At 43.7% G+C, this 143,287-nt stretch overlaps 5 protein-coding genes and 4 long non-coding RNA genes across 11 annotated transcripts in view; 7 read left to right on the forward strand and 2 right to left on the reverse strand.

The window, feature by feature from the left end:
* The first annotated feature begins 280 nt into the window (after window positions 1-280).
* Window positions 281-8,123, forward strand: LOC140000954 (uncharacterized). 3 transcript variants are annotated; one of them, XR_011806143.1, is made up of 9 exons: window positions 281-733; window positions 1,286-1,410; window positions 1,627-1,693; window positions 3,276-3,446; window positions 3,989-4,113; window positions 4,330-4,396; window positions 5,979-6,149; window positions 6,701-6,825; window positions 7,042-8,123. It is a non-coding gene; the product is annotated as an uncharacterized lncRNA (long non-coding RNA). The 3 variants fall into 3 exon arrangements; XR_011806144.1 differs by lacking the exon at window positions 5,979-6,149; XR_011806145.1 differs by lacking the exon at window positions 3,276-3,446.
* Window positions 8,124-20,733: 12,610 nt separating this feature from the next.
* LOC140000930 (uncharacterized) lies at window positions 20,734-21,794 on the reverse strand. Its single transcript, XR_011806122.1, has 3 exons — window positions 21,506-21,794; window positions 21,113-21,233; window positions 20,734-20,857 (listed from the first exon to the last, which is right to left on the reverse strand). It is a non-coding gene; the product is annotated as an uncharacterized lncRNA (long non-coding RNA).
* A 4,440-nt stretch (window positions 21,795-26,234) lies between these two features.
* LOC140000913 (cysteine protease ATG4A-like) lies at window positions 26,235-34,897 on the forward strand (the record flags this gene model as incomplete). The annotated part of the gene is made up of 11 exons (XM_072032019.1): window positions 26,235-26,295; window positions 26,759-26,857; window positions 27,651-27,752; window positions 28,308-28,380; window positions 29,714-29,789; window positions 30,337-30,519; window positions 30,629-30,707; window positions 31,592-31,737; window positions 32,788-32,844; window positions 33,994-34,105; window positions 34,378-34,897. Coding segments are annotated over 11 exons (1,053 nt in total), but the record flags the coding sequence as incomplete, so codon positions are not given.
* Window positions 34,898-41,171: 6,274 nt separating this feature from the next.
* Window positions 41,172-42,233, reverse strand: LOC140000933 (uncharacterized). The gene is made up of 3 exons (XR_011806125.1): window positions 41,944-42,233; window positions 41,551-41,671; window positions 41,172-41,295 (listed from the first exon to the last, which is right to left on the reverse strand). It is a non-coding gene; the product is annotated as an uncharacterized lncRNA (long non-coding RNA).
* Window positions 42,234-46,702: 4,469 nt separating this feature from the next.
* Window positions 46,703-55,410, forward strand: LOC140000914 (cysteine protease ATG4A-like; the record flags this gene model as incomplete). The annotated part of the gene is made up of 9 exons (XM_072032020.1): window positions 46,703-46,763; window positions 47,227-47,325; window positions 48,119-48,220; window positions 48,776-48,848; window positions 50,182-50,257; window positions 52,065-52,205; window positions 53,256-53,312; window positions 54,462-54,573; window positions 54,846-55,410. Coding segments are annotated over 9 exons (786 nt in total), but the record flags the coding sequence as incomplete, so codon positions are not given.
* Window positions 55,411-68,115: 12,705 nt separating this feature from the next.
* On the forward strand, window positions 68,116-76,812 carry LOC140000915 (cysteine protease ATG4A-like; the record flags this gene model as incomplete). The annotated part of the gene is made up of 9 exons (XM_072032021.1): window positions 68,116-68,167; window positions 68,631-68,729; window positions 69,523-69,624; window positions 70,180-70,252; window positions 71,587-71,662; window positions 73,466-73,606; window positions 74,656-74,712; window positions 75,864-75,975; window positions 76,248-76,812. Coding segments are annotated over 9 exons (777 nt in total), but the record flags the coding sequence as incomplete, so codon positions are not given.
* A 13,394-nt stretch (window positions 76,813-90,206) lies between these two features.
* Window positions 90,207-93,875, forward strand: LOC140000916 (cysteine protease ATG4A-like; the record flags this gene model as incomplete). The annotated part of the gene is made up of 5 exons (XM_072032022.1): window positions 90,207-90,369; window positions 90,833-90,931; window positions 91,725-91,826; window positions 92,382-92,454; window positions 93,788-93,875. Coding segments are annotated over 5 exons (525 nt in total), but the record flags the coding sequence as incomplete, so codon positions are not given.
* Window positions 93,876-95,666: 1,791 nt separating this feature from the next.
* On the forward strand, window positions 95,667-98,172 carry LOC140000966 (uncharacterized). The gene is made up of 3 exons (XR_011806160.1): window positions 95,667-95,808; window positions 96,859-96,915; window positions 98,067-98,172. It is a non-coding gene; the product is annotated as an uncharacterized lncRNA (long non-coding RNA).
* A 42,759-nt stretch (window positions 98,173-140,931) lies between these two features.
* LOC140000917 (cysteine protease ATG4A-like) overlaps window positions 140,932-143,287 on the forward strand; it is a 14,202-nt gene continuing 11,846 nt past the window's right edge. Inside the window, exon 1 of the mRNA XM_072032023.1 lies at window positions 140,932-141,046. Coding sequence (XP_071888124.1) covers window positions 140,932-141,046 — 115 coding nt within the window. The remainder of the gene's footprint in view (window positions 141,047-143,287) is intronic.

Here is a 143,287-nt window from a genome sequence, read left to right on the forward strand (position 1 = left end):
TCCCTATGCTGCGTCTGCTTTGCCCATCACGATCCTTGTTGAGCGATCTCCCTGTCCTTGTCTCAACCCCTGAGCCCTTTGCATCGTATTTTCTCTCCCTTTCTCTTTGAGGAGGGGGAGGGAGAGAGTGGCCGTGATGGAGCTCGGCTGCCCACCCACCGAAAAGCACTGCAGCTGCAAGGTACTGGAAAAGTTTTCAGAAGCAACAAGGTGTTTAACAAGGAAATGTATAGTTTCCTTTTTCAGGCTTCCTAAATAATTGGGCTTATTTCATATTCCCAACTCGGAGGAGGAGAATTGTTGATTTCACCTTCTTTTTTCTTCCTTGGAAATCAAAGGTGAACACTCTAAAAGGAAGGGGAACGTATCAGAAGCAAGCTTTTTTTGGCTTGTAATCCTTTCTTAAGGAAAAGATTTCTCACACACCTTCCCCAGATGTAGGGGGGCAGAGAATAATTTTGGAACTACTCCAATTAAAGTCAGCTTGGGGAGAGTGGGACTTCTCTACTTGTTTCTGAGACATTCGCATTAGCAAGAGAGAGTGTTGTGTTGCCGCTGCCAGGGGCCTACGGTGATGACTTCAGAAACAGAATTGAATGATGTCACTGTGACACCTTGGTAACAGCTGCCTCTGAGCAAGTTTAGCGAGGAGGGACAGAGAAGTGTGCTGGATGAAACCACGTGAGGACTTGTGGATCCCACGTTGAGGTGCATCGAGAGGGCCCACCCTTCTGTAAGTGTTTGGATGCTTCATTTTCGATTTCTGTAGTTTGTGTAAAGTCCTTTCACAAGCATGAAGTTTGGTACTTTGGCTCAGGGATGTAGCTGCACAGAGTGACAGGTGCAACATGTGGCTGAGGGCCTCTGCACGTTCTCTCTTTCCCACACACGATCAAGAAAGAAGGGTAGACAAATAAGAGTGTGCTGTGGTCCTGCCATAGACCTCAAGTACTACAGCATAAACAAGAGACTTAAAAGTAGCCCATCACATGAAACTTCAGGACAGCAATGCACTTCATCAGCTGGTCTGGCCTGTTGAGTGGAGTGTCTCAGGATGGAGTGTATGAAGATGCACTCCATCTACTTATCTGCTTTCAGATTAGCACTTGCAGTGAGCAAGCTGCCTGGCCTTAACATTTTTCATTCCATTTTTCACCCGACTTTTGCTGGTTCTTCTTGGTCTAGAAAAAAAAAAAAAAAAAAAAAAAAAAAAAAAAAAAAAAGTGAACTCAGATCAAAATAGAAGGATTTCCTTTTCATTAATTCCATGTTCTTAACTTGACAGGTTTGGTTATTGACGTAGAAGGGACATATCTGGCCTGACTGCAACACCCATGCTCGCAGTGTGGGACAGTTCTCATAAAGGTGATTCCGTGTAGTTTCTGGAAACGAAGACATCAGATGGCAAAGGTAATCTCCCAGATTTTTTTATTTTTCTTATTTTTTTTTGTGCTAATGCAGGAAAGGCAAGTAAGAGTAAAAGTAAGAGTCCAGATAGTGCAAGAAGCAGCAGCTGTGAAGGAAACTTCCTTCTGGCTGATATGGCTCCATATCTAGTTGTGGAGGTCATAGTGCAGGTGGAAGCATGTTCTCGTCCAAATACTTAGCTCTCTGTTTTCACAACAGGTCGAGCAGCAGAATGTCTTTGAAACAACTGTGCCTATGACCACGTTCATGCATCGTGCTAGACAAGGTAAAAGCTCTGGACAAGCAAAGGGGAGGGCTGGATGGGCATGCAATACGATCACTTCAATCTTCTCTCTCTAAGAAACCTTACTGAGAAAACAAAACAGAACAGAACAAATGGAACAAAACTCTCCAGACAGCTCTGGTGTTGCTGTAGGATGGAATACAATTGTTTTCCTTACAACCCCCCAGTTATTTCCATGTCTGTTCTGGACCTTGGGATCTCTTTTGGGAGCTACATTACGCAGAGAACTACAATAAGGCTGAGATCACCGCTGCCTCAATGTAATGCAAAGGTGAAGGCCTTTCTGACAGCCAGTTTGGAAATGAATGCAGCCCCATCTTGTCAGCATCAGAGCAGAGCCAGCTCCAGATGGCTCCAAAAAGGAGCTGCTGCTGGCCAGAGCCGAGGCAGGGAGTGCTGCTGGGTGGGCTTCGGGGGAGCAGATTTAAGGAAGGGGGGAAAATACTGCTGTGCAACAGCAGCTGGGAGAGAGGATTGTGAAAGCGTGAGAGAAGCAGCCCTGCAGCCCCCCAGGTGAGCGCCGCAGGAGGGCAGGAGGTGCTGCAGGCAGGCAGCAGCAGTTCCCCTGCGGGCTGTGCAGGGAGAGGCCCCTGGTGGAGCAGGCTGTCCCCCTGCAGCCCATGGGTCCCCCATGGAGCAGATCTCCATGCTGCAGCCCCCCCATGGGTGGAGGAGCCCCCGGTGGAGCAGGTGGCTGTGGCCTGGAGGAGGCTGCGGCCCATGGAGAGCCCCCGCAGGAGCAGGCCCCGGGCCGGAGCTGCAGCCCGTGGAGAGGAGCCCACGTGGAGCAGGGGCAGAGAGGGACCGAGAAGGAGTGGTGGAGATGAAGTGCTACAGACTGAGCACAACCCCCAGTCCAGTCCCCCTGTTCCCCTGCGCTGCACGGGGGGAGGAGCTGGAAGAGCTCAGATGGGGGGAAGGAAGGTGTTTTTGGTTTCTTTCCTTTGGTTCTCACTTGTCTAGCCTGGTAGTAGTAGTAGTTAGGCAGGAAATCTTACTGTCTCCCTATGCTGCGTCTGCTTTGCCCATCACGATCCTTGTTGAGCGATCTCCCTGTCCTTGTCTCAACCCCTGAACCCTTTGCATCGTATTTTCTCTCCCTTTCTCTTTGAGGAGGGGGAGGGAGAGAGTGGCCGTGATGGAGCTCGGCTGCCCACCCACCGAAAAGCACTGCAGCTGCAAGGTACTGGAAAAGTTTTCAGAAGCAACAAGGTGTTTAACAAGGAAATGTATAGTTTCCTTTTTCAGGCTTCCTAAATAATTGGGCTTATTTCATATTCCCAACTCGGAGGAGGAGAATTGTTGATTTCACCTTCTTTTTTCTTCCTTGGAAATCAAAGGTGAACACTCTAAAAGGAAGGGGAACGTATCAGAAGCAAGCTTTTTTTGGCTTGTAATCCTTTCTTAAGGAAAAGATTTCTCACACACCTTCCCCAGATGTAGGGGGGCAGAGAATAATTTTGGAACTACTCCAATTAAAGTCAGCTTGGGGAGAGTGGGACTTCTCTACTTGTTTCTGAGACATTCGCATTAGCAAGAGAGAGTGTTGTGTTGCCGCTGCCAGGGGCCTACGGTGATGACTTCAGAAACAGAATTGAATGATGTCACTGTGACACCTTGGTAACAGCTGCCTCTGAGCAAGTTTAGCGAGGAGGGACAGAGAAGTGTGCTGGATGAAACCACGTGAGGACTTGTGGATCCCACGTTGAGGTGCATCGAGAGGGCCCACCCTTCTGTAAGTGTTTGGATGCTTCATTTTCGATTTCTGTAGTTTGTGTAAAGTCCTTTCACAAGCATGAAGTTTGGTACTTTGGCTCAGGGATGTAGCTGCACAGAGTGACAGGTGCAACATGTGGCTGAGGGCCTCTGCACGTTCTCTCTTTCCCACACACGATCAAGAAAGAAGGGTAGACAAATAAGAGTGTGCTGTGGTCCTGCCATAGACCTCAAGTACTACAGCATAAACAAGAGACTTAAAAGTAGCCCATCACATGAAACTTCAGGACAGCAATGCACTTCATCAGCTGGTCTGGCCTGTTGAGTGGAGTGTCTCAGGATGGAGTGTATGAAGATGCACTCCATCTACTTATCTGCTTTCAGATTAGCACTTGCAGTGAGCAAGCTGCCTGGCCTTAACATTTTTCATTCCATTTTTCACCCGACTTTTGCTGGTTCTTCTTGGTCTAGAAAAAAAAAAAAAAAAAAAAAAAAAAAAGTGAACTCAGATCAAAATAGAAGGATTTCCTTTTCATTAATTCCATGTTCTTAACTTGACAGGTTTGGTTATTGACGTAGAAGGGACATATCTGGCCTGACTGCAACACCCATGCTCGCAGTGTGGGACAGTTCTCATAAAGGTGATTCCGTGTAGTTTCTGGAAACGAAGACATCAGATGGCAAAGGTAATCTCCCAGATTTTTTTATTTTTCTTATTTTTTTTTGTGCTAATGCAGGAAAGGCAAGTAAGAGTAAAAGTAAGAGTCCAGATAGTGCAAGAAGCAGCAGCTGTGAAGGAAACTTCCTTCTGGCTGATATGGCTCCATATCTAGTTGTGGAGGTCATAGTGCAGGTGGAAGCATGTTCTCGTCCAAATACTTAGCTCTCTGTTTTCACAACAGGTCGAGCAGCAGAATGTCTTTGAAACAACTGTGCCTATGACCACGTTCATGCATCGTGCTAGACAAGGTAAAAGCTCTGGACAAGCAAAGGGGAGGGCTGGATGGGCATGCAATACGATCACTTCAATCTTCTCTCTCTAAGAAACCTTACTGAGAAAACAAAACAGAACAGAACAAATGGAACAAAACTCTCCAGACAGCTCTGGTGTTGCTGTAGGATGGAATACAATTGTTTTCCTTACAACCCCCCAGTTATTTCCATGTCTGTTCTGGACCTTGGGATCTCTTTTGGGAGCTACATTACGCAGAGAACTACAATAAGGCTGAGATCACCGCTGCCTCAATGTAATGCAAAGGTGAAGGCCTTTCTGACAGCCAGTTTGGAAATGAATGCAGCCCCATCTTGTCAGCATCAGAGCAGAGCCAGCTCCAGATGGCTCCAAAAAGGAGCTGCTGCTGGCCAGAGCCGAGGCAGGGAGTGCTGCTGGGTGGGCTTCGGGGGAGCAGATTTAAGGAAGGGGGGAAAATACTGCTGTGCAACAGCAGCTGGGAGAGAGGATTGTGAAAGCGTGAGAGAAGCAGCCCTGCAGCCCCCCAGGTGAGCGCCGCAGGAGGGCAGGAGGTGCTGCAGGCAGGCAGCAGCAGTTCCCCTGCGGGCTGTGCAGGGAGAGGCCCCTGGTGGAGCAGGCTGTCCCCCTGCAGCCCATGGGTCCCCCATGGAGCAGATCTCCATGCTGCAGCCCCCCCATGGGTGGAGGAGCCCCCGGTGGAGCAGGTGGCTGTGGCCTGGAGGAGGCTGCGGCCCATGGAGAGCCCCCGCAGGAGCAGGCCCCGGGCCGGAGCTGCAGCCCGTGGAGAGGAGCCCACGTGGAGCAGGGGCAGAGAGGGACCGAGAAGGAGTGGTGGAGATGAAGTGCTACAGACTGAGCACAACCCCCAGTCCAGTCCCCCTGTTCCCCTGCGCTGCACGGGGGGAGGAGCTGGAAGAGCTCAGATGGGGGGAAGGAAGGTGTTTTTGGTTTCTTTCCTTTGGTTCTCACTTGTCTAGCCTGGTAGTAGTAGTAGTTAGGCAGGAAATCTTACTGTCTCCCTATGCTGCGTCTGCTTTGCCCATCACGATCCTTGTTGAGCGATCTCCCTGTCCTTGTCTCAACCCCTGAACCCTTTGCATCGTATTTTCTCTCCCTTTCTCTTTGAGGAGGGGGAGGGAGAGAGTGGCCGTGATGGAGCTCGGCTGCCCACCCACCGAAAAGCACTGCAGCTGCAAGGTACTGGAAAAGTTTTCAGAAGCAACAAGGTGTTTAACAAGGAAATGTATAGTTTCCTTTTTCAGGCTTCCTAAATAATTGGGCTTATTTCATATTCCCAACTCGGAGGAGGAGAATTGTTGATTTCACCTTCTTTTTTCTTCCTTGGAAATCAAAGGTGAACACTCTAAAAGGAAGGGGAACGTATCAGAAGCAAGCTTTTTTTGGCTTGTAATCCTTTCTTAAGGAAAAGATTTCTCACACACCTTCCCCAGATGTAGGGGGGCAGAGAATAATTTTGGAACTACTCCAATTAAAGTCAGCTTGGGGAGAGTGGGACTTCTCTACTTGTTTCTGAGACATTCGCATTAGCAAGAGAGAGTGTTGTGTTGCCGCTGCCAGGGGCCTACGGTGATGACTTCAGAAACAGAATTGAATGATGTCACTGTGACACCTTGGTAACAGCTGCCTCTGAGCAAGTTTAGCGAGGAGGGACAGAGAAGTGTGCTGGATGAAACCACGTGAGGACTTGTGGATCCCACGTTGAGGTGCATCGAGAGGGCCCACCCTTCTGTAAGTGTTTGGATGCTTCATTTTCGATTTCTGTAGTTTGTGTAAAGTCCTTTCACAAGCATGAAGTTTGGTACTTTGGCTCAGGGATGTAGCTGCACAGAGTGACAGGTGCAACATGTGGCTGAGGGCCTCTGCACGTTCTCTCTTTCCCACACACGATCAAGAAAGAAGGGTAGACAAATAAGAGTGTGCTGTGGTCCTGCCATAGACCTCAAGTACTACAGCATAAACAAGAGACTTAAAAGTAGCCCATCACATGAAACTTCAGGACAGCAATGCACTTCATCAGCTGGTCTGGCCTGTTGAGTGGAGTGTCTCAGGATGGAGTGTATGAAGATGCACTCCATCTACTTATCTGCTTTCAGATTAGCACTTGCAGTGAGCAAGCTGCCTGGCCTTAACATTTTTCATTCCATTTTTCACCCGACTTTTGCTGGTTCTTCTTGGTCTAGAAAAAAAAAAAAAAAAAAAAAAAAAAAAAAAAAAAAAGTGAACTCAGATCAAAATAGAAGGATTTCCTTTTCATTAATTCCATGTTCTTAACTTGACAGGTTTGGTTATTGACGTAGAAGGGACATATCTGGCCTGACTGCAACACCCATGCTCGCAGTGTGGGACAGTTCTCATAAAGGTGATTCCGTGTAGTTTCTGGAAACGAAGACATCAGATGGCAAAGGTAATCTCCCAGATTTTTTTATTTTTCTTATTTTTTTTTGTGCTAATGCAGGAAAGGCAAGTAAGAGTAAAAGTAAGAGTCCAGATAGTGCAAGAAGCAGCAGCTGTGAAGGAAACTTCCTTCTGGCTGATATGGCTCCATATCTAGTTGTGGAGGTCATAGTGCAGGTGGAAGCATGTTCTCGTCCAAATACTTAGCTCTCTGTTTTCACAACAGGTCGAGCAGCAGAATGTCTTTGAAACAACTGTGCCTATGACCACGTTCATGCATCGTGCTAGACAAGGTAAAAGCTCTGGACAAGCAAAGGGGAGGGCTGGATGGGCATGCAATACGATCACTTCAATCTTCTCTCTCTAAGAAACCTTACTGAGAAAACAAAACAGAACAGAACAAATGGAACAAAACTCTCCAGACAGCTCTGGTGTTGCTGTAGGATGGAATACAATTGTTTTCCTTACAACCCCCCAGTTATTTCCATGTCTGTTCTGGACCTTGGGATCTCTTTTGGGAGCTACATTACGCAGAGAACTACAATAAGGCTGAGATCACCGCTGCCTCAATGTAATGCAAAGGTGAAGGCCTTTCTGACAGCCAGTTTGGAAATGAATGCAGCCCCATCTTGTCAGCATCAGAGCAGAGCCAGCTCCAGATGGCTCCAAAAAGGAGCTGCTGCTGGCCAGAGCCGAGGCAGGGAGTGCTGCTGGGTGGGCTTCGGGGGAGCAGATTTAAGGAAGGGGGGAAAATACTGCTGTGCAACAGCAGCTGGGAGAGAGGATTGTGAAAGCGTGAGAGAAGCAGCCCTGCAGCCCCCCAGGTGAGCGCCGCAGGAGGGCAGGAGGTGCTGCAGGCAGGCAGCAGCAGTTCCCCTGCGGGCTGTGCAGGGAGAGGCCCCTGGTGGAGCAGGCTGTCCCCCTGCAGCCCATGGGTCCCCCATGGAGCAGATCTCCACGCTGCAGCCCCCCCATGGGTGGAGGAGCCCCCGGTGGAGCAGGTGGCTGTGGCCTGGAGGAGGCTGCGGCCTGTGGAGAGCCCCCGCAGGAGCAGGCCCCGGGCCGCAGCTGCAGCCATGGAGAGGAGCCCACGTGGAGCAGGGGCAGAGAGGGACCGAGAAGGAGTGGTGGAGATGAAGTGCTACAGACTGAGCACAACCCCCAGTCCAGTCCCCCTGTTCCCCTGCGCTGCACGGGGGGAGGAGCTGGAAGAGCTCAGATGGGGGGAAGGAAGGTGTTTTTGGTTTCTTTCCTTTGGTTCTCACTTGTCTAGCCTGGTAGTAGTAGTAGTTAGGCAGGAAATCTTACTGTCTCCCTATGCTGCGTCTGCTTTGCCCATCACGATCCTTGTTGAGCGATCTCCCTGTCCTTGTCTCAACCCCTGAACCCTTTGCATCGTATTTTCTCTCCCTTTCTCTTTGAGGAGGGGGAGGGAGAGAGTGGCCGTGATGGAGCTCGGCTGCCCACCCACCGAAAAGCACTGCAGCTGCAAAGTACTGGACAAGTTTTCAGAGCAACAAGGTGTTTAACAAGGAAATGTATAGTTTCCTTTTTCAGGCTTCCTAAATAATTGGGCTTATTTCATATTCCCAACTCGGAGGAGGAGAATTGTTGATTTCACCTTCTTTTTTCTTCCTTGGAAATCAAAGGTGAACAGCTCTAAAAGGAAGGGGAACGTATCAGAAGCAAGCTTTTTTTGGCTTGTAATCCTTTCTTCAGGAAAAGATTTCTCACACACCTTCCCCAGATGTAGGGGGGCAGAGAATAATTTTGGAACTACTCCAATTAAAGTCAGCTTGGGGAGAGTGGGACTTCTCTACTTGTTTCTGAGACATTCGCATTAGCAAGAGAGAGTGTTGTGTTGCCGCTGCCAGGGGCCTACGGTGATGACTTCAGAAACAGAATTGAATGACGTCACTGTGACACCTTGGTAACAGCTGCCTCTGAGCAAGTTTAGCGAGGAGGGACAGAGAAGTGTGCTGGATGAAACCACGTGAGGACTTGTGGATCCCACGTTGAGGTGCATCGAGAGGGCCCACCCTTCTGTAAGTGTTTGGATGCTTCATTTTCGATTTCTGTAGTTTGTGTAAAGTCCTTTCACAAGCATGAAGTTTGGTACTTTGGCTCAGGGATGTAGCTGCACAGAGTGACAGGTGCAGCATGTGGCTGAGGGCCTCTGCACGTTCTCTCTTTCCCACACACGATCAAGAAAGAAGGGTAGACAAATAAGAGTGTGCTGTGGTCCTGCCATAGACCTCAAGTACTACAGCATAAACAAGAGACTTAAAAGTAGCCCATCACATGAAACTTCAGGACAGCAATGCACTTCATCAGCTGGTCTGGCCTGTTGAGTGGAGTGTCTCAGGATGGAGTGTATGAAGATGCACTCCATCTGCTTTCAGATTAGCACTTGCAGTGAGCAAGCTGCCTGGCCTTAACATTTTTCATTTCATTTTTCACCCAACTTTTGCTGGTTCTTCTTGGTCTATGTTTCACCCATCTCCCTGCCCCAGAGCGACACAAGTAAAGCTCTTAAGCAATTGCTAACCTGTTCTCAGTGCTCACGAGTCCCAAATCACTCATTTTACAATCTATAAACCATGGCAGCTGGCACCTAGTTGGTACACGGTGACACTGCACACGTTGGCAGTGTCGTCAGGAGCTGCAAAGTCAGGGCTGTGGGGGTTAAGGGAAAACCACACATCAGTTTAGCAACTTGGCTCCCGTAGGATACTTCCTACGGCAGGAGTTTCAGCAAAGCCACTCAGAGGGACCTGCTGGCTAATTCAAACGGGACTTCTGCTGGAGCAGTCAGAAGGCAGCAGGAGATATCCAGTGGGCATCGCTGTCAGTCTGTGGCAGTTTGGGGTCCAGGTATCAGTGGTTAGGTGGGGTTTTCTCTGCTTCACTTTCTCCAAAGCTGTGAAAAAATATTTATTTTACAGCACTGTACAGTCCCACGTTAAGGATGGAACCAGCTGCATCAACTTCCAGTACGATGGTGTTGTAAAAAAGGTGCCTTTGGTGGTCAGGAGCACAACAGCTCTGCTGATGTGTTATTTAAGTGTGTTCTTACATCTGAGTTTCCTCATAGCAGTATGTAGCTGAGGGGGTCCAACTTTCCCAGGGAAGATTTATGGTTTTTCTCCTACCAAGCACCAGCTCAGTATACAAAGCTCTGTTAATAACACCCAAGCATGTAGATGTTAAACTGAAACTGCTTTTAAACCTAGTTGTTGTTACAAAAATAGCTTAATACACCATCTTCAGAGGGTAAAAATTCACATGGAAGTACAGAAAAACCCAGAAGCGCTTCCTGAGCTTCAGTTTACCAACAGCACCATCGGATTTAGATCGTGGCCTGGCAGCCAGGATGCAGGGTCTGTAAGCATTGCTGCGATGTGGAAGTGCCAAGGCAGGTTTCTGGCCTGCCCTGACTAAAAGACCTTTTTTTTTCATACAAACAGCGTGCCAGGTACGCTGTAATGCCAATGTGCCAGGTCAATAGAGGATGTCAAACAACAGAGGCGTTTATCCTAATTTCTGGCATGAAAACACTTTTAACAGCATTCTTTTCACCAAGAACCCCCTCTCTATCTTCTCCAATACTCCAGGATCTGCTGCAGCTGCAGCAGCCGCGCTGCTACAACCCACATCTTTGCCAAATCTTTTCAATAATTGTGCTTTACCTCGGCAATGTTGAGGTCACTCCTCTTCCTCCTCCAGCTGAGGAAGCAGCTCGCTGGCTCTGCCACACCGCAGGTGCAGAAGCGAAAGCTGGGAACACAGGAGTCAAACTCTCAGTGCTCACAAAGCCACCAGGGCACAGGCCTGACACAGAGGCACCCCGGATCCGCTCTCCCTCCCCGCTGCAAGGCTCGCAGCAGCCCCGACCCGAAGCGCACACAATGCTTCGCATGGTGATATCACCGCTGATTCTGAGTCCCCAGGTGAGGATCTGCCTCACCACTCTCAATGCTGGGGTTGGGTTTTGGTTTTGTTTTTTTTTTTTCTTTTAAACATTCACAGCTTATGGGAAACCATCAGGTAAACCACAGATGGCTAGGGAAGAAGTCCCACACGAGGGAAGTCCGTGCTTTTCTTCCAGGCAGCAGCACGTGCTTTAACACGCCGCGTTCGACAAAGCAGCTCTCCCCGTTTTGCTCAGTGGCAACAGGCACGACTGCAACGCACACAGGTGTAGGCAGCACCTGCAGGTCCCAAACCCTTAACCAGTTTGTAGAGAGCACCAATTTTTGAAGTAGTGGTTTTCCCTTAATCCATGACCCCTTCTTTCCTTTATTTAAAGCGGGTGGCTCTCCTCCATTTTCCTCCTCAGTGTCTGAGCAGACACTGGGAGTCGTTTCTGGAGGAAGGGCACTGCTGAAGCTCCTACATCTACTCTCCGAGAAAAGAGAGTATGTCAAAGAATACAGATTTCCTTTCTTTTTCCCTTTTGAAATACAATTTCTGAAATGAACGCTGCGGCCTGGCAGCAAATACCTACGGGACTAAAGAGGATTCCTCATCCTCACTGTAACGTTGTAGTTAACCTCCCAACGAACCCATCTCCCCAGGAAGCGGCCATTTGAGATGGGAAGGGGCAGAGCAAGAGGAAGCTCTCCTTAGCCTAGCTCTTCCCCCAACACCACCTCGCCACCCAGCACCAAATTCAATTCACCTGCTCCACCCGATCAGTCGAACGGGCGTCCGACGCTGGCACACGCCACAGCGGTGGTTCTGACGTGGCTTAAATCACCTATCCGCAGAATATCTCGGGTCTGTACGCTCCAATAACGCAGTAGTTGAGAAATAACGCCCAGAGCTCACACTCTGAGTGCAGCCCAACAGCACCGAAGCACCGGGAGGCTAAACATTCCCAACCTGGCAACAAGGCTGACCCAAGCAACAGCACGGAACCCTTCTGCACCTTCAGCGTGGACATCAGCGGAAGGAAACACAGATTTTTCTTTTCTCCTGGGACTGCACCGCTCAGGGCCAGCAGAGCAGTGCTTCCCCTTCCCTTCTCTGTCTGTGCCAAGATCGTGCCTCGTCTCTCGAGTCCTGCCCGTGATGGTGCCTGGCCTCAGCCCCTTGAGGCGGCCATTCCTCCACCACCGCAGCTCTCTTGGCAAGCTGCGAGTCATTTTATGTCTTGTCACGGCTTTCCAGAGCCAGGCACACAGGTTCTGGAGAAGGCTGGGGCAGGACAAGCCTGCTTTAAGCCCCAAACCTGCCTCCTTTACTGTCTCCTCTCAGGCCAGGCCTACCCTCCGGGCCCAGCAGCACTCATCCTGCCTGCCCCAGGACCCGCAGGTTGCACCCTGTGGTAGCAGCAAAGAGCCCCCCAAATGTCTGTCCTGGGGTACACAGGGGTGAGGCAGCCCCGTCACTGCACAGACACCCGTGGGACATGTCACCAGAGCCGCTATCGGCTTGGCAATTAAGGACGTGGGAGAGGAGCCCACGTCACGCAAGCATTCGTGGCTGCCCTGGACAAAGAAAGAAACAGTGGCTGTTTTTCTCCCCATTTAAACAGCTAAAAGCACCGCTAACAGTTTCTTTCTTTGCGTCCAGCCTGTACTACGTTTAAAGAAAGAAGCAGCTTCTGCTGAGGAGGTGGAAGATGCTGTCAGCAGAAACACCGTGCCTAGAATGCGAGCAGGGAAGACAGCGATGCTGCGAAATAAAGCTTTTACAGCCGCTTCAGATCAGTTGGCCCGGGCTCCAAGGGTCAGACACCCATCTGGGAAGATTGAATTTCCTCCTCGTTAGCCTTGCCCAGCTCAATCTTGCCATCCTGACTTGGCTCCAGAGAAAGCCTCTTATTAAAGGCACAGAGAAACAATAGCTTCTCGGCCAAAAACTAGGAGTTCAAGCAATCCAGTGAAAAAGCTGTGCTTGGGAACAAGAATGTTTCAGAGGCTAGTTGATTTTAGTTCTCATCGTCACTCGTGTCATGGCAAAGGGCCTCTACAGAGGCAAAAGAGTCTCAGCACTGAGGTAGGACATAGCTCAAACACCAGCCCCAGAAGGTGGAGATCATAGCCTTGACTCACCCTAAAGGCATCGCAGAAAGGGCACCAGGTAAGAGGACAAGGAGGGTTTTGGCTCTAGGGTTAGTTTGTCACATAGCCCAGGAGCCACTGGCTTTGGCTAGCATTTGACAACTGATTCTGGACCTTGAATGGACGAAGCCATACTCTGCCTCTGAATAATGAGGCTTGCATAGAGAGAAAACCCACACTGCCTATAGGGACTCTGTCATAGCAGTGGGCTTGCTTCTTGATCCCCATCCCTCTTTCCACCCTGCAGGCCCTACTTGCACGCTCTGCCTTGCTTAGATGGGAAGCTCAGCCATTCATCCAGCACCACGAGAAGATGTGGGATTAATTTCACAAGCTGGTGGACACACTGAGGACGTCACAGTTAGATGTGGGCACATTTTATTCTCTGGATGCACTCGCGCATTGTTTCTGCTCAACAGCCAAAGCTTTATTGATACAAAACCATTTCCCTTCTCCCCCACCCCCAGCATGTTTTATTTATTTATTTATTTATTTTTAAATTTTGTATATGTATCCCTTTTCCCACCCCTCAACTGCTCGTCCACTTCTGATTTGAGTAATATCTCTGCTTGGAGTCTGTTTTCTCAGAAGAAGCTAACTGACAATTCATTCATTTTTTTTTTCTCCCAAGAACCATATAAATTACATGCAAAACATTGTACATAGAGATTAGTATCAAAATGCAATACAGATCAAGTGCACTTTAAGCTGGACTCTAGGATATGGCAAACACACCAGGGTACATATTGCTTTGAAACCACCATTTTTTTTTAATGTCATGCATACCACATAATATTCAGTCTTTTGTTTTGTATTTTTCTGTTTTTATACAAAAATACCAGTGCTTATTATACTAGTTACTGGAAAAGAAAAAAAAATCAGATCTGTGTGTCCTCTTCAAATCAAAATTTTGTTGTGAGAGCACTGGATAAATATATATACACACACCAACAAGTGTCATAAGCTTTGCCTTTGCTGAAGGAAGATAAATAGTACCAAGAAAATCTGTCTAGTTTGTTTTACAGGCTTGTCTTTCTCAGTATGGAACAAACTGACCTCCCTGGTCTAACTTTGCAGTTGCCTATTCTGCCTTTGTCCTGGAGAGAAGAGCAAGAAAAGAACAGATCTATTTTTGCACTCCAAAAACGCATTAGAGGAGGATTATCACACCCACCTAAGGGTACTTCCTTGTTTGTTTATAAAGCACCAAGTATTTCTCTTGGACAGAGACTGTTGCTGGCTTGCTTTGTGCCTTCCATTTATAATAAAGATATTATAAAAAAGATATTATAAAAAAGATAATAAAGATATTAAGATGCTTACCCCTTGTTTTTTACCCTCCTCTTTGGGTCCAAACACCTAGATGGAGGGTGCAAAACAACACTTTTGAACCCAGACCCTGAGCTGCAGAGTCCAAAGGCCCAGCTTTCAGCTCCAAAGCCTGACTTGGAGATACAAGACACGCCCTCTCCTCCTCCTCACTGCCTCTTGCCTCCTCCCCTCCTGATATTTTAACCGTCTCAAACCTCATTATTAGGGCCCCATGCTTCCTTATTTCACCCCAAATCCCTATGTTCAGGGTCCACAACCTCCACTTGGTATCTGAACTCTTCTTCTGATTGCCTTATCCAAGGCAATCAGAAGGGCACCCCTCCTTTTAAATTCGCAAATCCTCATGCTAGGAGCCGAGGCCTGAATTTTGGGGTCCAAACATCCATTTCGAGGAAGCAGAGAGTGGAGGGCGGGCCGCACTGTCCACCATTTTTAGGCCACAGCATCACATATTAGGGCAGAAAGCCTCTTCCTTGGGCTTGAAAGCCTTGTCTGAAAGGGTAACCCCTCCTTTTTAGTGGCTTTTTCTTGCTTACACATTAATCTTACAGACCAGGCTGCCACTTACAAGGAACAAACCCCTATTTTTAGGGTCACAATTTTATTATAACCTTATTATTGCCACATCAGGGCCCAGGGACCATCTCTGGAACCGGGAGCAGGGCCTCTGTGGCAGGTCCTGTCTCAACGGACACAACGGACCTGGTTCCCTGCAATGCGGACTTCTTAGATGGCGAGGCCTTATTGGAGAGGAACAGCCCTCCTTTCAAATTCCCAAATCCTCATGCTAGGAGATGAGGCCTGAATGTTAGAGTCCAAAGCCTCCTCTTTGGGTCCAAACACCCATCTGGAGGGATCAAAGCATCACTTCAGGATCCAGACAGAGGAAGCGGGCTGCGCTGTCCATGATTTTTAGGCCCCAGCATCACATATTAGGGCAAAAAGCATCCTCCTTGGGCTCAAAAGCCCTTTTTAGAGAACGAACCCTCCTTTTCCGTGCCAGGATCATCATTTGCTGAGTCAAGGCCTGACAGTCACATCCCAAAGGCTCAACCTGAGAGCCCAAAGCCTCTTTTTTAGCACCCGGAGCCTTCTCCTTGGGACTCAAAGCCTCAGGTTGGGGTACAAAGGCTCATTTTCTGGGTTCAAAGCCCCATTTTAGTGTCCAGAGACCCCCATGCTAGGCTCTAAAACTTCATTCTTCATGGCTGACGTCTCATGCTCAGGCTCCAAACCCTGATTTTCAGGGCCCAGACGCTGCTTTGGGATCCTAAGCCCCCTCCTGATTGCCTACCTACTCCTTTGTAGGGCCAAGAGTCTACTTTTTGGTGACCAAAGCCTTAATATTAGGGCCCAGAGACCCACCTCTTGAATTCAGAGCCGCCTTCTTGGGGCCTTCCTCATTAGGGCCAAATGCCTCATTTTCACCCTATAACCCCTTCTCTTCAGGGCTAAGAGCATCTTTTGCGGATCCAAACCCTTTTTCTCACCCTTCCTTTGCAGCTGAGAAGCATACAGGCATGGCACCAAGGCTCCTCTGTATAGACCACAGCCTTGTTCTTAAGCACCCAGCTTTCAGGACGTTTTCAGGACAAGAGAGCCTATAGTTGGGATCCAAAGCCGCCTTTGCTTACACGTCAATCCTACAGAGTAGGTTGCCATTTCCAAGGGGCAATTCCCTATTTTTAGGGTCCACAATTTTATTATAAGATGCAATGCGTCCTTCTTAGATGGCAAAGTCGTAAGTGAGAAAGCCCTGCTTTCAAATCCCCAAATCCTCATTCTAGGAGCCGAGGCCTGAATTTTAGGGTCCAAACATCCATTTTGAGGAAGCAGAGAGTGGAGTGTGTGTAATACACAATAAATGTTTGTTCATTGTCTTTTGTAAAAACAAGGAGTTCTGTTTGAGGAATGGGAGTTGTGAAAACTCCCTGTTGAAGTAAGGAGCTGTATAATGCTTGGCTAGACACTATGAAAATTCCATTCCTTAATGTAACAAAAAAGAGAATCCTCTCCCCTTCCCTCCTTCTGCATCTCAGTAGCCTCTTTTGTTCAGAAAACACAGCTGCAAAGTTCATGTAACCATCTCCTGATAAGTTGTTAAACTAGTGTATCAACATCTTGCCTTCCTGTCTCACGCTGGGCCAACATGACCAAATAAAGAAAGAAGTTGAACCACAACGCTGAGGAAGACTACGGCCTTCATCTTCATGACCACCAGAGGGACAGAGACGACCCCCTAGCAACAGTGCGCGCAGTCGCAGAATATACCAGGATGTGCTGCGTAATCCCGGAATTACCAAGATATAAAAAGGGACCCTGGCGGTGTAAAATTACGTAAAAGAAAGACAACTGTCATGTTGTGGTCTGATAGTTTCTGGGAGAAAGCAGAAACCTGGCAATTCTGTCTTTCCTACTCCTCCAAACCAATTCCGTTGACAACTCTGAATGCTTCCAGCTAGAAAAAAAAGGAAGCATGAAGTGGAGGGCTCCTTGCCATCACTGTATTTCTGGAGCAGATTTCTGGATAGTCCCCGCAGCCAGCTGTAGGGCCTGTGCCAGGCTTGGAGTGGCTGCAGGGAACATGCCAGGGGCTCGAGGTGCTGCAGGGAACATGCCAGGGGCTGGAGGGGCTGCAGGGCGAGTGACACGGGTTTGAGGGGCCTCAGGTCCCAGCGCAGTGGTTGAAGTCGATGCAGGGAACATCAGAGTTGTTGGAGGGGCTGCAGGTAAAATGCCAGGGGTTGCGGGGGCTGCAGGGTGCTGAGTCACAGCTTTGCATCAGGTCAAGACGCATTTTCCTAGAACCATCCATTTCCTCCTGAAGGGGCTGAATAGCATGGAACGGTCTTCAAAGTGCACAGAGCAGACCCCAGCAAACGTAGGGATGCTGCTAGCAAGTAGGGAACTTTTTTGTTGATGTTGTTAACATTGTTTCACGACAATAGATGCAAACATGTATCTTGAGTTGAGGGCAAAGGTGACCTTGGATCTGAAGCACACAGGCGTTCGCTAATGTCCCCCCATCCGGAGTGAATCCACAACGACTCGGAAGGAAAACTAAAGTCCAAAGCAGTGCACTGGGATAAAGAGAGTTTAATAGGGTAGAAAAGGAATAAAAACAATATAATAAATATTAATATTTATAATTTATAATATAATAACGTATAAAAATTGTTTAATTAATAAGATTAAATAATAATCATCATAATTTTATAGTAAGAAAACAACGCCATACTGTACAACACAGTCAAGAAAGTGGATTTAATGCAATAAAAATAAAACCCATTTATCCCATCCCAATGAGTTCCTATCCCCATCATCACTTCCCATCCCACTGATCATTTCCTATCCCAACAACGTCCCAGTTCTGATCCCAAGGCTGAATTCCCAACTCCCACCCACCCATCCAGCCAGCCATGCACCCATTTTCTGCATTTTCAGGTCACAAGACTCTGATGAAGGCCACCTCAGCCTTTTCCCCGAAAAAAAAGCTGCTCTTTATTGTGAAAAACTTCACTTTTGCACAACACTGCAGACCCAGCCAAGATGGTCCTGCAAGACAAGGTGAAACAAACATACAAAACCCATATGGAGGTAAATTGGTTCATCTAAACAAATTCCTACCACGAAATCCTGATCCTCAATCTCAGCACCGATGAAAAAAGAGGATACAGTTCCCTCCTCCAAGGTCCCTCTCTGCCCCTGCTCCCCGTGGGCTCCTCTCCATGGCTGCAGCTGCGGCCCGGGGCCTGCTCCTGCGGGGGCTCTTTTTTGCACCTAAGTGCTGTTAACCATCCCAGGCATTTGTTGTTCACATGGTGAATAAGTGCTGTTTTGGATTTACAGAGATAATCTGTAGATTTGGTTCCAAAGGGGTTCAAATTCAGGCAAGGCAGTGAGAGCTTTGTGGGCTGCAGGAGAACCAAAATGCAGGAACTGTCAGGGCTCATCCTCACCCGTGACCAACTCTCATTTGGTCTTCTTTGGAGAGAAAGCCAAGCCAGCCAGATGGCTTCCACTACTTCTATGGGAGTGACATTGGGATTGATCTTTAAAATGAAATGAAGCAGAAGGCTGTGGGTTCTCCAACCTTCAAGATATGCAGCACTTGGCTGGGAAGGTTTCTTCCGTTCCTATGGATTTGAAGAATTAGGGCTGAAAGAAGCAGCAGGACCCTAGGGCCATATTCTGTCATCTCTATGGAAACTCCTGACGGGAATTACCTCCCTACTGGTGTCAAACTGCAGGCAGGCAAACGGGTGTGGTCTCCTCTCTGTGCAACTCCCCAATCCATGGTGTCTCTTTGCATGTGTGAAATTGCATGTGTATAGGGGGTGTGGTGGCAGAAGAGTGAAAGCCTCTTCTGATGGCTCCTAAAGCTGTGAGTCTGACCCTTCTGTGACTGTGCTGAAAGCGATCCTGGGGATAGAAGGGAGAGTGATCCAGCTGCACATCATGAGACGGGGAAGAGACAGAGGCTCTGGCGTGCACTGCTGACTGGTTTGCCTCGGTGGGGTTGGAGTGAGGAAGCTGTACCCTCCTCTGTTAGCACAAAGGAGAGGAGTTATTCCACGCTATTTTTCCTCCTCTGTGTATGAATGGACAGACTGCACAGTTGGTTAAGGCCGTAGCTACTGAAGACAAGAACTCGATTGTCTGCTGCTCTTCAGGCAGAAGGCAGAAGGAATCAAGAGACAGGACTGGCTCTGTCTGCATACTGCAGTAGACGCACTTTTTTGCATCTTCTGTGCGTGAAAAAGTATGTTTTAATTGATAAGAATCCCAAGGGCCTAGAAATACTGCAGTTTTAGGATAAATCTGGTATAAACTGAGTGTCCTGAGGATTTTGAGTACTCCATTTCCGTGGCCAGACCAACAGAAACTCCAGGGCAATAGGAAACACAACTTTCTCTCTCTTATCCTAAATTTCTCCACTTGTTATCTCCTGACCAGCAATTTACAGGAAAGTTACAGGAAAGTGAGGGAAAATATTTGAACTATTTATACACCAGTGCAGGTGGTGCCATGTTAACTTCACTCTTTTGCAAGATCTTGTTTGCTAACAGCAAGTTATGGCCCCTAGGGATGTTTTACCTTGAGGGAGGGAATGGGGGCACACCAAAACAAGTAGAACAAGCAAAATACTGTGGGGTGGAGCTGACAAAACAACAAACAAACAAACAAACAACAAAAAAACAACTACCACCACAGACCACCCACTAGTGCCGTGCTTTTCATACTGAAGTGAGGAAAGAGCAGAGCATCCTTGCAGGAACTTCATGCCTCAAAACCCTCCTTTGTCACTCTTCCTGCACTTGTGTAACAGTTGCTTGCAGGTCTGTTTCCTTTCTTATTTCAGGACTGGAAGATGGCTTCATGGACAAAACAGACTTGGCTTGGGGAAGAGTAATTGAATTTATTGCCAACTGATCACAAAGTAGGACAGTGAGAATTTAAAAACTTTAAAACCAACCAACCAACCAACCAACCAACCAAACAGAAAACCACCTCGCCACACTACCTCCATCCCAGGCTAAACCTCAGTCTTGTATCTTCTATCTATTTCCCACGGAGCAGTGGGGGGTGGTTGGAGGATGTTGGGGACTGGAGGTTGCAGGCTCTGCTGCTCCTTCATTGTATTTGGCAATTTTATTGATGGTAGCGCTCCCCACCCCTCCCATCCCCTCTTTTCCCTTCCCTCCACTCCCCTGCCCTCCCCTATGCTCCCTGTTCTTTCTGACCAACAGTATGATAGATTCGGGTGGGTGGTCAGCACGTGGGGCTACGGAGAGGACATGTACACAAAGATTTGGCTCCAGATCCAAAATGTCATGTATTTGGCAATTTTATTTATGGTAGCACTCCCCTCCCCTCCCCTCCCCTCCCCTCCCCTCCCCTCCCCTCCCCTCCCCTCCCCTCCCCTCCCCTCCCCTCCCCTCCCCTCCCCTCCCCTCCCCTCCCCTCCCCTCCCCTCCCCTCCCCTCCCCTCCCCTCCCCTCCCTTCCCCTCTCCCCCATCCCCTCCCCTCCCCTCCTGTCTCCTCCCCTCCCCTACACCCCCTCCCCTATGCTCCCTGTCCCTATACTCTGCTACACTCCCCTCCCCTATCCTACCCTGCACACTCCTACACTCCCCTCCCCTATCCTACCCTAAACTCCCGTTCGCTACACTACCCTACATTACCCTATGCCCCCCTACCCTACACTCTCCTACAATCCCCTCCCGTATCCTACCCTACACTCCCCTAAACTCCGATCCCCTACACTACCCTATACTCTCCTATGCTCCCCTCCCCTCTAACACGCTACACTACGCTATGCTACCCTACCCTACCCTACCCTACCCTACCCTACCCTACCCTACCCTACCCTACCCTACCCTACCCTACCCTACCCTATCCTATCCTATCCTATCCTATCCTATCCTATCCTATCCTATCCTATCCTATCCTACCCTCCCCCTGCCCTCCCCTCCCCTCCCCTCCCTTCCTTTTATTCCCTCCCCTTCCCTCCCCTCTTGTCTTCTTCTCTCCTCTCTTCTTTCTTTCGGGTAACTTCAAATCGCTTCAGAGGTCAGCCTGCAGGTTGCGGAGGCAAAGCAACTGCTCTGGCTGGATGTGAAGAGCCAAGACAGAAGTTGCTGTCAGGGAAAAGATACACAGAGGGGATGAAAAAGACGGAGTGTGCTTCCGACCTTCACAACTTCTAAGCAAGCGGAGATGAGGTTGTGGAAGAAGCAAATAAGCTGTTGATCTAGAAGCAGCCTGAAGATTGTCCTTAAGCAGGGCCTTGCATTCTTCATTTTTACAGCATTGCTTGCCTTCAAGTGCACGACGATGATTTTATGAACTTTCTACCACTACAGAAATGCACCGGATTCTTTCACAAAACTTACGGGTGGTACTTGGCAATATTGGTTAGCATTCTCTATTTCCTTCATCATCTCAATTCTCTTTTGGCCTGTGAAGCTTTCCAGATCAGAGGAGAAGATCCACGGTAATACGGAGCTTTGGATACTGCAAAGGAAACGAAGAATCCTACTGACAACTCTTTTCAACCTCGCCTGCAAGCATCACAGAAAAGAACACCGAAAGAACACCGCTTTATCATGGGAAGCATAAATTGGAGCATAGGTGTCCTATAGCTGAAGCAAGGTGAAGCAGGTTCCACACAAGGTGAAGGAGCACATCCATAAGCATTTCCGTAAAGCCGTGTTTTCAAACAAAGGGTTAAGATTTAGATTTTGTTACAAGTGAAGAATGAAGAAATAAAAGAAAAAGAAAATTACCAGGACATCCAGTTTTCCTCTAGCTTGCTTTGCTTCTTTCCGAATCTGAGTCTGGAGTGACAGTCAGGGAGCAGCGTTGTGCAGAAATGCCAAAGCCTCCCCAGCTGGTTGTACCTTCATCAGCAAGGGCTTTGATACTGCTGCCTCCTCAGCAACATCAGCCATTTCCGAGGAAAGCTGGTGTCCATCAGGTCAAATAGGAATGGGAAATCCCTCTTGCCACAACTTCACACTCACACCAGAGTTGGCAGGACAGGCCGATGGACAGAGAAGCGTCTGCAAGAGTGTTAGAAAACAGACTTTAGATTTCCGTCAACCCAGGAAGAATTACTTGCTCATCCCTTCAAAGTGAACTCTGAGTAGAAGGAGGGGATCCCAAGCTGCATTCCTGACATCTATGCTGCAAAGTCATCCAATGGGACATGTTACTGTAGCAGCCTGTTACGAACAGAAACAGGACTTTGAGGTTATGCTGTTGGATTAGAATTAAGCTCAAAGAGTTAGTCCTTTGACGTGTTTTTGTTTGCAAGTGTTTTCACTGCTTCCCAGACAATGTCTCCAGCAAGCTAGCTGCTTGCTTCATTTGTTCTGTTCTGTTCTGTTCTGTTCTTTTTGATTCTGTTTTGTTTTGTTTTCTCAGCCAGGATTCTTAGAGAAATGAGATTAAAGTGATCATATTGTATGTCCACCCATCCCTCCCTCCCCTTCGCTTGTCCAGAGCTTTTACCTCGTCCAGCAGCTTGAATGAGCTCGGTCCTAGGCGCAGTTGTGTCCAAGCCATTCTGTTCCTAGACGTGTTGTGAGAACAGACAGCTAAGTAGTGGGGAGAGGACGTGCTGCTGTCTGCAGTGTGACCTCAGCGCTTACCAAACAGTAGGGAATACACAGAGAAGGGCCTTAGGAGAACTTCAAGCCCCAGATACGTTTTATGTGGAAACCATATTTCCCAAGATAACACTGGACACAACTGCATAATCAAAAGGGATTCATTTCTTGGTTCATTCAACTCCTAGGTTTTAGTTTTAAAACATGTCTGTCTTGGCTTAAAGCACTCTTCCAATCTCTATTTCCAGTTCCTAGGATTTCCTGAAATAGGGAATCCCACTTTTTCCTTTTACAATCTCCCAGTCTCTTCTTTTTTACCTCTCCCCAAGAAACTTAGCACTGCTCTCTTCATACTTGACAACTAGATATGGAGCTGTATCAGCCAGAAGGAAGTTTCCTTCACACTTTCTGCTTCTTACGGTATCTGGGCTCTTACCTTTACACTTACTCACCCTTCCTACATTAGCACAAAGAAAGTGTTTTGGAGATCTGATGTCTTGTTTTCCAGAAACTGCCCTGAATCACCTTTACGAGAGCTGTCCCACGCTGCGAGCACAAGTCTTGCAGTCTGGCCAGATATTTGCCTTCTAAGTCAATAACCAAATCTGTTACAAAGGTAAGAACATGTAATTAATGGAAAGGAAATCCTTTTATCCTTTTATTTTGATCCAAATTCACTTTTTTTTTTTTTTTCTAGACCAAGAATGAATCGTGGAGAACCACCAAAACTCAGGTGAGAAATGAAATGACAAATGTTAAGGTCAGGAAGCTTGCCCACTGCCATTGCTACCCTGAAAGCAGATGGAGTGCATCTTCATACGCCACAGCCTGAGACACTAGTCGACAGGCCAGCCCGTGTGAGGAAGTCCATTGCTGCCTGAATTTTAACATGACAGGGGGACTCTTAAGCCTCTTGTTTATGCTTTAGTACTTGCGGTCTATGGGAGGACCACAGCACACTCTTCTCTGTCTCCCCTTATTTGTTGATCGTCTGTAGGAAGAAGAGAACGTGCAGAGGCCCTCACCCGTACATTGGGTCTGTTCTCACTCTGTGCAGCTCCATCATTGAGCAAAGTACCAACCTTGAGGCTTCTGTAAGGACTTGACACAAACTACAGAATACTACAATGAAGCATTCACAACAAAACCACATTTTTTTCCTCAGCCAAGCATCAAAACACTTACAGAAGGGCATGGTCCCTCTCTGTGCACCTCAAGGGGAGATCCACAAATCCTCACGTGGTTTCATCGCATCCAGCACCCTTCTCTGTGCCTCCCAGCTAAACGTGCACAGAGGCAGCTGTTGCCAAAGTGCTGTGGTGACACAATTCAGTTCTGTTTCTGAAGTCATCACCGCAGGCGCCTCCCAGTGACGGCACAACACTCTCTGTTGCTAATGCGTCTGTCTCAGAAACAGCTAGGGAAGTACCACTATGCCCAAACTGACTTGAATTAGAGTAGTTCCCAAATTATTCCCTGCTCCCCTACATCTGTGGAAGGTGGGTGATCAATCTTTTCCTTGAGAAAGGACTACAGAGCAAAAGAGCTTGATTCTGAGACGTTGCCCGTCCTTGTAGAGCAGTTCACCTTTGATTTCCATGTCAGAAAAAAGAAGGTGAAATCAACAATTCCCTTCCTCTGAGCTGGGAATAGGAAAGAAGCCCAATTCTCCAGAAAGCCTTCAAAAGGAAACTGCATTTCTTTGTTAAACAACTTGTTTAATTTCTTGAAAGAAATCTTTCCCAGGACTTTGCAACTGCGGTGGTTCAAAGCGGGTGGGCAGCCGAGTTCCACCACGGCCGCTCTCTCACTCCCCCTCCTCAAAGGGAAAGGGGGAGAAAATACGATGCAAAGGGCTCCAGGGCTGAGATAAGGACAGGGCGATGGCTCAACAAGTATCGTGACGGGCAAAGCAGACTCAGCACAGTGACCCTCAGGGTCCCTCCCTGCCCCTGCTCCCCGTGGGGTCCCTCCCATGGGATGCCGCCCTTCCCCAGCTGATCCCACACGGGCTGCCCACAGGCAGCAGCTCCTCAAGCACTGCTCCCACACGGCTCCGTCCCACGGGCTCCATCCATCCATCCATCCATCCCCCAGGAGCAAACTGCTCCAGCACGGGTCCCCCACGGCTGGGCGGCAGCTCCCCCCAGCCCCCCTGCTCCTGCGGGGGCTCCTCTCCATGGCTGCAGCTGCGGCCCGGGGCCTGCTCCTGCGGGGGCTCTCCACAGGCCGCAGCCTCCTCCAGGCCACAGCCACCTGCTCCACCGGGGGCTCCTCCACCCACAGGGGGGCAGCAGCGTGGAGATCTGCTCCATGGGGGACCCATGGGTGCAGGGGGACAGCCTGCTCCACCAGGGGCCTCTCCCTGCACAGCCCGCAGGGGAACTGCTGCTGTGAGCCTGGAGCACCTCCTGCCTCCTGCTGCACTCACCTTGGGGGCTGCAGGGCTGCTTCTCACTCCTTGCTCTTCCAGCTTCTGTTGTGCAGCAGTATTTCCCCCTGCTTACATCTGCTCTCCCAGAGGTGCAAACAACATCGCTTATTGGCTCAGCTCTGGCAAGCGCCGGGGCCCTTTTGGAGCTATCTGGAGCTGGCTGTTGTCTGGACTGTTCTCACAGACGCCATCCCTGCAGGCCCCTGCTACCAAACCCTTGCCACGTAAATCCGATCGAAGTGTATGCAGCAATTACAAAGCCGCTGTGCTTTGGGCTGTCACGATCCTTCTGCAAGTGCAGGGGAGGTGCAGGGTTGCTTTGCATTTCCAAAAGGAGGAAGAAAGCCTCCAACCCCACTGGACCTCAGCCACTTGCAGGATCCAAGCAACGCTCCCCACTTTCAGTTATCTCCCTCCCATGCACACAGTGGGAGCAAGGTTGAACAAGCACATTTTTGAAAATGTTTATCTTAATGAAGAATAAAAGAAGTCTACAACACCCAATCCCTCTGTGCACCCAAGGCAAAAATCGTGGACTATTCTGCCTCAACACTATTTTCAGACCCAATTTGTCAAGTCATCTAGCAGAGGATTTCTGTCTTGTTCACTCACTAGCTTAGTAGAGCACCAGTTTACATAGGTGCTGGAGCAGATTCCTCAACCATCTGAAGGGACTTGATCCCAGAAAAGTTCAAAACTGCAGATGACTCATGATTTTGTGGTGAAGCATCTATTAAATGAGAGCTGTTCCGCTTAGGGCACAGTGAGACAGTGTGAGAAGAACCCTGTATCTCACTGATTGAGGCTTTATAACTCTACAGAATTGTCAGTCAACAATAAATGGAAAGTGCAGGAGATATGTTCTTTCTTCCTCCTTTCCCTGCCATACATTAGCAGAGAGATTGTGGTGGGATATAGGTTCAGAGCCTCACAGAAGAAGGATTTGAACCCAGGCTCTCCACAGTCTGCACCACTGCCTTCCTGATGGCTTTTGACTATTTTATTTTATTTTATTTTATTTTATTTTATTTTATTTTATTTTATTTTATTTTATTTTATTTTATTTTATTTTATTTTATTAGTATTATTATTCTTCTTTTTCTGGGTGGTGTCTAAGTCTTGGGGGGAAGAACAAACTGTGGGAGGAGGGAATGCTACTACTGTCTGTGACAGTGGTGATTTCTGGACAGTGTTAGCAACAGAGCTTCTGCAGAGAAGAGAAAATGCCAGGCAGTCTCTGTTGGTATTCCATGTACTGAGTACTGAGTGCAGTTTTGGGCTCCGCAGTATAAGAAAAAGACATAAACCTGTTAGAGAGTGTCGAAAGAAGGGCAACAAACAAGAGGGTCTCTTTTAACAGGGGGATTGAGGTTTGTGGCAAGGTTTTGGTAGCAATTTAGGGGCTGCACTGTGCTGGACACAGCAACAGACGCACCATAAGCCAAAGTCAGACAATAAGCCAAGGTGTGTTTACGTGTGGTTTACTGTGGTTTAACGTGGTTTATGTATAGAAGAAAGTTTTTGCCTATTGGTGAGTATACTGCAGATTTGCTGCATTGTTCTAAATTAAATAGCAAGATAAGTGATGGCATCGTAGGCTGGGAAAATATTTCTAGAGTATCAGCGCATTTTGAGCATCATTTTAACTGTTTATGCAAACATGAAGATTATTAAAATCAGTGTTTATTTAGGTCTGTATGTAAACAGGTGATCATGTTGTATAGCATGCAGTAAATGGTTTGTGAATGCTGCTTGAAGAATGAAAAGAGTAAGTCAGCTCCACAAGGAATAAATGAATTTTGTTTATTTGTGCAATGCAGAGATTAGAATTAGACCAACAGCATGGAACCAAAGTCTTGCTGTGTGCCTTTTATCTGTAGGACAGTTCATGGAGGCTTCAGCAGCCCTATCTGTTTTCTAGCAGTCTGAAATGTCCTCTGTGGTGCTGCACCCAGTTGAAAGCCTGCACTGATTGTGATGAACTTTCCTAACAGGAGGCACGGGTCCTTCGTCGGACGCTGGCTGGGGATGTATGCTGCGATGCGGGCAGATGATGCTGGCCCAAGCACTGATCTGCAGACACTTAGGGAGAGGTGAGTGCTGGTCCTGAGGGAACTTCGGTATTGTCTGCAGACGCTTCTTCGTAAGTACTCCATTAAAAGCACAAACCCTGAATTTATTAGTGAGACTTTCTTTGATGCCCTGGTAACAGTTCCTAATGAATCAATTCATATTCAGCTGGGTGAAATCATCCCAGCCTGAAGCAGAGAAATAGGCATAGAAGGAGAAGAAATGGGGAATCCTGTCGCCATTATTTTATAAACCTTTTAGTGTAACACCCAAGTTGAGGCCAAGGGAAAACCTGCCACCGTGGGACAGTGCTCTTACCCTTCTCTTCACTACTCACTTGTCAGCAGCACGAGGTCCAAACCCCCCTGGTGCAAGCTCTTAAGCATGCATGTCACATCCCAGGATGCTGCCAGTGGAGTGTTTGGACTTTCTGTATGGATCTTATGTTGTTATTTAATGGGTGCTTAGAAATCCAACAAGGTCTAAACACAGCCTGTACTTTTAAATAATCTTGGAAGCTCAGAGATACTGGAATGGCTATCAACACGCAGCATGATCCGTCAGAATATGTTTGCAGTTGATGTTTTTGTTTTGTTTTATTTTCCCTGTTTTTACAATCTAGCCTATGATGATAAAGGGCAGCTTGATGATAAATAACAAGCTTGGAATTCTAGGAGCTCTACACAAAATGTAAATATTCGAGATGAATTGAAATGTCTTTTAACATCTCATTATAAAGATTTCTGCTGTCTAGACATTTGATCAGTGTAATGAAAACGTCACCATTTTTTATTCTATATCAATTTTTCCTTTCAGATTGGCAATGGGAAAAACACAAAAAACAACCAGAAGAATATCACAGAATCCTACGATGCTTTCTCGACAGGAAGGCTTGCTGTTATTCAATCCACCAGATGGGTAAGAACAAACATAAACTTTCAGGTTTTTTCCACTGAAATTTCTACTGTGTTGAATCACTAATTTGCAGTATGTTAATTCATAATTTTAAAAAGTGGATGTGAAGACAATGTGTATGCTTATATAAAAATAAAAAGGTATGCAGATGGGCGCAAAGACTAGTAGTACAGAAACATTCCCTGAGACCTAAATAAAGCCATGTACTAGAACGTAGCTCTTGATAAACTCTGTAAGCCTTGGGTACCAGAGTCAGTAATGTTAGAATAGACAGTCTTGTAGCTTATTGCTGTAATTTGTAATAAAGGGCACTAACATTTGTTAACTTGTAATTCTCATTGTAGTTTAGAAGCCTTTTGTTTATTAAAGAAACTGGCACTCCCTAAGTTTTGAAAAGAGCATAGATTGAGAAAATAATTGTTATTGCTAAATACAGATTGCAGTTACTCTAGAATGTTTGACAGTCACAGTATTTACTGTATATTGTTCCCACATTCTTTATGGTCTCATTTTTCTTTGATTTTGTGTACGTGTGTCTTTTTTTCACTATGAAAACAGCACAGGTGGGTGTTGGAGAGGGGAAGTCAATTGGAGAATGGTTTGGACCAAATACAGTTGCTCAAGTACTAAAGTAAGTGAGATCATACCAGTCTCATTCAGAACGTACTCCCCTGGGGCAGCCAAGAGAAGGCCCAGGCAGAGTTTTGAAGGCTGCATCTCCCCCTGTCCCACAGTCAGGAATGTACTTGCCATCTATTTACAAGTGCAGCATGGAATGTCATGCCACAGCTCGGTGTGCAGGTACTGAGTTGGGAATGGGTGACCTCTAAATTTTAATAAAGGAAGAGCCTGAGGAGAAGAAACTGCAGGAAAGTCTCCTGCTATGCCGTCTGCATGCCCTCACCAGTCACACCACAGATGTATATTCCTTTCTGCACAGTGGCACAGCTCTGGCAGGTTGAGAGTGCCACCGTGTAGGTCGGAGTGGTGGTGTGAAACATCAGAGAGAAGCCATCTCGGCTGAGGAGGGAACTGAGCTGCAATTCCTCCCTTTCTGAGCAGCAGTTCTGCCAGCAAGGCTACTGGATAAAGATGGGCAGCTCCTCATAGTCTGGGAGCCACACTGAAAGGAACTGAGGCTGCTCAGTTCTCCAGGGGTACGTGGAGGTGTCTTACCTCAGGCAGGGGCTAGGCTACAGGTCCTGCGAGCTCAGCAGCAAGTCTTTGACACCCTGGAACAGGCACATGATCTGAAGAGGGAGGGGAGCTGAAGCATGCCCTGGACTCCAGATCTTTCATGGCCAAGTTTTTCATGGTGAAACGCTCACCCCCATTTCTTTCTGGCTTATTTGAAACAACTAATTCTGCCAGTGCAGCTTAAGAGAGTAGCTCCCTTCCCCAAAGGTTTGGATTTTGCAGAAGTGGACATAAAACTGTGTGCTGCTGTCTCCCACTGAAGTTTTGGTGCCCCAAACCCTTAGCTGATTTAGCTTTTAACGCCCCATTTCTGCTGTGCACGCAGGCTCAGGCAGAAGTAATTCCACTGAATTCAGTGGAATTTCTTAAGCAAAAAGTAATCTGCAAAACTGGCATAGGAATTTTTTTCTTTTCCAGATGAGAAAAGACACAATTGGGCAAGAACCCAGTGCAGAGACTGTCGAGTGCAATAAAAAGTAATAAACTTGATGTAGTTGAACTGTTACTGTCACTGCACTTAGCAGTAAGACAAAACAGTTTGCACATGGTGCAGCGCATATGTTTTTCCTGGTACCACTCAGTACCTATTTTTCTAAAGATATGAAACATTTAATGTTTAAAGTTTTCTTTTTCTTACATGGAGACTTTAAAAAATGCAGAAAGGATGTTTTTTCTTAAGAAAAAAAAAATAAATAAATGGTTCTGAGTGTAAAGCTACCCTTTTGATCCAACTAGTTTATATTAATTAGTACCTTAATGTTTTCTAGGAAGCTTGCTTTATTTGATGAATGGAATTCATTAGCAGTTTATGTATCTATGGACAATACGGTGGTCATTGAAGACATCAGGAAGTGACACCTCATCAGTTTTCTGGTAACAGTTTCTGATTTGACTCCATTTGCCAGCATGTATCTAAACATGAACAAATACTTGGGGGGCCATGGGTTTGTCTTGCAAGGGTAAGAAGAGGGAAGAAGGACATACAAACTCAGTTGTGTTTTTTTGATCCCTGATGCCAACTTCGTGCTCACATCACTGGATGTGAAGAGCTCCTTGAAGAATTTCTACTGTCATCATTGCTGCCATTTCATTTCTCTGGCGTTTTATAGGCAAAGCTTGACACTATTAATAACATTAATAGGACATGTCACTGCAGTCTTAAATTGTCATCCCCCAATCATTGATCTAACGTCTCACTTGGACGTGCCAGCACATACTGTCTGCTAGAATTACTTCTACTAAATAGCTGTAATTGCCATGCCCGGCTCGTTTTGTCTTGGGTGCCCTATAAAGATCCCTGGCAAACTAGCTTAATTCACTACTGAGAGGAAGATCTGCTTTGTGTTCCTCTGTGCGTTGACTGATTTCTAGTTTTATTCCCGCAGAAAAAACGTGCTGGTGCCCTCCTCAGAGCAGCAGGGCGTCCCACAGCAGTGCACATTTGCACAGAAGTGCTCTTGGCCGAAGCAAGAAGGCAGGAGGACTCTGCACAGGCTGGAAAGCCCTCTTGCTTATTATACCTCTACGACTAGGGATAAATCACATAAATCCCGTATATATTGATGCATTTAAAGTAAGGTTTTCTTTCAATTCATTGCTCGTTACTGTCAAATAAGTTTGGGTATCTGTGATGTCAGTAAAGAAATGAATGACAATTTCCTTTATTCCTTTTGAACTCCTAGGAATGCTTTAAGATGCCACAGTCTTTGGGAGCATTAGGAGGGAAACCAAATAATGCCTTTTATTTCATAGGATTTTTAGGTAAGGAAAAAAGAAACTTATTCCAAATGTGCAGATGATCAAAAGAGAACATTTTTTGAAGGGGAAATAGTAAGGGGTCTAAGCGTGAACCTCTAGAAGTAAAGAAAGATGAGAATAGAATAAAATAAATGAAGAAGCATATCTAAAAGAGTTTAGAAACAGTATGAGATGATCCTTAACAGGAGCAGAAAGTTAACAGCAAAGCTAGGTGTAAAAATAAGTGATGACATCAACAAGAGCAACATACTGAGAATAGCTGATAGCATTTGACAAGTGTATTGGTCAAATGTCACTTTTATTTTCTTGTATTTCAAAACTGTTTCTGATAGCAGTATCTTTTTCACCTTTTGCATACCTTCTGTTATTAAGTATTGCTCTAATTAATTTAAAATGCATTCCTTCAGATTTCACCCCACTTTGGGCCAAAATTTTGCAACCCTATTTTGTCCTTTTGTAAAACCTAACCTGTTTTAGTTAGGCTTTTTTGTTCCAATTTCTGAATGAATGCCTAATGGGATTACAGATTGCATCTGTGAACATCCTGTACCTTTTAATCTGTCAAATGTTAGTGTTTACAACACTTGAGATTAAAAAAAAAAAAAAAAAAAAAAGTACTGGATCTCACATGGAAAAATAAAAGTATGTGACAAAGATAGAACATAACCAACCAAAAAATTACAGTAATAGGTGACAATAGGAAGTTATACTAAATACCCTGTGGGAAACGCTGTGTCTAAACCTTCCGATTCTCTTAAAGAATCCCTAGCTGGAAAGTCTAGATTATACTGACTGCGATGGCAATCTAATTTCTATTTTACAGTTCTGGACCAAGTGCTTATTAATGTCACTTGCTTATTTTTAACATACGGCTTTTACCCATCCAGGCAATGAGCTGATCTATCTGGACCCTCACACCACTCAAAGCTTTGTAGATTCAGAAGAAAATGGCACGGTTGACGATGAGAGTTTCCACTGCCAGGAAGCCCCACATAGAATGAAGATCATGAATTTGGACCCTTCAGTAGCTTTAGTAAGTGTCAGGAAATCTTGAATGCATGTACTTTATCTCAAAGTAATGTCTCTCTACATTGGTAAGGGCAGCAATGCATCTCCTTGAACAGAACCAAGATCACAAAGCTGTCTTCTGTGATCAACACATAGTAGTTTGTACATAACTACATCGAGAATCTTAGGGCAAGTGGGGAGCTGTCTGTACTGTAGGGAGCTCGCTTTGTTTTCTTTACTGAGCAGCTTTTACTTCTTTCAAGAGGCATTATAATGGTCAGAGCAAGGAACTGAAACAGGTTTACGTGTTTTATTCTATCACTACTTTATGTTTGGTCACCTCTAGACAAGTTACTTAAACTTACTTTATATCATAAGTTGAAAATGTTTAAGTGGAATTATTGTATTTCACCCCAAATTACAAATACAAATGTATTATTTGTAATTCACCCAAAATGTCATGGGGGTACTGTGGTATTTGAAAAAATTGGATCTGATCCCATGCCAGTATCCTGTGATTGGGTGATTGGCAGTTGTCACCAGTGGGATGTGTTTCTAAAGCTTTAAACAATCTGTAAAGATACCGGTATCTGTCATTCATTCACATACCTGTTTTTTAATACTGCTGCTTTTTAGAAAGTTTTTTTGTTTTGTTTTGTTTTAATACTTAACTACGTAACTGTGCAAAATGTGGCATGATGCAACGAGACAGACAAAATCATAATGAAGAGCAAATATTTTCAGTATAGATACCAGAATGGAAATGTTCCTTAGGTGGTCCATCATCTACAAGTTTTCAGCTTCTGCTGATACCTGGACTGTAGGAACTGGGTGGCGCTCCATGGAGGAGCACACAGGAGCTGCTGCTATTTTTTGCTTGACTATTTCGTTAGGGGTTTGCAGGGCCTTGTTCTCCCCGTGGGTTCTCTCCCTAGAGCTGCCACATATTTGGAGTCTTATATCTACTGATCGTACAGGGCATTACTGTATCAGAGGTCAAACCGCCTTACCTGCTGGTACCACATACCTACCATCTGCAAAGGTAAAACTCTGTGTGTTTGTTTTTTCCCCTAAGGGTTTCTTTTGCAAAGAAGAATGTGATTTTGATAACCGGTGTAGTCTTGTACAAAAGGTAAGAGTGGGAACTTAGCATCTCGATTTGTTCTTTATAAAGTCTGGTTTTTATTGTCTGTTTTTTGTAAAATTTTCCTTTGCATTTTCCTTTGTATACAAATTGTATGAGCCATGGAGAAGAATGCATTAAAGCATCAGGGTAAGGCAATACTACTGAATTGCTAATTGGAAATTGTTCAGCACTTTACCAGCCACAAACCCTGCCAGTTGGAAAATGGGTGTAAACATCCACACTTGAAGGTGTTACTGGGTGACACTTGCTTTTAACTTCTAATTCTCACTAAATGACTAAGGTTTAACTGCCATATTGTAGTGATGTATCAATGATTTGCTTCCTGATCCTTTTTTATTGTTTGACATAATAGATTGCGTGTTCTAATTATGACTGTTAGTCCCTGCTATCTTAAAGATCTGATTCTGTAAGCGCTGCAGGCCTCTAGCTCCTGCTGATCTAGGGAGAACAGAAGGTGCTGGCTGCCACAGGAAACAGACTTGAGGATGTTTCTGCATGCAGCTGTTAAGCTAAGCACCAGACGTCTGAATGTAAAGTACCATCAACCTCTAAGGGCATTTATTTAAAAAAAAAAAAATCATCTAAGGAAAACAGTTTGTAAATAACTGAAATACAGGACAGAAGGTAACTTCTCTTTGAAGAGGAATAGCGTTTGGCTTCAGGAACACCTTTTTTCCTGACCAAAACCTGTCCTTCAAAATCTGATGCGTTTTTTTTTTTTTTTCCCCCTTTGGAGGAGCTGATAGATCTGTCTTTTGTGCTATTGATCAACAGAAAACTTGAGGAGAGTTCTATGCAAGCAACTTTCTTTTAAAAAGCAGAAAATATTGTACATTCCTAGTGTGCTTGCTACCTGTAAACAAAATTACAGGTTTGCAGATATCAAAGCTGATATCAAAAGATGATAAGACTGATAATTTGTAGTACAGTTCAAGAGATCTGTCTTCCAGATGTGTTTTAACTAGGGATGTATTACAGAGACCATGGTGCTTGGATTTCACAGTATGTCTGTATAAAGACTTTTTTTTCCTGATGGACATGCGTAATTAAAAAACACTTTCAATTAAGCAGACACGTTTTGTGTTTGAAGCGTCCCCCGAGCCAGCTTTTAAAATGAAAGCATTCTGTCCTCAGGAGATTCTAAAGCAGCAGAGTCTACGGGTGTTTGAGCTGGTCCAGAAGCACCCGCCACACTGGCCTCCTTTCATACCTCCAACAAAACCAGAAGTGACAACCACAGGAGCAGGTAAGGCACCGATTAAAAGCCTAATTGTGCAATGTTATGTTCCTCGTTAGCAAATAAAAGAATAATCACAGGTAGAATAACTATCCTTTGTGAGTGTCAAGCAATATATAGCAGGCATGTATCCAAACAAGCCATACAATTGCTAGCACAGATTATTTTTTTTCACTCTTACAAAGTACTTTTCTGGAATGCGTCTTTCAAAGTTTTTTTTTTTAAGTGAACAAAATCAGGCATGTCTTTAGAAGCATTTTTTTCTTTATCTTTTTTTACAGAACTCATTGAATCTACTGACAAGCTATTTGAATTGGAAGAAGAATTTGAAATCCTGAGTGTGTGAAGGAAACTGTGGTGACTCTTCTGAGTGTTGAATATATTGGTAATATTATTGCATTGACTTAAACAGCCATGTTAGCCCCGAAGTGCCTGAAATTATGGATAACAGAGCACAGAAATCTAGTAGCATCCAAAACTCCAAGGGCAGTTTAACACACAAGCTTCCCCGGATGGAAAGGCAGTAAGAGATCTTGTGATAAGATGCTTAAAGGGAATCTCTTTTTAACGTACCTTACCTGGAGACAAACGGGCCTTTGAGATTAAGGCAAAAATACGTGTATCACTGGGCACCATGTTTGGAGAAAGGGATAACCCAAATGGATATTTCTTGCTCTCATATAATAATGCAATAGTTTAGTTCTTCAAGCAAAACAGTCTTCAGTTCAGGAGGATGTTTACTTCTGTTCCCTCCTGTGGGCTGCGTCATAGGAAAAATACATTGTCTTGTTTAAAAGATTGACTGGATCAGGAGAAAATTGTTTCCTTGTTAAATATTTTAACATGTATTTGAGCAACCAGACTTTATTACAAAAATGTTTCTGTAAAAGGAACTATGTCTAATGGACACATTTTGCAATAGCCTTCCTGTTTCTGGGAGACCTCAAGAGGAACAGGAGCCTCAAATAGTTGATACAGATCACAACCACTGTTATAGTTATGGTATATTTCACCTTGACCTTAAAATTCAAATGATTAAAACTTAGGTTATTTCTTTCCGAGTTAAAACGAGTCAAAGGTGGTTTAACTGTACCTTATTTATTTTAGAATAGATTTACACAAGTTTCTCTGTTACAGCACTTTATCTGTGCATCTAATAAATTTCTTAAGCTTTTCTTAGGTTGTATGCTGCTATGTTTGGTTAATTTGTGTGAACTAAATATAAACCAGGTTATCTTAAAACTTAATATAGAAGCGTACACAGATTACTGAATTGTTGCTTTTTGACTTCTTGCCTTTTGAAATCTGTTTTGGTAGAAGTGCCTTAACCCTACAGGTTTATCAGAACAGCCTGGGCAGTTTTATTTCTAAGGCAGAGAATCTCTCTCTAGCAGCCATAAGAAAAACAGTTCAGAATAAAGAAAGGCAAACATTTTTAATCCATGCTGAAGTTCCTTTTCACTACCAGACAGTCCCCCTTGTGGTCATGTTGTCATGCTAGTGTAATGAACATGAACTGCAGACTTTCATCTTCACCAATAAATGACAACATAGAGAAATACTGAATATTGTCTCCTCTCACTTGTACCTCTCGATCAGGGCCACTGTTTTTTCAAACAAAAGAGTTAACGAGATCCTATTGCATCTTGTTTAATGTTTATTAACTACAGTTTGGAAACCACAAACGTAGAAAAAAAATATCATTTCCTTATTTTATTAAAACATATATAAAACATATATAAAACATATATAATATATATATATAACACATATTGTGTTGTAAAGCCCACAATTCCATACCAATGACAACAAAAAAATCATCTAATTGAGCATGCAGTTTTCATTAACCTGTTTTTTGTTTCTTTTTTTTTTTTACAAATACCCAACAACACATACACATGTGTTGTGTTTTTTTTTTTTCCATCATTTCTCACTGAAGCGATACCCATCCCGTATCAGATCTGTGTCATTACTCTAATTTTTGTTCCTAATGTACTTGAAAAACTTCTTAACTCTATTGATTGCAACAGTGGACTTTTTTCCCTCCGATCTTAACTCCATTTATCAATTACTTATTCTCTTAAAATCCTGCTTTTAAGAGATGGTTGGGTATTCACCATCTCTCACTCTTATTTATAGATTTTCTTTTCTTTTTCAGTAGTTCAGCCCTAGTCAACTCGGAGGTGGGCAGCAGCAGCTTCTATGGAGCAGCTATGCTGGAAAAAAAAAAAAAAAAAAAGTTGAGCCTTGAGGGAAAAGGAAGGTGGGAGAGCCAGATGGGGCAAGAGGAAGGGAGGTGGTTTGACCAGGACACCTTGAGGGTCTGGGAAGAGAAGAAATGGATGGGTGCTTAAGAAATGAGCAGCATCACAGCCTACATACGGAAGAATTGTGACGAGCAGTTTAGAAATGTGAGCGATTGGTGGTCTTGTGTTGATCGGCAGCTGTGCTCCATGGTTATAGCTGTAATTTCAGCAGGTTACTGTGTAAGCCGCATGTTGCCACTTCCTTGATCAAGGCAAATGCTGTTCAGTTGCAGGGAAGAGGGGCAAGACTCAGGGAAGAAACGGAACGGAGAAAAACTGTACACTGTGGATATGCACACGTAGCCATAAAATCAGTGCTGGACAGAAAGAGAGAAAGAGAGACAGAGAGACAGAGAGACAGAACGAAAGGAGGGAAGGAAGGAAGGAAGGAAGGAAGGAAGGAAGGAAGGAAGGAAGGAAGGAAGGAAGGAAGGAAGGAAGGAAGGAAGGAAGGAAGGAAGGAAGGAAGGAAGGAAGGAAGGAATGGAGGGAGGGAGGAAGGTAAAGGGAGAAAGAAGGAATACCCCACACTCATAAAAGTGAGAAAGATCCAGGTGTAAAAGAACGTAAAAGAAAGACAACTGTCATGTTGTGGTCTGATAGTTTCTGGGAGAAAGCAGAAACCCAGCAATTCTGTCTTTCCTACTCCTCCAAACCAATTCCGTTGACAACTCTGAATGCTTCCAGCTAGAAAAAAAAGGAAGCATGAAGTGGAGGGCTCCTTGCCATCACTGTATTTCTGGAGCAGATTTCTGGATAGTCCCCGCAGCCAGCTGTAGGGCCTGTGCCAGGCTTGGAGTGGCTGCAGGGAACATGCCAGGGGCTCGAGGTGCTGCAGGGAACATGCCAGGGGTTGGAGGGGCTGCAGGGCGAGTGACACGGGTTTGAGGGGCCTCAGGTCCCAGCGCAGTGGTTGAAGTCGATGCAGGGAACATCAGAGTTGTTGGAGGGGCTGCAGGTAAAATGCCAGGGGTTGCGGGGGCTGCAGGGTGCTGAGTCACAGCTTTGCATCAGGTCAAGACGCATTTTCCTAGAACCATCCATTTCCTCCTGAAGGGGCTGAATAGCATGGAACGGTCTTCAAAGTGCACAGAGCAGACCCCAGCAAACGTAGGGATGCTGCTAGCAAGTAGGGAACTTTTTTGTTGATGTTGTTAACATTGTTTCACGACAATAGATGCAAACATGTATCTTGAGTTGAGGGCAAAGGTGACCTTGGATCTGAAGCACACAGGCGTTCGCTAATGTCCCCCCATCCGGAGTGAATCCACAACGACTCGGAAGGAAAACTAAAGTCCAAAGCAGTGCACTGGGATAAAGAGAGTTTAATAGGGTAGAAAAGGAATAAAAACAATATAATAAATATTAATATTTATAATTTATAATATAATAACGTATAAAAATTGTTTAATTAATAAGATTAAATAATAATCATCATAATTTTATAGTAAGAAAACAACGCCATACTGTACAACACAGTCAAGAAAGTGGATTTAATGCAATAAAAATAAAACCCATTTATCCCATCCCAATGAGTTCCTATCCCCATCATCACTTCCCATCCCACTGATCATTTCCTATCCCAACAACGTCCCAGTTCTGATCCCAAGGCTGAATTCCCAACTCCCACCCACCCATCCAGCCAGCCATGCACCCATTTTCTGCATTTTCAGGTCACAAGACTCTGATGAAGGCCACCTCAGCCTTTTCCCCCCCAAAAAAAGCTGCTCTTTATTGTGAAAAACTTCACTTTTGCACAACACTGCAGACCCAGCCAAGATGGTCCTGCAAGACAAGGTGAAACAAACATACAAAACCCATATGGAGGTAAATTGGTTCATCTAAACAAATTCCTACCACGAAATCCTGATCCTCAATCTCAGCACCGATGAAAAAAGAGGATACAGTTCCCTCCTCCAAGGTCCCTCTCTGCCCCTGCTCCCCGTGGGCTCCTCTCCATGGCTGCAGCTGCGGCCCGGGGCCTGCTCCTGCGGGGGCTCTTTTTTGCACCTAAGTGCTGTTAACCATCCCAGGCATTTGTTGTTCACATGGTGAATAAGTGCTGTTTTGGATTTACAGAGATAATCTGTAGATTTGGTTCCAAAGGGGTTCAAATTCAGGCAAGGCAGTGAGAGCTTTGTGGGCTGCAGGAGAACCAAAATGCAGGAACTGTCAGGGCTCATCCTCACCCGGGACCAACTCTCATTTGGTCTTCTTTGGAGAGAAAGCCAAGCCAGCCAGATGGCTTCCACTACTTCTATGGGAGTGACATTGGGATTGATCTTTAAAATGAAATGAAGCAGAAGGCTGTGGGTTCTCCAACCTTCAAGATATGCAGCACTTGGCTGGGAAGGTTTCTTCCGTTCCTATGGATTTGAAGAATTAGGGCTGAAAGAAGCAGCAGGACCCTAGGGCCATATTCTGTCATCTCTATGGAAACTCCTGACGGGAATTACCTCCCTACTGGTGTCAAACTGCAGGCAGGCAAACGGGTGTGGTCTCCTCTCTGTGCAACTCCCCAATCCATGGTGTCTCTTTGCATGTGTGAAATTGCATGTGTATAGGGGGTGTGGTGGCAGAAGAGTGAAAGCCTCTTCTGATGGCTCCTAAAGCTGTGAGTCTGACCCTTCTGTGACTGTGCTGAAAGCGATCCTGGGGATAGAAGGGAGAGTGATCCAGCTGCACATCATGAGACGGGGAAGAGACAGAGGCTCTGGCGTGCACTGCTGACTGGTTTGCCTCGGTGGGGTTGGAGTGAGGAAGCTGTACCCTCCTCTGTTAGCACAAAGGAGAGGAGTTATTCCACGCTATTTTTCCTCCTCTGTGTATGAATGGACAGACTGCACAGTTGGTTAAGGCCGTAGCTACTGAAGACAAGAACTCGATTGTCTGCTGCTCTTCAGGCAGAAGGCAGAAGGAATCAAGAGACAGGACTGGCTCTGTCTGCATACTGCAGTAGACGCACTTTTTTGCATCTTCTGTGCGTGAAAAAGTATGTTTTAATTGATAAGAATCCCAAGGGCCTAGAAATACTGCAGTTTTAGGATAAATCTGGTATAAACTGAGTGTCCTGAGGATTTTGAGTACTCCATTTCCGTGGCCAGACCAACAGAAACTCCAGGGCAATAGGAAACACAACTTTCTCTCTCTTATCCTAAATTTCTCCACTTGTTATCTCCTGACCAGCAATTTACAGGAAAGTTACAGGAAAGTGAGGGAAAATATTTGAACTATTTATACACCAGTGCAGGTGGTGCCATGTTAACTTCACTCTTTTGCAAGATCTTGTTTGCTAACAGCAAGTTATGGCCCCTAGGGATGTTTTACCTTGAGGGAGGGAATGGGGGCACACCAAAACAAGTAGAACAAGCAAAATACTGTGGGGTGGAGCTGACAAAACAACAAACAAACAAACAAACAACAAAAAAACAACTACCACCACAGACCACCCACTAGTGCCGTGCTTTTCATACTGAAGTGAGGAAAGAGCAGAGCATCCTTGCAGGAACTTCATGCCTCAAAACCCTCCTTTGTCACTCTTCCTGCACTTGTGTAACAGTTGCTTGCAGGTCTGTTTCCTTTCTTATTTCAGGACTGGAAGATGGCTTCATGGACAAAACAGACTTGGCTTGGGGAAGAGTAATTGAATTTATTGCCAACTGATCACAAAGTAGGACAGTGAGAATTTAAAAACTTTAAAACCAACCAACCAACCAACCAACCAAACAGAAAACCACCTCGCCACACTACCTCCATCCCAGGCTAAACCTCAGTCTTGATTCTTCTATCTATTTCCCACGGAGCAGTGGGGGGTGGTTGGAGGATGCTGGGGACTGGAGGTTGCAGGCTCTGCTGCTCCTTCATTGTATTTGGCAATTTTATTGATGGTAGCGCTCCCCACCCCTCCCATCCCCTCTTTTCCCTTCCCTCCACTCCCCTGCCCTCCCCTATGCTCCCTGTTCTTTCTGACCAACAGTATGATAGATTCGGGTGGGTGGTCAGCACGTGGGGCTACGGAGAGGACATGTACACAAAGATTTGGCTCCAGATCCAAAATGTCATGTATTTGGCAATTTTATTTATGGTAGCACTCCCCTCCCCTCCCCTCCCCTCCCCTCCCCTCCCCTCTCCTCCCCTCCCCTCCCCTCCCCTCCCCTCCCCTCCCCTCCCCTCCCCTCCCCTCCCCTCCCCTCCCCTCCCCTCCCCTCCCCTCCCCTCCCCTCCCCTCCCCTCCCCTCCCCTCCCCTCCCCTCTCCTCCCCTCCCTTCCCCTCCCCCCCATCCCCTCCCCTCCCCTCCTGTCTCCTCCCCTCCCCTACACCCCCTCCCCTATGCTCCCTGTCCCTATACTCTGCTACACTCCCCTCCCCTATCCTACCCTGCACACTCCTACACTCCCCTCCCCTATCCTACCCTAAACTCCCGTTCGCTACACTACCCTACATTACCCTATGCCCCCCTACCCTACACTCTCCTACAATCCCCTCCCGTATCCTACCCTACACTCCCCTAAACTCCGATCCCCTACACTACCCTATACTCTCCTATGCTCCCCTCCCCTCTAACACGCTACACTACGCTATGCTACCCTACCCTACCCTACCCTACCCTACCCTACCCTACCCTACCCTACCCTACCCTACCCTACCCTACCCTACCCTACCCTACCCTACCCTATCCTATCCTATCCTATCCTATCCTATCCTACCCTCCCCCTGCCCTCCCCTCCCCTCCCCTCCCTTCCTTTTATTCCCTCCCCTTCCCTCCCCTCTTGTCTTCTTCTCTCCTCTCTTCTTTCTTTCGGGTAACTTCAAATCGCTTCAGAGGTCAGCCTGCAGGTTGCGGAGGCAAAGCAACTGCTCTGGCTGGATGTGAAGAGCCAAGACAGAAGTTGCTGTCAGGGAAAAGATACACAGAGGGGATGAAAAAGACGGAGTGTGCTTCCGACCTTCACAACTTCTAAGCAAGCGGAGATGAGGTTGTGGAAGAAGCAAATAAGCTGTTGATCTAGAAGCAGCCTGAAGATTGTCCTTAAGCAGGGCCTTGCATTCTTCATTTTTACAGCATTGCTTGCCTTCAAGTGCACGACGATGATTTTATGAACTTTCTACCACTACAGAAATGCACCGGATTCTTTCACAAAACTTACGGGTGGTACTTGGCAATATTGGTTAGCATTCTCTATTTCCTTCATCATCTCAATTCTCTTTTGGCCTGTGAAGCTTTCCAGATCAGAGGAGAAGATCCACGGTAATACGGAGCTTTGGATACTGCAAAGGAAACGAAGAATCCTACTGACAACTCTTTTCAACCTCGCCTGCAAGCATCACAGAAAAGAACACCGAAAGAACACCGCTTTATCATGGGAAGCATAAATTGGAGCATAGGTGTCCTATAGCTGAAGCAAGGTGAAGCAGGTTCCACACAAGGTGAAGGAGCACATCCATAAGCATTTCCGTAAAGCCGTGTTTTCAAACAAAGGGTTAAGATTTAGATTTTGTTACAAGTGAAGAATGAAGAAATAAAAGAAAAAGAAAATTACCAGGACATCCAGTTTTCCTCTAGCTTGCTTTGCTTCTTTCCGAATCTGAGTCTGGAGTGACAGTCAGGGAGCAGCGTTGTGCAGAAATGCCAAAGCCTCCCCAGCTGGTTGTACCTTCATCAGCAAGGGCTTTGATACTGCTGCCTCCTCAGCAACATCAGCCATTTCCGAGGAAAGCTGGTGTCCATCAGGTCAAATAGGAATGGGAAATCCCTCTTGCCACAACTTCACACTCACACCAGAGTTGGCAGGACAGGCCGATGGACAGAGAAGCGTCTGCAAGAGTGTTAGAAAACAGACTTTAGATTTCCGTCAACCCAGGAAGAATTACTTGCTCATCCCTTCAAAGTGAACTCTGAGTAGAAGGAGGGGATCCCAAGCTGCATTCCTGACATCTATGCTGCAAAGTCATCCAATGGGACATGTTACTGTAGCAGCCTGTTACGAACAGAAACAGGACTTTGAGGTTATGCTGTTGGATTAGAATTAAGCTCAAAGAGTTAGTCCTTTGACGTGTTTTTGTTTGCAAGTGTTTTCACTGCTTCCCAGACAATGTCTCCAGCAAGCTAGCTGCTTGCTTCATTTGTTCTGTTCTGTTCTGTTCTGTTCTTTTTGATTCTGTTTTGTTTTGTTTTCTCAGCCAGGATTCTTAGAGAAATGAGATTAAAGTGATCATATTGTATGTCCACCCATCCCTCCCTCCCCTTCGCTTGTCCAGAGCTTTTACCTCGTCCAGCAGCTTGAATGAGCTCGGTCCTAGGCGCAGTTGTGTCCAAGCCATTCTGTTCCTAGACGTGTTGTGAGAACAGACAGCTAAGTAGTGGGGAGAGGACGTGCTGCTGTCTGCAGTGTGACCTCAGCGCTTACCAAACAGTAGGGAATACACAGAGAAGGGCCTTAGGAGAACTTCAAGCCCCAGATACGTTTTATGTGGAAACCATATTTCCCAAGATAACACTGGACACAACTGCATAATCAAAAGGGATTCATTTCTTGGTTCATTCAACTCCTAGGTTTTAGTTTTAAAACATGTCTGTCTTGGCTTAAAGCACTCTTCCAATCTCTATTTCCAGTTCCTAGGATTTCCTGAAATAGGGAATCCCACTTTTTCCTTTTACAATCTCCCAGTCTCTTCTTTTTTACCTCTCCCCAAGAAACTTAGCACTGCTCTCTTCATACTTGACAACTAGATATGGAGCTGTATCAGCCAGAAGGAAGTTTCCTTCACACTTTCTGCTTCTTACGGTATCTGGGCTCTTACCTTTACACTTACTCACCCTTCCTACATTAGCACAAAGAAAGTGTTTTGGAGATCTGATGTCTTGTTTTCCAGAAACTGCCCTGAATCACCTTTACGAGAGCTGTCCCACGCTGCGAGCACAAGTCTTGCAGTCTGGCCAGATATTTGCCTTCTAAGTCAATAACCAAATCTGTTACAAAGGTAAGAACATGTAATTAATGGAAAGGAAATCCTTTTATCCTTTTATTTTGATCCAAATTCACTTTTTTTTTTTTTTTCTAGACCAAGAATGAATCGTGGAGAACCACCAAAACTCAGGTGAGAAATGAAATGACAAATGTTAAGGTCAGGAAGCTTGCCCACTGCCATTGCTACCCTGAAAGCAGATGGAGTGCATCTTCATACGCCACAGCCTGAGACACTAGTCGACAGGCCAGCCCGTGTGAGGAAGTCCATTGCTGCCTGAATTTTAACATGACAGGGGGACTCTTAAGCCTCTTGTTTATGCTTTAGTACTTGCGGTCTATGGGAGGACCACAGCACACTCTTCTCTGTCTCCCCTTATTTGTTGATCGTCTGTAGGAAGAAGAGAACGTGCAGAGGCCCTCACCCGTACATTGGGTCTGTTCTCACTCTGTGCAGCTCCATCATTGAGCAAAGTACCAACCTTGAGGCTTCTGTAAGGACTTGACACAAACTACAGAATACTACAATGAAGCATTCACAACAAAACCACATTTTTTTCCTCAGCCAAGCATCAAAACACTTACAGAAGGGCATGGTCCCTCTCTGTGCACCTCAAGGGGAGATCCACAAATCCTCACGTGGTTTCATCGCATCCAGCACCCTTCTCTGTGCCTCCCAGCTAAACGTGCACAGAGGCAGCTGTTGCCAAAGTGCTGTGGTGACACAATTCAGTTCTGTTTCTGAAGTCATCACCGCAGGCGCCTCCCAGTGACGGCACAACACTCTCTGTTGCTAATGCGTCTGTCTCAGAAACAGCTAGGGAAGTACCACTATGCCCAAACTGACTTGAATTAGAGTAGTTCCCAAATTATTCCCTGCTCCCCTACATCTGTGGAAGGTGGGTGATCAATCTTTTCCTTGAGAAAGGACTACAGAGCAAAAGAGCTTGATTCTGAGACGTTGCCCGTCCTTGTAGAGCAGTTCACCTTTGATTTCCATGTCAGAAAAAAGAAGGTGAAATCAACAATTCCCTTCCTCTGAGCTGGGAATAGGAAAGAAGCCCAATTCTCCAGAAAGCCTTCAAAAGGAAACTGCATTTCTTTGTTAAACAACTTGTTTAATTTCTTGAAAGAAATCTTTCCCAGGACTTTGCAACTGCGGTGGTTCAAAGCGGGTGGGCAGCCGAGTTCCACCACGGCCGCTCTCTCACTCCCCCTCCTCAAAGGGAAAGGGGGAGAAAATACGATGCAAAGGGCTCCAGGGCTGAGATAAGGACAGGGCGATGGCTCAACAAGTATCGTGACGGGCAAAGCAGACTCAGCACAGTGACCCTCAGGGTCCCTCCCTGCCCCTGCTCCCCGTGGGGTCCCTCCCATGGGATGCCGCCCTTCCCCAGCTGATCCCACACGGGCTGCCCACAGGCAGCAGCTCCTCAAGCACTGCTCCCACACGGCTCCGTCCCACGGGCTCCATCCATCCATCCATCCATCCCCCAGGAGCAAACTGCTCCAGCACGGGTCCCCCACGGCTGGGCGGCAGCTCCCCCCAGCCCCCCTGCTCCTGCGGGGGCTCCTCTCCATGGCTGCAGCTGCGGCCCGGGGCCTGCTCCTGCGGGGGCTCTCCACAGGCCGCAGCCTCCTCCAGGCCACAGCCACCTGCTCCACCGGGGGCTCCTCCACCCACAGGGGGGCAGCAGCGTGGAGATCTGCTCCATGGGGGACCCATGGGTGCAGGGGGACAGCCTGCTCCACCAGGGGCCTCTCCCTGCACAGCCCGCAGGGGAACTGCTGCTGTGAGCCTGGAGCACCTCCTGCCTCCTGCTGCACTCACCTTGGGGGCTGCAGGGCTGCTTCTCACTCCTTGCTCTTCCAGCTTCTGTTGTGCAGCAGTATTTCCCCCTGCTTACATCTGCTCTCCCAGAGGTGCAAACAACATCGCTTATTGGCTCAGCTCTGGCAAGCGCCGGGGCCCTTTTGGAGCTATCTGGAGCTGGCTGTTGTCTGGACTGTTCTCACAGACGCCATCCCTGCAGGCCCCTGCTACCAAACCCTTGCCACGTAAATCCGATCGAAGTGTATGCAGCAATTACAAAGCCGCTGTGCTTTGGGCTGTCACGATCCTTCTGCAAGTGCAGGGGAGGTGCAGGGTTGCTTTGCATTTCCAAAAGGAGGAAGAAAGCCTCCAACCCCACTGGACCTCAGCCACTTGCAGGATCCAAGCAACGCTCCCCACTTTCAGTTATCTCCCTCCCATGCACACAGTGGGAGCAAGGTTGAACAAGCACATTTTTGAAAATGTTTATCTTAATGAAGAATAAAAGAAGTCTACAACACCCAATCCCTCTGTGCACCCAAGGCAAAAATCGTGGACTATTCTGCCTCAACACTATTTTCAGACCCAATTTGTCAAGTCATCTAGCAGAGGATTTCTGTCTTGTTCACTCACTAGCTTAGTAGAGCACCAGTTTACATAGGTGCTGGAGCAGATTCCTCAACCATCTGAAGGGACTTGATCCCAGAAAAGTTCAAAACTGCAGATGACTCATGATTTTGTGGTGAAGCATCTATTAAATGAGAGCTGTTCCGCTTAGGGCACAGTGAGACAGTGTGAGAAGAACCCTGTATCTCACTGATTGAGGCTTTATAACTCTACAGAATTGTCAGTCAACAATAAATGGAAAGTGCAGGAGATATGTTCTTTCTTCCTCCTTTCCCTGCCATACATTAGCAGAGAGATTGTGGTGGGATATAGGTTCAGAGCCTCACAGAAGAAGGATTTGAACCCAGGCTCTCCACAGTCTGCACCACTGCCTTCCTGATGGCTTTTGACTATTTTATTTTATTTTATTTTATTTTATTTTATTTTATTTTATTTTATTTTATTTTATTTTATTTTATTTTATTTTATTTTATTTTATTTTATTTTATTTTATTTTATTTTATTAGTATTATTATTCTTCTTTTTCTGGGTGGTGTCTAAGTCTTGGGGGGAAGAACAAACTGTGGGAGGAGGGAATGCTACTACTGTCTGTGACAGTGGTGATTTCTGGACAGTGTTAGCAACAGAGCTTCTGCAGAGAAGAGAAAATGCCAGGCAGTCTCTGTTGGTATTCCATGTACTGAGTACTGAGTGCAGTTTTGGGCTCCGCAGTATAAGAAAAAGACATAAACCTGTTAGAGAGTGTCGAAAGAAGGGCAACAAACAAGAGGGTCTCTTTTAACAGGGGGATTGAGGTTTGTGGCAAGGTTTTGGTAGCAATTTAGGGGCTGCACTGTGCTGGACACAGCAACAGACGCACCATAAGCCAAAGTCAGACAATAAGCCAAGGTGTGTTTACGTGTGGTTTACTGTGGTTTAACGTGGTTTATGTATAGAAGAAAGTTTTTGCCTATTGGTGAGTATACTGCAGATTTGCTGCATTGTTCTAAATTAAATAGCAAGATAAGTGATGGCATCGTAGGCTGGGAAAATATTTCTAGAGTATCAGCGCATTTTGAGCATCATTTTAACTGTTTATGCAAACATGAAGATTATTAAAATCAGTGTTTATTTATGTCTGTATGTAAACAGGTGATCATGTTGTATAGCATGCAGTAAATGGTTTGTGAATGCTGCTTGAAGAATGAAAAGAGTAAGTCAGCTCCACAAGGAATAAATGAATTTTGTTTATTTGTGCAATGCAGAGATTAGAATTAGACCAACAGCATGGAACCAAAGTCTTGCTGTGTGCCTTTTATCTGTAGGACAGTTCATGGAGGCTTCAGCAGCCCTATCTGTTTTCTAGCAGTCTGAAATGTCCTCTGTGGTGCTGCACCCAGTTGAAAGCCTGCACTGATTGTGATGAACTTTCCTAACAGGAGGCACGGGTCCTTCGTCGGACGCTGGCTGGGGATGTATGCTGCGATGCGGGCAGATGATGCTGGCCCAAGCACTGATCTGCAGACACTTAGGGAGAGGTGAGTGCTGGTCCTGAGGGAACTTCGGTATTGTCTGCAGACGCTTCTTCGTAAGTACTCCATTAAAAGCACAAACCCTGAATTTATTAGTGAGACTTTCTTTGATGCCCTGGTAACAGTTCCTAATGAATCAATTCATATTCAGCTGGGTGAAATCATCCCAGCCTGAAGCAGAGAAATAGGCATAGAAGGAGAAGAAATGGGGAATCCTGTCGCCATTATTTTATAAACCTTTTAGTGTAACACCCAAGTTGAGGCCAAGGGAAAACCTGCCACCGTGGGACAGTGCTCTTACCCTTCTCTTCACTACTCACTTGTCAGCAGCACGAGGTCCAAACCCCCCTGGTGCAAGCTCTTAAGCATGCATGTCACATCCCAGGATGCTGCCAGTGGAGTGTTTGGACTTTCTGTATGGATCTTATGTTGTTATTTAATGGGTGCTTAGAAATCCAACAAGGTCTAAACACAGCCTGTACTTTTAAATAATCTTGGAAGCTCAGAGATACTGGAATGGCTATCAACACGCAGCATGATCCGTCAGAATATGTTTGCAGTTGATGTTTTTGTTTTGTTTTATTTTCCCTGTTTTTACAATCTAGCCTATGATGATAAAGGGCAGCTTGATGATAAATAACAAGCTTGGAATTCTAGGAGCTCTACACAAAATGTAAATATTCGAGATGAATTGAAATGTCTTTTAACATCTCATTATAAAGATTTCTGCTGTCTAGACATTTGATCAGTGTAATGAAAACGTCACCATTTTTTATTCTATATCAATTTTTCCTTTCAGATTGGCAATGGGAAAAACACAAAAAACAACCAGAAGAATATCACAGAATCCTACGATGCTTTCTCGACAGGAAGGCTTGCTGTTATTCAATCCACCAGATGGGTAAGAACAAACATAAACTTTCAGGTTTTTTCCACTGAAATTTCTACTGTGTTGAATCACTAATTTGCAGTATGTTAATTCATAATTTTAAAAAGTGGATGTGAAGACAATGTGTATGCTTATATAAAAATAAAAAGGTATGCAGATGGGCGCAAAGACTAGTAGTACAGAAACATTCCCTGAGACCTAAATAAAGCCATGTACTAGAACGTAGCTCTTGATAAACTCTGTAAGCCTTGGGTACCAGAGTCAGTAATGTTAGAATAGACAGTCTTGTAGCTTATTGCTGTAATTTGTAATAAAGGGCACTAACATTTGTTAACTTGTAATTCTCATTGTAGTTTAGAAGCCTTTTGTTTATTAAAGAAACTGGCACTCCCTAAGTTTTGAAAAGAGCATAGATTGAGAAAATAATTGTTATTGCTAAATACAGATTGCAGTTACTCTAGAATGTTTGACAGTCACAGTATTTACTGTATATTGTTCCCACATTCTTTATGGTCTCATTTTTCTTTGATTTTGTGTACGTGTGTCTTTTTTTCACTATGAAAACAGCACAGGTGGGTGTTGGAGAGGGGAAGTCAATTGGAGAATGGTTTGGACCAAATACAGTTGCTCAAGTACTAAAGTAAGTGAGATCATACCAGTCTCATTCAGAACGTACTCCCCTGGGGCAGCCAAGAGAAGGCCCAGGCAGAGTTTTGAAGGCTGCATCTCCCCCTGTCCCACAGTCAGGAATGTACTTGCCATCTCTTTACAAGTGCAGCATGGAATGTCATGCCACAGCTCGGTGTGCAGGTACTGAGTTGGGAATGGGTGACCTCTAAATTTTAATAAAGGAAGAGCCTGAGGAGAAGAAACTGCAGGAAAGTCTCCTGCTATGCCGTCTGCATGCCCTCACCAGTCACACCACAGATGTATATTCCTTTCTGCACAGTGGCACAGCTCTGGCAGGTCGAGAGTGCCACCGTGTAGGTCGGAGTGGTGGTGTGAAACATCAGAGAGAAGCCATCTCGGCTGAGGAGGGAACTGAGCTGCAATTCCTCCCTTTCTGAGCAGCAGTTCTGCCAGCAAGGCTACTGGATAAAGATGGGCAGCTCCTCATAGTCTGGGAGCCACACTGAAAGGAACTGAGGCTGCTCAGTTCTCCAGGGGTACGTGGAGGTGTCTTACCTCAGGCAGGGGCTAGGCTACAGGTCCTGCGAGCTCAGCAGCAAGTCTTTGACACCCTGGAACAGGCACATGATCTGAAGAGGGAGGGGAGCTGAAGCATGCCCTGGACTCCAGATCTTTCATGGCCAAGTTTTTCATGGTGAAACGCTCACCCCCATTTCTTTCTGGCTTATTTGAAACAACTAATTCTGCCAGTGCAGCTTAAGAGAGTAGCTCCCTTCCCCAAAGGTTTGGATTTTGCAGAAGTGGACATAAAACTGTGTGCTGCTGTCTCCCACTGAAGTTTTGGTGCCCCAAACCCTTAGCTGATTTAGCTTTTAACGCCCCATTTCTGCTGTGCACGCAGGCTCAGGCAGAAGTAATTCCACTGAATTCAGTGGAATTTCTTAAGCAAAAAGTAATCTGCAAAACTGGCATAGGAATTTTTTTCTTTTCCAGATGAGAAAAGACACAATTGGGCAAGAACCCAGTGCAGAGACTGTCGAGTGCAATAAAAAGTAATAAACTTGATGTAGTTGAACTGTTACTGTCACTGCACTTAGCAGTAAGACAAAACAGTTTGCACATGGTGCAGCGCATATGTTTTTCCTGGTACCACTCAGTACCTATTTTTCTAAAGATATGAAACATTTAATGTTTAAAGTTTTCTTTTTCTTACATGGAGACTTTAAAAAATGCAGAAAGGATGTTTTTTCTTAAGAAAAAAAAAATAAATAAATGGTTCTGAGTGTAAAGCTACCCTTTTGATCCAACTAGTTTATATTAATTAGTACCTTAATGTTTTCTAGGAAGCTTGCTTTATTTGATGAATGGAATTCATTAGCAGTTTATGTATCTATGGGCAATACGGTGGTCATTGAAGACATCAGGAAGTGACACCTCATCAGTTTTCTGGTAACAGTTTCTGATTTGACTCCATTTGCCAGCATGTATCTAAACATGAACAAATACTTGGGGGGCCATGGCTTTGTCTTGCAAGGGTAAGAAGAGGGAAGAAGGACATACAAACTCAGTTGTGTTTTTTTGATCCCTGATGCCAACTTCGTGCTCACATCACTGGATGTGAAGAGCTCCTTGAAGAATTTCTACTGTCATCATTGCTGCCATTTCATTTCTCTGGCGTTTTATAGGCAAAGCTTGACACTATTAATAACATTAATAGGACATGTCACTGCAGTCTTAAATTGTCATCCCCCAATCATTGATCTAACGTCTCACTTGGACGTGCCAGCACATACTGTCTGCTAGAATTACTTCTACTAAATAGCTGTAATTGCCATGCCCGGCTCGTTTTGTCTTGGGTGCCCTATAAAGATCCCTGGCAAACTAGCTTAATTCACTACTGAGAGGAAGATCTGCTTTGTGTTCCTCTGTGCGTTGACTGATTTCTAGTTTTATTCCCGCAGAAAAAACGTGCTGGTGCCCTCCTCAGAGCAGCAGGGCGTCCCACAGCAGTGCACATTTGCACAGAAGTGCTCTTGGCCGAAGCAAGAAGGCAGGAGGACTCTGCACAGGCTGGAAAGCCCTCTTGCTTATTATACCTCTACGACTAGGGATAAATCACATAAATCCCGTATATATTGATGCATTTAAAGTAAGGTTTTCTTTCAATTCATTGCTCGTTACTGTCAAATAAGTTTGGGTATCTGTGATGTCAGTAAAGAAATGAATGACAATTTCCTTTATTCCTTTTGAACTCCTAGGAATGCTTTAAGATGCCACAGTCTTTGGGAGCATTAGGAGGGAAACCAAATAATGCCTTTTATTTCATAGGATTTTTAGGTAAGGAAAAAAGAAACTTATTCCAAATGTGCAGATGATCAAAAGAGAACATTTTTTGAAGGGGAAATAGTAAGGGGTCTAAGCGTGAACCTCTAGAAGTAAAGAAAGATGAGAATAGAATAAAATAAATGAAGAAGCATATCTAAAAGAGTTTAGAAACAGTATGAGATGATCCTTAACAGGAGCAGAAAGTTAACAGCAAAGCTAGGTGTAAAAATAAGTGATGACATCAACAAGAGCAACATACTGAGAATAGCTGATAGCATTTGACAAGTGTATTGGTCAAATGTCACTTTTATTTTCTTGTATTTCAAAACTGTTTCTGATAGCAGTATCTTTTTCACCTTTTGCATACCTTCTGTTATTAAGTATTGCTCTAATTAATTTAAAATGCATTCCTTCAGATTTCACCCCACTTTGGGCCAAAATTTTGCAACCCTATTTTGTCCTTTTGTAAAACCTAACCTGTTTTAGTTAGGCTTTTTTGTTCCAATTTCTGAATGAATGCCTAATGGGATTACAGATTGCATCTGTGAACATCCTGTACCTTTTAATCTGTCAAATGTTAGTGTTTACAACACTTGAGATTAAAAAAAAAAAAAAAAAAAAAAGTACTGGATCTCACATGGAAAAATAAAAGTATGTGACAAAGATAGAACATAACCAACCAAAAAATTACAGTAATAGGTGACAATAGGAAGTTATACTAAATACCCTGTGGGAAACGCTGTGTCTAAACCTTCCGATTCTCTTAAAGAATCCCTAGCTGGAAAGTCTAGATTATACTGACTGCGATGGCAATCTAATTTCTATTTTACAGTTCTGGACCAAGTGCTTATTAATGTCACTTGCTTATTTTTAACATACGGCTTTTACCCATCCAGGCAATGAGCTGATCTATCTGGACCCTCACACCACTCAAAGCTTTGTAGATTCAGAAGAAAATGGCACGGTTGACGATGAGAGTTTCCACTGCCAGGAAGCCCCACATAGAATGAAGATCATGAATTTGGACCCTTCAGTAGCTTTAGTAAGTGTCAGGAAATCTTGAATGCATGTACTTTATCTCAAAGTAATGTCTCTCTACATTGGTAAGGGCAGCAATGCATCTCCTTGAACAGAACCAAGATCACAAAGCTGTCTTCTGTGATCAACACATAGTAGTTTGTACATAACTACATCGAGAATCTTAGGGCAAGTGGGGAGCTGTCTGTACTGTAGGGAGCTCGCTTTGTTTTCTTTACTGAGCAGCTTTTACTTCTTTCAAGAGGCATTATAATGGTCAGAGCAAGGAACTGAAACAGGTTTACGTGTTTTATTCTATCACTACTTTATGTTTGGTCACCTCTAGACAAGTTACTTAAACTTACTTTATATCATAAGTTGAAAATGTTTAAGTGGAATTATTGTATTTCACCCCAAATTACAAATACAAATGTATTATTTGTAATTCACCCAAAATGTCATGGGGGTACTGTGGTATTTGAAAAAATTGGATCTGATCCCATGCCAGTATCCTGTGATTGGGTGATTGGCAGTTGTCACCAGTGGGATGTGTTTCTAAAGCTTTAAACAATCTGTAAAGATACCGGTATCTGTCATTCATTCACATACCTGTTTTTTAATACTGCTGCTTTTTAGAAAGTTTTTTTGTTTTGTTTTGTTTTAATACTTAACTACGTAACTGTGCAAAATGTGGCATGATGCAACGAGACAGACAAAATCATAATGAAGAGCAAATATTTTCAGTATAGATACCAGAATGGAAATGTTCCTTAGGTGGTCCATCATCTACAAGTTTTCAGCTTCTGCTGATACCTGGACTGTAGGAACTGGGTGGCGCTCCATGGAGGAGCACACAGGAGCTGCTGCTATTTTTTGCTTGACTATTTCGTTAGGGGTTTGCAGGGCCTTGTTCTCCCCGTGGGTTCTCTCCCTAGAGCTGCCACATATTTGGAGTCTTATATCTACTGATCGTACAGGGCATTACTGTATCAGAGGTCAAACCGCCTTACCTGCTGGTACCACATACCTACCATCTGCAAAGGTAAAACTCTGTGTGTTTGTTTTTTCCCCTAAGGGTTTCTTTTGCAAAGAAGAATGTGATTTTGATAACCGGTGTAGTCTTGTACAAAAGGTAAGAGTGGGAACTTAGCATCTCGATTTGTTCTTTATAAAGTCTGGTTTTTATTGTCTGTTTTTTGTAAAATTTTCCTTTGCATTTTCCTTTGTATACAAATTGTATGAGCCATGGAGAAGAATGCATTAAAGCATCAGGGTAAGGCAATACTACTGAATTGCTAATTGGAAATTGTTCAGCACTTTACCAGCCACAAACCCTGCCAGTTGGAAAATGGGTGTAAACATCCACACTTGAAGGTGTTACTGGGTGACACTTGCTTTTAACTTCTAATTCTCACTAAATGACTAAGGTTTAACTGCCATATTGTAGTGATGTATCAATGATTTGCTTCCTGATCCTTTTTTATTGTTTGACATAATAGATTGCGTGTTCTAATTATGACTGTTAGTCCCTGCTATCTTAAAGATCTGATTCTGTAAGCGCTGCAGGCCTCTAGCTCCTGCTGATCTAGGGAGAACAGAAGGTGCTGGCTGCCACAGGAAACAGACTTGAGGATGTTTCTGCATGCAGCTGTTAAGCTAAGCACCAGACGTCTGAATGTAAAGTACCATCAACCTCTAAGGGCATTTATTTAAAAAAAAAAAAATCATCTAAGGAAAACAGTTTGTAAATAACTGAAATACAGGACAGAAGGTAACTTCTCTTTGAAGAGGAATAGCGTTTGGCTTCAGGAACACCTTTTTTCCTGACCAAAACCTGTCCTTCAAAATCTGATGCGTTTTTTTTTTTTTTTCCCCCTTTGGAGGAGCTGATAGATCTGTCTTTTGTGCTATTGATCAACAGAAAACTTGAGGAGAGTTCTATGCAAGCAACTTTCTTTTAAAAAGCAGAAAATATTGTACATTCCTAGTGTGCTTGCTACCTGTAAACAAAATTACAGGTTTGCAGATATCAAAGCTGATATCAAAAGATGATAAGACTGATAATTTGTAGTACAGTTCAAGAGATCTGTCTTCCAGATGTGTTTTAACTAGGGATGTATTACAGAGACCATGGTGCTTGGATTTCACAGTATGTCTGTATAAAGACTTTTTTTTCCTGATGGACATGCGTAATTAAAAAACACTTTCAATTAAGCAGACACGTTTTGTGTTTGAAGCGTCCCCCGAGCCAGCTTTTAAAATGAAAGCATTCTGTCCTCAGGAGATTCTAAAGCAGCAGAGTCTACGGGTGTTTGAGCTGGTCCAGAAGCACCCGCCACACTGGCCTCCTTTCATACCTCCAACAAAACCAGAAGTGACAACCACAGGAGCAGGTAAGGCACCGATTAAAAGCCTAATTGTGCAATGTTATGTTCCTCGTTAGCAAATAAAAGAATAATCACAGGTAGAATAACTATCCTTTGTGAGTGTCAAGCAATATATAGCAGGCATGTATCCAAACAAGCCATACAATTGCTAGCACAGATTATTTTTTTTCACTCTTACAAAGTACTTTTCTGGAATGCGTCTTTCAAAGTTTTTTTTTTTAAGTGAACAAAATCAGGCATGTCTTTAGAAGCATTTTTTTCTTTATCTTTTTTTACAGAACTCATTGAATCTACTGACAAGCTATTTGAATTGGAAGAAGAATTTGAAATCCTGAGTGTGTGAAGGAAACTGTGGTGACTCTTCTGAGTGTTGAATATATTGGTAATATTATTGCATTGACTTAAACAGCCATGTTAGCCCCGAAGTGCCTGAAATTATGGATAACAGAGCACAGAAATCTAGTAGCATCCAAAACTCCAAGGGCAGTTTAACACACAAGCTTCCCCGGATGGAAAGGCAGTAAGAGATCTTGTGATAAGATGCTTAAAGGGAATCTCTTTTTAACGTACCTTACCTGGAGACAAACGGGCCTTTGAGATTAAGGCAAAAATACATGTATCACTGGGCACCATGTTTGGAGAAAGGGATAACCCAAATGGATATTTCTTGCTCTCATATAATAATGCAATAGTTTAGTTCTTCAAGCAAAACAGTCTTCAGTTCAGGAGGATGTTTACTTCTGTTCCCTCCTGTGGGCTGCGTCATAGGAAAAATACATTGTCTTGTTTAAAAGATTGACTGGATCAGGAGAAAATTGTTTCCTTGTTAAATATTTTAACATGTATTTGAGCAACCAGACTTTATTACAAAAATGTTTCTGTAAAAGGAACTATGTCTAATGGACACATTTTGCAATAGCCTTCCTGTTTCTGGGAGACCTCAAGAGGAACAGGAGCCTCAAATAGTTGATACAGATCACAACCACTGTTATAGTTATGGTATATTTCACCTTGACCTTAAAATTCAAATGATTAAAACTTAGGTTATTTCTTTCCGAGTTAAAACGAGTCAAAGGTGGTTTAACTGTACCTTATTTATTTTAGAATAGATTTACACAAGTTTCTCTGTTACAGCACTTTATCTGTGCATCTAATAAATTTCTTAAGCTTTTCTTAGGTTGTATGCTGCTATGTTTGGTTAATTTGTGTGAACTAAATATAAACCAGGTTATCTTAAAACTTAATATAGAAGCGTACACAGATTACTGAATTGTTGCTTTTTGACTTCTTGCCTTTTGAAATCTGTTTTGGTAGAAGTGCCTTAACCCTACAGGTTTATCAGAACAGCCTGGGCAGTTTTATTTCTAAGGCAGAGAATCTCTCTCTAGCAGCCATAAGAAAAACAGTTCAGAATAAAGAAAGGCAAACATTTTTAATCCATGCTGAAGTTCCTTTTCACTACCAGACAGTCCCCCTTGTGGTCATGTTGTCATGCTAGTGTAATGAACATGAACTGCAGACTTTCATCTTCACCAATAAATGACAACATAGAGAAATACTGAATATTGTCTCCTCTCACTTGTACCTCTCGATCAGGGCCACTGTTTTTTCAAACAAAAGAGTTAACGAGATCCTATTGCATCTTGTTTAATGTTTATTAACTACAGTTTGGAAACCACAAACGTAGAAAAAAAATATCATTTCCTTATTTTATTAAAACATATATAAAACATATATAAAACATATATAATATATATATATAACACATATTGTGTTGTAAAGCCCACAATTCCATACCAATGACAACAAAAAAATCATCTAATTGAGCATGCAGTTTTCATTAACCTGTTTTTTGTTTCTTTTTTTTTTTTTACAAATACCCAACAACACATACACATGTGTTGTGTTGTGTTTTTTTCCATCATTTCTCACTGAAGCAATACCCATCCCGTATCAGATCTGTGTCATTACTCTAATTTTTGTTCCTAATGTACTTGAAAAACTTCTTAACTCTATTGATTGCAACAGTGGACTTTTTTCCCTCCGATCTTAACTCCATTTATCAATTACTTATTCTCTTAAAATCCTGCTTTTAAGAGATGGTTGGGTATTCACCATCTCTCACTCTTATTTATAGATTTTCTTTTCTTTTTCAGTAGTTCAGCCCTAGTCAACTCGGAGGTGGGCAGCAGCAGCTTCTATGGAGCAGCTATGCTGGAAAAAAAAAAAAAAAAAAAGTTGAGCCTTGAGGGAAAAGGAAGGTGGGAGAGCCAGATGGGGCAAGAGGAAGGGAGGTGGTTTGACCAGGACACCTTGAGGGTCTGGGAAGAGAAGAAATGGATGGGTGCTTAAGAAATGAGCAGCATCACAGCCTACATACGGAAGAATTGTGACGAGCAGTTTAGAAATGTGAGCGATTGGTGGTCTTGTGTTGATCGGCAGCTGTGCTCCATGGTTATAGCTGTAATTTCAGCAGTTTACTGTGTAAGCCGCATGTTGCCACTTCCTTGATCAAGGCAAATGCTGTTCAGTTGCAGGGAAGAGGGGCAAGACTCAGGGAAGAAACGGAACGGAGAAAAACTGTACACTGTGGATATGCACACGTAGCCATAAAATCAGTGCTGGACAGAAACAGAGAAAGACAGACAGAGAGACAGAACGAAAGGAAGGAAGGAAGGAAGGAAGGAAGGAAGGAAGGAAGGAAGGAAGGAAGGAAGGAAGGAAGGAAGGAAGGAAGGAAGGAAGGAAGGAAGGAAGGAAGGAAGGAAGGAATGGAGGGAGGGAGGAAGGTAAAGGGAGAAAGAAGGAATACCCCACACTCATAAAAGTGAGAAAGATCCAGGTGTAAAAGAACGTAAAAGAAAGACAACTGTCATGTTGTGGTCTGATAGTTTCTGGGAGAAAGCAGAAACCCAGCAATTCTGTCTTTCCTACTCCTCCAAACCAATTCCGTTGACAACTCTGAATGCTTCCAGCTAGAAAAAAAAGGAAGCATGAAGTGGAGGGCTCCTTGCCATCACTGTATTTCTGGAGCAGATTTCTGGATAGTCCCCGCAGCCAGCTGTAGGGCCTGTGCCAGGCTTGGAGTGGCTGCAGGGAACATGCCAGGGGCTCGAGGTGCTGCAGGGAACATGCCAGGGGCTGGAGGGGCTGCAGGGCGAGTGACACGGGTTTGAGGGGCCTCAGGTCCCAGCGCAGTGGTTGAAGTCGATGCAGGGAACATCAGAGTTGTTGGAGGGGCTGCAGGTAAAATGCCAGGGGTTGCGGGGGCTGCAGGGTGCTGAGTCACAGCTTTGCATCAGGTCAAGACGCATTTTCCTAGAACCATCCATTTCCTCCTGAAGGGGCTGAATAGCATGGAACGGTCTTCAAAGTGCACAGAGCAGACCCCAGCAAACGTAGGGATGCTGCTAGCAAGTAGGGAACTTTTTTGTTGATGTTGTTAACATTGTTTCACGACAATAGATGCAAACATGTATCTTGAGTTGAGGGCAAAGGTGACCTTGGATCTGAAGCACACAGGCGTTCGCTAATGTCCCCCCATCCGGAGTGAATCCACAACGACTCGGAAGGAAAACTAAAGTCCAAAGCAGTGCACTGGGATAAAGAGAGTTTAATAGGGTAGAAAAGGAATAAAAACAATATAATAAATATTAATATTTATAATTTATAATATAATAACGTATAAAAATTGTTTAATTAATAAGATTAAATAATAATCATCATAATTTTATAGTAAGAAAACAACGCCATACTGTACAACACAGTCAATAAAGTGGATTTAATGCAATAAAAATAAAACCCATTTATCCCATCCCAATGAGTTCCTATCCCCATCATCACTTCCCATCCCACTGATCATTTCCTATCCCAACAACGTCCCAGTTCTGATCCCAAGGCTGAATTCCCAACTCCCACCCACCCATCCAGCCAGCCATGCACCCATTTTCTGCATTTTCAGGTCACAAGACTCTGATGAAGGCCACCTCAGCCTTTTCCCCCCCAAAAAAAGCTGCTCTTTATTGTGAAAAACTTCACTTTTGCACAACACTGCAGACCCAGCCAAGATGGTCCTGCAAGACAAGGTGAAACAAACATACAAAACCCATATGGAGGTAAATTGGTTCATCTAAACAAATTCCTACCACGAAATCCTGATCCTCAATCTCAGCACCGATGAAAAAAGAGGATACAGTTCCCTCCTCCAAGGTCCCTCTCTGCCCCTGCTCCCCGTGGGCTCCTCTCCATGGCTGCAGCTGCGGCCCGGGGCCTGCTCCTGCGGGGGCTCTTTTTTGCACCTAAGTGCTGTTAACCATCCCAGGCATTTGTTGTTCACATGGTGAATAAGTGCTGTTTTGGATTTACAGAGATAATCTGTAGATTTGGTTCCAAAGGGGTTCAAATTCAGGCAAGGCAGTGAGAGCTTTGTGGGCTGCAGGAGAACCAAAATGCAGGAACTGTCAGGGCTCATCCTCACCCGGGACCAACTCTCATTTGGTCTTCTTTGGAGAGAAAGCCAAGCCAGCCAGATGGCTTCCACTACTTCTATGGGAGTGACATTGGGATTGATCTTTAAAATGAAATGAAGCAGAAGGCTGTGGGTTCTCCAACCTTCAAGATATGCAGCACTTGGCTGGGAAGGTTTCTTCCGTTCCTATGGATTTGAAGAATTAGGGCTGAAAGAAGCAGCAGGACCCTAGGGCCATATTCTGTCATCTCTATGGAAACTCCTGACGGGAATTACCTCCCTACTGGTGTCAAACTGCAGGCAGGCAAACGGGTGTGGTCTCCTCTCTGTGCAACTCCCCAATCCATGGTGTCTCTTTGCATGTGTGAAATTGCATGTGTATAGGGGGTGTGGTGGCAGAAGAGTGAAAGCCTCTTCTGATGGCTCCTAAAGCTGTGAGTCTGACCCTTCTGTGACTGTGCTGAAAGCGATCCTGGGGATAGAAGGGAGAGTGATCCAGCTGCACATCATGAGACGGGGAAGAGACAGAGGCTCTGGCGTGCACTGCTGACTGGTTTGCCTCGGTGGGGTTGGAGTGAGGAAGCTGTACCCTCCTCTGTTAGCACAAAGGAGAGGAGTTATTCCACGCTATTTTTCCTCCTCTGTGTATGAATGGACAGACTGCACAGTTGGTTAAGGCCGTAGCTACTGAAGACAAGAACTCGATTGTCTGCTGCTCTTCAGGCAGAAGGCAGAAGGAATCAAGAGACAGGACTGGCTCTGTCTGCATACTGCAGTAGACGCACTTTTTTGCATCTTCTGTGCGTGAAAAAGTATGTTTTAATTGATAAGAATCCCAAGGGCCTAGAAATACTGCAGTTTTAGGATAAATCTGGTATAAACTGAGTGTCCTGAGGATTTTGAGTACTCCATTTCCGTGGCCAGACCAACAGAAACTCCAGGGCAATAGGAAACACAACTTTCTCTCTCTTATCCTAAATTTCTCCACTTGTTATCTCCTGACCAGCAATTTACAGGAAAGTTACAGGAAAGTGAGGGAAAATATTTGAACTATTTATACACCAGTGCAGGTGGTGCCATGTTAACTTCACTCTTTTGCAAGATCTTGTTTGCTAACAGCAAGTTATGGCCCCTAGGGATGTTTTACCTTGAGGGAGGGAATGGGGGCACACCAAAACAAGTAGAACAAGCAAAATACTGTGGGGTGGAGCTGACAAAACAACAAACAAACAAACAAACAACAAAAAAACAACTACCACCACAGACCACCCACTAGTGCCGTGCTTTTCATACTGAAGTGAGGAAAGAGCAGAGCATCCTTGCAGGAACTTCATGCCTCAAAACCCTCCTTTGTCACTCTTCCTGCACTTGTGTAACAGTTGCTTGCAGGTCTGTTTCCTTTCTTATTTCAGGACTGGAAGATGGCTTCATGGACAAAACAGACTTGGCTTGGGGAAGAGTAATTGAATTTATTGCCAACTGATCACAAAGTAGGACAGTGAGAATTTAAAAACTTTAAAACCAACCAACCAACCAACCAACCAAACAGAAAACCACCTCGCCACACTACCTCCATCCCAGGCTAAACCTCAGTCTTGATTCTTCTATCTATTTCCCACGGAGCAGTGGGGGGTGGTTGGAGGATGCTGGGGACTGGAGGTTGCAGGCTCTGCTGCTCCTTCATTGTATTTGGCAATTTTATTGATGGTAGCGCTCCCCACCCCTCCCATCCCCTCTTTTCCCTTCCCTCCACTCCCCTGCCCTCCCCTATGCTCCCTGTTCTTTCTGACCAACAGTATGATAGATTCGGGTGGGTGGTCAGCACGTGGGGCTACGGAGAGGACATGTACACAAAGATTTGGCTCCAGATCCAAAATGTCATGTATTTGGCAATTTTATTTATGGTAGCACTCCCCTCCCCTCCCCTCCCCTCCCCTCCCCTCCCCTCCCCTCCCCTCCCCTCCGCTCTTTTGCCTCCTCTCCCCACTTTTGCCTCCTCTCCCCACTTTTGCCTCCCCTCCACTCCCCCCCATCCCCTCCCCTCCCCTCCCGTCTCCTCCCCTCCCCTACACCCCCTCCCCTATTCTCCCTGTCCCTATACTCTGCTACACTCCCCTCCCCTATACTACCCTACACACTCCTACACTCCCCTCCCCTATCCTACCCTAAACTCCCATTCGCTACACTACCCTACATTACCCTATGCCCCCCTCCCCTACACTCTCCTACACTCCCCTCCCGTATCCTACCCTACACTCCCCTAAACTCCGATCCCCTACACTACCCTATACTCTCCTATGCTCCCCTCCCCTCTAACACGCTACACTACGCTATGCTACACTACCCTACCCTACCCTACCCTACCCTACCCTACCCTACCCTACCCTACCCTACCCTACCCTGCCCTACCCTACCCTACCCTACCCTACCCTACCCTACCCTACCCTACCCTACCCCACCCTATCTTATCCTATCCTATCCTATCCTATCCTATCCTATCCTATCCTACCCTACCCTACCCTACCCTATCCTATCCTATCCTATCCTATCCTATCCTATCCTATCCTATCCTATCCTATCCTACCCTCCCCCTGCCCTCCCCTCCCCTCCCCTCCCTTCCTTTTATTCCCTCCCCTTCCCTCCCCTCTTGTCTTCTTCTCTCCTCTCTTCTTTCTTTCGGGTAACTTCAAATCGCTTCAGTCGTTCTCATAGCTCCTGTCCCTGGCTGATTCACGGGAACCCATCAGCAGCAACCAGAAGCGCTCCAGCTGCTGTGTCACTGGTCGAGCAACAGTCTCCAACTGGGAATCGCTGACTTCGTTGTGTGGCTCAGACAGGTGCCTTGCAGTTCCACCGTGGCCTGGACGTTTCCTCTTGCTGTGTCCCCACCTACAGCGCACTTCTGCTTAGAAGCAGCAGCAGGCTTTGCAAGATGTCCCACTCCTTCCATTTTCAGTGGTTTAGCTTGGCTAGCCGGGTGGTGTCTGTCAATAGAAGACAACAACGAGATTTGGGTTAGAAACAGCTAACTGAGTAGTTCCTTTGCACAAGGGCAAGGAATATCTACCCCTTCCTACTGGAGGCTGCAGTGTCAGAGATAATGACGGGTCCTTCCGAGAGCTTTGAAATATCCCTTGGGGATGCTGAGTCCAGAGGACCAGAGCAAACCTGTCTAAAGTACACCGTGGAATCACTCGGAATGACTTCCTAGCAGAAGCATGTGTCTGATACGGCTTCAGCTGCTTGCAGTGTTCTTCTTCACCTCATACCTAAATTCAGATGAGAGATCTCAATGAAGATGGAAAGGTTGAGAAATAGAGAAATCACTGATGTGCTTTGAGAACTTCTAAGGACTGAGTACTGCATCAATCCCATGTTGTAACATTAAGGATTGGTTAGAAAAGCAAACGTTAAAAACAAGGAAAGGGGAAGAACAAGTAAGCTTTCTTAAAGTATCTATTCTATTTAAGGTATCTTTAAAGAAGTAAATAAGTACTGAAATATATATGCAGATAGAGAGAGAGAGAGAGAGAGAGAGAAAGAGAGAGATACAGAAACCTAAGAGTCTGCTGTGCAGGTTAGCTTCTTGCTCTCTTTTCTAAAAGTCACAGTGAATGCAGCATCTGTGTGCGTTACAAGCATTACCCTCAGTCCAGCACAGGTACACACGAGAGGTCAGCCTGCAGGTTGCGGAGGCAAAGCAACTGCTCTGGCTGGATGTGAAGAGCCAAGACAGAAGTTGCTGTCAGGGAAAAGATACACAGAGGGGATGAAAAAGACGGAGTGTGCTTCCGACCTTCACAACTTCTAAGCAAGCGGAGATGAGGTTGTGGAAGAAGCAAATAAGCTGTTGATCTAGAAGCAGCCTGAAGATTGTCCTTAAGCAGGGCCTTGCATTCTTCATTTTTACAGCATTGCTTGCCTTCAAGTGCACGACGATGATTTTATGAACTTTCTACCACTACAGAAATGCACCGGATTCTTTCACAAAACTTACGGGTGGTACTTGGCAATATTGGTCAGCATTCTCTATTTCCTTCTTCATCTCAATTCTCTTTTGGCCTGTGAAGCTTTCCAGATCAGAGGAGAAGATCCACGGTAATACGGAGCTTTGGATACTGCAAAGGAAACGAAGAATCCTACTGACAACTCTTTTCAACCTCGCCTGCAAGCATCACAGAAAAGAACACCGAAAGAACACCGCTTTATCATGGGAAGCATAAATTGGAGCATAGGTGTCCTATAGCTGAAGCGAGGTGAAGCAGGTTCCACACAAGGTGAAGGAGCACACCCATAAGCATTTCCATAAAGCCGTGTTTTCAAACAAAGGGTTAAGATTTAGATTTTCTTACAAGTGAAGAATGAAGAAATAAAAGAAAAAGAAAATTACCAGGACATCCAGTTTTCCTCTAGCTTGCTTTGCTTCTTTCCGAATCTGAGTCTGGAGTGACAGTCAGGGAGCAGCGTTGTGCAGAAATGCCAAAGCCTCCCCAGCTGGTTGTACCTTCATCAGCAAGGGCTTTGATACTGCTGCCTCCTCAGCAACATCAGCCATTTCCGAGGAAAGCTGGTGTCCATCAGGTCAAATAGGAATGGGAAATCCCTCTTGCCACAACTTCACACTCACACCAGAGTTGGCAGGACAGGCCGATGGACAGAGAAGCGTCTGCAAGAGTGTTAGAAAACAGACTTTAGATTTCCGTCAACCCAGGAAGAATTACTTGCTCATCCCTTCAAAGTGAACTCTGAGTAGAAGGAGGGGATCCCAAGCTGCATTCCTGACATCTATGCTGCAAAGTCATCCAATGGGACATGTTACTGTAGCAGCCTGTTACGAACAGAAACAGGACTTTGAGGTTATGCTGTTGGATTAGAATTAAGCTCAAAGAGTTAGTCCTTTGACGTGTTTTTGTTTGCAAGTGTTTTCACTGCTTCCCAGACAATGTCTCCAGCAAGCTAGCTGCTTGCTTCATTTGTTCTGTTCTGTTCTGTTCTGTTCTTTTTGATTCTGTTTTGTTTTGTTTTCTCAGCCAGGATTCTTAGAGAAATGAGATTAAAGTGATCATATTGTATGTCCACCCATCCCTCCCTCCCCTTCGCTTGTCCAGAGCTTTTACCTCGTCCAGCAGCTTGAATGAACTCGGTCCTAGGCGCAGTTGTGTCCAAGCCATTCTGTTCCTAGACGTGTTGTGAGAACAGACAGCTAAGTAGTGGGGAGAGGACGTGCTGCTGTCTGCAGTGTGACCTCAGCGCTTACCAAACAGTAGGGAATACACAGAGAAGGGCCTTAGGGGAACTTCAAGCCCCAGATACGTTTTATGTGGAAACCATATTTCCCAAGATAACACTGGACACAACTGCATAATCAAAAGGGATTCATTTCTTGGTTCATTCAACTCCTAGGTTTTAGTTTTAAAACATGTCTGTCTTGGCTTAAAGCACTCTTCCAATCTCTATTTCCAGTTCCTAGGATTTCCTGAAATAGGGAATCCCATTTTTTTCTTTGTACACTCTCCCAGCCTCTTTGTTTTCCTCTCCCCAAGAAACTTAGCACTGCTCTCTTCATACTTGACAACTAGATATGGAGCTGTATCAGCCAGAAGGAAGTTTCCTTCACACTTTCTGCTTCTTACGGTATCTGGGCTCTTACCTTTACACTTACTCACCCTTCCTACATTAGCACAAAGAAAGCTGTTTGGGAGATCTGATGTCTTGTTTTCCAGAAACTGCCCTGAATCACCTTTACGAGAGCTGTCCCACGCTGCGAGCACAAGTCTTGCAGTCTGGCCAGATATTTGCCTTCTAAGTCAATAACCAAATCTGTTACAAAGGTAAGAACATGTAATTAATGGAAAGGAAATCCTTTTATCCTTTTATTTTGATCTAAATTCATTTTTTTTTTTTTTTTTTTTTTTTCTAGACCAAGAATGAACCGTGGAGAACCACCAAAACTCAGGTGAGAAATGAAATGACAAATGTTAAGGTCAGGCAGCTTGCCCACTTCCATTGCTACCCTGAAAGCAGATGGAGTGCATCTTCATACGCCACAGCCTGAGACACTAGTCGACAGGCCAGCCCGTGTGAGGAAGTCCATTGCTGCCTGAATTTTAACATGACAGGGGGACTCTTAAGCCTCTTGTTTATGCTTTAGTACTTGCGGTCTATGGGAGGACCACAGCACACTCTTCTCTGTCTCCCCTTATTTGTTGATCGTCTGTAGGAAGAAGAGAACGTGCAGAGGCCCTCACCCGTACATTGGGTCTGTTCTCACTCTGTGCAGCTCCATCATTGAGCAAAGTACCAACCTTGAGGCTTCTGTAAGGACTTGACACAAACTACAGAATACTACAATGAAGCATTCACAACAAAACCACATTTTTTTCCGCAGCCAAGCATCAAAACACTTACAGAAGGGCATGGTCCCTCTCTGTGCACCTCAAGGGGAGATCCACAAATCCTCACGTGGTTTCATCGCATCCAGCACCCTTCTCTGTGCCTCCCAGCTAAACGTGCACAGAGGCAGCTGTTGCCAAAGTGCTGTGGTGACACAATTCAGTTCTGTTTCTGAAGTCATCACCGCAGGCGCCTCCCAGTGACGGCACAACACTCTCTGTTGCTAATGCGTCTGTCTCAGAAACAGCTAGGGAAGTACCACTATGCCCAAACTGACTTGAATTAGAGTAGTTCAAACATTATTCCCTGCTCCCCTACATCTGTGGAAGGTGTGTGATCAATCTTTTCCTTGAGAAAGGACTACAGAGCAAAAGAGCTTGATTCTGAGACGTTGCCCGTCCTTGTAGAGCAGTTCACCTTTGATTTCCATGTCAGAAAAAAGAAGGTGAAATCAACAATTCCCTTCCTCTGAGCTGGGAATAGGAAAGAAGCCCAATTCTCCAGGAAGCCTTCAAAAGGAAACTCTGCATTTCTTTGTTAAACACCTTGTTTAATTTCTTGAAAGAAATCTTTCCCAGGACTTTGCAACTGCGGTGGTTCAAAGCGGGTGGGCAGCCGAGTTCCACTACGGCCGCTCTCTCACTCCCCCTCCTCAAAGGGAAAGGGGGAGAAAATATGATGCAAAGGGCTCCAGGGCTGAGATAAGGACAGGGCGATGGCTCAACAAGTATCGTGACGGGCAAAGCAGACTCAGCAGAGTGACCCTCAGGGTCCCTCCCTGCCCCTGCTCCCCGTGGGGTCCCTCCCATGGGATGCCGCCCTTCCCCAGCTGATCCCACACGGGCTGCCCACAGGCAGCAGCTCCTCAAGCACTGCTCCCACACGGCTCCGTCCCACGGGCTCCATCCATCCATCCATCCCCCAGGAGCAAACTGCTCCAGCACGGGTCCCCCACGGCTGGGCGGCAGCTCCCCCCAGCCCCCCTGCTCCTGCGGGGGCTCCTCTCCATGGCTGCAGCTGCGGCCCGGGGCCTGCTCCTGCGGGGGCTCTCCACAGGCCGCAGCCTCCTCCAGGCCACAGCCACCTGCTCCACCGGGGGCTCCTCCACCCACAGGGGGGCAGCAGCGTGGAGATCTGCTCCATGGGGGACCCATGGGTGCAGGGGGACAGCCTGCTCCACCAGGGGCCTCTCCCTGCACAGCCCGCAGGGGAACTGCTGCTGTGAGCCTGGAGCACCTCCTGCCTCCTGCTGCACTCACCTTGGGGGCTGCAGGGCTGCTTCTCACTCCTTGCTCTTCCAGCTTCTGTTGTGCAGCAGTATTTCCCCCTGCTTACATCTGCTCTCCCAGAGGTGCAAACAACATCGCTTATTGGCTCAGCTCTGGCAAGCGCCGGGGCCCTTTTGGAGCTATCTGGAGCTGGCTGTTGTCTGGATTGTTCTCACAGACGCCATCCCTGCAGGCCCCTGCTACCAAACCCTTGCCACGTAAATCCGATCGAAGTGTATGCAGCAATTACAAAGCCGCTGTGCTTTGGGCTGTCACGATCCTTCTGCAAGTGCAGGGGAGGTGCAGGGTTGCTTTGCATTTCCAAAAGGAGGAAGAAAGCCTCCAACCCCACTGGACCTCAGCCACTTGCAGGATCCAAGCAACGCTCCCCACTTTCAGTTATCTCCCTCCCATGCACACAGTGGGAGCAAGGTTGAACAAGCACATTTTTGAAAATGTTTATCTTAATGAAGAATAAAAGAAGTCTACAACACCCAATCCCTCTGTGCACCCAAGGCAAAAATCGTGGACTATTCTGCCTCAACACTATTTTCAGACCCCATTTGTCAAGTCATCTAGCAGAGGATTTCTGTCTTGTTCACTCACTAGCTTAGTAGAGCACCAGTTTACATAGGTGCTGGAGCAGATTCCTCAACCATCTGAAGGGACTTGATCCCAGAAAAGTTCAAAACTGCAGATGACTCATGATTTTGTGGTGAAGCATCTATTAGATTAGAGCTGTTCCGCTTAGGGCACAGTGAGACAGTGTGAGAAGAACCCTGTATCTCACTGATTGAGGCTTTATAACTCTACAGAATTGTCAGTCAACAATAAATGGAAAGTGCAGGAGATATGTTCTTTCTTCCTCCTTTCCCTGCCATACATTAGCAGAGAGATTGTGGTGGGATATAGGTTCAGAGCCTCACAGAAGAAGGATTTGAACCCAGGCTCTCCACAGTCTGCACCACTGCCTTCCTGATGGCTTTTGACTATTTTATTTTATTTTATTTTATTTTATTAGTATTATTATTCTTCTTTTTCTGGGTGGTGTCTAAGTCTTGGGGGGCAGAACAAACTGTGGGAGGAGGGAATGCTACTACTGTCTGTGACAGTGGTGATTTCTGGACAGTGTTAGCAACAGAGCTTCTGCAGAGAAGAGAAAATGCCAGGCGGTCTCTGTTGGTATTCCATGTACTGAGTACTGAGTGCAGTTTTGGGCTCCACAGTATAAGAAAAAGACATAAACCTGTTAGAGAGTGTCGAAAGAAGGGCAACAAACAAGAGGGTCTCTTTTAACAGGGGGATTGAGGTTTGTGGCAAGGTTTTGGTAGCAATTTAGGGGCTGCACTGTGCTGGACACAGCAACAGACGCACCATAAGCCAAAGTCAGACAATAAGCCAAGGTGTGTTCACGCGTGGTTTACTGTGGTTTACGTGTGGTTTACGTATAGAAGAAAGTTTTTGCCTAGTGGTGAGTATACTGCAGATTTGCTGCATTGTTCTAAATTAAATAGCAAGATAAGTGATGGCATCGTAGGCTGGGAAAATATTTCTAGAGTATCAGCGCATTTTGAGCATCATTTTAACTGTTTATGCAAACATGAAGATTATTAAAATCAGTGTTTATTTATGTCTGTATGTAAACAGGTGATCATGTTGTATAGCATGCAGTAAATGGTTTGTGAATGCTGCTTGAAGAATGAAAAGAGTAAGTCAGCTCCACAAGGAATAAATGAATTTTGTTTATTTGTGCAATGCAGAGATTAGAATTAGACCAACAGCATGGAACCAAAGTCTTGCTGTGTGCCTTTTATCTGTAGGACAGTTCATGGAGGCTTCAGCAGCCCTATCTGTTTTCTAGCAGTCTGAAATGTCCTCTGTGGTGCTGCACCCAGTTGAAAGCCTGCACTGATTGTGATGAACTTTCCTAACAGGAGGCACGGGTCCTTCGTCGGACGCTGGCTGGGGATGTATGCTGCGATGCGGGCAGATGATGCTGGCCCAAGCACTGATCTGCAGACACTTAGGGAGAGGTGAGTGCTGGTCCTGAGGGAACTTCGGTATTGTCTGCAGACGCTTCTTCGTAAGTACTCCATTAAAAGCACAAACCCTGAATTTATTAGTGAGACTTTCTTTGATGCCCTGGTAACAGTTCCTAATGAATCAATTCATATTCAGCTGGGTGAAATCATCCCAGCCTGAAGCAGAGAAATAGGCATAGAAGGAGAAGAAATGGGGAATCCTGTCGCCATTATTTTATAAACCTTTTAGTGTAACACCCAAGTTGAGGCCAAGGGAAAACCTGCCACCGTGGGACAGTGCTCTTACCCTTCTCTTCACTACTCACTTGTCAGCAGCACGAGGTCCAAACCCCCCTGGTGCAAGCTCTTAAGCATGCATGTCACATCCCAGGATGCTGCCAGTGGAGTGTTTGGACTTTCTGTATGGATCTTATGTTGTTATTTAATGGGTGCTTAGAAATCCAACAAGGTCTAAACACAGCCTGTACTTTTAAATAATCTTGGAAGCTCAGAGATACTGGAATGGCTATCAACACGCAGCATGATCCGTCAGAATATGTTTGCAGTTGATGTTTTTGTTTTGTTTTATTTTCCCTGTTTTTACAATCTAGCCTATGATGATAAAGGGCAGCTTGATGATAAATAACAAGCTTGGAATTCTAGGAGCTCTACACAAAATGTAAATATTCGAGATGAATTGAAATGTCTTTTAACATCTCATTATAAAGCTTTCTGCTGTCTAGACATTTGATCAGTGTAATGAAAACGTCACCATTTTTTATTCTATATCAATTTTTCCTTTCAGATTGGCAATGGGAAAAACACAAAAAACAACCAGAAGAATATCACAGAATCCTACGATGCTTTCTCGACAGGAAGGCTTGCTGTTATTCAATCCACCAGATGGGTAAGAACAAACATAAACTTTCAGGTTTTTTCCACTGAAATTTCTACTGTGTTGAATCACTAATTTGCAGTATGTTAATTCATAATTTTAAAAAGTGGATGTGAAGACAAGGTGTATGCTTATACAAAAATAAAAAGGTATGCAGATGGGCGCAAAGACTAGTAGTACAGAAACATTCCCTGAGACCTAAATAAAGCCATGTACTAGAATGTAGCTCTTGATAAACTCTGTAAGCCTTGGGTACCAGAGTCAGTAATGTTAGAATAGACAGTCTTGTAGCTTATTGCTGTAATTTGTAATAAAGGGCACTAACATTTGTTAACTTGTAATTCTCATTGTAGTTTAGAAGCCTTTTGTTTATTAAAGAAACTGGCACTCCCTAAGTTTTGAAAAGAGCATAGATTGAGAAAATAATTGTTATTGCTAAATACAGATTGCAGTTACTCTAGAATGTTTGACAGTCACAGTATTTACTGTATATTGTTCCCACATTCTTTATGGTCTCATTTTTCTTTGATTTTGTGTACGTGTGTCTTTTTTTCACTATGAAAACAGCACAGGTGGGTGTTGGAGAGGGGAAGTCAATTGGAGAATGGTTTGGACCAAATACAGTTGCTCAAGTACTAAAGTAAGTGAGATCATACCAGTCTCATTCAGAACGTACTCCCCTGGGGCAGCCAAGAGAAGGCCCAGGCAGAGTTTTGAAGGCTGCATCTCCCCCTGTCCCACAGTCAGGAATGTACTTGCCATCTATTTACAAGTGCAGCATGGAATGTCATGCCACAGCTCGGTGTGCAGGTACTGAGTTGGGAATGGGTGACCTCTAAATTTTAATAAAGGAAGAGCCTGAGGAGAAGAAACTGCAGGAAAGTCTCCTGCTATGCCGTCTGCATGCCCTCACCAGTCACACCACAGATGTATATTCCTTTCTGCACAGTGGCACAGCTCTGGCAGGTCGAGAGTGCCACCGTGTAGGTCGGAGTGGTGGTGTGAAACATCAGAGAGAAGCCATCTCGGCTGAGGAGGGAACTGAGCTGCAATTCCTCCCTTTCTGAGCAGCAGTTCTGCCAGCAAGGCTACTGGATAAAGATGGGCAGCTCCTCATAGTCTGGGAGCCACACTGAAAGGAACTGAGGCTGCTCAGTTCTCCAGGGGTACGTGGAGGTGTCTTACCTCAGGCAGGGGCTAGGCTACAGGTCCTGCGAGCTCAGCAGCAAGTCTTTGACACCCTGGAACAGGCACATGATCTGAAGAGGGAGGGGAGCTGAAGCATGCCCTGGACTCCAGATCTTTCATGGCCAAGTTTTTCATGGTGAAACGCTCACCCCCATTTCTTTCTGGCTTATTTGAAACAGCTAATTCTGCCAGTGCAGCTTAAGAGAGTAGCTCCCTTCCCCAAAGGTTTGGATTTTGCAGAAGTGGACATAAAACTGTGTGCTGCTGTCTCCCACTGAAGTTTTGGTGCCCCAAACCCTTAGCTGATTTAGCTTTTAACGCCCCATTTCTGCTGTGCACGCAGGCTCAGGCAGAAGTAATTCCACTGAATTCAGTGGAATTTCTTAAGCAAAAAGTAATCTGCAAAACCGGCATAGGAATTTTTTTCTTTTCCAGATGAGAAAAGACACAATTGGGCAAGAACCCAGTGCAGAGACTGTCGAGTGCAATAAAAAGTAATAAACTTGATGTAGTTGAACTGTTACTGTCACTGCACTTAGCAGTAAGACAAAACAGTTTGCACATGGTGCAGCGCATATGTTTTTCCTGGTACCACTCAGTACCTATTTTTCTAAAGATATGAAACATTTAATGTTTAAAGTTTTCTTTTTCTTACATGGAGACTTTAAAAAATGCAGAAAGGATGTTTTTTCTTAAGAAAAAAAAAAAAAAATAAATGGTTCTGAGTGTAAAGCTACCCTTTTGATCCAACTAGTTTATATTAATTAGTACCTTAATGTTTTCTAGGAAGCTTGCTTTATTTGATGAATGGAATTCATTAGCAGTTTATGTATCTATGGGCAATACGGTGGTCATTGAAGACATCAGGAAGTGACACCTCATCAGTTTTCTGGTAACAGTTTCTGATTTGACTCCATTTGCCAGCATGTATCTAAACATGAACAAATACTTGGGGGGGCATGGGTTTGTCTTGCAAGGGTAAGAAGAGGGAAGAAGGACATACAAACTCAGTTGTGTTTTTTTGATCCCTGATGCCAACTTCGTGCTCACATCACTGGATGTGAAGAGCTCCTTGAAGAATTTCTACTGTTATCATTGCTGCCATTTCATTTCTCTGGCGTTTTATAGGCAAAGCTTGACACTATTAATAACATTAATAGGACATGTCACTGCAGTCTTAAATTGTCATCCCCCAATCATTGATCTAACGTCTCACTTGGACGTGCCAGCACATACTGTCTGCTAGAATTACTTCTACTAAATAGCTGTAATTGCCATGCCCGGCTCGTTTTGTCTTGGGTGCCCTATAAAGATCCCTGGCAAACTAGCTTAATTCACTACTGAGAGGAAGATCTGCTTTGTGTTCCTCTGTGCGTTGACTGATTTCTAGTTTTATTCCCGCAGAAAAAATGTGCTGGTGCCCTCCTCAGAGCAGCAGGGCGTCCCACAGCAGTGCACATTTGCACAGAAGTGCTCTTGGCCGAAGCAAGAAGGCAGGAGGACTCTGCACAGGCTGGAAAGCCCTCTTGCTTGTTATACCTCTACGACTAGGGATAAATCACATAAATCCCGTATATATTGATGCATTTAAAGTAAGGTTTTCTTTCAATTCATTGCTTGTTACTGTCAAATAAGTTTGGGTATCTGTGATGTCAGTAAAGAAATGAATGACAATTTCCTTTATTCCTTTTGAACTCCTAGGAATGCTTTAAGATGCCACAGTCTTTGGGAGCATTAGGAGGGAAACCAAATAATGCCTTTTATTTCATAGGATTTTTAGGTAAGGAAAAAAGAAACTTATTCCAAATGTGCAGATGATCAAAAGAGAACATTTTTTGAAGGGGAAATAGTAAGGGGTCTAAGCGTGAACCTCTAGAAGTAAAGAAAGATGAGAATAGAATAAAATAAATGAAGAAGCATATCTAAAAGAGTTTAGAAACAGTATGAGATGATCCTTAACAGGAGCAGAAAGTTAACAGCAAAGCTAGGTGTAAAAATAAGTGATGACATCAACAAGAGCAACATACTGAGAATAGCTGATAGCATTTGACAAGTGTATTGGTCAAATGTCACTTATTTTCTTGTATTTCAAAACTGTTTCTGATAGCAGTATCTTTTTCACCTTTTGCATACCTTCTGTTATTAAGTATTGCTCTAATTAATTTAAAATGCATTCCTTCAGATTTCACCCCACTTTGGGCCAAAATTTTGCAACCCTATTTTGTCCTTTTGTAAAACCTAACCTGTTTTAGTTAGGCTTTTTTGTTCCAATTTCTGAATGAATGCCTAATGGGATTACAGATTGCATCTGTGAACATCCTGTACCTTTTAATCTGTCAAATGTTAGTGTTTACAACACTTGAGATTTAAAAAAAAAAAAAAAAAAAGTACTGGATCTCACATGGAAAAATAAAAGTATGTGACAAAGATAGAACATAACCAACCAAAAAATTACAGTAATAGGTGACAATAGGAAGTTATACTAAATACCCTGTGGGAAACGCTGTGTCTAAACCTTCCGATTCTCTTAAAGAATCCCTAGCTGGAAAGTCTAGATTATACTGACTGCGATGGCAATCTAATTTCTATTTTACAGTTCTGGACCAAGTGCTTATTAATGTCACTTGCTTATTTTTAACATACGGCTTTTACCCATCCAGGCAATGAGCTGATCTATCTGGACCCTCACACCACTCAAAGCTTTGTAGATTCAGAAGAAAATGGCACGGTTGACGATGAGAGTTTCCACTGCCAGGAAGCCCCACATAGAATGAAGATCATGAATTTGGACCCTTCAGTAGCTTTAGTAAGTGTCAGGAAATCTTGAATGCATGTACTTTATCTCAAAGTAATGTCTCTCTACATTGGTAAGGGCAGCAATGCATCTCCTTGAACAGAACCAAGATCACAAAGCTGTCTTCTGTGATCAACACATAGTAGTTTGTACATAACTACATGGAGAATCTTAGGGCAAGTGGGGAGCTGTCTGTACTGTAGGAGCTCGCTTTGTTTTCTTTACTGAGCAGCTTTTACTTCTTTCAAGAGGCATTATAATGGTCAGAGCAAGGAACTGAAACAGGTTTATGTGTTTTATTCTATCACTACTTTATGTTTGGTCACCTCTAGACAAGTTACTTAAACTTACTTTCTATCATAAGTTGAAAATGTTTAAGTGGAATTATTGTATTTCACCCCAAATTACAAATACAAATGTATTATTTGTAATTCACCCAAAATGTCATGGGGGTACTGTGGTATTTGAAAAAATTGGATCTGATCCCATGCCAGTATCCTGTGATTGGGTGATTGGCAGTTGTCACCAGTGGGATGTGTTTCTAAAGCTTTAAACAATCTGTAAAGATACCGGTATCTGTCATTCATTCACATACCTGTTTTTTAATACTGCTGCTTTTTAGAAAGTTTTTTTGTTTTGTTTTGTTTTAATACTTAACTACGTAACTGTGCAAAATGTGGCATGATGCAACGAGACAGACAAAATCATAATGAAGAGCAAATATTTTCAGTATAGATACCAGAATGGAAATGTTCCTTAGGTGGTCCATCATCTACAAGTTTTCAGCTTCTGCTGATACCTGGACTGTAGGAACTGGGTGGCGCTCCATGGAGGAGCACACAGGAGCTGTTGCTATTTTTTGCTTGACTATTTCGTTAGGGGTTTGCAGGGCCTTGTTCTCCCCGTGGGTTCTCTCCCTAGAGCTGCCACATATTTGGAGTCTTATATCTACTGATCGTACAGGGCATTACTGTATCAGAGGTCAAACCGCCTTACCTGCTGGTACCACATACCTACCATCTGCAAAGGTAAAACTCTGTGTGTTTGTTTTTTCCCCTAAGGGCTTCTTTTGCAAAGAAGAATGTGATTTTGATAACCGGTGTAGTCTTGTACAAAAGGTAAGAGTGGGAACTTAGCATCTCGATTTGTTCTTTATAAAGTCTGGTTTTTATTGTCTGTTTTTTGTAAAATTTTCCTTTGCATTTTCCTTTGTATACAAATTGTATGAGCCATGGAGAAGAATGCATTAAAGCATCAGGGTAAGGCAATACTACTGAATTGCTAATTGGAAATTGTTCAGCACTTTACCAGCCACAAACCCTGCCAGTTGGAAAATGGGTGTAAACATCCACACTTGAAGGTGTTACTGGGTGACACTTGCTTTTAACTTCTAATTCTCACTAAATGACTAAGGTTTAACTGCCATATTGTAGTGATGTATCAATGATTTGCTTCCTGATCCTTTTTTATTGTTTGACATAATAGATTGCGTGTTCTAATTATGACTATTAGTCCCTGCTATCTTAAAGATCTGATTCTGTAAGTGCTGCAGGCCTCTAGCTCCTGCTGATCTAGGGAGAACAGAAGGTGCTGGCTGCCACAGGAAACAGACTTGAGGATGTTTCTGCATGCAGCTGTTAAGCTAAGCACCAGACGTCTGAATGTAAAGTACCATCAACCTCTAAGGGCATTTATTTAAAAAAAAAAAAAATCATCTAAGGAAAACAGTTTGTAAATAACTGAAATACAGGACAGAAGGTAACTTCTCTTTGAAGAGGAATAGCGTTTGGCTTCAGGAACACCTTTTTTCCTGACCAAAACCTGTCCTTCAAAATCTGATGCGTTTTTTTTTTTTTTTTTCCCCTTTGGAGGAGCTGATAGATCTGTCTTTTGTGCTATTGATCAACAGAAAACTTGAGGAGAGTTCTATGCAAGCAACTTTCTTTTAAAAAGCAGAAAATATTGTACATTCCTAGTGTGCTTGCTACGTGTAAACAAAATTACAGGTTTGCAGATATCAAAGCTGATATCAAAAGATGATAAGACTGATAATTTGTAGTACAGTTCAAGAGATCTGTCTTCCAGATGTGTTTTAACTAGGGATGTATTACAGAGACCATGGTGCTTGGATTTCACAGTATGTCTGTATAAAGACCTTTTTTTCCTGATGGACATGCGTAATTAAAAAACACTTTCAATTAAGCAGACACGTTTTGTGTTTGAAGCGTCTCCCGAGCCAGCTTTTAAAATGAAAGCATTCTGTCCTCAGGAGATTCTAAAGCAGCAGAGTCTACGGATGTTTGAGCTGGTCCAGAAGCACCCGCCACACTGGCCTCCTTTCATACCTCCAACAAAACCAGAAGTGACAACCACAGGAGCAGGTAAGGCACCGATTAAAAGCCTAATTGTGCAATGTTATGTTCCTCGTTAGCAAATAAAAGAATAATCACAGGTAGAATAACTATCCTTTGTGAGTGTCAAGCAATATATAGCAGGCATGTATCCAAACAAGCCATACAATTGCTAGCACAGATTTTTTTTTTTCACTCTTACAAAGTACTTTTCTGGAATGCGTCTTTCAAAGTTTTTTTTTTTAAGTGAACAAAATCAGGCATGTCTTTAGAAGCATTTTTTTCTTTATCTTTTTTTACAGAACTCATTGAATCTACTGACAAGCTATTTGAATTGGAAGAAGAATTTGAAATCCTGAGTGTGTGAAGGAAACTGTGGTGACTCTTCTGAGTGTTGAATATATTGGTAATATTATTGCATTGACTTAAACAGCCATGTTAGCCCCGAAGTGCCTGAAATTATGGATAACAGAGCACAGAAATCTAGTAGCATCCAAAACTCCAAGGGCAGTTTAACACACAAGCTTCCCCGGATGGAAAGGCAGTAAGAGATCTTGTGATAAGATGCTTAAAGGGAATCTCTTTTTAACGTACCTTACCTGGAGACAAACGGGCCTTTGAGATTAAGGCAAAAATACATGTATCACTGGGCACCATGTTTGGAGAAAGGGATAACCCAAATGGATATTTCTTGCTCTCATATAATAATGCAATAGTTTAGTTCTTCAAGCAAAACAGTCTTCAGTTCAGGAGGATGTTTACTTCTGTTCCCTCCTGTGGGCTGCGTCATAGGAAAAATACATTGTCTTGTTTAAAAGATTGACTGGATCAGGAGAAAATTGTTTCCTTGTTAAATATTTTAACATGTATTTGAGCAACCAGACTTTATTACAAAAATGTTTCTGTAAAAGGAACTATGTCTAATGGACACATTTTGCAATAGCCTTCCTGTTTCTGGGAGACCTCAAGAGGAACAGGAGCCTCAAATAGTTGATACAGATCACAACCACTGTTATAGTTATGGTATATTTCACCTTGACCTTAAAATTCAAATGATTAAAACTTAGGTTATTTCTTTCCGAGTTAAAACGAGTCAAAGGTGGTTTAACTGTACCTTATTTATTTTAGAATAGATTTACACAAGTTTCTCTGTTACAGCACTTTATCTGTGCATCTAATAAATTTCTTAAGCTTTTCTTAGGTTGTATGCTGCTATGTTTGGTTAATTTGTGTGAACTAAATATAAACCAGGTGATCTTAAAACTTAATATAGAAGCGTACACAGATTACTGAATTGTTGCTTTTTGACTTCTTGCCTTTTGAAATCTGTTTTGGTAGAAGTGCCTTAACCCTACAGGTTTATCAGAACAGCCTGGGCAGTTTTATTTCTAAGGCAGAGAATCTCTCTCTAGCAGCCATAAGAAAAACAGTTCAGAATAAAGAAAGGCAAAGATTTTTAATCCATGCTGAAGTTCCTTTTCACTATCAGACAGTCCCCCTTGTGGTCATGTTGTCATGCTAGTGTCATGAACATGAACTGCAGACTTTCATCTTCACCAATAAATGACAACATAGAGAAATACTGAATATTGTCTCCTCTCACTTGCACCTCTCGATCAGGGCCACTGTTTTTTCAAACAAAAGAGTTAACGAGATCCTATTGCATCTTGTTTAATGTTTATTAACTACAGTTTGGAAACCACAAACGTAGAAAAAAAATATCATTTCCTTATTTTATTAAAACATATATAAAACATATATAAAACATATATAATATATATATATAACACATATTGTGTTGTAAAGCCCACAATTCCATACCAATGACAACAAAAAAATCATCTAATTGAGCATGCAGTTTTCATTAACCTGTTTTTTGTTTCTTTTTTTTTTTTTACAAATACCCAACAACACATACACATGTGTTGTGTTTTTTTTTTTTCCATCATTTCTCACTGAAGCGATACCCATCCCGTATCAGATCTGTGTCATTACTCTAATTTTTGTTCCTAATGTACTTGAAAAACTTCTTAACTCTATTGATTGCAACAGTGGACTTTTTTCCCTCCGATCTTAACTCCATTTATCAATTACTTATTCTCTTAAAATCCTGCTTTTAAGAGATGGTTGGGTATTCACCATCTCTCACTCTTATTTATAGATTTTCTTTTCTTTTTCAGTAGTTCAGCCCTAGTCAACTCGGAGGTGGGCAGCAGCAGCTTCTATGGAGCAGCTATGCTGGAAAAAAAAAAAAAAAAAAAGTTGAGCCTTGAGGGAAAAGGAAGGTGGGAGAGCCAGATGGGGCAAGAGGAAGGGAGGTGGTTTGACCAGGACACCTTGAGGGTCTGGGAAGAGAAGAAATGGATGGGTGCTTAAGAAATGAGCAGCATCACAGCCTACATACGGAAGAATTGTGACGAGCAGTTTAGAAATGTGAGCGATTGGTGGTCTTGTGTTGATCGGCAGCTGTGCTCCATGGTTATAGCTGTAATTTCAGCAGGTTACTGTGTAAGCCGCATGTTGCCACTTCCTTGATCAAGGCAAATGCTGTTCAGTTGCAGGGAAGAGGGGCAAGACTCAGGGAAGAAACGGAACGGAGAAAAACTGTACACTGTGGATATGCACACGTAGCCATAAAATCAGTGCTGGACAGAAAGAGAGAAAGAGAGACAGAGAGACAGACAGACAGAACGAAAGGAGGGAAAGAAGGAAGGAAGGAAGGAAGGAAGGAAGGAAGGAAGGAAGGAAGGAAGGAAGGAAGGAAGGAAGGAAGGAAGGAAGGAAGGAAGGAAGGAAGGAAGGAAGGAAGGAAGGAAGGAAGGAAGGAATGGAGGGAGGGAGGAAGGTAAAGGGAGAAAGAAGGAATACCCCACACTCATAAAAGTGAGAAAGATCCAGGTGTAAAAGAACGTAAAAGAAAGACAACTGTCATGTTGTGGTCTGATAGTTTCTGGGAGAAAGCAGAAACCCAGCAATTCTGTCTTTCCTACTCCTCCAAACCAATTCCGTTGACAACTCTGAATGCTTCCAGCTAGAAAAAAAAGGAAGCATGAAGTGGAGGGCTCCTTGCCATCACTGTATTTCTGGAGCAGATTTCTGGATAGTCCCCGCAGCCAGCTGTAGGGCCTGTGCCAGGCTTGGAGTGGCTGCAGGGAACATGCCAGGGGCTCGAGGTGCTGCAGGGAACATGCCAGGGGCTGGAGGGGCTGCAGGGCGAGTGACACGGGTTTGAGGGGCCTCAGGTCCCAGCGCAGTGGTTGAAGTCGATGCAGGGAACATCAGAGTTGTTGGAGGGGCTGCAGGTAAAATGCCAGGGGTTGCGGGGGCTGCAGGGTGCTGAGTCACAGCTTTGCATCAGGTCAAGACGCATTTTCCTAGAACCATCCATTTCCTCCTGAAGGGGCTGAATAGCATGGAACGGTCTTCAAAGTGCACAGAGCAGACCCCAGCAAACGTAGGGATGCTGCTAGCAAGTAGGGAACTTTTTTGTTGATGTTGTTAACATTGTTTCACGACAATAGATGCAAACATGTATCTTGAGTTGAGGGCAAAGGTGACCTTGGATCTGAAGCACACAGGCGTTCGCTAATGTCCCCCCATCCGGAGTGAATCCACAACGACTCGGAAGGAAAACTAAAGTCCAAAGCAGTGCACTGGGATAAAGAGAGTTTAATAGGGTAGAAAAGGAATAAAAACAATATAATAAATATTAATATTTATAATTTATAATATAATAACGTATAAAAATTGTTTAATTAATAAGATTAAATAATAATCATCATAATTTTATAGTAAGAAAACAACGCCATACTGTACAACACAGTCAATAAAGTGGATTTAATGCAATAAAAATAAAACCCATTTATCCCATCCCAATGAGTTCCTATCCCCATCATCACTTCCCATCCCACTGATCATTTCCTATCCCAACAACGTCCCAGTTCTGATCCCAAGGCTGAATTCCCAACTCCCACCCACCCATCCAGCCAGCCATGCACCCATTTTCTGCATTTTCAGGTCACAAGACTCTGATGAAGGCCACCTCAGCCTTTCCCCCCCCAAAAAAAGCTGCTCTTTATTGTGAAAAACTTCACTTTTGCACAACACTGCAGACCCAGCCAAGATGGTCCTGCAAGACAAGGTGAAACAAACATACAAAACCCATATGGAGGTAAATTGGTTCATCTAAACAAATTCCTACCACGAAATCCTGATCCTCAATCTCAGCACCGATGAAAAAAGAGGATACAGTTCCCTCCTCCAAGGTCCCTCTCTGCCCCTGCTCCCCGTGGGCTCCTCTCCATGGCTGCAGCTGCGGCCCGGGGCCTGCTCCTGCGGGGGCTCTTTTTTGCACCTAAGTGCTGTTAACCATCCCAGGCATTTGTTGTTCACATGGTGAATAAGTGCTGTTTTGGATTTACAGAGATAATCTGTAGATTTGGTTCCAAAGGGGTTCAAATTCAGGCAAGGCAGTGAGAGCTTTGTGGGCTGCAGGAGAACCAAAATGCAGGAACTGTCAGGGCTCATCCTCACCCGGGACCAACTCTCATTTGGTCTTCTTTGGAGAGAAAGCCAAGCCAGCCAGATGGCTTCCACTACTTCTATGGGAGTGACATTGGGATTGATCTTTAAAATGAAATGAAGCAGAAGGCTGTGGGTTCTCCAACCTTCAAGATATGCAGCACTTGGCTGGGAAGGTTTCTTCCGTTCCTATGGATTTGAAGAATTAGGGCTGAAAGAAGCAGCAGGACCCTAGGGCCATATTCTGTCATCTCTATGGAAACTCCTGACGGGAATTACCTCCCTACTGGTGTCAAACTGCAGGCAGGCAAACGGGTGTGGTCTCCTCTCTGTGCAACTCCCCAATCCATGGTGTCTCTTTGCATGTGTGAAATTGCATGTGTATAGGGGGTGTGGTGGCAGAAGAGTGAAAGCCTCTTCTGATGGCTCCTAAAGCTGTGAGTCTGACCCTTCTGTGACTGTGCTGAAAGCGATCCTGGGGATAGAAGGGAGAGTGATCCAGCTGCACATCATGAGACGGGGAAGAGACAGAGGCTCTGGCGTGCACTGCTGACTGGTTTGCCTCGGTGGGGTTGGAGTGAGGAAGCTGTACCCTCCTCTGTTAGCACAAAGGAGAGGAGTTATTCCACGCTATTTTTCCTCCTCTGTGTATGAATGGACAGACTGCACAGTTGGTTAAGGCCGTAGCTACTGAAGACAAGAACTCGATTGTCTGCTGCTCTTCAGGCAGAAGGCAGAAGGAATCAAGAGACAGGACTGGCTCTGTCTGCATACTGCAGTAGACGCACTTTTTTGCATCTTCTGTGCGTGAAAAAGTATGTTTTAATTGATAAGAATCCCAAGGGCCCAGAAATACTGCAGTTTTAGGACAAATCTGGTATAAACTGAGTGTCCTGAGGATTTTGAGTACTCCATTTCCGTGGCCAGACCAACAGAAACTCCAGGGCAATAGGAAACACAACTTTCTCTCTCTTATCCTAAATTTCTCCACTTGTTATCTCCTGACCAGCAATTTACAGGAAAGTTACAGGAAAGTGAGGGAAAATATTTGAACTATTTATACACCAGTGCAGGTGGTGCCATGTTAACTTCACTCTTTTGCAAGATCTTGTTTGCTAACAGCAAGTTATGGCCCCTAGGGATGTTTTACCTTGAGGGAGGGAATGGGGGCACACCAAAACAAGTAGAACAAGCAAAATACTGTGGGGTGGAGCTGACAAAACAACAAACAAACAAACAAACAACAAAAAAACAACTACCACCACAGACCACCCACTAGTGCCGTGCTTTTCATACTGAAGTGAGGAAAGAGCAGAGCATCCTTGCAGGAACTTCATGCCTCAAAACCCTCCTTTGTCACTCTTCCTGCACTTGTGTAACAGTTGCTTGCAGGTCTGTTTCCTTTCTTATTTCAGGACTGGAAGATGGCTTCATGGACAAAACAGACTTGGCTTGGGGAAGAGTAATTGAATTTATTGCCAACTGATCACAAAGTAGGACAGTGAGAATTTAAAAACTTTAAAACCAACCAACCAACCAACCAACCAACCAAACAGAAAACCACCTCGCCACACTACCTCCATCCCAGGCTAAACCTCAGTCTTGATTCTTCTATCTATTTCCCACGGAGCAGTGGGGGGTGGTTGGAGGATGTTGGGGACTGGAGGTTGCAGGCTCTGCTGCTCCTTCATCGTATTTGGCAATTTTATTGATGGTAGCGCTCCCCACCCCTCCCATCCCCTCTTTTCCCTTCCCTCCACTCCCCTGCCCTCCCCTATGCTCCCTGTTCTTTCTGACCAACAGTATGATAGATTCGGGTGGGTGGTCAGCACGTGGGGCTACGGAGAGGACATGTACACAAAGATTTGGCTCCAGATCCAAAATGTCATGTATTTGGCAATTTTATTTATGGTAGCACTCCCCTCCCCTCCCCTCCCCTCCCCTCCCCTCCCCTCCCCTCCCCTCCCCTCCCCTCCCCTCCCCTCCCCTCCCCTCCCCTCCCCTCCCCTCCCCTCCCCTCCCCTCCCCTCCCCTCTCCTCCCCTCCCCTCTCCTCCCCTCCCCTCCCCTCCCCTCTTTTGCCTCCTCTCCCCACTTTTGCCTCCCCTCCCCCCCATCCCCTCCCCTCCGCTCCCGTCTCCTCCCCTCCCCTACACCCCCTCCCCTATGCTCCCTGTCCCTATACTCTGCTACACTCCCCTCCCCTATACTACCCTACACACTCCTACACTCCCCTCCCCTATCCTACCCTAAACTCCCGTTCGCTACACTACCCTACATTACCCTATGCCCCCCTCCCCTACACTCTCCTACACTCCCCTCCCGTATCCTACCCTACACTCCCCTAAACTCCGATCCCCTACACTACCCTATACTCTCCTATGCTCCCCTCCCCTCTAACACGCTACACTACGCTATGCTACCCTACCCTACCCTACCCTACCCTACCCTACCCTACCCTACCCTACCCTACCCTACCCTACCCTACCCTACCCTACCCCACCCTATCCTATCCTATCCTATCCTATCCTATCCTATCCTACCCTCCCCCTGCCCTCCCCTCCCCTCCCCTCCCTTCTTTTTATTCCCTCCCCTTCCCTCCCCTCTTGTCTTCTTCTCTCCTCTCTTCTTTCTTTCGGGTAACTTCAAATCGCTTCAGTCGTTCTCATAGCTCCTGTCCCTGGCTGATTCACGGGAACCCATCAGCAGCAACCAGAAGCGCTCCAGCTGCTGTGTCACTGGTCGAGCAACAGTCTCCAACTGGGAATCGCTGACTTCGTTGTGTGGCTCAGACAGGTGCCTTGCAGTTCCACCGTGGCCTGGACGTTTCCTCTTGCTGTGTCCCCACCTACAGCGCACTTCTGCTTAGAAGCAGCAGCAGGCTTTGCAAGATGTCCCACTCCTTCCATTTTCAGTGGTTTAGCTTGGCTAGCCGGGTGGTGTCTGTCAATAGAAGACAACAACGAGATTTGGGTTAGAAACAGCTAACTGAGTAGTTCCTTTGCACAAGGGCAAGGAATATCTACCCCTTCCTACTGGAGGCTGCAGTGTCAGAGATAATGACGGGTCCTTCCGAGAGCTTTGAAATATCCCTTGGGGATGCTGAGTCCAGAGGACCAGAGCAAACCTGTCTAAAGTACACCGTGGAATCACTCGGAATGACTTCCTAGCAGAAGCATGTGTCTGATACAGCTTCAGCTGCTTGCAGTGTTCTTCTTCACCTCATACCTAAATTCAGATGAGAGATCTCAATGAAGATGGAAAGGTTGAGAAATAGAGAAATCACTGATGTGCTTTGAGAACTTCTAAGGACTGAGTACTGCATCAATCCCATGTTGTAACATTAAGGATTGGTTAGAAAAGCAAACGTTAAAAACAAGGAAAGGGGAAGAACAAGTAAGCTTTCTTAAAGTATCTATTCTATTTAAGGTATCTTTAAAGAAGTAAATAAGTACTGAAATATATATGCAGATAGAGAGAGAGAGAGAGAGAGAGAGAAAGAGAGAGATACAGAAACCTAAGAGTCTGCTGTGCAGGTTAGCTTCTTGCTCTCTTTTCTAAAAGTCACAGTGAATGCAGCATCTGTGTGCGTTACAAGCATTACCCTCAGTCCAGCACAGGTACACACGAGAGGTCAGCCTGCAGGTTGCGGAGGCAAAGCAACTGCTCTGGCTGGATGTGAAGAGCCAAGACAGAAGTTGCTGTCAGGGAAAAGATACACAGAGGGGATGAAAAAGACGGAGTGTGCTTCCGACCTTCACAACTTCTAAGCAAGCGGAGATGAGGTTGTGGAAGAAGCAAATAAGCTGTTGATCTAGAAGCAGCCTGAAGATTGTCCTTAAGCAGGGCCTTGCATTCTTCATTTTTACAGCATTGCTTGCCTTCAAGTGCACGACGATGATTTTATGAACTTTCTACCACTACAGAAATGCACCGGATTCTTTCACAAAACTTACGGGTGGTACTTGGCAATATTGGTCAGCATTCTCTATTTCCTTCTTCATCTCAATTCTCTTTTGGCCTGTGAAGCTTTCCAGATCAGAGGAGAAGATCCACGGTAATACGGAGCTTTGGATACTGCAAAGGAAACGAAGAATCCTACTGACAACTCTTTTCAACCTCGCCTGCAAGCATCACAGAAAAGAACACCGAAAGAACACCGCTTTATCATGGGAAGCATAAATTGGAGCATAGGTGTCCTATAGCTGAAGCGAGGTGAAGCAGGTTCCACACAAGGTGAAGGAGCACACCCATAAGCATTTCCATAAAGCCGTGTTTTCAAACAAAGGGTTAAGATTTAGATTTTCTTACAAGTGAAGAATGAAGAAATAAAAGAAAAAGAAAATTACCAGGACATCCAGTTTTCCTCTAGCTTGCTTTGCTTCTTTCCGAATCTGAGTCTGGAGTGACAGTCAGGGAGCAGCGTTGTGCAGAAATGCCAAAGCCTCCCCAGCTGGTTGTACCTTCATCAGCAAGGGCTTTGATACTGCTGCCTCCTCAGCAACATCAACCATTTCCGAGGAAAGCTGGTGTCCATCAGGTCAAATAGGAATGGGAAATCCCTCTTGCCACAACTTCACACTCACACCAGAGTTGGCAGGACAGGCCGATGGACAGAGAAGCGTCTGCAAGAGTGTTAGAAAACAGACTTTAGATTTCCGTCAACCCAGGAAGAATTACTTGCTCATCCCTTCAAAGTGAACTCTGAGTAGAAGGAGGGGATCCCAAGCTGCATTCCTGACATCTATGCTGCAAAGTCATCCAATGGGACATGTTACTGTAGCAGCCTGTTACGAACAGAAACAGGACTTTGAGGTTATGCTGTTGGATTAGAATTAAGCTCAAAGAGTTAGTCCTTTGACGTGTTTTTGTTTGCAAGTGTTTTCACTGCTTCCCAGACAATGTCTCCAGCAAGCTAGCTGCTTGCTTCATTTGTTCTGTTCTGTTCTGTTCTGTTCTTTTTGATTCTGTTTTGTTTTGTTTTCTCAGCCAGGATTCTTAGTGAAATGAGATTAAAGTGATCATATTGTATGTCCACCCATCCCTCCCTCCCCTTCGCTTGTCCAGAGCTTTTACCTCGTCCAGCAGCTTGAATGAACTCGGTCCTAGGCGCAGTTGTGTCCAAGCCATTCTGTTCCTAGACGTTTTGTGAGAACAGACAGCTAAGTAGTGGGGAGAGGACGTGCTGCTGTCTGCAGTGTGACCTCAGCGCTTACCAAACAGTAGGGAATACACAGAGAAGGGCCTTAGGAGAACTTCAAGCCCCAGATACGTTTTATGTGGAAACCATATTTCCCAAGATAACACTGGACACAACTGCATAATCAAAAGGGATTCATTTCTTGGTTCATTCAACTCCTAGGTTTTAGTTTTAAAACATGTCTGTCTTGGCTTAAAGCACTCTTCCAATCTCTATTTCCAGTTCCTAGGATTTCCTGAAATAGGGTGTCCTGGTTTCAGTTAGCACAGAATTAATCTTAATCTCTTAATCTCAGGGTCGTGGGTTCGAGCCCCACGTTGGGCGCCAAAAAGGCTGTCGTGGTTTAACCCGGCCGGCAGCTAAACACCACGCAGCCGTTCGCTCACCCTCCCCCCTCCCTCTCTGGGACGGGGGAGAGAAATGGAGAGTGAAGCCCGTGAGTTGAGATAAAGACAGTTTAATAAGACAGGAAAATAATAATAACAAAAATAATAATAACAATAATAATAATAATGATACAATGGTGATAATACGAAAGTAATAGTATGTACAAACAAGTGATGCACAATGCAATTGCTCACCACCCGCTGACCGATGCCCAGCCTAACCCCGAGCAGTCCGGCCCCCTCCCCCCAGCTAGCCACCCCTATATATTGTTTAGCATGACGTCAGATGGTATGGAATACCCCTTTGGCTAGTTTGGGTCACCTGTCCTGGGTCTGTCCCCTCCCAGCTCTTACTGCACCCCCAGCCTGCCCGTTGGCAGGACAGAGCAAAAGGCTGAGATGTCCTTGGCTTAGTATAAGCACTGCTCTGCAACAATTAAAGCATCGGGGTGTTACCAGCACTCTTCTCATCCTAAGCCAAAACACAGCATTCCACCAGCTTCTAGGAAGAAAATTAATTCTGTGCTAACTGAAACCAGGACAAGGGAATCCCACTTTTTCCTTTTACAATCTCCCAGTCTCTTCTTTTTTACCTCTCCCCAAGAAACTTAGCACTGCTCTCTTCATACTTGACAACTAGATATGGAGCTGTATCAGCCAGAAGGAAGTTTCCTTCACACTTTCTGCTTCTTACGGTATCTGGGCTCTTACCTTTACACTTACTCACCCTTCCTACATTAGCACAAAGAAAGCTGTTTGGGAGATCTGATGTCTTGTTTTCCAGAAACTGCCCTGAATCAACTTTACAAGAGCTGTCCCACGCTGCGAGCACAAGTCTTGCAGTCTGGCCAGATATTTGCCTTCTAAGTCAATAACCAAATCTGTTACAAAGGTAAGAACATGTAATTAATGGAAAGGAAATCCTTTTATTTTCATCACAGTTCACTTTTTTTAGTTAAGTTAAGAACATGTAATTAATGGAAAGGAAATCCTTTTATCCTTTTATTTTGATCTAAATTCATTTTTTTTTTTTTTTTTTTTCTAGACCAAGAATGAACCGTGGAGAACCACCAAAACTCAGGTGAGAAATGAAATGACAAATGTTAAGGTCAGGAAGCTTGCCCACTTCCATTGCTACCCTGAAAGCAGATGGAGTGCATCTTCATACGCCACAGCCTGAGACACTAGTCGACAGGCCAGCCCGTGTGAGGAAGTCCATTGCTGTCCTGAATTTTAACATGACAGGGGGACTCTTAAGCCTCTTGTTTATGCTTTAGTACTTGCGGTCTATGGGAGGACCACAGCACACTCTTCTCTGTCTCCCCTTATTTGTTGATCGTCTGTAGGAAGAAGAGAACGTGCAGAGGCCCTCACCCGTACATTGGGTCTGTTCTCACTCTGTGCAGCTCCATCATTGAGCAAAGTACCAACCTTGAGGCTTCTGTAAGGACTTGACACAAACTACAGAATACTACAATGAAGCATTCACAACAAAACCACATTTTTTTCCTCAGCCAAGCATCAAAACACTTACAGAAGGGCATGGTCCCTCTCTGTGCACCTCAAGGGGAGATCCACAAATCCTCACGTGGTTTCATCGCATCCAGCACCCTTCTCTGTGCCTCCCAGCTAAACGTGCACAGAGGCAGCTGTTGCCAAAGTGCTGTGGTGACACAATTCAGTTCTGTTTCTGAAGTCATCACCGCAGGCGCCTCCCAGTGACGGCACAACACTCTCTGTTGCTAATGCGTCTGTCTCAGAAACAGCTAGGGAAGTACCACTATGCCCAAACTGACTTGAATTAGAGTAGTTCCCAAATTATTCCCTGCTCCCCTACATCTGTGGAAGGTGGGTGATCAATCTTTTCCTTGAGAAAGGACTACAGAGCAAAAGAGCTTGATTCTGAGACGTTGCCCGTCCTTGTAGAGCAGTTCACCTTTGATTTCCATGTCAGAAAAAAGAAGGTGAAATCAACAATTCCCTTCCTCTGAGCTGGGAATAGGAAAGAAGCCCAATTCTCCAGGAAGCCTTCAAAAGGAAACTCTGCATTTCTTTGTTAAACACCTTGTTTAATTTCTTGAAAGAAATCTTTCCCAGGACTTTGCAACTGCGGTGGTTCAAAGCGGGTGGGCAGCCGAGTTCCACCACGGCCGCTCTCTCACTCCCCCTCCTCAAAGGGAAAGGGGGAGAAAATACGATGCAAAGGGCTCCAGGGCTGAGATAAGGACAGGGCGATGGCTCAACAAGTATCGTGACGGGCAAAGCAGACTCAGCAGAGTGACCCTCAGGGTCCCTCCCTGCCCCTGCTCCCCGTGGGGTCCCTCCCATGGGATGCCGCCCTTCCCCAGCTGATCCCACACGGGCTGCCCACAGGCAGCAGCTCCTCAAGCACTGCTCCCACACGGCTCCGTCCCACGGGCTCCATCCATCCATCCATCCCCCAGGAGCAAACTGCTCCAGCACGGGTCCCCCACGGCTGGGCGGCAGCTCCCCCCAGCCCCCCTGCTCCTGCGGGGGCTCCTCTCCATGGCTGCAGCTGCGGCCCGGGGCCTGCTCCTGCGGGGGCTCTCCACAGGCCGCAGCCTCCTCCAGGCCACAGCCACCTGCTCCACCGGGGGCTCCTCCACCCACAGGGGGGCAGCAGCGTGGAGATCTGCTCCATGGGGGACCCATGGGTGCAGGGGGACAGCCTGCTCCACCAGGGGCCTCTCCCTGCACAGCCCGCAGGGGAACTGCTGCTGTGAGCCTGGAGCACCTCCTGCCTCCTGCTGCACTCACCTTGGGGGCTGCAGGGCTGCTTCTCACTCCTTGCTCTTCCAGCTTCTGTTGTGCAGCAGTATTTCCCCCTGCTTACATCTGCTCTCCCAGAGGTGCAAACAACATCGCTTATTGGCTCAGCTCTGGCAAGCGCCGGGGCCCTTTTGGAGCTATCTGGAGCTGGCTGTTGTCTGGATTGTTCTCACAGACGCCATCCCTGCAGGCCCCTGCTACCAAACCCTTGCCACGTAAATCCGATCGAAGTGTATGCAGCAATTACAAAGCCGCTGTGCTTTGGGCTGTCACGATCCTTCTGCAAGTGCAGGGGAGGTGCAGGGTTGCTTTGCATTTCCAAAAGGAGGAAGAAAGCCTCCAACCCCACTGGACCTCAGCCACTTGCAGGATCCAAGCAACGCTCCCCACTTTCAGTTATCTCCCTCCCATGCACACAGTGGGAGCAAGGTTGAACAAGCACATTTTTGAAAATGTTTATCTTAATGAAGAATAAAAGAAGTCTACAACACCCAATCCCTCTGTGCACCCAAGGCAAAAATCGTGGACTATTCTGCCTCAACACTATTTTCAGACCCAATTTGTCAAGTCATCTAGCAGAGGATTTCTGTCTTGTTCACTCACTAGCTTAGTAGAGCACCAGTTTACATAGGTGCTGGAGCAGATTCCTCAACCATCTGAAGGGACTTGATCCCAGAAAAGTTCAAAACTGCAGATGACTCATGATTTTGTGGTGAAGCATCTATTAAATGAGAGCTGTTCCGCTTAGGGCACAGTGAGACAGTGTGAGAAGAACCCTGTATCTCACTGATTGAGGCTTTATAACTCTACAGAATTGTCAGTCAACAATAAATGGAAAGTGCAGGAGATATGTTCTTTCTTCCTCCTTTCCCTGCCATACATTAGCAGAGAGATTGTGGTGGGATATAGGTTCAGAGCCTCACAGAAGAAGGATTTGAACCCAGGCTCTCCACAGTCTGCACTACTGCCTTTCTGACAGCTTTTGACTATTTTATTTTATTTTATTTTATTTTATTTTATTTTATTTTATTTTATTTTATTTTATTTTATTTTATTTTATTTTATTTTATTTTATTAGTATTATTATTCTTCTTTTTCTGGGTGGTGTCTAAGTCTTGGGGGGAAGAACAAACTGTGGGAGGAGGGAATGCTACTACTGTCTGTGACAGTGGTGATTTCTGGACAGTGTTAGCAACAGAGCTTCTGCAGAGAAGAGAAAATGCCAGGCAGTCTCTGTTGGTATTCCATGTACTGAGTACTGAGTGCAGTTTTGGGCTCCACAGTATAAGAAAAAGACATAAACCTGTTAGAGAGTGTCGAAAGAAGGGCAACAAACAAGAGGGTCTCTTTTAACAGGGGGATTGAGGTTTGTGGCAAGGTTTTGGTAGCAATTTAGGGGCTGCACTGTGCTGGACACAGCAACAGACGCACCATAAGCCAAAGTCAGACAATAAGCCAAGGTGTGTTCACGCGTGGTTTACTGTGGTTTACGTGTGGTTTACATATAGAAGAAAGTTTTTGCCTAGTGGTGAGTATACTGCAGATTTGCTGCATTGTTCTAAATTAAATAGCAAGATAAGTGATGGCATCGTAGGCTGGGAAAATATTTCTAGAGTATCAGCGCATTTTGAGCATCATTTTAACTGTTTATGCAAACATGAAGATTATTAAAATCAGTGTTTATTTATGTCTGTATGTAAACAGGTGATCATGTTGTATAGCATGCAGTAAATGGTTTGTGAATGCTGCTTGAAGAATGAAAAGAGTAAGTCAGCTCCACAAGGAATAAATGAATTTTGTTTATTTGTGCAATGCAGAGATTAGAATTAGACCAACAGCATGGAACCAAAGTCTTGCTGTGTGCCTTTTATCTGTAGGACAGTTCATGGAGGCTTCAGCAGCCCTATCTGTTTTCTAGCAGTCTGAAATGTCCTCTGTGGTGCTGCACCCAGTTGAAAGCCTGCACTGATTGTGATGAACTTTCCTAACAGGAGGCACGGGTCCTTCGTCGGACGCTGGCTGGGGATGTATGCTGCGATGCGGGCAGATGATGCTGGCCCAAGCACTGATCTGCAGACACTTAGGGAGAGGTGAGTGCTGGTCCTGAGGGAATTTCGGTATTGTCTGCAGACGCTTCTTCGTAAGTACTCCATTAAAAGCACAAACCTTGAATTTATTAGTGAGACTTTCTTTGATGCCCTGGTAACAGTTCCTAATGAATCAATTCATATTCAGCTGGGTGAAATCATCCCAGCCTGAAGCAGAGAAATAGGCATAGAAGGAGAAGAAATGGGGAATCCTGTCGCCATTATTTTATAAACCTTTTAGTGTAACACCCAAGTTGAGGCCAAGGGAAAACCTGCCACCGTGGGACAGTGCTCTTACCCTTCTCTTCACTACTCACTTGTCAGCAGCACGAGGTCCAAACCCCCCTGGTGCAAGCTCTTAAGCATGCATGTCACATCCCAGGATGCTGCCAGTGGAGTGTTTGGACTTTCTGTATGGATCTTATGTTGTTATTTAATGGGTGCTTAGAAATCCAACAAGGTCTAAACACAGCCTGTACTTTTAAATAATCTTGGAAGCTCAGAGATACTGGAATGGCTATCAACACGCAGCATGATCCGTCAGAATATGTTTGCAGTTGATGTTTTTGTTTTGTTTTATTTTCCCTGTTTTTACAATCTAGCCTATGATGATAAAGGGCAGCTTGATGATAAATAACAAGCTTGGAATTCTAGGAGCTCTACACAAAATGTAAATATTCGAGATGAATTGAAATGTCTTTTAACATCTCATTATAAAGCTTTCTGCTGTCTAGACATTTGATCAGTGTAATGAAAACGTCACCATTTTTTATTCTATATCAATTTTTCCTTTCAGATTGGCAATGGGAAAAACACAAAAAACAACCAGAAGAATATCACAGAATCCTACGATGCTTTCTCGACAGGAAGGCTTGCTGTTATTCAATCCACCAGATGGGTAAGAACAAACATAAACTTTCAGGTTTTTTCCACTGAAATTTCTACTGTGTTGAATCACTAATTTGCAGTATGTTAATTCATAATTTTAAAAAGTGGATGTGAAGACAAGGTGTATGCTTATACAAAAATAAAAAGGTATGCAGATGGGCGCAAAGACTAGTAGTACAGAAACATTCCCTGAGACCTAAATAAAGCCATGTACTAGAATGTAGCTCTTGATAAACTCTGTAAGCCTTGGGTACCAGAGTCAGTAATGTTAGAATAGACAGTCTTGTAGCTTATTGCTGTAATTTGTAATAAAGGGCACTAACATTTGTTAACTTGTAATTCTCATTGTAGTTTAGAAGCCTTTTGTTTACTAAAGAAACTGGCACTCCCTAAGTTTTGAAAAGAGCATAGATTGAGAAAATAATTGTTATTGCTAAATACAGATTGCAGTTACTCTAGAATGTTTGACAGTCACAGTATTTACTGTATATTGTTCCCACATTCTTTATGGTCTCATTTTTCTTTGATTTTGTGTACGTGTGTCTTTTTTTCACTATGAAAACAGCACAGGTGGGTGTTGGAGAGGGGAAGTCAATTGGAGAATGGTTTGGACCAAATACAGTTGCTCAAGTACTAAAGTAAGTGAGATCATACCAGTCTCATTCAGAACGTACTCCCCTGGGGCAGCCAAGAGAAGGCCCAGGCAGAGTTTTGAAGGCTGCATCTCCCCCTGTCCCACAGTCAGGAATGTACTTGCCATCTATTTACAAGTGCAGCATGGAATGTCATGCCACAGCTCGGTGTGCAGGTACTGAGTTGGGAATGGGTGACCTCTAAATTTTAATAAAGGAAGAGCCTGAGGAGAAGAAACTGCAGGAAAGTCTCCTGCTACGCCGTCTGCATGCCCTCACCAGTCACACCACAGATGTATATTCCTTTCTGCACAGTGGCACAGCTCTGGCAGGTCGAGAGTGCCACCGTGTAGGTCGGAGTGGTGGTGTGAAACATCAGAGAGAAGCCATCTCGGCTGAGGAGGGAACTGAGCTGCAATTCCTCCCTTTCTGAGCAGCAGTTCTGCCAGCAAGGCTACTGGATAAAGATGGGCAGCTCCTCATAGTCTGGGAGCCACACTGAAAGGAACTGAGGCTGCTCAGTTCTCCAGGGGTACGTGGAGGTGTCTTACCTCAGGCAGGGGCTAGGCTACAGGTCCTGCGAGCTCAGCAGCAAGTCTTTGACACCCTGGAACAGGCACATGATCTGAAGAGGGAGGGGAGCTGAAGCATGCCCTGGACTCCAGATCTTTCATGGCCAAGTTTTTCATGGTGAAACGCTCACCCCCATTTCTTTCTGGCTTATTTGAAACAGCTAATTCTGCCAGTGCAGCTTAAGAGTGTAGCTCCCTTCCCCAAAGGTTTGGATTTTGCAGAAGTGGACATAAAACTGTGTGCTGCTGTCTCCCACTGAAGTTTTGGTGCCCCAAACCCTTAGCTGATTTAGCTTTTAACGCCCCATTTCTGCTGTGCATGCAGGCTCAGGCAGAAGTAATTCCACTGAATTCAGTGGAATTTCTTAAGCAAAAAGTAATCTGCAAAACTGGCATAGGAATTTTTTTCTTTTCCAGATGAGAAAAGACACAATTGGGCAAGAACCCAGTGCAGAGACTGTCGAGTGCAATAAAAAGTAATAAACTTGATGTAGTTGAACTGTTACTGTCACTGCACTTAGCAGTAAGACAAAACAGTTTGCACATGGTGCAGCGCATATGTTTTTCCTGGTACCACTCAGTACCTATTTTTCTAAAGATATGAAACATTTAATGTTTAAAGTTTTCTTTTTCTTACATGGAGACTTTAAAAAATGCAGAAAGGATGTTTTTTCTTAAGAAAAAAAAAATAAATAAATGGTTCTGAGTGTAAAGCTACCCTTTTGATCCAACTAGTTTATATTAATTAGTACCTTAATGTTTTCTAGGAAGCTTGCTTTATTTGATGAATGGAATTCATTAGCAGTTTATGTATCTATGGACAATACGGTGGTCATTGAAGACATCAGTAAGTGACACCTCATCAGTTTTCTGGTAACAGTTTCTGATTTGACTCCATTTGCCAGCATGTATCTAAACATGAACAAATACTTGGGGGGCCATGGGTTTGTCTTGCAAGGGTAAGAAGAGGGAAGAAGGACATACAAACTCAGTTGTGTTTTTTTGATCCCTGATGCCAACTTCGTGCTCACATCACTGGATGTGAAGAGCTCCTTGAAGAATTTCTACTGTCATCATTGCTGCCATTTCATTTCTCTGGCGTTTTATAGGCAAAGCTTGACACTATTAATAACATTAATAGGACATGTCACTGCAGTCTTAAATTGTCATCCCCCAATCATTGATCTAACGTCTCACTTGGACGTGCCAGCACATACTGTCTGCTAGAATTACTTCTACTAAATAGCTGTAATTGCCATGCCCGGCTCGTTTTGTCTTGGGTGCCCTATAAAGATCCCTGGCAAACTAGCTTAATTCACTACTGAGAGGAAGATCTGCTTTGTGTTCCTCTGTGCGTTGACTGATTTCTAGTTTTATTCCCGCAGAAAAAATGTGCTGGTGCCCTCCTCAGAGCAGCAGCACGTCCCACAGCAGTGCACATTTGCACAGAAGTGCTCTTGGCCGAAGCAAGAAGGCAGGAGGACTCTGCACAGGCTGGAAAGCCCTCTTGCTTATTATACCTCTACGACTAGGGATAAATCACATAAATCCCGTATATATTGATGCATTTAAAGTAAGGTTTTCTTTCAATTCATTGCTCGTTACTGTCAAATAAGTTTGGGTATCTGTGATGTCAGTAAAGAAATGAATGACAATTTCCTTTATTCCTTTTGAACTCCTAGGAATGCTTTAAGATGCCACAGTCTTTGGGAGCATTAGGAGGGAAACCAAATAATGCCTTTTATTTCATAGGATTTTTAGGTAAGGAAAAAAGAAACTTATTCCAAATGTGCAGATGATCAAAAGAGAACATTTTTTGAAGGGGAAATAGTAAGGGGTCTAAGCGTGAACCTCTAGAAGTAAAGAAAGATGAGAATAGAATAAAATAAATGAAGAAGCATATCTAAAAGAGTTTAGAAACAGTATGAGATGATCCTTAACAGGAGCAGAAAGTTAACAGCAAAGCTAGGTGTAAAAATAAGTGATGACATCAACAAGAGCAACATACTGAGAATAGCTGATAGCATTTGACAAGTGTATTGGTCAAATGTCACTTTTATTTTCTTGTATTTCAAAACTGTTTCTGATAGCAGTATCTTTTTCACCTTTTGCATACCTTCTGTTATTAAGTATTGCTCTAATTAATTTAAAATGCATTCCTTCAGATTTCACCCCACTTTGGGCCAAAATTTTGCAACCCTATTTTGTCCTTTTGTAAAACCTAACCTGTTTTAGTTAGGCTTTTTTGTTCCAATTTCTGAATGAATGCCTAATGGGATTACAGATTGCATCTGTGAACATCCTGTACCTTTTAATCTGTCAAATGTTAGTGTTTACAACACTTGAGATTTAAAAAAAAAAAAAAAAAAGTACTGGATCTCACATGGAAAAATAAAAGTATGTGACAAAGATAGAACATAACCAACCAAAAAATTACAGTAATAGGTGACAATAGGAAGTTATACTAAATACCCTGTGGGAAACGCTGTGTCTAAACCTTCCGATTCTCTTAAAGAATCCCTAGCTGGAAAGTCTAGATTATACTGACTGCGATGGCAATCTAATTTCTATTTTACAGTTCTGGACCAAGTGCTTATTAATGTCACTTGCTTATTTTTAACATACGGCTTTTACCCATCCAGGCAATGAGCTGATCTATCTGGACCCTCACACCACTCAAAGCTTTGTAGATTCAGAAGAAAATGGCACGGTTGACGATGAGAGTTTCCACTGCCAGGAAGCCCCACATAGAATGAAGATCATGAATTTGGACCCTTCAGTAGCTTTAGTAAGTGTCAGGAAATCTTGAATGCATGTACTTTATCTCAAAGTAATGTCTCTCTACATTGGTAAGGGCAGCAATGCATCTCCTTGAACAGAACCAAGATCACAAAGCTGTCTTCTGTGATCAACACATAGTAGTTTGTACATAACTACATGGAGAATCTTAGGGCAAGTGGGGAGCTGTCTGTACTGTAGGGAGCTCGCTTTGTTTTCTTTACTGAGCAGCTTTTACTTCTTTCAAGAGGCATTATAATGGTCAGAGCAAGGAACTGAAACAGGTTTACGTGTTTTATTCTATCACTACTTTATGTTTGGTCACCTCTAGACAAGTTACTTAAACTTACTTTATATCATAAGTTGAAAATGTTTAAGTGGAATTATTGTATTTCACCCCAAATTACAAATACAAATGTATTATTTGTAATTCACCCAAAATGTCATGGTATTTGAAAAAATTGGATCTGATCCCATGCCAGTATCCTGTTATTGGGTGATTGGCAGTTGTCACCAGTGGGATGTGTTTCTAAAGCTTTAAACAATCTGTAAAGATACCGGTATCTGTCATTCATTCACATACCTGTTTTTTAATACTGCTGCTTTTTAGAAAGTTTTTTTTGTTTTGTTTTGTTTTGTTTTGTTTTAATACTTAACTACGTAACTGTGCAAAATGTGGCATGATGCAACGAGACAGACAAAATCATAATGAAGAGCAAATATTTTCAGTATAGATACCAGAATGGAAATGTTCCTTAGGTGGTCCATCATCTACAAGTTTTCAGCTTCTGCTGATACCTGGACTGTAGGAACTGGGTGGCGCTCCATGGAGGAGCACACAGGAGCTGCTGCTATTTTTTGCTTGACTATTTCGTTAGGGGTTTGCAGGGCCTTGTTCTCCCCGTGGGTTCTCTCCCTAGAGCTGCCACATATTTGGAGTCTTATATCTACTGATCGTACAGGGCATTACTGTATCAGAGGTCAAACCGCCTTACCTGCTGGTACCACATACCTACCATCTGCAAAGGTAAAACTCTGTGTGTTTGTTTTTTCCCCTAAGGGTTTCTTTTGCAAAGAAGAATGTGATTTTGATAACCGGTGTAGTCTTGTACAAAAGGTAAGAGTGGGAACTTAGCATCTCGATTTGTTCTTTATAAAGTCTGGTTTTTATTGTCTGTTTTTTGTAAAATTTTCCTTTGCATTTTCCTTTGTATACAAATTGTATGAGCCATGGAGAAGAATGCATTAAAGCATCAGGGTAAGGCAATACTACTGAATTGCTAATTGGAAATTGTTCAGCACTTTACCAGCCACAAACCCTGCCAGTTGGAAAATGGGTGTAAACATCCACACTTGAAGGTGTTACTGGGTGACACTTGCTTTTAACTTCTAATTCTCACTAAATGACTAAGGTTTAACTGCCATATTGTAGTGATGTATCAATGATTTGCTTCCTGATCCTTTTTTATTGTTTGACATAATAGATTGCGTGTTCTAATTATGACTGTTAGTCCCTGCTATCTTAAAAATCTGATTCTGTAAGCGCTGCAGGCCTCTAGCTCCTGCTGATCTAGGGAGAACAGAAGGTGCTGGCTGCCACAGGAAACAGACTTGAGGATGTTTCTGCATGCAGCTGTTAAGCTAAGCACCAGACGTCTGAATGTAAAGTACCATCAACCTCTAAAGGCATTTATTTAAAAAAAAAAAAAAAATCATCTAAGGAAAACAGTTTGTAAATAACTGAAATACAGGACAGAAGGTAACTTCTCTTTGAAGAGGAATAGCGTTTGGCTTCAGGAACACCTTTTTTCCTGACCAAAACCTGTCCTTCAAAATCTGATGCGTTTTTTTTTTTTTTTCCCCTTTGGAGGAGCTGATAGATCTGTCTTTTGTGCTATTGATCAACAGAAAACTTGAGGAGAGTTCTATGCAAGCAACTTCCTTTTAAAAAGCAGAAAATATTGTACATTCCTAGTGTGCTTGCTACATGTAAACAAAATTACAGGTTTGCAGATATCAAAGCTGATATCAAAAGATGATAAGACTGATAATTTGTAGTACAGTTCAAGAGATCTGTCTTCCAGATGTGTTTTAACTAGGGATGTATTACAGAGACCATGGTGCTTGGATTTCACAGTATGTCTGTATAAAGACTTTTTTTTCCTGATGGACATGCGTAATTAAAAAACACTTTCAATTAAGCAGACACGTTTTGTGTTTGAAGCGTCCCCCGAGCCAGCTTTTAAAATGAAAGCATTCTGTCCTCAGGAGATTCTAAAGCAGCAGAGTCTACGGATGTTTGAGCTGGTCCAGAAGCACCCGCCACACTGGCCTCCTTTCATACCTCCAACAAAACCAGAAGTGACAACCACAGGAGCAGGTAAGGCACCGATTAAAAGCCTAATTGTGCAATGTTATGTTCCTCGTTAGCAAATAAAAGAATAATCACAGGTAGAATAACTATCCTTTGTGAGTGTCAAGCAATATATAGTTTTATTTTTCCTTATAGGAAATGCTCTTTTATCACAGATTAGTTTGGAGAATCTGTTCACCGTTAAGGAACCGTAAATGCACCTCGCTCATTTTCATGGCATGATGCGGTAATACCACTTGACAACTCCAGAAGACTGGAAAGGGGCTTTTGAGTCGGTTTACACACCGACCGTGTAAGTTTTTACACACAGGTGCATTACCAAGGCGTTTACCTCCACCGTACCTGCGTGTAGCAAGCTCCTGCCTCCAGTGCTGCGGAGACGTGCTCCTCGGGGGGGGGGGGAAGGCAGAAAGGGAGGAGAGAGCACCCTGCGACAGAGAAACAAAACACACGTGTTAATTTCAAAACATCGTGGCTTTTTTTCCTCCCACGATTTCCCCTCCTGATGGCTGGTGCGCGGGTGGGCAGCTGAGGCAGCCCCGGGACCGTGTGCGTAGCCCCGGCCGGGGCCGCTGAGCTCCCATACGGCTTTTTTTTTTTTACTTTTATTTTTATTTTGGCTTTATTTTTAGGCACCGGGAGCGGCTGAGGCCACACAGCCGCCGAGATGAGCGAGCCTCGTTGTGCTCAGCAGCTGAGCTCTACTGCCTGCTCTGCGGCTGCAGTTCCCTCAGCGAAGGCTTTGAGGTTCTCCGACTCGTGTTAGGCGATGCATTCCTGCACCATTCGCATCGAATGGGGACGCTTGACGCGGAAAAAAAGCAAAAAAAAAACCAAAAAAACACCAAACAATAAACTTAAAACCTCTGCAGCCCTTCCTCCCCTCAGCGCCCCCCTTCCTTCCCCTCGCCGTTCCTTCACGGACCGCGCTCTCCGCGCCCACCCCGCCGCGTTCTCCACAGCCTAAACTGAAACAAAACGCAAAGCCCTCGAAGCCGGGACCAGCAAGGAGGGCTCAGCACCCGTCCCTGCGGGGCTCGGAGCCCGATGGTGCCCGGCAGGACGGCGAGGGGCCGAGCCGCCCCCTCATGGCGGTTGGCGAAGCCGCCCTCAGGGCGCAGGGAGGGGGGCGGTGGAGCGGCTGTTGGAGGCGGCTCCTCGGTAGGCCTTGCGGGGTTGGAGCTGCCCGGGGGGAGCCTTCGGTCCCCTCAGCGCTAGGGTGGGCTGAAGGGGCGGCGGGGACCCTCCTGTGTTGGCATACTGCTCTCTGAAAAGAGTACTCACTTCTGGTAACTTTTCCAAACGCGCACCAGAAACAGCGCCCATCAGAAGATGGTGCTGGCTGGGGGGCATGCTCGCCTTGCAGCTGAGGCAATGGACTGGTGAGCTGCTGCCAGAATCACAGAATCACAGAATATCTAGGTTGGAAGAGACCTCAAGATCATCGAGTCCAACCTCTGACCTAACGCCAACAGTCCTGCTCCTTCCCCGCGCTCAGCTGTGTGCTCCTGCCCTCCTGTGCATTGGATACAAGAGCTGTGCAAGGACAGCGTGAGTTGGTGCAGCTGGATTGTCTGGCAGCACACTAATCCTGTCAGTAAACCAAAAAAATCTGTCAGGGCCTATCCATTTTGTCATAGTCAAAATGGGATATGAGGGTGTTTTCTTTTTTTTTTTTTAAGATGAGGTTGTTAACATATGTAGGATGTAAGTACCTTCAATACTTTGTCAAAACACACACACCACTTCACTATCCTTCAAATGTAGTGAGGTGTCCTGCAGATTTGAGAAAGTACTTCACAGGTGTTCTGAAACACCGAATAGCCTATGTAGTGTAGGTATCTTTTACTACATGCAGAATCCCTGCCAGCAAGTCGTTAGGTAGACAGTTGTAATTATAAAGTAGTATTTTAGTTTGTGAGACTGTTAGACTTCCATGAGGCTGAAATATCTGCTCATTTTCTGTTGGCTAAAGAAGCATTGAGTTCTGTGCTCTACTGTAGAAACATTTCAAAATAGCCATGACGTGAACTGGCAGAATAAAGGATGCTTGTGCATCTTTCTTCTTGAACCCATACTGATGCTGCTGCCTATCAACCCTGGGAACTTCAATCTACCTTTGTGCTAGTGCCATTTATTTATTTATTTTACATGTATATAGTTTTACCATGATATAGCCGTTGGAACACAGGAAGGTTTGGGGCACGGATATATTTTTTATATACACAATATCTTAACTGCTGTTCTTAGTTCTATCAGCGTGCTTGTTAACTAATTTGAACAGATGATAAAACTGTAAGTATGGAATGTAAGCTTAGTATTTCATGTTTTGTACTTCTGCTGCAACCCAAAAGAACTAAAATCATAGCACCGAGGACCGAATTGTACTGTGGTCATTTTGAACCCTGAGCTGTGCTGTCCTGCCGCTCCGTAGTGAGACAGAGGTGCGCTGTCCCACCGGCCTGAAGAGACAAGTCTGGGCAGAAGATAAACCAGGAACCAGAAGTAGAGAAATTCTCACAACCTTATTGTACGCATATTTTGGATATTCATCTTCTAGCTTTTCAAGACTGTTCATTCAAAGTAGTTCAGCTTTTTACCTCAGTGTATTAAGTTCCAGGTGCCTCATTAGACCAAACTGAAAATGTCACTGATAGTTTCTGATCCCTGTTCTCCTTCCTGGGATAGCTCAATGCCTCCTGACGGATAGTGTAAGGTTAGTGGGGTAGGCTTTGGGAGATAATAGAAACAGAAGAGAAGTCCGTGTGAGTCCAGCTCAACATCCCCCTGGGTTTGTGTTCAGTTTGTCAGTACTTGAGACCAGTCCCTAGGGAAAAGTACGGGAACAGTGGGTGAACAAGAAGTATAATCTCTAGTAAGATCTTCACGCTCTTTGGAATGATTTAATGTAGTGTGTTTCATCTTACACTTCAGATAACTTTCACTCAGAAACCTTTAGCAAGGCATCCACTCACAGTGGATCCACATAGCTAGTGCTTCTGCATCCTCCTCTTCACTTTGTATTCCAGGCAACGTTTAGCACCTGCTTCTCTGCCTAGCCTTATGAAAATTCAGGTACAGCATCGGTTTTATGGTTCATCTTAACCACCAGCTTGTGTATTGGTGGTGAAACATGCTGGCAGTAAGAGGCAGTGTAGTGCAGCTCGTTACAAGCTTGCGTTCTGCTGGAGGTGCCTACTACAAACGCTCAGCGTCTAACAGAATTTAACGACCGGCAAAGGTGGGAAGGCTGTTTCACTCAGAAATGAGTAGTGACATTGTTTCTCAGGTAATCCAAATCTTCCCCTTTCTGAGGTGTATTTCTATTCAAACAGTATGCTGTTATAGGATTTCTTGAACTGGGCGAACTGGGCTTCAGAAGGGTGCTCCCTACCTTTGTCCCCCTCAAGTCTGAGAAAAATCGGTTGTTAGACCCTTCCTGATAATGTCTGCTCTCACTGTAGCAGGTATGGAAGACCAAAAGGGTCCATTTGGTTTGTGGTGAAATTAACCAAAGTTAAATTTCTGCATCCTTCCCGGGAAGCACATAGCTCTCTGCAGATGGGGCTGTGGGACTAATTCTGATTACAAAACCTTGCTAGCTAAAAACATCAGATAATAATGAAAAAATTAAGAAATCACAAACTGGTCAGTAGTCAAATGCAGATTTATGAGGAGAAAAAAGACTTTTGGGGAAGTAACTTTAGCTTTTCTAATCAGAACAACTTCATCTCAGGAGTTGTTTCTTGGTTTCCCTCGGAACCTTTGTGCTGTCACAACGAATGTGTCACGGTAACTCTGCCCACGGTAACTCTGATGTCCTGTAAACGAGACTTCTGGCAAACTGAAGTGGAGCACATCACGTTTGCTGGATGGAGAGTGTGTTTTGGCTTATTACGTTTTGCTGAATTGTTCCCGTCAGTGCCAAAATGTGGACAGGTGAAATGCAACCTACAGAAATGCTTGTTTTTAAAGTCCTGTGCAATTATAACTTCAGTATATGGAGTCTTCGCTTGTAATTTGTAAATTTTCTTGTGCATTATGTGTATTGTCAATATATTGATGTTAGAAAAAACATTAAATGGCAGTTTTGGATATTGTGAATGGAATAGTTGGTGGGAATTAAATAGCCGCAGTTTGAGCAATGGTTTTAATATTTAATTATTAAATATTATAGTATTAAATCTAGAGTTTAACTGGAAAGTAAATGAGAAGATCTGATAGTTTATAGCGACAGTGTGATACTCATACTAGCAACCAAATGGCTTGAACGTATATTTAAAATTTTAAGCAATTGATTTGTTGTTTAACTTGACTCTCTTTGCTTGCTCCTTAAAGTAGAAAGTTTGGAGCGAGGATTTCTGCTTAAATGTGAGATATGGGTTGTGTTGCTTTTTTTTTTTTTTTTAAAGACTTTGTGAAAATGTTTGTTTGTTTGTTTGTTTGTTTGTTTTGAAGCTTAATCATGAAGTCCAACTCAGGAATCTTTGAAGGTGGTGTCTTTTTTTTTTTTTTTTAATTTTCTTGCATAGCTTGTGACTGAGATTTTCAACCTTTACAACCAAAATGCAACTCTTTTAAACTCTTCGGACAGTCTCTGAGAAGTGCTCTCTGCAGGATCAAAGGCAAATTTCTTCTTAAAAAAGTCAACTTTTACACATTTTTTAAAAAGGCTTTAAAAAGGCTTTAAAAATGAATGGCTTAAATTATATACTTGGTAGTTCTCCAGAGGTATTTCACAGACTTCCTTATAGGTTGGCAGCTGGTCTTCATAAACAGGAAGTTATAATGTTAAGCATTTAATACTGCATTTTCTTCTTTGTTTTAACAGCTCAAAAGGAAGAGAAGAGAAAAAAAGATAAAGCGACAGAGTTTATAGGGGCATCAAAGAAAGCTATTGCTTCAGCATCTATGGTGGAGAAACATGCATCTTCCCTCACTAAAAATTTTTCTCCAAAGAAGTCCCCTTCCATGTCTAGCACATCGCTAATGAAGCAGACGCTTAAACCTGCTGGGAGTTTCAAAGGTGAAATTCCCAAGAAACCATGGCCTTCAACAGGTGGCGTTCCTTCAAAACAAGCAGCTTCTTCTCATGACTCGCCAGTTTCCAAAAAACTAGCTGCATCCAGTTTGGCTGGAGGACTCAAAAGGCCTTCGCTGTCTTCCGTTTCTACTGCATCTGGAAGTAGACAAGCAAAAACACAAGCTAGCCCTATCCAGTCGCAGCCCAACTCACAGATTCGACAACATATTCGTCAGTCCCTAAAAGAAATGTTATGGAAGAGGTGGGTGAGAATTCAAAGCACTTATTTTATATAGGAAACTACAACTAGAAGTAAAGGGTTAGCCTGCAGAGTTTTGTTTCTTTCTTGCTAAGTGATACTAAGGGATTTAATTTGTGCTAGAAATTACTACAAGTATTTTTAGCATTAGAGCTTTATTAAAAATAAAAAATCTGATGCCAAATAATTGGGCATGTGAAAAAGCCTTTAAAAAAAAGTCACTATCCCATTTGTAGTGAGAGACAATTACAGTTGAAGAATTAAATCACAGCATAGAGATGTTTATAATGCAGGTGACCTGAAGCTGATATCTGGCAATGGTGGTGTTTGGAGATGTAGGGGTTGTACGAAGCATAGTGTAGGGAATATCACAGTGAAAGGTTGGAAGGGCTTGCTGAGGCAGAGGTTCCTTCTTCTCCCAAAGTTAGCAACTGTATTACTATTTAAAAAAAAAAAAAAAAAAAAAAAAAAAAAAAAAAAGCTGAAACATTGTCCCACAAATATTAAAGCTCTTGTCAGCTGTCAAGACTTAGGCCACTGTGCTCTGGTAGTGTCTCTGAAATAGAAATGCTGTTCACAGTGGAGGGTCTAAGATTAAAACTGAAGTGTTTTAGCTCCCTCAGTAGCTCATGACAAAAAACAACAACAAAAAACTAATTGCAGTGTCATGAGTAGGAGTATTTGTAAGGACTGACCTGGCTTCAGTTCGTTAAGGCTGTCTTCCGTGGTCTTCTGTAGACAGTAGCAAAAGGTTGCCATTGTTGACATTTTGAGGTCCTGAGATAGACTTTGGCTTTGAAATGTGTTTTAAGGAAGTCCTCACTGAGTGAATAAAAGCGTGGTTAACTCCTTCCTCTGAAAATTTTGTTTTTATGAATGCTGCCTGAAGAATTTGTGCCTAACGTAAATGCGCATACCCTTTCTTGTTTTTGACAGAGTCAATGATAGTGATGATCTGGTCATGACAGAGAGTGAAGTAGGGAAAGTAGCACTCAATATTGAAAAGGAGATGTTTAATTTGTTTCAAGTTACGGACAACCGATACAAGAGTAAATACCGCAGCATCATGTTCAATCTCAAGGACCCAAAAAACCAGGTTTGGAATTTACTTAAACAGTAAACGTACTGAAATATATTCTGTTTTTTAAATAATACATCAATATGTAGTTTCAAGAGAGAGACTTATGAATTATGCTCTAAAAATTGTTTTAAAGCCATTCAAATATTAAATAATCCAGTTGGAATGGAAGTCCAGTTGGATCGCGTGTATTTATTAAGATTGGCCTTTGTAGTGAAATATTTGTTTATTGAATGGCATTCTTAGAAAAAAAATAAATGTTTTTCTTCTGTGACGTTCTGTGGTTTGTATGGGAGACCACTTGTGTACATGATAATTTATCTTTTAAAGGAAAAAGAAGCTGGTGCAGATGGGAATAGTGACTAGACAACGTAATTTTTTTTAAAAAAATTCTACTATAGATATGAAACAGGAGTGGCAGTTCATCTCTCAAAATTCCTGTTCAGTAGAATTGATAGTCTATTTTATGGTAATGTGGAAAATTCATACTTCATGATGATTTCATCATTAGTTTCTGGTTGCTGCACCGTGCTAAGTTTTCTTAAGATTAACTGGCATTTTTAATAGGGAATTAAGAAACCTGAAAGGGTTTTGACAGTCCAGCACTGCAAATCATGTTAGTTGCTTAAGTTATTCAGCATGGCAACAAAGTGTGTTTTTTTTTTTTTTTTTTTTTTTAGGGACTTTTTCATCGTGTTCTTCGTGGAGAAATCTCAGTGTCAAAACTAGTGAGAATGAAACCCGAAGAACTTTTATCTAAAGAACTGTCTGTATGGAAGGAGAAACCAGCCAAAGCGGTAAGCAATACGATTCTCCAGTGTGTCCTTAGATATGAACTACCAGTAACTTCACCAGCCCTTACCACCCATAATTAATATATTGTTTTCTTCCTAATGAAATATGAATAACGTAAGCTTTTTCTCTTCCACTAGCCAACTGATAAGAAAATACAAAATAAAATTATAAAATCAGTATGCAGACTTGTTACTAAAGTGTTTTTGTTTCTCTCAGATGTTAGAGTCAAGAAACAAATCACACGAGATCAAGAAAGCAGCTGTAAAACGGGAACAAGTGCCAGATGTAAATATGGAAGATTCTCCCCCGGTGTCTGATTCTGATATAAGTATTAGCTATTGCTTTAGCATGGAGGTGCCAAGGGAGATAAATGCTAACTAGGGCCTCAAATTTTGTATCAGAAATGCAGGTTGTTTCAATGAACTGTAAGAATATCACCTAGTAGGTGTGCTATGAGCATTTTCCTTTTGGTTTGAAGGAATGCAACAACCTAATATCGGGCATATATCACATGTGCTTCTAAAATATCAGATGATGCGTGTTTTTCAGAACTTTGCCTCAGTTTACAGCAAAATCTTAGCCAATTGTTTCCCCCCCCAAAAATGTGATCAGTATTACAATTCTGTATTCTCAGGAAGCAGTTAATGTGATAGTATCTACTTCGGAATTACATGAAATGAAATGAGGACAAATACTATTTGAGAACTCTGTTTGACATGATATTCTTAAACAAATGATAAAAGGGGAAGAATATTTCAAAATTCCATCTTTTTGTAAGTGCTGCTCAGAGCAGTAGTTCTGCACAGCCCTTAATATCTTTTTAAAGAACTGGAATTAACGGTTTCAAAAGTATTTTTTTATGATTGAATTTAGCAATCAACCAGAATGTTTTCTGTGTTTGTTCATTTCCAGGAGCAGCAGAAGTCAACCCAAACTGTACAAAATGTAAATAGTGCTCCTTCTCTAGACGTTTTTAGCAGTATGTTGAAGGATACAACAAATGAACATCGAGCCCATCTTTTTGACCTGAACTGCAAAATCTGTACAGGTATCTACAGTGTTGACTTTGTCTGAAGTAAAAGAATTATTAAGAGCATTGCTTGCTTACTTGTTTTTCTCTTCAGACCTTTTCATTGTTAAACAGTAATCAAAAACACTTTAAAATTAATTTTGTAGGTCAGATTTCAGCATCTGAAGATGAATTACCACCGAAGAAGATAAAATTAATGGCTTCTGCTAAAAAAGCAGTGTCAAAATCTAAACCAGAAGTTCAGAGAAAATATGAAAGTTCTGCACCATCAGCAGCAGCGGAGCCTGCTAAAGAGGCAGCCTCTGAAAACACAGAGGAAACCGAAGTTGCACCTGCAGCAGAAGCAGTTTCCCAGTCAAGCTTAGAAAGAACTTACATTCCTACAACCCAAGGCCATAACAACACAGATTCTTCATCTGAAGAACCTTCGACTTTTCCTGCCTCTTGCACTGGTGCAGTTGTCACAACTGTAACAGTTTCTGGCCGAGAGCCTAGAACACCAATGAGCGGCTCCTCTGGTACTACGACGACAGCCCTGCGTTCTGGTACTGCATCTGGTGAAGTTTTAACAGGGGAGACAAAGCAGGAAATGTCAAAACCAGTTATGACTGTTCCCAAATCAATATTAACAAAGCCATCGTCCTCACCAGATCCAAGATACTTAGCTGTTCATCAGTCACCCAATATCAGGTGTGTATATTTAATAGTAAGCTAAGCCACTGAATCTCTGGTCTCGCTATGGTCAGTTTGTTTGTCCCCCTTTGCTTCTTACCCTCCCCTGCCAATAATCAAAAGGCATGTTCAACTTTAAATGCGATCACCTGAACTTTAAATTTTTAATTCGTCATCTCCTTGTTTAACTTCTCTAGTTGGTAAAATTTTCTGAGCATCGTTATATATTGACAGTAAAAATTCTTCAATGTGTTTTAACAGATAAATAAAACTTATAAGATATTTGACTTTAAATCTGCATGTGCATTCAAATATATTAAGTGTTTGTGAGGGTTGGTTTAAAGCTGCTCCAGACTTTCATCCTATATTGGATGAAAGTGGAAAACATTAACAAAGCATTTACTAAGGCTTCTGTTACTTGCTTTTTTAAAATAAAGTAATTGATCAATAAGAGGAGGGAAGAAAAGAAGAAGAAGGAAGCATTCTTACTGTGCTCTATAACGTTTCTCTTTTGGATTTGTTTTGCAGTGTTGCTGAGCCACGCTCACCTCAAGGCAGCGATACTTCTCTCTTCCTCTCTCGCCTCAACACCATTTGGAAAGGATTTATTAATCTGCAGAGTGTGGCCAAATTTATCACTAAAGCATATCCTGTCTCTGGGTGCTTTGATTATCTTAGTGAGGTTAGCACTGACATGTTTATGCGTTTAGAATGTATTGCAGTTCCTGTTGTTAGAAAGGCTGGGGTCACTGTGTATGTTGTTATATTGGACGTGTAACAAAAAAAAAAAAATTGCATCCCTTTAGTAATCTCCTTTAGTAATAGGAACAGTAGCCTGAGGCAGGGGGGAGGAGAGAAAGCCTTTTAAAAAAAATTCCTCACGTATTTGTGAAGAATTCTCATGTCTGTTAATATGTTTATATATATGTTAGTATCTAACATAGAATAATAGCTTGATAATAGCAAGATCAGTTTTTGACGAGAAGCATCATCAGCATGTGTTTTGAAAGAGATGCCCTGTTCTGCTCACAAACAGATGGATGGATCACTGATGTGATCTATTAGAAAAGTTTGGCCATTTATTAAAAATATCATCCTTTGATTAACTTTGATGCAACTGCTTTTATATTTTGGGAGGGTGTACATTCAACTAATTAGGTAGTATGACAGCTTGTGATGAAACAACTGAGCAGTTATTTAACTTCTCTGAAGAAGTGTATTTGTTGTGATTGAGGGTTTCAGGCATGTAGTTTAGGTCTTTTCTTAGGAGGGTTGGTGGCTCTCTTGTTGTTTTTGCTAAAACAGGTTTCACTGTCATCATGACAGGAAGCTAACTAGAATTCATATGGGTGCAAAAATTTCAGATAAATTGAAAGCGTAGATAAAAGCTATACTACATATAACAGGTTCCCTGTAAAAGCAAAGCTAACAAATAGAATCGGCTGATAGGCATACAAAAGTATTTGACCTTCCACTGCTATCTTCGTCAGGCAGTGCTTTTTCTGTTTTGTGTGTACTGCCAGCCTTCCAGTAATATGCCATAATGAACTCCTTGCATTTTGGAAACAGCCTGTCTGAAATTAGGAATGTATATGTGCAAGTTTAGTAAAACATAGTACTGTATTATCGCCTAAGCTACTGGGATGGGGCAATCTGTGCTGGTTCAAAACTGTAGCCTCTCTTTCCTTTTCTTATACGACCATGTAATGCTTCTTGTTTAGGATTTACCAGACACGATTCATATTGGTGGGAAGATCTCACCGAAGGCAGTCTGGGATTATGTTGGCAAACTCAGATCTTCACTTTGTAAGGTATTTACTTAAAATCCTTTGGAAAACCAGGAAGAAATATACAGCAGCTTTTGATAGAATTTCCTTGTTACTAATTTATATTGATGTCGATCATACCTAGAAAACTACTGCTACCACTTATTCCATTGAAATTTTTGATTTATTGAAGAAACAGGTTTGCCTGTTGAGCTGCCAATCGTCTTTCCCCTGTGTAGTAGTTAAACATTCATACAACCTATTGTTTTTTAATGATTGAATATAAACAATCTATTTATTCAGTTACTGAAGATAGAAATTCAATTTTAAAAGACTAGGAAATTATTAGTAAGTGTATGTAATAAATTTTACTACTAAAACCCTTATGGATTTAGTAAAAATGAAGCACAGTATGCAAATATAATCTAAGAATTTTCCATTTCTTTCATAATTATTTGAATATTCTGAACCTAAAGAGGTGTAGCTTGATGTGAGATACGTAAATAGTTGGTATTTCTGAAAATGACAAAATTGATTCTGGTTTAATATTACCAATTGAATGACAGTATTTTCTTAAATCTTGGTTTAAAGCTGCTCCAGACTTTCATCCTATATTGGATGAAAGTGGAAAACAATTTTATTTGCTGATGTGTTACAGGTTGAATTTTTCCACTTTGATTTTGTATTTCAGGAATTGTTTTTGATTCGTTTGATTCGTTTCCATCCTGCCACAGAAGAAGAAGAAGTTGCCTATATCTCTCTCTACTCCTATTTTATCAGACGTGGTTGTTTTGGTGTTGTAACTAATAACAACAGACATGTCAAGAATCTCTACCTGATCCCACTGAGTTCTAAGGACCCAATTCCTTCCAACCTCTTGCCCTTTGAGGGACCAGGTAAGCACAAAATTTAGGGGAGGTTAACTGCTAGGTCAAATTACAAAACGAGTAAATCAGAGACCAATTGGTTTTGAATGTTTAATGTAAGCATAATTAAAAAATATATAATTTTATAAAAACATTTTAAAAGTGTGCATATAGGAAAAAATTGCAAAGTCAATCATCTCAAGGTGACATGGTCTGAAACTCACATAGCCTTTCCAACAAGATAAATCTCTGCTGTTAGGAGGATTTGTTTACCCATAAAATGGAGTACATAGAACAGCCACTATATTGAGACAAACAAGCAAACATTATCAGAACATTCAACCGACCCTACTTTCAACAACCCATAAATCCACCAAGTTTTAGGTCCCTACAAGCCATGTGCTGTCCCCTAAATCACATAGGAGACTCTTATCCCACAGAGCAGTCAAGAAATCTCTGAAGACAAAGGTAACGTTTATGGTTTCACTACATTGTTGTTATCTCATGGTATGTATTACGCTGTGCATGCAATATGCATGTACACGGGGTCTGAAATATTCTGTGCTACCTGGATCAAGTTCCAGACAAATCACTGACTTCAGAACATTGGTTTGCCTGGGAGCAGGCAAATTCCTTTTGCGTAGGTGGCAGACAGTAGGTGGTATAGGTTGGTATATATTACGCTCTTCTATTTTTAGTTAGAGTTATCAGCAGTAATGTATGGCTTGAATTTGCTCCATCTTTGTGCATTGAACATGGAAACAGAATGAAATGAGAATGAGTTCAGATGTGAAACACCTTTATATTACAAAATTTGAAGTCATCTTCATCTGAGGATGGAGGCGGTGCATATGCTTAGTTTCCAAATAAGTACCTTTTTTCATATAGAGTAACAGGTTGAGGAGCTTAAGAGCTATAGGTTACAATGAAGGCAATACTTCATTGTTGTAAGGATGGTTTGCAAAATACTAAACAGCGCAAAATAATTACACATTAAAACATGTAAGGAGCTGACCTTTCTGACAAGCTGACTGTCCTCTGCTACCCAAATACAAGTTTAGGACTAAACTCAATAAAGCATTCTCAGGGCTTATATTCATAAACAGAGGTGTGTTCTGCCTGGCCAGGTTTTCACATGTTAATGGCATACAACTTAAAAAACAATAACAGAAAAACACCACCAACAAGTAATGTAATGCTAGGAAAATACTCTTCTTTCCTGCATGAAATTGCAAAGGGCGCTTGCTTTGTGTTCTTGGACAAGATTTTTCTCATACACTCTGAGCCTGTCTTATCCATCCCTGAACAGTGCACAGTCTACGTCATTGTTTTCAGGCTACAGCTAAAAAGGCAGGCTTGTTGCTACCTTAAGTCATCATGTAGTCTCTATAAGCTGAATGTAAGCACCTGGTAGTCTTTAATTTACCCAGTTCTTGAAAAGTAGGCAAAAACTATTATTCCTGTTTCATAACCAAAAAACAAGAACATGTAAGTGTTAACACTTGGCACAGGGAGGCAGACAGAGTCCTAAACTGTGGGCTAGATTTTCCAGCCCGAATAACTGAAATACATTCCTTTCTGGACAGTAACATATAAGAATGAGTTTGCCATTGAATTGGCTACATCTGCAGTCTTCCGCTGTGCTTTTAACCTGCTCTAGGGAAGCATTTAAATGATCTTCCCCTCCTTGCATTCTTGAGCAAACATAGGCTGTCCTTGTACATTATCTTTTATATTTCTGTTGTAGATTTCATTTCAAATGAAGCTTTTAAAGTGGAGGCCTGGCAAAAGTAGACAGACTTGTTAGCATAGAAATGAGGCACGTCAGGCTGGTTTTTACAAAATGTAAATAGGAAAAGTTCTTTCAAAACTGGAGGTAATTGCCCAGAAGAAACATAGGTATAAACACTTGCAGGCATGTATTAATACCGCAGCGTAAAAGACTTGTAATACATACTTGTTACTGACATCTGATGGAATTTACTGTTTTTTATACCCAATAAAGATATTTTTTGGTAAGTGGTCATTATCTCCTTAAATTTGTGTACCTTCAAATAGTGTTTAGCAAGTACTCAAAAAACATGACAGTGTAAGATACTTTGATAAATATGACTGGGGGCGGGAGGAGGGAGAGGACAATAATCCCATCACTCCAGAAGTCCTAGTTGGAAGATATTCCAGCTGTCTCAACCAACTCCATCAGGTGTATACGGATTATGAATCTCTCCTGTTTTCTGATGGACTGGATTTGGAACACAACTGGGGACCTCTGACCTGCTGTAGTGCCTAGATCTACAAAACTTTGTCATGGGTGATATAAATATAGAGGAACATGGAAGGATATTCACATCTATTCACTTCAACCACCTCAGATATTTATTACCAGATATTATGTGTTGGTGGGATGTTCAGCATTGTTTTTTTGTTTTTTTGTTTTTTTTTTCTGGTAGTTTACTGTATGTGAATTTGTTTGTCTCGTTTCACATACACACAACACTATTTAGCACTTTCATCTCTACACTTTCATCTGGAATTTATCTTGAACGTGTGTTTAAGTTTTACTCTGTTTTTATTAGCGATGATCTCTGTCTCTTACAGGGATTCAGAACTGTTTTTTTTAACTTTTTGCTGTTAATTTTAGATACACAGTCCAATAGATTTTTGAAACCTGTTCGTTTCAATTAGTCAATGTTTGAGATGCATGTTGTGACTAGTTGGACAAATCACAGGTCTCTGCAGAAGAGCAGATAACCAATACGTTAATGACAGAAGAACAGTGAATGCTTACGAGGAGTTTTAGGGTGAACACAGATTTGAGAGATACTCTGCACGGGTCGATGCTGACCAAATGTGGAGTCATTACTCACATGCTGATAAAGAAAAAATGTAAAGCAGTCACTCAGAGTGAATCATACCTAACTATTGAGTCTCTTCAGAGTGTACACAGTCTTCCCAAGTAAGCTGTCTTTTGAGCTATGCCCTGATGTTATGCATTAATGTAACTTCATCTGGGGTAGTAAACTATAGTGATCAGAATTTCTAGGATTGCTTTTAGGCAGTGGGTTGAAAGGAGTTTTTAACTGGGTGAATCAAGGATTTGTGATCCTTTCCAAATAATCTTAGATTCACCAAAGATAATTACTTGTTTAGTTCCTGTCCTGCCTCCTTTCGTTGTACATCTTGCCGTCCCTGCCCTCTCACAAGGGCAATCTGTATAGAATTATAAGCAAACTAAATTATAAGCAAGTCTTAGTTTTGGTTAGTATAGCTAGGTCATTTTCTTGATGCATTTATGATTCGTGTGTATATATATATATATATTTCTAACCATGGAAGAAAGTGAAAATTGGCAACACAAAATACTGAAATACTATATCTGGAGGAAAAAACTTGGCACTGAGTTTTAAATGTACAAGTAGGAAATAGTATAGAAGTTTATTTAAACCAACATGGCCAACATCCTCTCAACCACAGAACTATGTAAAACTCAAACACTGAACTTTGAAGTAATCTGAAATCAGCTGTGGAACTAGAATGCATTCAATCAAATTTCAGTGTTATTTTTTTTCAAAATACTTAAGATGAGAGCTGCTTCTGATAGGAAACTTCAAGTAGATTTTGCATTGGCCTCAATTTTTTCTGTCTTTTTGCAAAGACCTCCTAGTGAGTAACCAGATTTTGCTGGTCTCTCCATTATGTGGCTAAAACAGGCGTGCTGTACTATTACCAGTCACAGTCAGAAGAACACAGAATTTCAGAATTTAGGCAGGTTACTGCTTAATGAAATATTTATGCTTAATGAAGCTGTGTTGAAGAAGTCATCGTCTTGACTTACCTGGTTATAATCCTCTTGCTGAGGAAACCTCACATTGAACTTAAGAAATAGGCTTACCTCATTTAATTCTTTCTTAGCGTACGTGAATATAATTTCAGCTATACAAATAAAAACAGCTGATGTAATTTTCTCATAAGATAGTAAATTTAGGAGCCCCCTTAAAACTTTGAATTCAGTTGTTTCAGCAAAGGTTCATACTTATGACTGGTAATGGCAAATAGAATTTATCTGCAACTATGGGAAGTTTGGGGTTTTGCTGGTATCAAGAAGTTTTCAGTGGCAATAATTAGTTATTTATAAGTTGTTCCTTAGTGAGCAGTTGGTTTTGTTTAGTAAGAGACTAAAGATATACATAAATTCATATATTACACCTCTTTTAAACTCTTACTTAAGGGTCATGAATATAAGGGACAGTGTAGGTTTTAGAGTCCTCATCGTATAACCACAGTAAATCTCTTTGCTGTTAGTTTCGTTTCTATATTCCTGATTCCTAGCTGGATGCAAATATTAATATGGCTCCCAAATGAGGATCTCAAGTCACTAAATCCAGAAGTTAAAATCCTCTCTTTATATGTTTTTTCTACATTTGCCACTGACTGTATGTTAAAGGATTTATTCCCTGCTCTTTATTCTGGTTGTATTTGTCTTCCACGAGTGCCTGTGGGAAATGTGAATGTACAAGGAAGGAATACGATAATGTGAAACGGACCTTCAGCTGTTTGCATTTTTCCTCTTTATGGGAAACTTTCTGGTCATTTCTGGAAATGCTTCTCCAGGGATTCAAGCCTGAAGCTTTCACAATGGAGTAATTCTGCTCACATTTCTTACTTAGGGAAGGGTCTGTGGCATCAAACTCAATTCTACAACAGTGTTAAAAGTCACCTTGATGGAATGGTGTAAATGTCAGTCCGGTATTTTAGCACAGATTAGAACAGAAATGTAATTATTAAGTTTAACAATGCCTCGTGCTTTCTTTGTAACAGAAAGTGAAGTGTTTGTTGTTGTTGTTTGTCTGTTTGTTTGTTTTAATAGCATTAGTTTTTTTCTCTTTATTTCTAGTTCTTCAATTCCAACGTAGCCCTACAGAAAGTTAGATTGCTTGTCCAGGTTTTCTCACTTATCAGTATCTCTGTGTATATAAGGTATTTGCAAAGTATTTAGAAAGGAAATATTTGATTGGGGGAGGAAGTGGACAATAATAAGTAGAAAGTAATAATACAAAAATAGGAAAACTTTCTTTAATTTTTGAACAGCAGAGACATTTACAAGGACATCTTTCAGTAAGATTCACCTGTTACTGCAATATTAAAAAATATCAGGGAAAGAATTAAAACATTTTTAGTTACTGTATACAAATTTATATAAATAGTAATTAAATATAGACACATAGGCTTATGGGATAATGTCACTGCATGAAATTTAGAAGAACTGTTACTGTTATGACTCATAGCTGCCATTATATAAAATGATAAGTTCCTATTGAGAACACAGATAAAAAATAGTAGTTTTTTTACATATGCAATCTTTGTGTTTCCTTTCAGGTCTCGAGTCTTCACGTCCGAATTTAATTCTTGGATTGGTTATCTGTCAGAAAGGGAAGCGTCCTGCTACTACCATGGATACAGACAAAATAGAGACAAAGCGCAGCCGAATTCAGGTGCAAGAGGAAACAGAAACATCGCTGTACTCTAAGGGGCCAGTAGCTTCTTCACAAGAAAAGAAAACTCCGAAATACACACTGTATTCGGGAGACTCAGCTGTAAGTACAACACTACCTGGATCTCCTCCACCTCCACCCCCACTTCCCGTTCCAGAAACCTCATCAGTTACACCTTCAGTATTAAAAATACCGTCCTCGATTAAGAGTGGAACCACAAGTACTGTACCACCACCAGTTTCAGCTACCGCTTCTACAAGTGCTACTGCTACGCATTCTTCATCCTCAAAAACTACCACACCTCTTGAGTACATCCTCCAGACACTTTTTGGTAAAAAGAAGACTTTTGAACCTCTTGCTAAGGAGGCTGAAATTGTCCAGTCTTCAAATCAGGAAGCTAAAGCAGCTGTGGATGGAGGTGTGTCAGCTGTTCCTTTGCTAGATCCCATTGCACAACAGTTTGGACAGATGTCAAAAGACAAAGCTACAGAAGATGAGGAGGATGACAGGCCATACGATACCGAAGAAGAATATGATCCAGAGAAAGCTTTTGAAATGCAGACCGGTGAAAGCAAAAAACTGTATAGTGTGGAGAAGCCCAGTAACACAGCAGAACTAAAGGATGAGGCCTATGATCTGGAAGACAAAACTATCTTGGAGGAAGCAAAAGTTACGGTTGATGATTTACCTAACAAAATGTATACAGACACTAAAAACACTTCCGTGGAAACACCTGCCTCGTATGTGCCAGATTTATCTGCGTCTTCATCCTTGGTGGAACTGCAAAAAATGTTAGAAGAATTAAACAAACAATTAGAAGAGCAGAAACGACAAACTGAGGAGCAAGAAGAAGCCCTCAGACAACAACGAGCAGCTGTTGGTGTTTCAGTGGCTCACTTCTCGGTGTCTGATGCTTTAATGTCACCTCCACCAAAATCTTCCCTAATAGAGACTGAATTGTTCCATCAGGACCAACAGGCTGCGCAAAAAGTAGATTTACCTTCATCTTCCAATCAGCAAGCACAAGTTTTAAACCAGAGCTGTGACCCTCAAGCGAGTTTTCCAAACACTTTGCAGACTTCACTTGGTCAGGAAGATAAAACTTTAATTCCTGCTACTCAGCTTAGTTACGGTGGTGATAACTGGGTTTCCAGTGAAAAGCCTCCTGCAGTGCTCCAAAAAGAGGCACCTAATAGCAAATTTGAAAATACTGTTCAAGTTACTTTGGAAAATGTGAGTCAAGCAGTTTCTGCAGAACCTTCTACATCCAGGCCTTTACGTAAAGTGCTGCTTCCGACACCTCCAAGTACGTCTTTTCAGCCTAATTTCTCCACATCTAATGACAGTCAGTCTTTGCAAGATATGCACAAAGTATCCTGGTCAAACGAGGCAAATCCAATGTTTACTTCTCAGGAAAAGGGACCTGGTCACTTTGAACCAGACAGGGGTCTTTCTGCGGTGCAATACGAAGAACAAAGAAACCCTCAGCCTCATCAATTTGTAGAACAAACTGAATCTCCACCAGTTCAGGGTGAGGGTGGACCTCTCCCACAGCACTTTGAGGAGAACCGAGCTGGAGGTCCGTTTTCTTTGTCTGGGCAGAAAGGAGGACCTCCAGCACCACTGATGCTCAATGCACACGGAGGACCTCATGGACCTAATTTTAGAGGCCCAGCGCCACAGTTCTCAGAAGAGCATGTTTCTCCAAATAACGATGGACAAAGAGGATCTGCCCCTGGAAGATTTGGAAGTCAAAAGAGTCCCATTCCTTCCTTATTTTCTACACAGCATGGACCACAGTCACCACAAAATATGAAGCCAACCCCAAGACCACTCCTGGACCTTCCCAGTCATCCACCAGGCCACAGAAAGGAGATGTGGGAGGAAGCTGGGCCGTCTGCACCTCTTTCTGGTATTCCTGGGCAAGGGCCCGAGTCAGAAGGACAGTGGTCAGGATCTGACTTCCAAGAAGGCAAAAATCTTGAATTTAGAGGCCAGACATTTGAAGGGAGACAGAGAGAGAGATACGAAGGAGGAAGTAAAGACAAGGTTTTAGATCAGCCAGAGCCTCAGCAAGCAGATAATCGACAAAGCAGACCCTTTGAGGAAAGACGAAGGGATCGAGAACATGGCAGACCTTGGGAAAGAGACCGTGGCAGAAACTGGAACAGAGACAGGGACTGGGAGAGACACAGAGACAAAGAATGGGATAAAAACAGAGACAGAAACCAACGGGACAGAGAACGATCAAGAAGCAGAGACAGAGATCGTGACAGAGACCGAGACCGGGATCGAAGCAGGGAAAAAGAGCAAGATCAAGACAGAGATCAAGATCGTGAAAGAGGAAAAGATCGGAAAGATCGGAGTAAAAGTAGGGAGATCGGTAAAGAGATGAAGCCAGAAACACCTAAGGAAGGTCAGAAACCAACAGAAGCAGAAGCTTCATCTTCCACTAATCAGTCATAGAACTATAACTGCTGTTATATTTCCCATAGATAATATACACCACTGCAAGGACTGAGTCAATGTCTTCTGTATATACTGTATATTCTCACTTTTGCAAAAATGCTGTTGTAAATCTAGCCTTACAAAATGTACTGACAAATTAGCAATTTTTGAACAACTGTGAATGACAATATTCAAATAGGTAAAAGGCAAGAACATACTGGACTTTCACTTGCTGCATTTTGTGCATAATGTTTTTCTTATAAAAATTCACAGCGTTACCTGTTCTGAGATTTTGTTTTTCCTACTTGCATCTTTATCTTAAAATTTCCATTTACAGTACAGAAATGGAAAAAGTCTAAGAAGAGCCCATATTGCTTTTTAAAATTATAAAGTTATGTTTTCCAGTAACTTGAATTGTAATTTTGTAAAAGAATTTAATCAAGACCTTAGGAGCCATACCTTTACATCTCATGTATGTGATATTTTGGTGTCAAAGTTGTTCCTACAGCACACGCTTTAAACAAGGAGTCAAATATTGCTGTCTTGTTTATTTTACGATGGAAGGGTCATGCGTATTTAGGAGAAGGCTGCAGAAGAACGGTGTTACTGATTATTGGACGGAGGATTTGAAAATGGAATGTTATAAGCTTAAAGTGCACTATCTTCCTTTTTATATACAGGTATTTTGTGTTTTGAAATCCATCTGTTAAGTGTACAACAACGAAAAAAAACGTACCTAGTTTTTCATGTGGATGAGGGGTTTTTAATTTCACATTTTTACAAACCTGCAATTAAAGAGTATATAAAAGTAGCACCTTTATAACCAGCAAAAAAATTAAAAAAATCAGACATCTATTGGCAAAGAGCTAAGACTACAAATGAATTGGTATACCAAAGGAAAGAAAAAGAAGTTTGTTAAATAAAAGAAGTTTATTAAATGGGCCATGGAATTTATTTCTTCGATTTAAATTAATTATGTGGGACATTTCTTGGGTTTTCTTTTGGCAGAACTTTGCTGGAAATTTAAGAAATGTCTCCATTGTCCTGTACTTTCCACTCTAAAAGTGTTTTGCTCCTGAAAAAAAAAAAAGAAAAAAAAAAAGTGTCACTGTTGTCAGACCCTGCTTATGCTGGTAGCGCATATAAGACTGTCCACTGAAAAAGGTATAAAACTGCATTAAGTTTGAAAAGAAGATTGGTAATATTAATTATTAAGTATTAGTAATATTAATTATTAATTATTGAGTAATTTTAATAATTATTAATTATTAATTATTTAGTAATATTAATTATTAGTAATATTGGTCTGTATTCTGAACCCGTAGACAAAATGTTAAAATGCAAAGAGGCGGTATTAAATGCAAACATCTACTATGGTGTAAGATTTTTCTTAATAAGATGTTTTTAATTTAAAGATACACGTAAAAGTATGCAAAAAGCAAGTGTGTTTGTTTAGGTTTACTTGATAGAAATTTCTGTAAGTTGTATTTTATAGGACAAAATATATCACTGTACATTAAAATATGGGACTTCACAGGTTTTTGTTACTAGAATAAACATCTACAGTGAAACGTTGTCCATTTCTTAAATCTGTACATGTGTATTATTTTCTAACTAGCTTTGCTACTTCTCAACATGCCACCACAAGAGGCTGATGGCACACAAGTTTCATTTCCATCTGTTTAACAAAAGGTATTTTACAGGATGCCACCACACCCAACTGATACTTACTTGTAGGTGTTCTGAAAAACATGTGAAAGTCTGTTCTTGTGATTTTTTCTCTCAGTTCTAACACATGCCCTAATTTATTCTGAAGATTTTGTTGTTTGAGTTACTTTCAGATTTTACACCAAAAAGATCTGGAGAAATGAATAATTAAGTAATCTATTTTGGCTTTGAGCTGTGGAAATACTAGATTCCCGGACCTTTCATTGTTGTGAAATAGATAGGTGAAAGTTTTATTTTTCCTTATAGGAAATGCTCTTTTATCACAGATTAGTTTGGAGAATCTGTTCACCGTTAAGGAACCGTAAATGCACCTCGCTCATTTTCATGGCATGATGCGGTAATACCACTTGACAACTCCAGAAGACTGGAAAGGGGCTTTTGAGTCGGTTTACACACCGACCGTGTAAGTTTTTACACACAGGTGCATTACCAAGGCGTTTACCTCCACCGTACCTGCGTGTAGCAAGCTCCTGCCTCCAGTGCTGCGGAGACGTGCTCCTCGGGGGGGGGGGGAAGGCAGAAAGGGAGGAGAGAGCACCCTGCGACAGAGAAACAAAACACACGTGTTAATTTCAAAACATCGTGGCTTTTTTTCCTCCCACGATTTCCCCTCCTGATGGCTGGTGCGCGGGTGGGCAGCTGAGGCAGCCCCGGGACCGTGTGCGTAGCCCCGGCCGGGGCCGCTGAGCTCCCATACGGCTTTTTTTTTTTTACTTTTATTTTTATTTTGGCTTTATTTTTAGGCACCGGGAGCGGCTGAGGCCACACAGCCGCCGAGATGAGCGAGCCTCGTTGTGCTCAGCAGCTGAGCTCTGCTGCCTGCTCTGCGGCTGCAGTTCCCTCAGCGAAGGCTTTGAGGTTCTCCGACTCGTGTTAGGCGATGCATTCCTGCACCATTCGCATCGAATGGGGACGCTTGACGCGGAAAAAAAGCAAAAAAAAAAAACAAAAAAACACCAAACAATAAACTTAAAACCTCTGCAGCCCTTCCTCCCCTCAGCGCCCCCCTTCCTTCCCCTCGCCGTTCCTTCACGGACCGCGCTCTCCGCGCCCACCCCGCCGCGTTCTCCACAGCCTAAACTGAAACAAAACGCAAAGCCCTCGAAGCCGGGACCAGCAAGGAGGGCTCAGCACCCGTCCCTGCGGGGCTCGGAGCCCGATGGTGCCCGGCAGGACGGGTGCTGAGCCACAACGAATGTGTCACGGTAACTCTGCCCACGGTAACTCTGATGTCCTGTAAATGATACTTCTGGCAAACTGAAGTGGAGCACATCACGTTTGCTGGATGGAGAGTGTGTTTTGGCTTATTACGTTTTGCTGAATTGTTCCCGTCAGTGCCAAAATGTGGACAGGTGAAATGCAACCTACAGAAATGCTTGTTTTTAAAGTCCTGTGCAATTATAACTTCAGTATATGGAGTCTTCGCTTGTAATTTGTAAATTTTCTTGTGCATTATGTGTATTGTCAATATATTGATGTTAGAAAAAACATTAAATGGCAGTTTTGGATATTGTGAATGGAATAGTTGGTGGGAATTAAATAGCCGCAGTTGGAGCAATGGTTTTAATATTTAATTATTAAATACTTTAATATTAATACTTTAATAATACTTTAAATATTAAATACACACTGCCTACAAACACAGGTAACTGATCTTTGCAGGGGTAATTCCTTCTCCTCCCTGAGATATCCTGTCACCTCTCAGGATGTCACTGTGCACAGAGATTGGGAACGATGGATGGAGACAACAACAAACCCAACTTTACTGGGATCACCAGCCACATACTCTGCAGACACAAAACAGCTCTGGAAAAGACAATCACTGCATGTATCACAGCCTTCTCCAGTGAATGCAGATGATCATCAGCCCTTGCTCTGTTTTCCACACAAGTGGCCTCAATGGTAACCATGCTGGAAGTGCTCCATCAGTGGCCCCCTTTATATGAAGCACACAAGTCATGTACCACACTTAGGGAGGAATCTTGGCTCAAAGCTTACAGCACACCCTGGGCATGCAAGTCTTGCAGGAGACAGCAGCAGCTCTTCTCTGTTCTGAGCAGGAAAATAACCAAAGCTTATTTTATCTTTCAGCATCAGTAGCTTCCCCTTTGATCCAGAACCAGTAAGTCTGAATTGCCACTAAACTGGGAAACTACGGCCCTGGCACAGAAAGAGATGGCTTGCTCACATCTCCTGGTTTTAGAGAATTACAGCATTGTTGGGAATTCCCTACACTTGGCCTTAATTACAGCATTGCAAATTAAAGGCTAATCAGCAGCAGCATGCCAAATTCTCCAGGACTCCTGTAGCTCCGAACAGATCCAGACACATCTGAACTCTCTGTACTTGTTCCTTGCAAAAGGGTCTGCCTGCTTATTATTTAGCTGTTGCCAGAAAAACCCAGGTCAAAGACAGCCTTTTGGGCAGGAGTCTAGCAGGAGCCCTGGCCAGTGCTGGGGCTGAATTCCCTGGCAGCGTTGTGGCACCCACCGCATGCTGCTCTGTGCCACTGTCAGTTTGACAAGCCTTCTGGCAGCTCCAGGTGTTCATGTAAAGTGTCAGATGTAAAAAGAAAGCAATAATTTGGAAGATACTGACCTAACAATGCAGTCAGGGTGTTTCTGGTGCTTAGGCCACGCACCCAGGGAAATGAGTCAACTGAGAAGAAGAAAATGCTTGTACACAACAGACCAGAGCTGGGTCTTTGAGGGATGAAGTGGTTGGGTTGGCACTCAGCTCTCCAGCTGCATCCCATACGTCTTGAACTTGTTATAAAGGGCACCTGACAGTGAGACAGAAGCCAAGGCTTCCTGGCACTTCCAGTCCTGGGCCAGCTTGTTGGGAATACAAGAGAACAGGTAGGTAGGGCTGGGGACAAGGACTCCTTCCCCATAAGAACAGGTCCATACTCTGGTTGTTCCTCCATGGGTGAGAACCTGCCATGCTGCTCCATACAGAACACACACGTGCACACACACACTCTTTAGTTCTTGCAGGACAGGCTTTTAATCACAGTCCAGCAGAAAGTGTGTCAGTCTAAACCCATGCAACCTGCTTTTGGGTGAACAGCCTTGCTCTGTGCTAGGTGGCTCCAGTTAGACACACAAACATCACTGCACAAGGAAGCCTTGAGAGGTATTGAGAAGTAGGTGTGTAAACCAGCTGTAAGGAGTCTTCTGCTCCATACTTGCAGTGCCAGGGATGTCTGTTTAATGCTCCCTGCTCTGCTTACCAGACAAGAAAAAACAGATGAGAAAAAAAAAAAAAAAGAATGAAATAAATCAAAAGCAACTGTCAACACTTCAACATTTTGCTTTCATTAGGGTGACTGAGGAACCCCAGTGCTGCAAGAGACACTTGCTCTTGTGATGTAAAAAGCCAGAGGAGCCTGAAGAACTATTTCATATGTCTTCCTTTATCATCTCAATGGCAGCCTTCCCCTCTAGGGTCTGGCAAGGTGCACATCACACCCCAACACCCCAGTCGCTGAGTTTCACATTCACCTCTCGCAGGTCGGTGGCTCCTCACAGCTGCCCCCACACAGCCAGTCATGACAGCCCAGCTCCAGTGAATGCATGAACCAGGGTGTGATAGCAGGGACAAGCAAAACAAGCAAACAAACAGGAAGATGAGAAATAATCCTGGAGACTGTCCTCCCTGAGGTGACTTGTCCCCACTCTGCTGGTCTCCCCAGCTGCCAGTCTGCTCTGGGACCTGGCATCACAAAAGTGTTCTTGTTCCTCCCACTGCCACCTCCTTCTCTTGGTTCTGCTATGCATATTGCCTCTAAGATGACCAAAGAAAACTGTGCTAGTAGCAAAGCACAGTACTTGTCCTTCCATGACATCTCTTTCGTTTACCTCTAGCATTGCAGATCGTGGTGTTTGAAAACTGTGCTATCAGAAATCCCCTCTGGTTACTATGGCCCAGCTTTTTGCTGTGATGCCTCCTGTCCTGCCAATGGTAACTCTGTTTCTGGCATCACTCATGCCAGCTTACAGTGCTGTATGCCGTATTCCTTCCTCCTTCCCTCTGAGTGCAGGTGAAGATGTTGAATTCATACCCCAGAGCCCATCTGCCCACCTGACATTCAGGCAAGCACACCCGGAAAGTCTGGGTCCACTTCAGAAAGAACTAAATAGCATTATTGTTCTCAATTTCAAAGGCAGAAGGTAAATGGAGATATGGTGACACTGAATATATAAAGTAAATGTGTTTAGTTTTGCCAGACTGCTTGATAAAGAAACACTAATAAAAAACTGAACAAGCAGGAAATTCAATTCCAGTCTCATCATATTCTATAGAGATGTATTGAACTGGCATTTCTATAAATTGAAAAATATTTTTGTCACCAGAGAAGTAAATCTATATGTCTAGAACAAAGTGCTGGAAATGTGAAATTTATGAAAACCAGAATGAAAACAGAGAAGAAACTCGTGTGCTGTTTTGTCTTACCCGAAACATGTCACAGAATGTGGTGGGCAGGTCCCTCTGAGCCAGACAGCTATTACAAGTGTGAGCAGGTCATGGGATTGCTGTGACTGTTGGTGGTGTTAAGGTAAAACCTACTTGGAACGATTTACTTATGGCTTGACAGATAATTTTAGCCCAGGTAGGAGTGTCTGTTAGTTCCCTCTTTTCAGGACACAGGACCAAAGGCTATATGACAGAGACGTGCACATTCTTGGCATTCTTCCCCACACAGGTCCCCAAACCAGGATTCACTTTGTCCTGGGAGGTCCTGGTTCAGACCCCACGGGGTGAGTGAAGGGCACTCAGAAGGCAAGGGCAGGACCTGGCTTTAAGGCCAGCATGTCCCAGACAGCTTTCTGGGGCAGGAAGATGTGACACTGGAGGCTGGGGTCACCCCATATTTCTCTGGTGCAGCAGGTGGAGCTAGCTGGGACCCCTGATAGCACTTCAAGAACTCCTGCATCCCATGCCTGTCCATTCCTTGGTTCTGGGTAAGCTTGTACTGAGCTGACCCACCTGGCTATGCGTGAAGGGACTGCAAAGTTAGTGAATGATGCCCTTGTGAGTGACCTCTGTTATCCATGGTTGACATTTCTATCCAAGCAATCTTTGCATCAAACAGGGGTTCCTCTAAGAACTCACTCCATCTTCTTGGCATCTATCAGCCTCTGGGTGTAGAAATCTCATATCTTGCTGGGAGGCAGAGACATAGTTGCCTTCCTTCAGCTGTCCATGTATTTTGCAGCAAAGTGTTACAAACACCATCAGTTCATCAACCAGCCCATCTGCAGGCAGGGTGCTTGCCCAAGTCCTCCTCTCTCCCTTTCACTTCCTTCCTTGCACTTGTCATTTCTTCATCTTCTTCTTTATGGACGATTTGGATTCCTTCTCAAAAGCTTCCAAGGAGGAAGACAGATTCTTACCCACCACTTACTTTCTCTGCTTCTTATGTAGCAATGCTTTCCCATCATGCATTTGTTCTTTGAGAGATATTTCTAATCATACAATCACAGAATCAAAAAACTATCCCAAGTTGGAAGGGACCCAGAAAGATAATCAAGCCCAATTCCTTCATTAAGTTCTACTTCTAAGGGCCTTTGCATTCCCTTTGACCCCTTCCTATGCTTTGTTTCCCCACTTTCATCTCTTACTTCTTCCTTTGCCTGTCTAATTCATAGATCTTGCTCTGAGAAAAATGCCCATATCTGTTCCTTTTTACACCCCCTGAATTCCATGGCCCCATTGAGACATGTCTCAGAAACCAGGGAATCACAGACATACCCTATGTCACAACTGACTCAGACACAATGATAGAAAACTAGATGGCAGTTTTTAGTGAAGAGACTGTCTATGCAACCCAAGCAGAGAATGGACTGTCAGTTTTCTCCAGGAGTCTCTCAGCACCTTGGTATATCAGGGTCTTCTCACAGAACTGCTTGCAGTGCATAGCTTTAGTTGATAAACTAAACGAATTTCCTTGGGCTGATTCAATCTGCCTTTATCTTCACCTTGAAGACCAACTTTGAATCAGCAACTGATGTAGAAATAAATTTGAGGAGTCCCACACTTGGTTTCCTGTAGTCCTGTTTGGATTCTGTTTCCACTTCCTTCTGCTTGATCTTGACATACCAACTGAAACTGCTGTGAAAACTGCTTGGCACTAGGGAAAGTTTTCACATCCTGCCCAGTCATTGAGGTGAGACCGAGAGATGAAACTTAACAGCTAAATTAAATCTGATCTTTATGGTAGAAACAAACAAGATCTAATGAGCACCTCAGCAGTCCCATCACACAGTCCTGTCCCTTGCATTTGTGTCGACGAAGGCTGCTGATGCCACTGGCAGAAACCTGAGAAAAATCATTCAGACATGAGTGTAGTGTATAAACAAAAGTGTCTTTCTCCTTCACGAACTAATTCCTTTAGAGCTTATGCATGAAGTATAAAGCTGAATTTGAGTTAACAGAGCATTACGGGAATAGTGACAAGGGAACTGGTCCTCTGCAAAGAATACATAAACCAGATCCATCACTCATTGGATTCTGCCTTGGGGTCTTCACAAATTCTTTTAATTTCTGTCCAGCATCCATTCTTTTGCAGAGAAGAAATGTCTTTCCAAAACTCACTATTAATTAACTGATATATCCCAAAGCATTTTCTGTGGTCCCACAAGCTTTAAATCAATGCAACATCAAGGACTACACTGTTCGTCATGGGTCTTTTAGGTAATAGATAAAAGGAGCATAAAGAAACATCTATTTTTCTATCTACTTTAGAAAATCTTGGTAGGTTAAGGACATGGTCTGGCAATATTTTAACTGTTTACCTTCAGGATTCTTCATCTCATGTATTCCTAAAAACGTTACTAGTGCCAACTGGACTAACTGGTATAACTTTGGATGATGGTTCTCAGAAGAGACCGTGGGCACTAAGAAAGATAACCAGTGCTTTGCAAGGAAGAATTGTGTGTGTGATACCTTTCTGGCTAGGTTTCATGCTTTAATCTTCATTTGAACATCAGCTTGGGTAATATTTTTCTAGAGCTGATAAGCCCTCTCACCTAAAAATACGTACTTGCACTGCATTCATCCAGCAAACCTGGCAAGGGGTACAAGGAAAAGATGCATTTGCCCTACCTATTATCCTGAAGAGCAGCTTTTTTGTTTCCCACCACTCAACCCCACCCACCAGGAGAAACACTAAAAATACCAAACCCAGATCTGACGGTGCCTTTAGCAACTTCTAAAAGGGAGCTTTTCCAGATTGTCTCATTCCTCCTGAATTCTTCCCCTGTAGAGGTTGGACCAACATTTTAATAAATGACACAGCAGAAGCCACACTGTATGAAAACTAGGTTTAAGACAGGTCTTAGATGATAAGGCCTCAGTCTATGCAACCATATAGTGAAAAGCAGCAGGGAATACTCAGCGCAGAATACAGCTCTTTACCCCTAAATAGGTGACCCAAACCCAGCACAAACAGCACCTCTACTACTACCATAACACAGATTTGCACATGGGATTTATTTCTAGCTGTTGCTTCCTGACAGGTCAGGGTCCAACATATGGATTTGGGGAGCCTTTCAGTAACTGCCTGAGTTTGGTTACCCCTGTTCAACAGGCTCTGCACCTTTGCACTGCTGCTGCCCTGATGCATTGTGCTGCGTTTGTGAGGGCACCAGCACCACAGCCTGTGTGGTGGAGCAGATGTTCTTTCAACCCCACCTTTGCACTCCTGTGCTACCCTCCTCGCACAGTCCCTCTGCAGGTCAGCGCTGACAGGGATGTCCCCATGGGTCCCATCTTATGAAGGCCCCTGTGGGAGTCACTTCCTGATGAACCATTTGGATCTGTTTCTATAGGGTGCTTCCAACACAGTTCCCACATTTATCTTTTCCCTGTCTGGATGTAGCTGTGCTCTGTTGGGATAGAAAACGATGGACAATTGCATCCTTCATGTATTTTAACTTCAGAGTGCTCTCAGTAACTCCAAGAGGCAAACCAAGGTCTGATGTCTGCTGGGGTGACTCTGGGACAGCTCTGTGTCAGAGCCAAACAGCCTAGGTGATGCAGGATATGGTGAAAGTTATCAGATCAGCCCCAGAAAGGCAGCTGGTGCAAGGCAGCAATGAGACAAGGGAAACAGTAATTTCTGATGTGAGTTTGTACTCCTTTCTGGGCCTTCCACTGATGGTATTGAACCAAACTACATCAGCCTGATGACAGATTATCTCTACTGTGATGATCGTTGAAGGAAATCAAAGTGCATAACTTTTCTTCAAAACACCTGGAGAAATGGACCTGATCAGCTCCATGGACCCACCTCCCTGTCCTCTAAGCCCTACTAGTTTCCTGGGGTGAAAAGAAGAACGTTTTATGGCTTTCTATAAAGCCATAAATGAGTGTGTCAGGGCACACTGCTAGCAGAGAAGGCAATGCTGGCTACTCTTCTTGGTGCCATTGAAACCTGCCTAAATTCCTTGATAATGCTGGAGCTATGGGTATCACATGACTTGAAAGTTCAAAGGAGTCCAACAGTGCTGTTTGGTGTTTGGGTCCCTTTTTCAGGCTTTCAGGCCTCTTATAACAATGCATGAGAAGGGAAACTACAGGAACTCTCAGACTCCAAGGCTTACAGGCAAGAAGATGCTTAATCTAATTGAAAACTGAGCCGCATTTGAGGTCTGCATAGTATAAAGAACAACTTGTAACCCATGGTTCTATGGTTGCACTCTCATGCCTCCAAGTGGGGCAGCTCTGTGACATCTGCTTAGGGAAATCCCATCCCAGAGTCAGTCCACAGAACCAGCCAAGAATCCGGGAAAGATCGCTAAAGCAAGCAAGGACAACATGTCTGCTGCTAGGAGAAGTCTGGAAGATCACTCTTCCACACCCAGATGAACTAGCTCAGCATTCATACCAGCCAGCTCTGCTTGGAGGGGAAAGGAAAGAAAGCAATTAGTGAGGAAATAAATGAGGAAAAAAAAAAAAAAAAAAGAAAAAAAAGAAGAGGAGAACAAAGACAACACAAGAACATTTTGCCACAAAGATGATGAAGTGAGTACCTAATATTTCTGCAAAATGACAGACCAGATCTCCATGAAAAGCACAAAAATGGTCTCAGATATAAGCACTTGCAGCCCAGGAGAGGATGGGAATATGAATAAATTTATTTTGCTTTTGTCCATGCTGTGATTGTGTTTAGATGGGTACTCAATATCCATTTTTCATATTTTTTTTCTATCATCCACCAATCCTCTGCCCTCAGTTCACTGGAGTCATCCCATATAAGGTGGGTGGTAGCACTGCTGACTCTTATCTGGGCAAGAGATGCCTCTTGAAGACTCACGCTGTTGCAATGATGGGTAGGAAAGAAACAGACATCTTTGACAGAATTTAGTCTCATGATTTCTTTCATCATTTGCATTATTCCGTGGAGCAATAAAAAATTGTGTTTTAAGTGGCACTGCTCCTTTATCATCCCAACTGTCACTTGCCAGAAAATTCAGAAAGCCAATGTAGAGCTTGAGGTTATTAAGAAACCTCACTGAAGCATATTCCTCACTCCTCTTACTCAGATAACTACTCCTATTCTCATCCAACAGGTCAAGCCTGACTCAAAGAGCAGTGAACTGTAGGAGTGAACAGAACAGTGGCTGATGTCCCTTTGCAGCCCTTCCTGGATCTCCCTCATTTGCAAGGCAGTGCTGGAACCTGGGTTGCCTGTCTGGGAGTCAGTGGGACAGGCTGTCTTGGTGACCAGCAGGTCTGACACATACCCCTGTTGGCTTTGCTGTCAGTGGGGTCTGGTGCTTACAGAACCTCGTGCATGAAGGAGCCTTGTTGCATGGTGCTCTCCTTAATAGTGCTCTCCAAGCTGGGGCTTAAGACCTGTTCCAGACTCTTTTTCTGCAGGATTGATCTTCTTCCCATGATCCAAGAACCTTTAGTCTTTGACAAATTGCTAACAGCACTGGCAGCCTATTCCACTTTGGGGGACTGGATAAAACCACCCTTAAAGCAGGGGATAAATCAATAGGATGGGATAGGGCAAAGGTGGGAATAAAAGTAATTGGGCAATCATAAGGCTGGTAGTGAGACGAGCAGATTTCCCAGAGGAGCTAGCCAAGAGTAATACATATCTAGGCTTACAAAAGAGCTCCTGTAAGTCAAAATAACAGATGTGGTCGTGAATATAGCCTTTGTCAACGCAGTATAATTGCGATGTTCAATGGCTTCATGAAAATGTGTTGACTCCTAATTGCTATAGCACCTGCATTCCTCAACTAGCACAAAGCTCCAAACCTTCAAGAAGATCATAAAAGAGCTGAAAGTTTCCTGGCTTGCAGACAACTGCATTTTTTCAGCTCCCCTTGCAAACTGCACAGTGACAGCTTGGACCAACCCCAGCAAGTCCACTTGGCAACTGTTCCCTATTTTGCTGTGGGAAGCAAGCAGGAGATGACACAGGCTCCAGCAAAATGAGTACAGAGGTTGATTTTTTCTTCTTCCTGTTGGTCAAGTTGGCAGTTCCTTGGGCAGGACTCTTAGAGTAGTGGGAATGAAGTGAAATGATCTTGCCTTAGAGAGTCCGTGTCTCCGTGGGTTCCTTCAGTCATCAGGGACTGAAAACTCCCTTCCTGTATGTGGTGGTTTTACTGTGTTGGGCAGCTAAACCCCACAATCGCTCTCTCACTCCCCCTCTTTAGATGACAAGGGGAAGAAGTAAAGCAAAGAACAATTCACAGGTTGAGATAAGGATAATTTAATTAAAGGGAAATAATAATAATAAATAAATAAAGATTATTATAAACTAAACAATTTAACTAAAGGGAAATAAAAAGGGGAAGGGGAAAAGGGAGGGGGAAAGGGAAAATAAAAAAAAAAAAGGAGGAAAACAAACAAATAAAACAAATGAAGGCTATGTGGAAGTGCAGAGGAAAGAAATTACTCTCTACTTCCCACAAATGAGCGATGATTGACCATGTCCTTGAAGCAGGGCCTAGATGCACATAGCCAGTGTTTGGGAGGAGGAACGATGTTTTCACAACAAGAGCCCACCCCTCCCCTCCTCTTCCTGTTTCCACCTTTTATTGCTGAGTGTGACATCACATGGTATGGAATATCCCTTTGATTGGTTTAGATCAGCTGCCCTAGTGATGTTTCTCTCCTCACTTTTTGCCCACCCCCTAGGAGGGTTAGAGAGAGGCCCAATGCTGTGCCAGCACTGCTCAGCAGTAGACACAACCCTGGTGTGATAACACTGCTGTTCCAGCTACAAGTGCAGAGTACAGCACTGTATGGGCTGCTGCCGGGAAAGTTAACATTCCAGCCAGACCTGGTACACTGTATTACTTCCTTTTCTGCTGCAGTGCTTCCAAGCACCTCTTGCAATCACTCAGAATCACACAGGAGTGATTCTTAGAGAGCTCCTGGCACGTGAAAGTGTCCCAAGTGCCTTGAGTTTAATCAGGCCACAGTTCTTCTTACTCCTAAGCTCAGCAATACTCTGCAAGTGATGCTCCAAAACAACAGGTTTCACACTGAGTACCACGAGGTCAAACTCACCCTGTGGCTCATGGTTCCAACCAAATGCCATTTTGCAGCTAGAAGACCCCATCATGCTCATAACCTATCAGTAGTGCTCAGGGTGGCATGCTGCTAATATAAATGATACATCCCCTCACACCATGCCACCAACCCTGCTGTCATCTCATGGCTGGGTGTGTGCACATCACAGGTCTTCCCACTCCCCAGGGCTGAGGGGTTTGGTGACTTGTTCAAGAGGATGTCCTGAAACCCCAGCTCCTGAAGCACCAGCTCAGTCCTTCCCGTTTTCACGCACATGACAGATGGAACGATGTACTTTCTGGACTTTGATCTCTGTTTTCTCTCTGTGTTTCCTTCTAGATCTTCCCTTCTTTCCAGCAAATTGAAAGAGAACTTTCCCGTATGGCAAAGAACTTTTCAAGGAGATCTTTCACTTCACAGTATCTGTGGATCTCTACTTCAGCCACATATCTTTTTTGCCTACATCTCTGGACTGTCCTCTGCTGCCCTTCACACTCGCTGTTTCTCCAGCCATGTGACACTCATTATTTCTGAATGCAAAAAATAAGAAAGACAAAAAAATTCTTTCAAGTTGCGGAGGCTGGGCTGTCTTGTCATTCATCTGTGGGGAAAACAAAGGAAAACAAAATAAAGAAGAAGAAGCAATCACTAAAAACATCTCCTCCCTGAGCAGTTTGAAAGGGACGGAGCTCCTCTGTGATGTTGGCAATACCATGCAGCTCTGCAGGAGAAACACAGTGATCTGCAGTGGAGGTTTGTAGAGGTGCAAGCAGCAAAGAAAAAATGATCTTGCTTTAATGAATTACCTTAAAATTCACCTGTTGTAATCTCCTCTAATGAGTTACTTCTCCTTCACAGAGTTAGGGTTGCAGACAGTGTTTCAGCTCTTGGTTCATCCTGTAAGCAAAGTAAAATGAGCTTAAAAGTATTTACAATGTGGGTTTCCTTATGAAAGCAGATGTTCCATCTTACTAGAGCTGCCCCTTCAAGGGGTACCAATCCCACCAGCACACTGCAGTGCCCATGAGGAGATCCCATTAGGAACCAGACCCCAGAGCTCTGCCCACACACTTTGCCCTGTCACACTGCTTTTTGCTCAAGGCCATCGATGGCGATGTGGTGGGGATGTGGCAGAGGATGCTGCTGAAGATGTGACTGTGAAGCACTGCGGTGGGGGTGCCAGCACGTGCTACCCTGCTTTGGGACAGGATGAAATGTGCATGCCAGCTGACTGCTTCTGCTGCAACATGCCCCTGAGCTGATACTGGCATGACTGCCTAGGAAAGGGATTACGTTAGCACCACTCCTGTGGCCTAGGCCAGCTGGGCTGTCAGTCTCAAAGGCTCTTCCTCATAGAAATGCACCTTCAGAGTTAACACTTGTGCCAACTGTTAGCAGGGCTACATCTTGCTTTCAGCCTTGAAACCATACCAATACGTACGGTCCTGAGTGCTCCTGAATTCAGTGTCCCATGCATGTCCAGCTGGGAGAAATTTACTGAGTCTTTAAGACTCTCCATAAGCCTTTTCTAACTGCTTCCACAATCCAAAGTATTTGCCAAGCATACTGTGCATAACATTCTCCCCACACTCCCACAGACTCGCATTTCACTCCAAGCTATGCTAACCCATAGCTCTTTGTGCAGTCATCAAGTTTCAGTTGTATTTTATTTATCATAGGCTTACACTTCAAAATTTAACCTTTTAGTATCTTGTGAGGTGATCTCTTGAGAAGGCAGTGCTTCTTCCTTGCCACATAAACATGGTTGCCTACAGGCTATACAGAATTAGTCTTCCAAATCTTTAGCCTTTTCCACTTCTATCAGCTTTGATTTCTTGTAATCCCCTGTGTCCAGCCACTGAGACATACCTGGTGGGTTCTTGGTTTTGTTCTAATTCTCTGAGTGAAGAAAGCATATCTGAGAACACTATCACTCTAAGCAGCAACAGGGAAATACCTGTGAACTGTCCCAATGTAATCAGGAACTGTTCTGGAAACATGATATGACGGATTGCCCAACTGAAGTGCCTCTACACCAATGCACACAGCTTGGGAAACAAGCAAGAGGGGAAATTCAGTGGTGAGGCACTGGAACAGGTTGCCCAGGGGTTGTGGATGCCACATCCCTGGAGGTGTTCAAGGCCAGGTTAGATGAGGCCCTGGGCAACCTGATCTAGTGGGTGGTGGCCCTGAACGTGACAGAAGGCTGGAACTGGATGACCTTTGAAGTCCCTTCCAACCCGAGTCATTCTATTCTATGATAAATAATGGCAGTCTGGAGGCCATCCATTAGCCCTTTGGCTTCTCACTCACCTTGGTGTCCCCAGCTCTTCATGGACACTTGACATAGGCATCTGCCCACCAGGAAGGCCTTTGTACCTGCTGCTCTGCTGGTGCTCTTGCTCTTGTAGAGATGAATCTCAGGAGCTGAGCATCTCCAGTATAGCTGCTTTTTTTGGCAGTGGCTCCATCTACACCTCTCCACACTAAAGAAGGTCCTTTCTTCACAGTGAAAGAGAGGATTTTGCCCAAGATTGCCCCAAGGCTCAACTTCTTGTAATGAACAGACAGACAAATCCCCAGAGTCATTGCAGAGAGCTGAGACCAGGTTGTGGAGCAACCAAGGGACACGTGATGCTCAGCCAACAACCAGGATGGAGAAAAAAACAGGCCACTCAGTCCTCTGAGCCTTCATGGCAGGTCACCAGGTTCTCTGTATAGAGGGTATGGGGACAAAGGGCTTCTTTGGGGGGTTCTGTAGCCCCAGGAGCATGGCCAATTTGTTGGCACCCTTATATTTGTGCTTGCCATCCTTGGCTCAGGACTCAGAAGGGCTAATGCCCCACTTCAGTCCAGGAAGACACTTTCAGTATGCTTTTCCAGTTGATTTAATTCCTCTGACACTATCATGTCTCCATGACACCTGCATCATTTATAAAACTCCTCCCTGCCTGCAGGGGACAGAAGTTATTATTGAGGGTCTGGAAGGTTATGCCACCCTCCCACTCAGACTCTGCAAAATAATTGAGGAGCCCTTGGCGTTCAGCTCCATGGTTTCCTCTTGAATGACACTCAATGTCAAGGCAGGGCTTACAGGCTTACAAGAAACAGCTTTTGTCTGGTCTCGCTGCTCCCTAGCCCTTTGCAAATCTTTCTGGAGATTTCCTTCAGGTACAGTTCTGCTTCTTAAACATTTTAAACCAGAATGATATTTAGCAAAGATAAGGCTTAAGCAGTCTCCCTGCATCTCTCTGTCTCAGTTGGGCTGCTTGATGGGCTTCAGTACACTGAAAGCTGATAACAGCAGCCTGCCTTGGGGAGCCTGGGTCTACATCCAGACTAAGAAGCTCAGCAAAGTCAGGGGGGCATGGCAGCCCAAAGTGTCTGATCAGAAGCATGCTTCATGGCACAGTTTAGAGCTGTACTAACCAGAATGCCTCGGGGGTTAGCGTGGACCAGGGACCATTTTCATGGAGTTCTGGGGAAACAGCTACCTTTTTGCAGAGTTTGGCTGTATGGCTGTACTAGCTATCTCGCACCAAAGTCAGGACTGGAAAGAATCCTTGGGGTGTTTAGTCTAAAACACTCAGACCATGGTTACCTCTGAGAGTAGCAGTTCTGAACGGTTGAAGTGTTAGTCATTAGGTGTCCTCCCACTATTATGGGGGAGGTATACAGGGACCTAAGAAATCCACCACTGTAAATACACAGGGAGAGTGTGCTGCAGCATCAGATCTTCCAAATTCCTAACCCAATTACATGCCAAAACAAAACAAAACAAAAACAAACAAACAAACAAACAAAACACAACAACAAAAACAAAAACAAAACAAAACAAAAAAAAACAAGATCTCAACGATGTAATGCAAAACAAAGCCAACAGGGTTATTGCATAGCTCCATGCAATATGTCCTTTGTATTTTGACTGCTGTCAGCATGGTCTGTATACAAGATAAATTAAATTATTATTATTATTATTTTAAACAAACTGTAGAGTACTGTTTCTCCACTTTTAGCATTTGTTTTATTAAAAATGACTCTATATATTAATGTCTATACATGTAACTTACATTTATATACAAATAAATGAATAAATGAATAAATAAATAAATCTATATATATACTAGACTCCCCCACCACCCCGGGCACAGTTTCATTAAAATGGGTCTTCGTATGTCAACCACTATTTACGTTATTTAGGTGACATGAGAGTTTTCCATACAAATTTTATTACAGCTGTGCAGCTCATGAAAATTTCCAGAAAAAAGGGTGAAAGGACACAAAAAAATGGGCATTGGTGGTTGTTAGCAGGAAAGGGTCCTACACAGACAACAACGGACCTCTGGAAGGCTGGGCAGATGAGCGATGGGTAGCAGAGTGTTTGTTGCAGGGTATGTGAACATGCCCCGCACTGCAGAGCGAGCCCAAAGCAGGGAGGGGATTCCCCCCGGATTCATTCAGGCTTGGCTGCCAGGATTAGTTTCTGAAATGTAGTTGGGCACATATGGATGCAAATAAGCACCCAGTAGGAATTTTAAAAGCACATAATCCCTAGCAATTTTGTGGGAGGAAGGCACCTGAATACAGATAAGAATCTAGCTTTAGGTGCCTAGCCTTTTACAGAATGAATCTCAATAGATGCCTACCTACTCTGTTAGATACCTACACATATTTTTCTTCCTTGGAACCAGTTTAAACAGGAGACTCTGCTAATCCACAGAGATGCAGTTTCAGTTTCTCAAGGCCTCCTGGCAGGCAGCAGCACCAGGAGGGAGACCTTGAAGTTTCTGTAAAGCAGCACCCCCTGTGATTGCTGTGAAGTCTGTCTCTGCTGAAGGCGTAGTAACAGACTGCTACGGCTCCGGCTGAATGCTCTGGCATTGTAATAGTCAAATTATATGCAAAATGCATGCATAGTCATTACTCATTAATTAATTTAAATAATTGACTACTTCAGAAGTATGTATGATCTGTCTCTTCTGCAGCTGCTTCATTTGGCTGATCTATTGTTCTGTGGACACATATTAGAAATGTTTGTGAAAAGCACAAAATATTTAGTTTGTGAGTACTGTGTAAGTAAATATTCTTTTTATCCAAGTACTCCAGAAGCAATTAATTAACACCATATCCTCAAAGAAGAGAGCCTTTCATAAATCACTGTCAGTAAAACAACCTAGTCTGGTTGCTGGGGAAAAAAAAAAAAAAAAGTTCTATTTGCACAACCGTGGACAAGTCTAAAGCAAGAACAGCCCAGCTGAGTGAGGAGCCTGCCACCTCAAGCAGAAATTGTGAGAAAGGAGCAGTGCCTATGGCCTTGAATGCTCATACTCCATGCTGGCAATGTCCCAAGGGATGTGTGACACCGTGGCACTGACATCCATGGTAGGATCCAGGGCTATGCCATGTCAAGCCCCATCAGGAGAGCATGGTCACCTCTGCTGGACTCATCACTTGGAGCCAGCCCCTTTTGTGATGCACGAACTTAAGAAGACTTCCTGCTTTTCCAGGAGATCCTCTCCTTTTCTTCCTCCATCTGGGCTTTGCAGATGTTTTACTGTTGCCAACCACCAAGGAGACTTCAGCATCCTTGTTTTCTCTCTGAAGTAACCAGAAATAGTGTTAGCCTGATTATTGACAGAAGTCTTTTCTGGACTGGTAGCACCTGGACAGTGAAGATGGACCCTTGACCAGCATGGAGGTCTCTCCTGACCCTAAGTTAGATCTAAACTTGGTGTCACAAACTTCCTTCTCCTCCTTTTTTTTTTTTTTTTTTTTTCCCTTTTTCCCTTAGTGGCCAGATGAGGACTTCTGGATGTCAGTAATTTCTCTTTTAATGCTGACTCTTCTTCTGACCCACACTATGCTCTCACCCAGGCCACTGTGAATGTCTTCTCCACTGTGGGTGCCTTGCTTTTAGCAAGGGTACAGCAGAGGCTAGACCATGCCAGAAGATTTTCAGAAGAATGACACTGATTTGGAGGAAGGCTAAATGACTATAATTAAGATTATCATGTTTTGGTTTTGTTTTTCTCACTTCCCTTTTATCATCCCAACTATAATGTGATTCTATGATTTTCATCCTATCTTTGCAGATGGAGGCAAGTCTTTGTTCCTTGGTAATACCAGAGCCCTTCTTGACTGCAGAAGGAATCTATCTATTGTAAACACAATAAACCTTAGCACAACACTTCCAAACATCATGGGGAGAGACGCTGAGCAAGAACATGATCGCAGATCTAGTGAAGTTACTAGTGGGAAGAAGATACCAACTATAGTCACCAAAACAAGAAAGGAAGAATATCTTTTCCAAGCAAATAACAACCTGCAAAGGAGGATATTGCAGTCTCTGAGGAGATTCAATGTGTATTTTAGAATCAGATTTGGGAATCCAGCCATCTGTCCAAATATTGAAATTCATCAGCCATTTCAAGTGGGAGTTCGTCAAGCAAAAACATCCAAGGGAGCTCCCACGCCTGCTGTGTTACTGGGCTTGGGCCACAGCCAAACACCATTGACACAGTTTTCTTGCTCTTGCATCTTAACTTTTTTTTTTTTTTTTTTTGGCTGAAAATCACCTCTGAGTGTGTGCAAAATCTATCTGTCAGTTCGGCAAAGTCACATGTCATATGAAAGTACTACAGGTGCTAGTAGGATTTTTCATATGTGGATGGAGACAGGAGAATGTTCCCTGGCCACATGGAGACTCATTGCTCCCTTAAACATCCCTTGAAGAAGGGACCCAGCAGTGGCTTTCTCTGCATCACTCTTCTGTGTTTCCTTTCGGACCTTCATCAGCAAGGCTTTTTTTTTTTTTTTTTCTTTTTATTTCTGCAAATATTGTGGTTATTTCAAGGTAAGGAGAATAATTAAACAAGGCTAGGGAGAAAAGCTGGTACAGACGCCTCTGTGAGAGGGCTCAGCAGTGGACAAAGTGGTTGCAGTTGCTGCACCAGTGTTTAGAAAGCACAGTTCTGCTCTGGAAAGGACATTTGCCTCCCATCTGGATCCATGCTTTCAAACAGGGCTACTGTTGGTACTATTTGCCACAAGCTTTGAGCCAGAAACTGGGCAATTTTTACAAGGCAGCACAGATCTGCAGTCTTCAGGCATTGCAGGAGACAGAAGAGCCAGGCCAGAAGCAGCACGGGTAGAGATGCCCGTAATATTGCCACAGCCATAAAGGGGCTGATTCAGCCCAGACTAAGGAGTGCTGGCTGAGCAGCTAGCAGGTGCAGGGAGGAGTGCTGCTGTCCCCAGCAGAAGGCAAAGGATGAACAAGATCAATGCCCACAGGACACAGATGCAACATGAAAACTTCTGCGAGTGCTGGGATTTCCACCGGGTCTAGTACCTGTCTTCAAAGCAACTCAGTCTACCCTGGGAATGAGAGCGCCCTGGCTCCCTTCGTATGGCTGTGTTCCAAGTCCTCGAGCTGCCAGAAGGCATGGAGGGCTGCCTCTGCCTTGTACTCCCCAGGCATGGCTGCTGTGCTGTGACACAGCCCAGAGAAGGTGGGCAATCTCATGCTGATTTGACTCATGACTTTTGATCTCCAGCATTGTGATTTCAGGAGATGTTTTTGGTCAAAGCCACACTTTGGATGGTTTTGTAGGATATCCTGAATAACTACAGATGGGAAAATCAAGCCTGGGACCTAAATGTTCCTGTACTTTGAGTAAAAAAAAAAAAAAAGTTATGTGTCATCTATCCCATCCCAAAGTGTCCGATCATCTGCTAGGCTAGCATAGTTCTGTTCCAAATCCCTGGGCAGATTTAGGGGCAGAAGCGAAGCAGCACATGGCAGACCTGGGAAGTCTTCTTTGCAGAGAGCTCTGGTAAAGAAGTCGTCCAAGAGTTTGTGAAGGCAAATGAGACAGGGGGTGAAATCTGTATATCATGCAGTTGGTAAGAATGCACATTGTTTCTCTGAAAAAATAGCTGCCACATCAGGAGGCTACCACCTGAGGCTTTCCAAGTATTACTTCCAAGAGAGATTGCTCTGCAGCTGGGACTAATTCCAGCAGTTTAACTTGCATGGACAAACCCAGTCTCTCCAAGAGAACCATGTCCTCTAGTTGTAAGTCAGGGGTGTCCTGCTGTGTTGAAACACTGTTCCCCCTCTAAACCTCCCAACAGCAGAGCTGTAACGGGTATGGAGACAAGTGGATCCCCTTGAATATCTTCTCTCCATGGTGGGCCCGGGGTAAAGCCATGTAACGAGGTCCCTTGGTGGGTCACTGCAGGCTGACCTGCTCTGCTGGGTGCGGGAAGTCACAGAGGTGAAGAATGACCATGGTGCCCCACCATCCACCACAAGGTGCAAAGCAGAGCCAGTACCAATGGTGGGAAAAGGCTGTTCCGTGGGGGAGCTGCCAGCTGCACTGATCCCTGTGTGGAAACCCAAACACTAGTCCTTATGTACAGGCCCTCTTTGAACAGTCAGAATAAGTTCCTGAGGAACTATTGGCTTCCTATAGGCTGACCCCATCCCGTGTATGGACAAGGTTCACTGAAATATATTCCCAAATTGCAATAAAGATTGAATTATTTTGCTTTTCCACATGTCCCTGCTCAACAGTACTCACTCTTCTTTCCTGCCTCCTCTCAACCTCTCAACTTGGCTTTTGTTTAAAAGCTTTTTTTTTTTTTTTTTACTCGGGGGATTTAGAAAGTTTATAACACATTAAATCTCTCCGTAATCTCATAAATATAAATGACAATATTATGAAGAATAAAAAACGGTGCAGAGAAATCAGAATAATTAAATCTGGGACTTCTAATACTTAATGAGTCCCTTTGTCTCAGGCTGTGATTAGGAAGCCATCACTTGCTGCATTTTCTCTGATGGAGAACTGCAGATGAGAAAACTGATATGCCCTCAATGCTAGATTTGTGCAGCACCAAACACCAGATGAACTGCATATACTGAAGGCTTGGGTAAGGTTTGACTAGGGCATGCTGGAAGAGTAGCAGATGAGCTTCCAGTTTCACAGCTATGGGGAACATCTGGCAACAGATAAGCAACAGCAGGATCTGGCAAATTATTTCATCTACTGATTTAATCAGCATTTGGAAAGCCTCTGTGCACCAATATTTCTCCCCTGTGTCTTGTCTCTTTTTAATATAGAAAATCTTCAGTGTAGCACAGACTTGAAACAGCTCACTCTGGGAGGAATAGTCTGTCCTCATAGGTGTTTGGGATCAGCTAGACAAAGCCACAGCTGATCTGATCAGATATTGGAGATTGCCCTGCTCTGCGAGTCAGCGTGGACTGAAGACTTCCAGAGGTCCCTTTCCACCTGCACTTATACAAATACTTTATTTCCTTCTCCTCACAGACTTCTAAAGGAGAAGCTAAACCAGGCTGATGTCTTGGCTGTAGCATCTCACCTTTGTGGTGATCTTGATCCTGTAAGGTGCTGTGTGCTTCCTCTGGTCTGAATCAGGTTTCTGTAGCATTCGAGAGGCATCCATAGCTTGACTCTGCCCTCTCTGCCCTCTGTTTCTTGTTCTAATACAGAGAAGTTGTCAGATTTTCTTTTTGGGTTTGTCCTTCTGACTCTGGAAACTTGCATAGAAATGGAACAAAAAGCCAGGCATGCTTCTGCTCTCTGCATAAGGCAGGATCAGAGTTTTCCATGGAAAACAGGGAGAAATGTTTCTGAAGCAGAAAACAGACATGATAGTTCCTCCACTCATTGTTCTCTTGACATGTCACAATTTTCTACCAGCATCTATTTAGAGGAACAAGGCTCCAGGTACAACCACTAGCCATCTGAGGTGGAGGTAGGATCTCAGCCTGGCTCCAGCTGCAAATAGCAAAGGACCTGTCCCTGTCCTTACCCCTGACCAAACTGAAGATGGAGTCACCTACTGCACTCAGTCAACCAGGTGAGAGCCTTTGCCCAGACACTGGTCAGTCCTCAGCAGTCTTAACCTGCACCTCTCACATTCCCCAAAAGCAGGACAGCTGCTGAGCCTTCTGGGACTTCTTGGGGTACATCATGAGATGATGTACCACTGGCATGAAGGTACGTGGCCAGGGATAGGCCCTTCTCAGAATGTCCTTAGGCAGCAGTGGGCAGTGCAACAACTCCAGCAGAGGTCAGTGCAACAATATCAACAGTGGTCAGTCCAAGAACGTCAGCAGTGGTCAGCCCAACAGTGCCAGCAGTGGTCAGTCCGAACACACATGTGGAGGTTCTTCACAGGCTCCAGGCAAGCAATGTTCTCTGAATTTCAGCAAGAGAGTGCATTTCTCTCTCTCCCATGTCCAGATGCTTTCAGCAGCCCTAGCCAGGGAGGTGATGCACAGCCTGACTTGTAGATCTGGGGCTTTGGTTTTACACCCCTTGAGGGTGGAGGAAATTCAGCACATTTGCATGGAGTGACCAAAGCCAAGACCTGAGCGCAAGTTGGTGTTTTGGGATGTGCTTTCAGTAGCAGTATCCCAACGACATAATTTAGGTAGTTCAGATTTGTGTGTTTTGTCTGAGCTGCTATTTCTCAGCTTCCTTTAAAAAAAAAAAAAAAAAAGAAAAGAAAAGAAGGCAGCAGGAGAACAATTCAAATGAGGGGCTTTTAACTTTGTTATAGGTGCATAGGCGGTTCAATGAATCTCTGGTTCTGTATAAGCAGTATCTCTATAACACAGGTTAACTGGACCTCTCTAGACATATCGCCAGAGAAATTGACCTTCCTCTGTTGATTTTATGTACTTCTGGCAGCCAGATTCACCCATACTTTTCCAGCAAGGGTAGAGAAAATAGATACAGGGTTAAGTATTAAGGGTAGAAGATCTAGACTGCACAAATACTTATGAAATGAAACCTTGACAATGAGCTGCATCTCATAAACAGAAGTATTTACTTCATGGGACAATTGCTTTATAGAATAAATTAGTAGAATACTTTTCCATCCAATTACACCCCAAAACACGGTGGGATGCTTTGGGTAATCATGATCAAATACCACCAAGCTGTCTTATAACATTAAAGAAAATATTTGATTGCCAGAAATCCATTACTGAGTAGACATCTGTGCACTGAACTCAAACCATGAGATTCTTCTTCTTTTTTTTTTTTTTTTTTTTCAGACTGGTTCTCTGTAATATGCCTACTCATACTACTGTACAAACACAAGATTTGCATTAATTTATGAAGTCCTGCAGCTTTTGATACTGTACATTAATTAAAAATGATTTGTTCACAAGAGAAGAAGAAAGTTTCACAGGAATTTACAAAGAACTTTCTGCAGTTTCTGGAAGAGATGTAGGGGCTCTGGTTTGGGGTAGGCTGGGACATCGTGGGGAGGCACTGGGAGCCCATGGCACCACTGCCTGTCATGAGCAGGTGGACACTGATACAACTTGCATGGGGGTCACTCAAAACTCCCTCTCTGATAAGCAGTGCTACATTTAGTAGGCTGATACTGTGCTCAAATAGCATGCAAAGCTACTTAAGCAGTCTATCTTCGACCACAAAAAATATGTGTCTGTTGCTCATTGACATGCCAGATATGTGATGCTCCCTTGCTTCTGGGAGAGGTCCCAATTTATTCTCTGTTTCCCTTGGAAATGACAGGTTTCCCTACAGTTTCTTAAAGGATTATGGTAAAAAATAATCTGTCCTTTGTGATGGTTATGAATAGTCAAATGTAATATCAAGGACTCAGAACCAACATTGTTAATCTAAACTATCTCTAACTGAAAGCATCTGAACAGAGGCTCAGATGAGTTTCTGGAGAAAGAAATAGTTTCTCTACAGAGAAACACTGGACGCAACTGCATAATCAAAAGGGATTCATTTCTTGGTTCATTCAACTCCTAGGTTTTAGTTTTAAAACATGTCTGTCTTGGCTTAAAGCACTCTTCCAATCTCTATTTCCAGTTCCTAGGATTTCCTGAAATAGGGAATCCCACTTTTTCCTTTTACAATCTCCCAGTCTCTTCTTTTTTACCTCTCCCCAAGAAACTTAGCACTGCTCTCTTCATACTTGACAACTAGATATGGAGCTGTATCAGCCAGAAGGAAGTTTCCTTCACACTTTCTGCTTCTTACGGTATCTGGGCTCTTACCTTTACACTTACTCACCCTTCCTACATTAGCACAAAGAAAGCTGTTTGGGAGATCTGATGTCTTGTTTTCCAGAAACTGCCCTGAATCACCTTTACGAGAGCTGTCCCACGCTGCGAGCACAAGTCTTGCAGTCTGGCCAGATATTTGCCTTCTAAGTCAATAACCAAATCTGTTACAAAGGTAAGAACATGTAATTAATGGAAAGGAAATCCTTTTATCCTTTTATTTTGATCCAAATTCACTTTTTTTTTTTTTTCTCTAGACCAAGAATGAATCGTGGAGAACCACCAAAACTCAGGTGAGAAATGAAATAATGAAATGACAAATGTTAAGGTCAGGC

This window comes from Anas platyrhynchos, chromosome 35 (genome assembly GCF_047663525.1).
Source record: "Anas platyrhynchos isolate ZD024472 breed Pekin duck chromosome 35, IASCAAS_PekinDuck_T2T, whole genome shotgun sequence".
In the NCBI taxonomy this organism is placed as follows: Eukaryota; Metazoa; Chordata; class Aves; order Anseriformes; family Anatidae; genus Anas; species Anas platyrhynchos.